The sequence below is a fragment of the Spodoptera frugiperda genome, chromosome 8 (genome assembly GCF_023101765.2).
Source record: "Spodoptera frugiperda isolate SF20-4 chromosome 8, AGI-APGP_CSIRO_Sfru_2.0, whole genome shotgun sequence".
Taxonomy (NCBI): Eukaryota; Metazoa; Arthropoda; class Insecta; order Lepidoptera; family Noctuidae; genus Spodoptera; species Spodoptera frugiperda.
The window spans coordinates 56,684-173,965 of record NC_064219.1 but is presented as its reverse complement, the minus strand read 5'-3'; the positions used below and the strand labels follow the sequence as shown (position 1 = coordinate 173,965).

The window sequence follows — 117,282 nt, the reverse complement described above, 5'->3', positions numbered from 1 at the left end:
CGCCAAGTCCTCAGGGATGTGGTCGGCGACGGCGACCTCTCGCGCCCGGCACTGGTTCAGGCCATGGTGCGGAGCGAGAGGGACTGGGATGCCGTCTCCTCCTTCTGCGAAGCAGTCATGCTAGCTAAGGAGGAGGCGGGGCGCGTGAGAGAACAAATCTCCTCACGCCCCAGCCGTCGCGAAAGACACTCCGGGCGTAGGGGATCCCGAGACGATCTCCGGCCACCGTAAGTGCGGGCCTGCGGACGGCGAGCAAGGGTAGCTCACCGCCCGAACAGAACCAGACCCGTGCGTGCGGCGCGTCGCGTTCCGCGCGCGCCTCAAAGAGCCATCAGACCACCACAGATGGGGCCCAACAGGGCTGATGCCTGATCCGGAGCTGCGGACTACCTAGCGGGTTTACCGGGGCTCCGGCTCGAAAAGCAGGAGAAGGAACGGGGTGGTTTTTAGACAGTAAGAGTCTGACACTCCCTCTCGCCTCGCCCAAGGCGAGAAAAGTCATTGGATGATTTTCCCCCTCAAAAAAAAAAAAAAAAAAGTAACTGCGAGGTAAGATTTTTGTCGCCATCTTTAAAAAAATATTGATTTACGTTCAAACTAGTTAAAAATCTAACTGGAAACGATTTCAGCCCTTAATTACTGTTTATATTTAGTCAACAACAATAAATGATACGACGATACGTAATGATAGTTATAATACATGATACAAATGAGTGACCGCGGCGAGAACGCGAACTGAAGTAATGTACGCGCGCGGTACAAAAGTGCTCAATGTACAACATTACAGAATTTGTAGTACGGTGTGCATTATTATTAAAAAAAATACTCACAATTCTAGAAATGTATTTTTTTTACTATAGACTTGATAGACTTTCATACTCGCTCTTTCAATGATTATCCAAAACAGAGGATGATATAAGTTTTAGCCTAAGTACATTAAAACAACAAGTAGGTAATACTGTGTACAGTTGTGAACAGAACACCAGTAAATTAGTACAGCCGTCCAATGTTCTTACAGCGGACCTTCACGACTAATTGGACACTTGGACATTAGTCGTTTTTGTCTGGACATCCGACCTCGGACCTTGACCCGACCAGTGTCAACAGTTCATTAACCTTAACTATAGTTTAGTCAATGCCGTGTGGTGTAGAATGTGTCGCCCGCAGCCTCATCTCAACGTGGCCCTTGTTCAGGGTACAAATGATAGATGTGTCCGTCTCATCACGTTTATATTGCTCATTAGACGAAATGAACAAAAACAACAAGTAGCCAGCCTCACCTTCGCCGATAGAATACTGATCACGGCCAGTACCTTCCCGTACGTTGTTGTGCGAAACTAGTTAGGACATTATACGGGCAGCAGTCACGTCGGCCGCGCCGCCCAACATGCGTAACTAACAGATTCTGATTGTACTGCTCACCCAGCGCCAGCAGTCCATTGTATAACGTGGGTATAGATTTTGGAGTCGTTAAGTTGTATGATGTCTGACTTTCTGCCAGCCTGCCTACTGCCTTACTGCCTCCATACCATTCTCCTATTATAATAACGAAGTTGTGTTAAAGCAAAAAAATATTTATAATATTAATATTAATTGTCTTCCCTTTAGTTATTTTCAAATCTATTAGATATGCTGGCGTCTCTGTTGAGGTTCGTCCCGCGCAGCAGCCAGCCCTGGCCGGGGCGCGCGGGCTGGCGGGCGAGCGGCGCGTCCCCCGCGGCGGCGGCCTGCAGCAGCAGCATGCGGCGCGGCCGCGGGCTCCTGTTGCTGGGGCTGCCGTGCACCAGCAGGTACGAGAACACCACCACGTCGCCGCGCTCGCACACCACCGGCGTCGCTCTTTCTAACGGGAACTTTGTCTGGAACGCAAGAAGCGATAGTGAGAACTACTTTTGCTCACCAAATGGCGCGGAATGCAGCGCGAGGTCCGCTAATCAATGGGATTAATAGACTTCACTCTATAAGAGAACCATCTGATAAGCAACAAATTGTAGTCCTTTCACATATTTATCCATTATTTTATCAAATTAACTTTACTGTGACTTATTACTTCGTAATACTGAGCGCATTACTTGATCTACATAGTGGAAGTTGGACTCGCTGGCGCCGACGTCTTCCTGAGGGCCCAGTCTGTGCGAGCCGGGGTACACGCACAGCCCCCCATTGTCGGGCCCCGCGGCGTCCAGGTGCAGGAAGGCAGCCACCATAGTCCTGATACATATATAGTACATATAGAGTATTAGAGGTTTGCATGTTCATTGTTTGCTCCACTTTGAAATTGAGTACGTAATAACACAGAGATTACATTACGACTATACAAAACAACTGTTGGGTAGTTTATGTATTAAGAAGCATTGGAAAGCAAGCAATAACTTCAAAAATTTGAAGAAGGAACTTACCTGATGCATAGGATACGCAGCGCCCTTTTCGGGAGGTTTGAAGTGGGCCTTGGTGTGATGCAGTACGATGTCGCTGGTCTCCATGATGTCCTCCAGCGCATCCAGCAGCTCCTTGTTGAACAGGAACGTGTTGAACACCGCGTGGTGGTACTGCAGGTTGTGGATGCCTTTCACCTGGCGTTAGCGACACATTAGCCAAATATTTTTGCCAGCAACGCATAATTTGCGAACGCGATGAAGTTGACTATGGCAGACAGATCCACGAATGAGATATATTCAGTTCAGATAATTGTGCTGTAACATGACAACAACAAATGTTTGGAGGATTTACTGACTGAATTGATGAGCATGTCCCAAGTTATATCAAAAACTGATTACACGAGGCTAAATACTAATACTAGTCATACAAACACCTAATATTTCATTTGTGTCTATTGAGGCCAAATCTACTATGAAATGCTTTGAGATAGAGACAAAGCATTGAGTACTACTTACCGTTTGCGTTGCATTGCTCCTCCTGTCGTCCGCGTCGCTGCCCACCCAGGAGCTCTCCATCTTGTCCTGATTCTTCCTCGCGAACAACTTGTCATACTCCTCGCTGATGGCATTCAGTTCGTCCTCAGGAAGCACTGCTTTCAGAACTATGTATCCATTATCTTTGTAAAATTGCTTTTGTTCCGATGTGAGCCGACCCATGTTGTGACACAACATCAACGTCTCCGATGTACTGGTTGAACATTTGTTCGTAAACATTTACATGATAACCGTACGCATGTTCACTCGGGTTATCATTACAATAATATTTTTACGTAATACCGCAGTGGGCCTTGAACTTAGAATTAAAGTTATTATTAGATACGTAATTATCATGTACGTCGGGTTTTTGCCGACATTTTGATGTATTCATGTGACTGTCTCCCACAAATTGTGTAGAATCACCTGGATCACCCCCCACAGTTTACATTGTAACAAATGTTATTGTTATAGGTGGTACCTATATTTACCCACAATATAACGAAGACGGTATACGCGTTTGGGGTAAGAGAATGTTTTTGTAAACTAATGGTACCATTTAACTCCAAATATTAGTTGTTAATAAATAAATAAACAAGAAATTGATACATGATGCAACATCATAATGTTGCAGATATGGTGTTGTCAAGTTTCAGTGCATAATCAAGCAGACACGTTCCAACCCCCACTTTGGTCAAAAATGAATTATGAATGTTGATCATACTGACATAGATTGTGAACAGGCTGAAGTGTGGGAGAGCCATACTTCGGCACTGCAGAGCCAGCTCGACCGGAGTGATTATCCATCTTCCCAATTTTCCTTCGATTCACCAACAACCTTTAAATTTTTAACAGGCAACGCACCTGTAACGCCCATTGTGTTTCGGGTGTCCATGGGCGGCGGCGATTGCTTACCATCAGGTATCAGATCCGTGTGCTCCTTTACCGGTTTATGTTTATACCAAAAAAATGATCAAAATGGTCAATATGGTCATGGAATGGCATGAGGATGGGGAATACCAGGCCATCTTCACACTACCAGAACCATTTATGGGTTAGTACGTACGTATGACGTTACTTCAGTAATATGCAATTTCCGAAGGCTGCTCAGTAATTCAGCTCGCCGTGAAAAGGACATGGGTACCTGTAGCGCTACCTGTCCTCCATACGGTATATAGCTCGCTAGTTAAATATCCGGTTATTGATGTCGACCAACAAGAGGCACGCGGCTGTATGAAAGGCTGGGAACTGTTTCTGTCGTTAGATTACATTAGCTAGGTACTCGTTAAGTACAACAACAATCAACAACGGAACAACAATCTTGTCTTGTTCCGAGCGGGAATCGAACCCTTGACTCCTCGGTTAGTACGGTGGCTGAGTAATCGGCTGCCTCGCAACTCGAAGCGGGTTCGACTACCGCACGGAGTAACTCTTTGTGTGATCCACAAGTTATTGTTGCGGGTCTGGGTGTCATATGCATGTGACCTTGTATATTTGTAAACGCACGACATAATAGAAAATCCTAGTGTAGGGCAACGATTTAAAAAAAACACCCTCTCGACACATAGTGCGACAGCCGACTGCCCAGCTACCGCGCCAACCGTGCAGTCATTTTCATAAATGTATAGGTTTCTGTGTTAGTAATTTGCTGTCAGACCGTAATAACTTAGTCATATTTCAAATTCCACGTTATAATATATGGAAGGCAAACCTAATGAATTTTAGAAAATTTAAAATTTCTTACTTCTACAAAATCACTCTTACACATAATATGTAGTATAAAACATAATCGGTTTTTTTATGCCGCCACAATCGCCGCCGCCCATGTACAAATGCACCACCAGAGGCATTACAAGTGCGTTATCGGTCATTTGGGGGTTAGGAAATTAAGGGTTGTTGCGGAATCGGGTATTGGAAAGATTGGGAAGGGGGTTAATTGGGTCTCTGGTAACCTCACTCGCACAACGAAACACAACGCAAGCATTGATTCACGTCGGTTTTGCATGAGCCGTGGTAGCACTCCGGTCGAGCCGGCTCTGCAGTGCTGAAGCATGGCTCTCCCACACTTAAACACTTTCCGTACGAAGGGGTTAAAATGTTTTTTTTTAAATAAAATAAAGTGATTGTAGATGAATGTTTATAATTATGAAGATAAGGTTAATGTGTTCAGAGCCATAGGCAAAAGCTATTCAAAAATGTAAAGTACAAAAGTGTAAAAACAATATCAGTTCATCACAGATGCGATAAAGACATTGTGAGGCTGCCGGTGTAGCTCATTATTTTACGAACAAATCTCAGTGTCTCTATAATCCGGGCTTACCATGGTTTCCAAATGAGGCGCCTGTCGAAAACGATCCGCGCTCTCCTGTCATCTCACTTACACACATTTTTGTAAATTCACTTGAGATTTGGCTGCTTTATTTTTTGTTATGTGACATCGTGTATTAACCTCACCTACACTGTTTGAGATTTCATTCATACAAGTTCTGTAAACACTGGATGCGTTTTTACAGGGCTTATATTATGTATGTACGTATTTTTGTGGCAAGCCATCGCCAGACACACGAAACACCAGAATCGTTGCAAGTGCATTGCCGATCTTTTGGGGGTTGTTGAGGAATCGGGGATTGGGAAGGGAGGTGATTAGGGCCTGCGGTAACCTCGCTCACACAACGAAACGCAATGCAAGCGTTGTTTCACGTCGGTTTTCTATGAAACAATATCCACTAACATATTAAATTTGTTTTTCCGTCTCTCACAGCAAAACGGATTGACGATTTTTAAGTGGAGTTAGTTGAAGGAATGAGAATGACATAGGCTATATAACCTCACGCTACAAACTATAGGAGCCAAGTAGCGGGTGAATCCGTGCGGGAGTAGCTAATGTGCTATATTTCTATGTTTGTTACTTTCGTAAATATTGTAATAATAATAATTATAGGTCCGCAAGGCAGCTTGTGGCGAATGTTGGGCAGTGGCGACCCCACGGAAAAGATTTACTTTTTAACTCCGGTTAACTCGTGACTATCCGGATGGCCTCTCCTAACCTCACTCTTGCCTTAATCGACTGGTTTGAGTGGAATTCGCAAGAGTGGATTGCCTTCAGCTCCACTTGGGGGAAGGACGTATTCCATAAGATGCTGGTAGGGGTCTTGACCGTACTTCCGGGATTGTCTGATAGCCGTGGGATGCCCCCTTCCTCAAGCAGCTCAACGGATGTTGCACCCTTGTCGCTACATGCTAGCCCACCGCGGTTTGAGTTTGCGAGTCACCCCCTGCCTGTTTATCCGTATACAATATTGGTCAGGGGCAGGGGCCAAGTCCCCAATTAACCGGTTAACTTTAAGCCACCCACACCCATATCCCTATCATTTCCTTTTACCATATCTCACAATAGTCCTGCATCAACCGTCGGATTGTCCTTTGGTGTACTTCCATAGTGCATTAATCGTGATGTTTACATTAGATTAAAATTGTTCAACGCGTCTGCGAGTTGGCTTCGGCTCCTCGTACGCCTTCCAAAGCCCGGGACCCTGTGGTCCCGTGCAAGGAAAGTAACAAACATAATAATTATAGACTGTCGGTAAATAACAGTTTAACGAAAAATTTACGTAACATAAACACGATGCACTTTAACCCCAATATGTCATGAAGTGACGTTTGTGAAAATTAGCAATCCCTTATTCTATTTATAATAAATCTGTATCAAATCTGTACATGAAATATATTTCTATAACTATCAGCGGGTGATTAGTGATCGATTCGCAAAAATGCAATCAGAAAAATTTTTGTCTGTCTGTCTGTCTGTCTGTCTGTCTGTCGGTCTGTCTGTCTGTATGTTCTTTATAGAAATAAAAACCACTCGACAGATTTCAACGAAACTTGGTACAATGGTTCTTCATTCCTTTATAGTATACTTTTCATTCGATCAATAGGAGCAGAGCAGTGAAGATGTTGGGAAAACTATTTTTTCATTTTTTAAGCTTCCGTGTGTGCATCCTGAATGGTAAAGCTACACAGAAATAATGTATGACAGAAATGTTCTGTTTGACAGCATTTCATCTCTTATACTTACAACAACACGTTAACTCCCGATAGCCTAACAGTTCGGATGATCGAGTATATTTACTCTTACCTTTATATTCATCTATCTATACTTATAATAAATCTGTAGAGAGGTCAATTCGTACATCCAGCCTAAATAACTATCAGCGGGTGATTAGTGATCGATACTGACGCCAAAAATGCAATCAGAAACAATTTTTGTCTGTCTGTCTGTCTGTCTGTCTGTCTGTCGGTCTGTCTGTCTGTATGTTCTTTATAGAAATAAAAACCACTCGACAGATTTCAACGAAACTTGGTACAATGGTTCTTCATACTCCTGACAGGTTATAATACTTGTTCATCACGCTACAATCAATAGGAGCGCAGTGAAGGGACAATGTTGGGAAAACAGGAGAACTTACAAATTTTTTAAGCATTCCGTCGCGTTGCATCCTAATGATTAAATCCACAGACTAATGTATGACAGAAATGTTCTCCTTAAAATGGTTTAAAAAATATTCCACGACAGCAAATGTCTATCTCTTATGGTTGACTTACAACAACACGTATAACTCCCGATAGCCTAACAGTTCGTTGAGCTTTCTGAGTATATTTGTCTACTCTTACCTTTATAACATTCATATTATAATAAATCTGTAGAAGGGTCAATTCTGTTCATTGAAAATATAGAGCAAAATAAATAGCAGGGGTTGTTACTGGATCGATACCAAGCCCAAATATGTGATTAACTTTTTTTGTATGTCTGTCTATTTGTTCAGGCATCACGTGAATAGTAACGATTCGATTTCGACGAAACTTGGTATAATTATATCTTATTTTCCTGGGCATAAAATAGGTTACCTTTTATCCTGTTTACGTAGAAAAAAAAATCTTTATTTTTCAGTTTTATTCTGCTCAACAGCAGTAGCTCAATAGAGGGATCTCCTTAATTATTATGGGCCTCGCCGTATTTGGGTCCAATCAATAGATATTTATAAGATGTCATTGTCAGAGTTACTCAAAATGGAGAAATAAAACTTCCACGCGAAGACCGACATCCGCGCGGACGGAGTCGCGGGCGGAAGCTAGTCATGAATATTATTCCATAATAAAATACATAACTGATGGTACAGAATCAAAGCAGAAATTGGGGATGAGGTCCCTCTCACTTCGTACCCCCACCGCGTGTTCTCAGTAATACGGCGCATTATCATACGGAGTATACTAGGAGGCAATAATTGCCGCTATCTTTAACACCAAAAGGAAATACACAATCTTACAACAGTCGTATATCATATTTATCGTAAATTCGGCATCCTACGAGATGTATGCACGCGTCGATATACGGCCGCCCGCCGCCGCCCGCCGCCGCCCGCTCGTAACCATGAATATCGCCGGCACTGCATTATCCATTGACAAATGTCTCACCATAACTGAAATTTATGCAAAGAACCCGTCGATGGTTAGCAAAATATTTATTTGCATCGCTTTTATCAAATACTTGGACATAACAAATAGCTTTCTGATGTACGGGATGTTTGTTTTTGTTCGCAGCGTTTGTCTTTAAAAGTGTTGTGTTTTGACGAGGTGCCGCACAGCCGCGAGTCGCGCGAATAATATATTGTTAAGAAAGCGTTTTCCCTTATTTATGTTGAGTTTCCTTGTTTTTCTTAGTAAAAGCTAAGAGTGAATTGATATCCCTATTTTTTCATTTTTTATTTTTGTTGGTGGCTGAGGGTAAGTGAAGAGTGTTTGTCTATTTCAGCAGTTAATAGCGTATAACAGCCACATTTAGCTATAGCAACGGAAGATGATCGCAAATGTACGCGCGAGTATTTTATTTTTCTGAAGCGGTAGAAGCCAGCGAGCCGGCACCTCCAGCCACTACTGAGGTCCCATCTTGTATCACCTCTGGTGTACATGACTCCATGTAACATACAACGTAACATATTACATTCTTGTCACCTGTCTTATTTTTGTAAAACTCCCTGAAAGTTATAGCCACCCAGCCTTCTTAATGACGGAAACGTGTTTACTGGATAAAATGGCGCAATATTTACAATTATATAATACAACATTACAAATATATTTACATTAAATACGTTGAACATAGATGATATATCCAAGACTAGCAGTAAACAGTGTCAGCGAGAATGATTTCCATGCGGCTGAGTGTAACAGATCTCGGTAACAAATTCGTTAAAGATAAATTGTTGTTGATTCAAACTGGCTCCGAGTGGAACCTGCATTTTAAACAGTTGTGGTCGGTCTGTTGATCGTAAACGTCGAGCAGAATTAAGATTCTCCGCTCAGTCAATATTTGATAGCTGGTTGTGTAACAGATCGGGCTTGTCTCTTCTTAATCGGGCAAGCGCCTTATTATTCGTTTGCTTAGAAACATTTGACGCTGACATTTCATTTAAAGAGATGGGTCATAATTACCACGTCCTATAACAACGGGACATATCTCAAAAAAAACATAAATGTGTATAAACAATATGGCATACTTCCTAACTTCATTTTACACCTTCCTATAAATGTGTGGGAGAGCCATGCTTCGGCACGAATGGGCCGGCTCGACCGCAGTGATACTACAGCCTCACCAAAAACCGACTTGGAACAACGCTTCCGTTGTGTATCGTTGTGTGATTGAGGTTACCGGAGGCCCAATTACCCCCCTTCTTAATCTTCCCAATCCCCGATTTCCTAACAACCCTTAAATTCCTAACCCCAAAAGGCCGGCAACGCCATTATAAAGCCTTTGGTGTTTCAGGTGTCCACGGGCGGCGGCGATTGCTTACCACCAGGTGACCCGTCTCGTTGACCGACTTCTTCCATAAAAAAAACACAATTAAGACCGGACGTTATAATTAACATTGTGTTTCCTGATAGGTAAATAAAATGTGCAAATGGTGTAAAAAGGCAGAATAACTATGTATTAAAACTTTTTTTTATAAACGATATCTTTATATATATAATTCTTCTGTAAGTGTGTATGTCACTGAACTTCTTTTAAACGACTGGACTGATTATAATGAAATTTTTTGGCACGTGTGTTCAAGTATATCTGAGAATGGTTTAGATTCACTAATTTTGTCCGCTGGACAATGTTTTTTTTAAATAATTTTTAATTTATTGCGCTCCAGTAGTTGTTGATTTTGGAATGTAGGTTACATTGGATCGCGACAGGGTCTACCATAGCTGTGTCAAATATTAATGACGTTAGAGTATTGTGCATAACATTTGAATACATAATTTTCATAAAATGGTCCAGAATGTTTTAGCATCGAGTATTAAAAAAAGTTTAAAATTTTCAAATTAAAGACGTGTAGACAGGACAACGTCTGTCGGGTCCGCTAGTATTTTATAATACTAAATCTATACAATTTTAGGATTTTTTGTCTGATGACTTCTGTTTCTTCCTCTTCGGCGTCGTCATCGCCTTCGTTATGAGTGGATCTTCTTGTTTGTCAAAGCTATTCAGGTACCACTGCATTCTGCTGACTACTTGCGAAGGCTCCCACAGTGGCTTGTTTATTTCCTTATCAGTTTTACACGCGCCGAAATGAACATACATAATTCCTGTAAAGATTTGCAAACTTCATGAAATGTAATATGTCATAAAATGGTCTCATTTTTAGGGTTCCGCAGCCAAATGGCAAAAAACAGAACCCTTATAGATTCGTCATGTCTGTTTGTCCGTCCGTATGTCACAGCCATTTATTTCCGATACTGTTGAGCCTGCATAGTTCAAAACTTTGTAGGTTGATATATTCTGGTAACCGCTATTCGAATTTTGTATAAAATTTAATAAATTCAGAAATTAAAGGGGGACAACATGGAACTGATACAAAAAAAAATTTTTTCGGGGAACCCATCCGTGATGGGTGTCTTTAGATAGGGCTTTAAAAAAGACATTGAGTTTTCTATAACCATTTTTCGTCAAAATCAATTGTTTGAAATATAGACGCTTCCAAAGTGGAAAAATGAGTGTCCCCCCATCCCCCTCTAACTTTTCAAATAAGAGAGTGAGACAACTAAAAAAAAATATATGTTGTAGATTGCAATAGAAATTTTCAACGAAAATTGATTTGAACGAGATATCACTACTTGTTAGTTTTTAAGAAATAATTCATTTTCAAAAACCGCAAATATAACTTTGTCGTTCATAGTTCATACAAACGCTATGTAAAACCAAGTTAATTTATAACTTTTATATTATGTCATCTACTTGCTGCTACGGAGCCCTTCATGGGCGAGTCCGACTCGCACTTGGCCGGTTTATTAAAAATGTGTACAACAATTACAAAAACTGCACAACCGTAGTAAAGTAAAAACTAACGGTTGGAGCACACAGGTTACAAATATTATTGGTGACGACTGACGAGGGGATCCCGTAACTTGGTAGTTACAAACAAGAAATATAATACTCGTAAGTTTTATGTTAAACGTGACTTTAATGGCCTCTATTCCACCAATAAAGCCCTTTTGTTTGATATCGACTGTGAAGGTACTTGTGAAACAAATTGATTTATTTTAGATGGTCATCAAGATTGAACCAAATATGACACATCTGTCGTCAGAAAGGGGGTAAAACTGCAATTACTAAAGTTGTCCGAAAAAAACAAACAGTACAAGCTAATAAAACCGCTGAATAATAATAAACTTACGTGCTTTACCAAGAATATCTTGCTTACACTGTACAGCAAGGAAATCACAATATTTCATAGTGTAATAAGCTTTCGTTATGTCATATTCTAAATTACCCCCAGGTTTCCCAGTGCACGCGCCACACACAACCTTGGGCAGAGCGTCGATGTAGACCGCACAGACGGCAGTTATCCTGCAACAGATACATGTGTCAATACATCCCCACATTAACATCAACCTGTGTCAGTCACGTTGCTGGCTGCTTTTACACAGTACATGAATTTCTACGTACATTGTCTTACTTGTCTTTGTGAGCTTTTGTGTTCGTTTGTTACTCAATCACGTCAAAGTGGTTGAAGGGATCAGAATGAAATTTGAAACAGGAGTAGATTATGGCCTGGAATAACACAATTATTTTGTTTTTTACCCGACTGCGCCAGAAGGAGGGTTATGTTTTTCGGGAGTTTGTATGTATGTTTGTATGTACGTATGTATGTAATTATGTATGTATAATTGTTTGGCACGCTCTGCAACCTAAACGGCTTGATGGATTTTGGCTTGAGAGGTGTCGTATTTACTGTAAGAGGCGCCAAATTCGCATATTGCTCACTCTCTAGCCTGAACGACTCCATGGATTCCAGCTTGATAGGGGTAGTTTGATTCGTATTTACTGTTAGAGTGACACTAGATACCTATAATTACCAAAATATAAAAATAATAAAACTAAAACCAAATTAAATAAATTAAGGTAATTTAAAAAATAAAAAAACCCGACTGCGTTTCTTTGATGTTGCGAGGGGAAAGTTGTAGAAAATTGGGAACACATTACATTGGTTTGGTTAAAAACATTAATATAATAATTATATTTGTTAATTACTTATCGGTAGATAAGTGAACTGTTTACTAATAAACAAAACAATTTTATGGAGCATTGTACCATTTTTACAATATAGGTACATAATATTTCTGTATGTACCATATTGCTAGAATCTGATACACTATAATGTGCAATAGCCAAGTGTACAACAGCAGACAGGTGTAGAGAGTGGCTGTGAGTGACATACTTCTGGTAGATGTAGTTGCAGTCGTAGTTGCAGATGGGGGGCGGTGTCGTGGTGGTGGTGCCGCGGCCCGGCGTGGTGCTGGTCAGTATGTGCTCGCCGCCCACCCAGTACGGCTCGTAGCCTTTATTAGGGTTGTATTTAAATTGGAAACGTTTCTTTTTCTCCTTCAACACCAGACTCATCGTGGTCTCGTCCTTGGATTGCGACCTAAACACATAAACTGTATCAATCTCCACCGCGAATGCCATCACGATAATGTTAGCAGTCTGGTAAACTTCCCTGATCGCTGTGCAGAGTTGCTGTCTATTTTTCTAAACACTTTTCTCACTACTTTGTGTAGATTTTTAGTTTTCTACAAAACGAATTCATTTAAGCTAATAATGTATTGCCATTGTCACGCCATTTATCCCCGAAGGGGTAGGCAGAGGTACACATTGTGACTCGTAATGCCACTGTGCAATGTACACCCACGTTTCACAATTTGTGTTATAAGTCCCACAGATAGATAAACAATCGCCTTCTATGTAGATACATTTTTGTATCTAAATAAAAGTTTAAAATTGCCAAAGCGTCTTGATTTATTCCTTGCCATGTATCAGAAGAGGGCTTTGTCCCTCGCCTAGCAAGGGGGACAGTTTACAAGTTATTACATAGTTACATATACCAACTACCTGACACCCAGCTTTGTTTTGTTTACCTTAGGCACTAAAATAAGTATCAATGACTAGCTTACCTTCCATATTCAGATAATATGGCGCTCCACAGCACTGCAACGACAAACATAATGTGTGTGAACAGTCTATCGGAATTATTTAGGTAGTGGAAATATTGCTCTTTAAGTGTAACGTACGTGCTGCTAATGCTCTAAACTATTACAGCATAATGGAGTAGATACATACTCGCTACTGATATGACATATGAATAGGTATACGTTTATGCAAACTGCCCCATCAATCTCTGAAAGATCTGTTTAAAACAATAAATATCGTAACGGTGCCCTGTCAATTCCTATATGACAAATTACGTACGTAAGAAAAACTTTATAATGAATAATTATGTTATCGGTTTACTCACACAATCGCCGCGTCATGTGTCGCGCAGTGAAAAGTACGTGGCATAATGCACATTACGCCACGTACTTTTCACCATTTGTATTATAAGTGTCCATGGGCGGCGGCGATTGCTTACCATCAGATAATACGTCTGCTCGATTACCGGCGTGCTTCATAAAAAAAAACCATGTAATAGAAGGTGAGCCCATTGTCATATACTGGGCATAATTCCGGACTCTGTGCTACTACTGATAAATTTTCGTATAACCGAAAAAGGCCCAGCAATACTTTGCCCGACACGAGAATCGAACCCGAGACCCCTTGCGTCAGTCGCACTTACGACCACTCGACTAACAAGGCAGCCGCATTATCACTAATAAATACAGATATATAATCTATATGTACATAGGTACACTTGTAACTTTAAAATTAGTTACCAAGTGGAAACGATCCATTGTATTATTTGAACAAAATTCACTCACTTATTAACTCCAACAGCAGTACAGACGCACGCGAGTCCATCGCGACCGCGCCTTCTAACCTTTCATTACCATCAAAGTTAACAATGCACGACAAATGCACCGCTCTCTCGCCACCAAGCAAGCAATAACAAAAGTGTAAGTGAGATAGGGTAGCTGTATATTTGGCCAATAAATCCTTCCGAAATATGACTTCGAAGAGTTTTATTCAAAAAGAAACCTGCCCTTTCCCTCAAAAGGTCCAATGATTTATAGCCATCATTTCTGTGGCGTTTCTGTCCGGTGCTGAACAAACCCCTCTACAACCCCAACAGATAGAACCACCGTTGGGCTTGATATTCGTCTACTCGTACCCCAGGTGGATACGGCAGAACTTCCCCGAGAAGAGATCTATTGAAAATGAACGTTTTCAGAAATCGTGTATACTCAATTAGTGGGTCCCTAATTGGCAACATACTTTGAGGTGGTTCAACACAATTCTGAAACCCCTGTAACAAATATTGGCAACACTATGGAACGAGCGCCATCTGTGTGTAGTAACAATAAAACGAGCCATCACTAACGGCGATGGAGCGCAGCAGGCACAGGGAGGTGCGCCGGCGCACGTCGGATGTGGCCATCGCTCTAGCAACTACTCGACATTAGGAATTCAATTAATTCTATATTGTTATATTTATTACATTGCTCTCAGTTTCCTAACTGATCACTTGAGTTTATTCTGGTATTTTGTTAAGATTGAATTGATTATTAATGTGTAAAATAAATTAGTATCCTAATTCGTAGTTAATTTATTGTAATGCTAAATATTTTAATAAATGTATATTTGAATAATTACCTACTAATATTATTTTTGTTTTCAAATACAAATCTCCATAAAAGCCAAGCAACGATGAGGGAGGTGGCATTGGGTACAAGGAGTAGCCGGAGATGAGAAGACTTCCCCTGGGTTACTTCAGGTGATTCAGGTCCACGAGCCTGCGTCTGCAACATTATCTGGGGGCACGGTAGTGCCCCCGCCAAGACGAGCCAAGCGAAGCGCAAGCGCAAGGGCACTACCTACCTTTTCTCGAAGCGCTTCGTCGTATTTTTGAACCTTCATAACTTGAGTTTGGGTTATACCAGATAAACAAAATTTTCAGGATATAATGTCAGTGGTAGACTTAATAAACCTCTAAAGTTTCAATTGCATAGCTCTTATACTTTAGATTTTATTGATATCTAAAATACCCCGATTTCGTCACTCACTCACTCACTCACTCACTGATGATCAACAAAATTCTTAAGGTACTTTCTGAAGTCCTAGAAAACTGAAATTTGGTATGCAAGCTAGTATTAGTACCCAAACAACAAAAAAATCCTAAAACTTGGAACTTTTACCCCCCAACCCCTTAAACTAGGGGGTGAAAGTTTGTTCGAGACTTCCGCAACTTTTGACGCTAGAGGTCTGAATGCGGCCGCGGAGGGGTAAAAATCTGAAATAGGGAAACTTAATTCCCTATTTCCTGCTTGAGATCTGAAAATTATACACAAGTACATAGAACACAAACTTTTCATAAAAATCAAAACATTATCCTACCCATAAGTACTTAGATATGAATAATATTACTACACTTCACTTCGGTAAGTGTTTATTAATCAACCTATACTTTTGAACATAAGCATCGTAAGTATAGTATGCGCCAACGCCCGCCGCCTGCCCCCTCGTCCCCGCGCAGTAGCTAAAAATAATCGGCCCGTCAGCGAGCGCGGCACCCGAACGCGGGCAGACGCGCGAGGGCAGACGTCGTTGACGGTTGTCTCGTTGAATGAAAAATTTTCGGAATATTTCGGTGATTTAAAAGTTTGCTATCGCGGAGAAAAAAACCATTTGCCTAATATTTAATTGTTAGTAGTTTAGTAGGTAAAGGTTTAGATACTATACCTAATGCGCTCTAAGAAGGTGCGGCTGACAGATGCCAGTATGACGTTGACGTCTCTCTTTAGGGATGGACATTAGAAAAATCTTTTTTTATCGCTATCGATACTCGCAGCATACATTTAATTCTCTTGAATTTTTTTATTAAATGTGTGTGTTATTTAGTTGTGCAGTCTAACAACGTGTATATACTTGTCAAAATAAATATTTTATGACCGAGCCCTGAGGTGTTTCAGAGTTACAGTTTTACAGAACCGTGAAGAAAACAAGGATATATTAGTTTGTATATGTTAGATTAAGTACCACCACGCATTATCAATGGCGCCGGAAATGTCTAGAAAAATGCCTACTACATATTTCTGCTTAGATAATGTCACTGTGGTTTGGGCAGAGAGAGCCGCGTCTACAGTGGATTTACCCACATAATTAAAGGTTTTTTAAGAATGATAATTGAACGACGCACGATTTTCGTTTTTTATTCTAAAAAAACATCGACTACCTATCCATCGTAGCCGTACATCCCATCACTAAACACGACTATGGCTTTACGTTATACGCATAACACTTTACTTTATTTTTCATTTCATTAGATTTTAATTGAATACTAGAACATTCCGGTTGGTTTTAATTTAATTAACTACGCATCCGAATGATTTAACATAATACGAATGTGATACAGCTAAAATATTAAGGCATAATTTTTAAATCGCAGCAACTTTCAAGAGTGATACGAAACGTTACTGAATCTGTCAGCCGCACCTTCTTAGAGCGCATTAGGTATAGTGTTTTAATTTTCATTGATAAAAAGTATTAGGATTACGTTTGCAATTTTCTTATAAATTTAGTAGTTTAGTAGGTGAAGGTTTAGTTAGGTACTAGTGTTTTAATTTTCATTGATAAAAAGTATTAGCATTACGTTTGCAATTTTCTCACAAATTTAATTAAGAAATTCAAAGATTGAATAAGTAGGTATTTGCAATTAAGTAGTATAGGTTAGTAGGTATAATATGTTTATAGTTGTTTAGTAGGTACGACTTAGTGAGAATAATTTGATACGTAGGTCATTGTTAATAGGTTTAACTTAAGTAGTTTAGGATTACGTACGGTTTGAATATTGTATAGTAGGTAGAAAATTACGATATTGATAGTTGTTAATCTAGTGTTAAAAATAATTTTGTGTAGGTATTTTAGAACTAGGTTTAATAGGCTTATCTACAAGTACCTATACCGCTCATTTCATTGACACTTGTCCAGTAGGTGGGTAAACCTACAAAAAGAAATGAAATCCCACAAAAACATTTCATGTTAAATGTTGCCAAGACGAGACCATATAGCTCGCACTGTCAAAAAGTAATCAGATCCCGTGTAGAGCCAAGTTTCTAACCCTACATGCCCAGACCTAAATCGATAAGCCCTAATTTCACACTCAAGTTACGGGGAAATTCTACAGCCATAGCTCGTACTGCGTAGTTCGTAGCGCGTAGCAGAGTTTTTACGCTATAATCTCGTAGGCGTGCAAACCTTGGACGTAACTGGCGAGTTGGCCGCACGGAAAGAGTTTAGAAGATTGAATAGATTTTTAAGCTCAAGCCCATATGACGAATAGCAAAAAGTCCGTTATCGATTTAGGTCTGGGCATGTAGGGTTAGAAACTTGGCTCTACACGGGATCTGATTACTTTTTGACAGTGCGAGCTATATGGTCTCGTCTTGGCAACATTTAACATGAAATGTTTTTGTGGGATCATAATAAACACGAGACGGTAGAGTGAATGACCTGCGCCCTAGTACATCGAATTACTTGTTGCCAATTCCATTCAATAATTTCTTATTCAGAATGATGTCGCCACTCGCTCGTGTATTTGTGTGATTTAATTATGAGAAGGCCATTGTCGTTGGGATTGCGAGTTCTTTCAAAATGTTTCGTTGCCTTTTTCAAAGAACGAACTATATCTATGTATATGTATACAAGTATCGTTTATAGGAAACATAGAATCTGGCAAATAATTCCAGTTGTAATTCAAACACTTGAGGTTTTGTGCTAAACGCTTCGTGTGTGTATAAATAAGGGACATCCACCATAAACCATACATACGGGTTGCCGTCTGATTGGTGGGGTGTCGGTGGAAAGGACTTGGATAGATACGTTATCCGGCACATCACAACATCAAATACATCAATATAATTAATTTAAACAAATAAACTAACTAACTAACTAACTGACTGGCGGACTAAGAATATGTTGAATGTTCTGACCCTGTCAACTACCCCGTAGTCACATTTAAGCAAAAGTATAGAAGTGCAAGTGTGTCTTTTGATTTTGTTCTTTACTTAAAATCCATATAAAAGAGGATTAGAACATGCGCACCCGTGAAATTATATTGTACGTGGACGTTATCGTATCGTGCGCTCGCGCCGCGCCGCCGCCGGCGCACATAAACTGTACCCAGTCCATCTTAACTACATTGTGCAATAAGTGCACTGACATTACCTAAATACGTTCAATTTATTATAATGCTCCTTAAAATATACATCGGCGCTATTATGTTATTGATACTTTGTAAGTTTTAAACGTTTTCATTATTTAATTATGCAAAATATTTGAATGATGTAAATCTAGTAATTCCCTGAAACATTACATTTCTGTGAGTATGTACCTAAAGGGACAAAAAAACTGCTCAAGAAGAACTAAACTTTGTAATTATGTACCCATTTTATGAAAGGAGCTGGTTTATAGCAAATTCAAGCGACTGTTGAGGCTCTGTTCAAGTTCTTTTAGAACTTCCTCATATTAACCATGTTATAAATATGTTGCCTTCAATTCTTAGTGCAAGTCATACATTTGAGCGCAAGAATCGGCAGACACAGAACAAAAAGCATGCATAAACCGAAAGCGGAGAAACGCAGCATATGTGTGGGAAGCAAGTGGAAGACCGTGGGCTCGTACAGGTTCTGGCAGCGAGTGGCGTGTGCGCAGCGCAGGTCAGTTCTACGCTCTCCTGCATCATATTACTTGCCTGTTAGGTTTGGTTAGCTGCGGTTCTTTCCTTTTCTCCTGTGGGTCGAAACAGTTCCATTTATTTTGTCCGCGACTTCGTCCGCATAGAATAATGACTTCTGGCCCAGGCAAACCTGTAGGTACCCTGGAATATCATTCATCGCCTTGTTTCAAAATTCAACTGTTCAAGCAATTACCCTAACCCGTTCCTTAAACATTTCACATCATTTAAATTGTCGTGCAAACTGGGTTCCAATCAAGTCAATATTATTGTCATTGTGATAGTTTCTTATATCATCCTATATAGTCGCATTTGTTCACAACCGTCTACAATAATTTGTCTAAGAGAGGTTGGATTTTATTCTACAAAAAACTTCATTGTCTTATATTAGCTATCCGAATAAGTTAAATCCAATAAAGTTTTCGTAGAAACTATTCTATTATGAGTGAGTGAAATTACCAAATTTTACTTTCGCTTAATTTCGAAACCAAATGACTAGACAAACTTGAAATTTTTAGTATGATTTTTAATTTTAAGTATATGATGATTTAACTTGATTTTAAGTATGTAATTATAGCTTATTATTAGATGACAAAATGTCAGCGATCTAATATATCCAAAAGTTATCAAATAGGGGCCTGAAAATGTGGCGAAATGGTTTCAGTAAAGGACGGTATAGCACACACGTGCTTCGTGCTCGACTTGATGCTAACATTATGGGATATAAAAAATGCTTTGTAATAAAAATTCATCGTATAATATGCGGATATCAATGTGCGGGCATTGCCCAGAATATAGCAAACATTGAACCATTGGTAGAGGCGCGGGTGACTAGACTTCCACACTATCTCTTTTGTCCAGGAGTAACGACACGGGCCCAACTACGGACGTCATGGACTTGCTGCCGAGCGAGGAGGCGGGCCCGGCGCGGGACATGGTCTACGACCCCAACTACGGGCACGAGCCGTACTGGGCCGACGGCGGCTGGGTGTTCGACAAGTTCGTCCCCAATAAAACAGGATCCAAGTATATTTGCGGGGTGCGGTGTGCCCTGATGTTCCTCGAGTTAGTATAAGTCTATTCTAGTTTCTTTTTATTAAGTTATTATCAGTCAGATCAATCACTCCGGGACTATATCATCTACAAAAGACTCATATAATTTTATTTAAACTAGATAAAATATTTGTTATCATATTGGTATGATTTTTTTTTATTCATGGTTTTCATAGAAATATTTAGTTGCATTATGCTTCCGTGGACGACTACTTGTAGTTTCATTTAAGTCACATGAGTGATCTCCACACCGTATATTTATGTAAGTGTAGGAGAGCCACACATGCCTTGTGTTTTGGTTATACACGGCCCGCGTCGATTGCTTACCATCAGGTGATCTGTATCCTCGTTTGAAGTTTACATTAAAAAGCGTTTGCCATAGAGATCGCAGTTTTAAAGGCTCGGTTAAGTTTATCGGAGAAGTTGCAGGTCTCTGTTAAATGTCTCTCTTACTGAACTCCAAGAAATGATAAACGTATTAATTCTACTCTGCCGTCTCCAAGCCACGGACATGAAACCCCTCGTGTCAACTGCTGGTGTTGTCTTGGGTTAATTTCACGGACATGGTTGATCTAATCTAATTCGTCTCTTATTTTAATTACGACTTATAAGTGTTTTAGCCTACGTAGTGTTTACTGTTTAACCTTTAAACTATAATTATAACAATTATTTTGTTGTAGATACGGCAAAATTTGTGCACAGAACAAAAATAATGACAGGAAAACATTTGAAAGTTTTTGCGCTATGAAGAGTTTCGACTGCCATGATAGAGACAGTAAATATTACAATTTAATATTTATTTTCCCTCGCAATAAAAAGATCATTAGATCTTTATTCCACTAGTAAACTATATTTCGGTATTATATCAAAATCTAGCTAATATTATGATGCGAAAGTTTGTGTGTATGATTGTAACTCGATCATGTCAAACAGCTGAAGGGATTGGGATCAAATTTAGAACAGGGGTAGACTATGGTCTGGAATAACTCATAAGCTACTTATTATCTCATTCGAATACGGATAAAGCCGCTTGCAGAAACTACTGTATTATAATTTATAATATTTTATAACATATGGAAATGTACCAAGTTACCAGATTTTTACGACAGCTCGCTTCTTCATTGCCGATTAGACTGGAGCGTATATTTAGGAATGACGCGTGCAGAGTCATAAAGAAATAATAAGAAGTATTCACGGTCACTATTGTAAAGTTGTGGGATCGTGTTCAAGAACCTTCAGTTTTATGTATTGTGGTCTAAAAACAAAGAAAATAGAGTACAATCTAGTAAAGTGTTCATCTTGTATAAAATATTTATTTAAAAGATAGGTAGGTCCAAAACTTTATTTTGATTTTCTTAAATCCTACATCTAGGTAATCATTTCATAGTGCGCCTGCGTATATATAAATTTGATGTCAACATAAAAAAAATATCCAATTTTACATATTTATTGCAAATATTTTGTTTCCTTTAGTTAACGTATTACATCCATGCCAATTGTGTGAATTCCAAGACTCGTGTAGAGTTTCACAGTTGCAATCTCGGTTAGTAAAAAATTTGTAACTATTTAAATAAAATATTGAAGGCGCACAACACGATCGTTCGCAATGACACATCGGGGGCTGGGGGCGATTACCTAAATATAATTTACTGTAAATAACATCGCACGTTGCAGGATGGACACCGCTGTACAGAGGAGAATGCTACAGAAATTTACTACCTTTCTTCACCAAAGGTGGGAAAGCACTAGGCGTCCCAGCGCTAAGGGAGCAAGCCACATAACAATCTTGATCCCTGCGTCATTGATTACCTGTACTGTTAAATGTTCTCTTTAAATGTAAAAAAACCTCTTTCGATTTTGATTTTTATTTCTATCAAAATATTTTTATTATTCGTAGCTATCGGCGATTCATAGTTTTGCCTTTGGCTTGAGGTTATATAATATGTATGAGCTTATAATATGTGTAAAAATACTAACTATGATAAGTTATTGTAGTTTTTCCATAATATTTTTTATTTATGAATGTATATTTCTTTTATTAGCTATATTTTTGTTGGATTAGAAAAACCATTTCGATTTTAAAGTTTATTTACCTTTATTTGCTTCATACAAAATAATACGTCTTACAAACACACACCAAATGACAGTTGACGTGTTACTGAAGCACTATTCAGGATAACGTCAGCATAAATATAAAGGAAAAAATAAAGATTTATAGCAATTGTACTTTTTCGTGGATAACATAAGTTGCTGCAGGTCGTAGCTGGTAATTTAAAAAGTTCATGACTGAGATTTTGTACATTAGCTTTTGCCAGCGGCTTCGTTCGCGTTCCCGGGGGATAAAAACTATCCTATCACCCAAGTCAGCTCATACCTTGTCTGTATACCAACATCAAATTCCGGGAACGGGAGCTATGCGCATAAGTAATACAATGAAGATATTATATTTTTAACAGAGCGTAGGGCATATAGGCCAGTGCAGATACCTCTAATAAAGGTAAAAAGTAAAAGAAATTTATAGTAGAATGAAACCTATTGGAAATGGAAGAGAATATGCTAAAAATGGAAAAAAATAAAAATTCCACTCCATCCGAGTTCGGGAAGTGGGGGAGGGAGGTTTTAAGAGGAAAAATCGGTTTATCGCAATTTTCGGCGAAACTACAAGTCCTATAAAAAAAAGTTCAACGGCAAAGTTGTAGGTAATAAAAAGATCTACAACTTTTGTATTTACTTTTTTTTGTATTACCTCAAAATTTTGTGAAAAATTCAAAAAACTACGATTTCGGTTTTTTATTGTTATCTTCGACAAAAATATTTATTTTTTAACGAAATTTTGTGAAAACGTGCCTTTATATGTACCGAATATATTGTATTTTTTTGGAATTGAAAAATTATTTTTTTTACCAATTATTGATTAAATACCGAAAAATTATCCTAATTTTCAATCGAAAATTCACGCGTCAAAATATCAGATTTTTTATAAAGTTCTGTGGGCTTTTTGTTCGTTGAAATCTCTACTTTTCCATAGTGTAAAAAAATAAACGTTACTATGGAAAATGTTCTGAAAAAACAGGTCACTTCCCGAACTCGGATGGAGTGGAATTTTTATTTTTTTCCATTTTTAGCATATTCTCTTCCATTTCCAATAGGTTTCATTCTACTATAAATTTCTTTTGTTTCAAAACCTATCTGCACTGGCCTAATAAGCACGTTGGAGTTGACATCGAGCAGTTTTGTGTTTTGAAGTAACAGAAGAAAATTCCTAATATTTCACATAAACAAAAAACCAAAAACGAAAACAAAAAGCAAAAAATAACTATTATAAGTACCAACTGCTAGGTTAGAAGTCGGTGGTTAGTTTTCCTAGGATTCCATCGTCAGACCCTGACCTAGTGGAAATGGGACCCTCTCGGGAGTATAACCTTTGAAACTAAAGAAATATTTTGAAAATCGGTTCACATTTGGTGGAGTCATCGGTGAACAAATAAAAAACAAACAGCCGAATAGAATACCTCCTCTTTTTTTAAAGTCGGTAAAAATGCAGCAACATCTCCCGTTTTCCCAACATTTCTCTTCACTGCTCTGCTCCTATTGACCGCAGCGTGATGAAAAGTATACAATAACCTGCCCAGGAGTATGTCGAGTAGTATTACCTGTACTGTTAAATGTTCTCTTTAAATGTAAAAACCTCTTTCGATTTTGATTTTTATTTCTATCAAAATATTTTTATTATTCGTAGCTATCGGCGATTCATAGTTTTGCCTTTGGCTTGAGGTTATATAATATGTATGAGCTTATAATATGTGTAAAAATACTAACTATGATAAATTTTTGTACTTTTCCGTAATATTTTTTATTTATGAATGTATATTTTTTTTATTAGCTATATTTTTGTCGAGTAGTTTTTGTTTCTATAAAGAACATACAGACAGACAAACAGACAGATAAAAATTTTACTGATTGCATTTTTGGCATCAGTATCGATCACTAATCACCCGCTGATAGTTATTTTTTAAATATATTTCGAGGACAGAATTGACCACTTTACACATTTATTACAAGTATATATATTTCGTTTCCTTTAGGTTACTTATTGATTCCATACCATTTGTGTGAATTCCAAGACAAAAAAATCGTAACTGTTTAAATAACAACATCGTTCGCAATGACACATCGTGGGCTAGGGGCGATTACCTAAATATAATGTACTGTAAATGACATCGCTCTTTGCAGAATGGACACCGCTGTACAGAGGAGATTGCTACAGAGATTTAAGGCCTTTCTACACCTGGAATGCTGTGGGTAGAGCAAAAAGCGCTATTAACGAAGTCAGCAAGCGACACAAACATCTTGATCCCTACGTTGGCCCTGCCACAGAATAATAGCGTAGTTGATTCCATGTACTGTTAGAGGAAATATAAAAACATATTTAATCATTTTTCAATTTTGATTTTTATTTCTATTAAGAAGATTTTCATTATTTGTAGGAATTGGGGATTCATAGTGTTGCCTACCCCACATTCAGAATCAGAATGATCCCATTATCATACGCCCATTTAATAATGTTAATAAAATCCTCCAATGTTAAACAATGTGTTAAAAGTTAACAGCAATAGTTAGGTACAGGGAATTCTTGCATTTCATTAGGCACATTTCATGAGTTTAACAGTGTGATTCCTATTCAAAAGCAATTTATGAAACCGCTCGCAGCGCGGTCGGCGCAGTGGCACTGGGGCGGCATGCGGCATCCACAACAAATAATTTATTTCTATTCCACACAATGAGTTACACTCCCCGGCCGATTGTAAATTTTCTTGAGCTTACTCGAAATCCGGGCTTAGTTTGTACCGGTAAATACGTAACTAAAACACACAAGTATTCCATAAGTAGGTATTTGATCGGCATTACAACACGAACGCAACGGGATCGCCCACATAACAGAATAATTATTTATTGTTTGCCTCGGAAACAGAGCTATATGTACTTGTCTGAGCTTATCTTATGTATATTTACTACTCATACCGTACTTATAATGCCTTCACGCTCTACACATATAACTTGCATACTACAATCATACACAGGTGCCTTTTAATCATCCAATGATTTCTTTCGCCTTGGGCGAGACGAGATGAAGTATCAAACTGTTAATGACTAAAAACTACCCGTCAGTCCGCACCATGGCCTGAACCAATGCCGGACGGGAGAGGTCGCCGTCGTAATGCATTTTGCATATTTTTTAGGAATTTTATATTTTTGTAGCATAGGTTAATTCTACGAAATTGGGTCCCAAATATTTGACATAAAAAATAGCTGTCTGTCTAGCATCAATTAATTACGAGCTGGCCTCGAACCTATAAAGTTGTGCCTCACGACCGGACTCCGTATCATTAGTCATTGTAGCCACCGCGTCTTAACACAAAGTCCATCTCAATTTAAAATATATTAATCATAAGGTAGGTAGGAGCGAAGTCTGTGCCGCGCACCGCCGACACCCTCCTTGCTTCAGTTCGCAATTATTATTACTTAGGTACCTACTCGTGTTTAGATACTCATGTGTCATTGAAAAACCAAAAGAAGCTTTCCATCTGAAACTTATGAAAAACAAAAGACAAAAGTAAATTCGCATGACTGAATTTCACCATGTTTCAGAAAATAAAGTTAACATAAAACCTTTACTTATGTATTTAAAAATACGTTGTCAATATTCCCTGTGTCTTAAAACAATTAAAGAAAATAATTAAAATATACGCAAGAATAATTATTCAATTCAAACCAGTAGTTTTGAAGCTTAGCGCGAACAAACAAATGAACGGACCAAGGGTTCGAATTGAATAGTAAATACAAAGATTTGTTGGATAGTAGTCCATTTATCGACGAAGACTATTTTATGAAACATTTGATTCTCGCTACGACCAATAGACAGGGGTTAAACCAGGGCGGGTGCGGGAGTAGCTAGGGTTCTATTACCTTGACTATTGTTGTACCTGTACAAGCACATTACATTATTTACTTTTATTCACTCTTTCACTGAATGCAAGTAATAGGTCACAATGTCCACAGGCGCTGTCCAAGCCTGAACGTGGGGAGTAAGTGAGAAGGGGAGTAAGTGACAAGATATATCCATTAGTGGTCATTGAAATGTTGCTTTGTCTTGTCAACAACGGCGCCGGCGTCCTGAATGTAGCGCTCTCTCTTATTGGTTTAGAGAAGAGTTAATTTGGAGCTGTTTAAGAGTATAGAACCCAAACCATTGCCGGTCGACCCCATAAAAGTGTGTAGACGGTTGTACAATACGACTAGATAGTACAGAATCCCTAACAGAAATCCCTATTCTGAGGCGGCACTAGAAAGTTACGCGCAAATGTTCATAGATGCCGCTTATTTAAGGCAAAACGGCGTGAATAACCTACTACAATATGCAAGAATTTTGGAAGATAAATCGGACAAAAACCTTAAAAATCAGCAAAGTAAACACTTCAGTTTCAGCGCCTCATTTAATTACCGACGGGCGCGGGCGGGTGCAGACAATCGAGATGGACGCTCCAATAAATCAGGCTCCATAATACTCCAGCCCAATTATACTAACTAACGTAAATCATAAAAAAATGTCTGGAGCGGTCATCACGCGTAGATAGTGGGGACAAGTCCGCATCAATCAAACTTAGTGTCGAAAGAAGGCGCGACCGACACCGGAGGTGGGGACTGGGGGCTTTACAGGATCGCCACTTTTGGACATACCAAGCTTTTGTGGCATTTTGTAGCAGTTCCAACTGCAGGTACACGTACCTGCATTTACACAAACAAAAGTCTGATTGCCCATTCATTATCTCCAGTGACGGCGCAGTCAATGATCTTCTTAATAGGTACCTGCCTAACCTCGTAAGCTGATAGTACCGTGCAGACCTAATCCTTCCCAATGAACGACGACCCTAAGAAAGCCCTGTCATAAATTTCATGACTTCGCACAATAATCGACGATTTTTATAGCTTCAAGACTCGGACAGGCCGACATACTGCTAGCTCGGCTATTACACTTCCACCCCACTCACTCCGGATCACTTCACTTCAAAAGAAGAGAATTGAATACTAAGCAACACGTCTCGAAACTACCCTTGACGAGTCAAACATATTGCTGACTTTGTATTGAATGTATTTGTTCGACACGTGACCAATCTTATACGTATCGCAATTTAGTTACACTCGCATTACCTACCTATCTTCATGCGCTTATCTCTAAAACAATGTGTACCTATTCTAATTAAAATTAAAAATAACAAAATTTTATTCACTAGCTGTTGCCGGCGACTTCGTCCCCGTAGAATAATTAATAATTATTATTTTTCATAATAAAAGTAGTCTAAGTTACTCCTTAGTACATCAGCTATCTACCAATAAAAGTCCCGTCAAAATCGGCCCAGTCATTTCAGAGTTTAGCCGGAACAAACAGACACAAATAAGGAAAAAAAATAGATTTGATTATAGTATGATATGTATATTCATATACATGTAGTTAAAAGCGGTTATTTCAATATTATAAACAGACACTACAATTTTATTTAGTAGTAGTAGTAGAATGCATATAATTATATACCTACGATACTGAATCTCTGTGGATTGCAAACAAAATTCTGCTCGTGTTCTGCCCCGAATGAATTTCATTTCATCGGTAACAGTAAATTGTAAACTCCAGAAATAGCTACTTTGTTTATAGCACTAAGTAATCACAAGTTTTTGATATTCAACGCGAGCACCGAGCGCCGCCGACAGCGCTGTGGCAAGCTTAATAAGTATTCATCTGCGGAGTTGTGAACCGTTGTGCGGCGCGAACCCACGGGGACATAAAAGTATCTCTTGAATAAACGTTTAACTTGCAGATTGGAGCTGTTATTCCGCTAGAAGAAGCCGCGCTCTCCGCCGTCGCCGCTATGAATTCTTACTACGCTAATGTTCAGCGGAAGAGTTTTATTACGGTCCCTGTAAAATTTGTAGCATAGGTATGACATCGTAGCGTCGCGTCCGGCACGGCGGCACCGCACCATGCGACATCTACTCCAGATATTAAAACCGCTTCAAATAGCAAAAGTTTTATTTCCCGTGAGGTGCGAGCCGACCTGTGAGCATTGTTTATAGTGCACACGTAATAGAATTCTTCCCACGACAAATGCTAGTTGAGTTGTTCGCGAGATGATATTCTCGCGGCCCTTCTCTATAATGTCGGTCTACGAATGTTCGCGATGTTCTCCATGGTATGATGTAAAAGTATTTAGGTACCGCAGAACGTAACTTCGCAAAATATAATTTGTGTACTTGTCACTTCATATTCATGTTGAACTCACTTCACTTGTACCCTTATTCAACTATCTGCTTATATAAAACATCATATCATTATTGTACTTTTTTTGCCTGGCTCAAAATTATGCAGGTTTTCTACTAAATAAATAAATCACGCTACGATTAGGAGCCGAGCAGCGGGCGAAACCACGCGGGACTACCTAGTCTTACAAAACCTGACCAATCCAAGGATCCGCTGCTTTCTGAATTTAGAGAACATCAAACCCTTACTTTAATTTTCTAACATTTTCACAAATGCGATAACAATGAGATGTTCACAAGTGCGCAATCAAATAATATTTAGAAGAGCAACAAGCACTTTAGGTCAAAGCTATAATATAATAAAGCACACGACACGGCGCGGCCGCGGCCATGGCAGTGTGTGCAGGGCTCGCAGATGGCGCTCCATCAAGTGATCATTAACACCGACGGAGTACCGGCGTCGTATGCTAACTGCATTCTAATATTTTGTGTAATCTGTTACTATTGCACCAACGTGCCGGCTTAACCGAAATGATTGTTATATGTATGTACTTGATATTGGTAGGCCATTATACACTGTGCGATGATGTGACCGGCGGTGGAGCGCGCCTACAAATACAATACCACAATCCTGTGACACCACGGCCGCACAGAAAACCGGCGTGAAATAACGTCTGCGTTAAGTGAAGTTAGCGTAGAACCAATCTTCCCCCCCTTCTCCCATGCATAATCTCTAAATGTAAAAGTAACTTCACCAGATATACAAGTGCCCACAGGCGGCACCGACCAGATCACCAATTTGGTGAACCGTCTGCAGACCATATTCGTAAAATAATAAGTGTGATGTTTTTGCTTTAAACGAGGAACCCAATACAAAATGAAATGAAAATGAATATCAATTATTAATATCATTTATTTTTATTAAAGAGCAAATAAAGACCATTTATACATCGTAATCTGTGCAGGTCTTCATAACCACCTACAGTACGCGCCGAGTTACTCATATCTTGGGCGTCGAACGAGTAATGTACCTTACTAATGTGTACTACGACGGTAAACTTACGTACCTATGTAAAACTATGTAATTCTTACAACTTACTTTATTTAATAATTTACAAATTTTCAAGGCACTGTAATCAGGTGATTTATCTAATCCGCAGAAATTATAGGTGAACATGCAATTAATGAACATCGGCAATAGTAATATGCAGAATAATGCAGAATAGTATAAATCACCCGTTTCTTTTTTTCAAAAGATTACATAAACAGTGCCGATTTCCGCAACTTACGTTTACGCTATACATACATTTTTTACGTTCAAGGAAACTAATGAACCGATTTTAATGAAACTAACACGCAATATAAGAAAACAATGACTTGAAATATAGTTTAAAACATTTTACTTTATTTTATTTGAAAATACTACCAGTTTATTACTAGTAAAGTAAGGTTACATTTATTAACATTGAGGATATTTCAAAATATACTTTAGGCCTCCAGGGCCATCCCCGGCGGCCGGGGACTTCTGTCTCGTCCGGGGTGCGGACTGCCTCGCCGATTGCCAAGAGTCCGACATAGTCTCTTCTGTTAACTTATTGGACGGTTTCCCCCTCCAAAAAGCCGACGAGCACTCAAACATGCATATCCCAATTTGTCTCTCGCTGTTTTTTTTTACTTTTTACGAGTATCGAAAGTGTGAGTATCAAGTTTCTTTTATATCGGTTTAGTAGTTTCCTTAAATTTGGATTGTAACATTTGTACCAAACTACGAACCGCGAAAACGGTTTTAATACAGTATGCTTAGTACGAGTTTCCTTTACGTTGAGCCGGCCAATCAGATCGCTAAACGTGCTCTCATTTCGATTGCTTTAAACGTAAAGCTAACTCGTACTAAGGATACAGATACATGTGTATCTTGTAGGACTAATAATAAATGTAATCCAAGATTGTTAGGAATAAATCATTAAATGCATGAGTCGGAACACAGCCGGGTGTAGTGCACCCAGCCTACCGCGGCGCGTTGGTGGTGCGCTGCACGGAGGACATGCCGTCCACGAAGCGCGTGCGGAACAACACGTTGGCGTTGTTGAACATGCCGTCCTTCAGCGACACTATGATGAACTGCAACAACAGGACGGGGTAGTACCGACAGTATGCAGTGTATTGCGTGCAGTAGTATAGTATAGTAGGTACCTGCGAGTTGCGGAAGTGCGTCCGCAGCATGAGTCCGATGTTCTGCGTGTGCGAGAGGTCGAGCGCGGCGTCCACCTCGTCCAGCACGTAGAGCGGCGCGGGCTGCCAGCGCAGTAGTATAGTATAGTAGGTACCTGCGAGTTGCGGAAGTGCGTCCGCAGCATGAGTCCGATGTTCTGCGTGTGCGAGAGGTCGAGCGCGGCGTCCACCTCGTCCAGCACGTAGAGCGGCGCGGGCTGCCAGCGCAGTAGTATAGTATAGTAGGTACCTGCGAGTTGCGGAAGTGCGTCCGCAGCATGAGTCCGATGTTCTGCGTGTGCGAGAGGTCGAGCGCGGCGTCCACCTCGTCCAGCACGTAGAGCGGCGCGGGCTGCCAGCGCAGTAGTATAGTATAGTAGGTACCTGCGAGTTGCGGAAGTGCGTCCGCAGCATGAGTCCGATGTTCTGCGTGTGCGAGAGGTCGAGCGCGGCGTCCACCTCGTCCAGCACGTAGAGCGGCGCGGGCTGCCAGCGCAGTAGTATAGTATAGTAGGTACCTGCGAGTTGCGGAAGTGCGTCCGCAGCATGAGTCCGATGTTCTGCGTGTGCGAGAGGTCGAGCGCGGCGTCCACCTCGTCCAGCACGTAGAGCGGCGCGGGCTGCCAGCGCAGTAGTATAGTATAGTAGGTACCTGCGAGTTGCGGAAGTGCGTCCGCAGCATGAGTCCGATGTTCTGCGTGTGCGAGAGGTCGAGCGCGGCGTCCACCTCGTCCAGCACGTAGAGCGGCGCGGGCTGCCAGCGCAGTAGTATAGTATAGTAGGTACCTGCGAGTTGCGGAAGTGCGTCCGCAGCATGAGTCCGATGTTCTGCGTGTGCGAGAGGTCGAGCGCGGCGTCCACCTCGTCCAGCACGTAGAGCGGCGCGGGCTGCCAGCGCAGTAGTATAGTATAGTAGGTACCTGCGAGTTGCGGAAGTGCGTCCGCAGCATGAGTCCGATGTTCTGCGTGTGCGAGAGGTCGAGCGCGGCGTCCACCTCGTCCAGCACGTAGAGCGGCGCGGGCTGCCAGCGCAGTAGTATAGTATAGTAGGTACCTGCGAGTTGCGGAAGTGCGTCCGCAGCATGAGTCCGATGTTCTGCGTGTGCGAGAGGTCGAGCGCGGCGTCCACCTCGTCCAGCACGTAGAGCGGCGCGGGCTGCCAGCGCAGTAGTATAGTATAGTAGGTACCTGCGAGTTGCGGAAGTGCGTCCGCAGCATGAGTCCGATGTTCTGCGTGTGCGAGAGGTCGAGCGCGGCGTCCACCTCGTCCAGCACGTAGAGCGGCGCGGGCTGCCAGCGCAGTAGTATAGTATAGTAGGTACCTGCGAGTTGCGGAAGTGCGTCCGCAGCATGAGTCCGATGTTCTGCGTGTGCGAGAGGTCGAGCGCGGCGTCCACCTCGTCCAGCACGTAGAGCGGCGCGGGCTGCCAGCGCAGTAGTATAGTATAGTAGGTACCTGCGAGTTGCGGAAGTGCGTCCGCAGCATGAGTCCGATGTTCTGCGTGTGCGAGAGGTCGAGCGCGGCGTCCACCTCGTCCAGCACGTAGAGCGGCGCGGGCTGCCAGCGCAGTAGTATAGTATAGTAGGTACCTGCGAGTTGCGGAAGTGCGTCCGCAGCATGAGTCCGATGTTCTGCGTGTGCGAGAGGTCGAGCGCGGCGTCCACCTCGTCCAGCACGTAGAGCGGCGCGGGCTGCCAGCGCAGTAGTATAGTATAGTAGGTACCTGCGAGTTGCGGAAGTGCGTCCGCAGCATGAGTCCGATGTTCTGCGTGTGCGAGAGGTCGAGCGCGGCGTCCACCTCGTCCAGCACGTAGAGCGGCGCGGGCTGCCAGCGCAGTAGTATAGTATAGTAGGTACCTGCGAGTTGCGGAAGTGCGTCCGCAGCATGAGTCCGATGTTCTGCGTGTGCGAGAGGTCGAGCGCGGCGTCCACCTCGTCCAGCACGTAGAGCGGCGCGGGCTGCCAGCGCAGTAGTATAGTATAGTAGGTACCTGCGAGTTGCGGAAGTGCGTCCGCAGCATGAGTCCGATGTTCTGCGTGTGCGAGAGGTCGAGCGCGGCGTCCACCTCGTCCAGCACGTAGAGCGGCGCGGGCTGCCAGCGCAGTAGTATAGTATAGTAGGTACCTGCGAGTTGCGGAAGTGCGTCCGCAGCATGAGTCCGATGTTCTGCGTGTGCGAGAGGTCGAGCGCGGCGTCCACCTCGTCCAGCACGTAGAGCGGCGCGGGCTGCCAGCGCAGTAGTATAGTATAGTAGGTACCTGCGAGTTGCGGAAGTGCGTCCGCAGCATGAGTCCGATGTTCTGCGTGTGCGAGAGGTCGAGCGCGGCGTCCACCTCGTCCAGCACGTAGAGCGGCGCGGGCTGCCAGCGCAGTAGTATAGTATAGTAGGTACCTGCGAGTTGCGGAAGTGCGTCCGCAGCATGAGTCCGATGTTCTGCGTGTGCGAGAGGTCGAGCGCGGCGTCCACCTCGTCCAGCACGTAGAGCGGCGCGGGCTGCCAGCGCAGTAGTATAGTATAGTAGGTACCTGCGAGTTGCGGAAGTGCGTCCGCAGCATGAGTCCGATGTTCTGCGTGTGCGAGAGGTCGAGCGCGGCGTCCACCTCGTCCAGCACGTAGAGCGGCGCGGGCTGCCAGCGCAGTAGTATAGTATAGTAGGTACCTGCGAGTTGCGGAAGTGCGTCCGCAGCATGAGTCCGATGTTCTGCGTGTGCGAGAGGTCGAGCGCGGCGTCCACCTCGTCCAGCACGTAGAGCGGCGCGGGCTGCCAGCGCAGTAGTATAGTATAGTAGGTACCTGCGAGTTGCGGAAGTGCGTCCGCAGCATGAGTCCGATGTTCTGCGTGTGCGAGAGGTCGAGCGCGGCGTCCACCTCGTCCAGCACGTAGAGCGGCGCGGGCTGCCAGCGCAGTAGTATAGTATAGTAGGTACCTGCGAGTTGCGGAAGTGCGTCCGCAGCATGAGTCCGATGTTCTGCGTGTGCGAGAGGTCGAGCGCGGCGTCCACCTCGTCCAGCACGTAGAGCGGCGCGGGCTGCCAGCGCAGTAGTATAGTATAGTAGGTACCTGCGAGTTGCGGAAGTGCGTCCGCAGCATGAGTCCGATGTTCTGCGTGTGCGAGAGGTCGAGCGCGGCGTCCACCTCGTCCAGCACGTAGAGCGGCGCGGGCTGCCAGCGCAGTAGTATAGTATAGTAGGTACCTGCGAGTTGCGGAAGTGCGTCCGCAGCATGAGTCCGATGTTCTGCGTGTGCGAGAGGTCGAGCGCGGCGTCCACCTCGTCCAGCACGTAGAGCGGCGCGGGCTGCCAGCGCAGTAGTATAGTATAGTAGGTACCTGCGAGTTGCGGAAGTGCGTCCGCAGCATGAGTCCGATGTTCTGCGTGTGCGAGAGGTCGAGCGCGGCGTCCACCTCGTCCAGCACGTAGAGCGGCGCGGGCTGCCAGCGCAGTAGTATAGTATAGTAGGTACCTGCGAGTTGCGGAAGTGCGTCCGCAGCATGAGTCCGATGTTCTGCGTGTGCGAGAGGTCGAGCGCGGCGTCCACCTCGTCCAGCACGTAGAGCGGCGCGGGCTGCCAGCGCAGTAGTATAGTATAGTAGGTACCTGCGAGTTGCGGAAGTGCGTCCGCAGCATGAGTCCGATGTTCTGCGTGTGCGAGAGGTCGAGCGCGGCGTCCACCTCGTCCAGCACGTAGAGCGGCGCGGGCTGCCAGCGCAGTAGTATAGTATAGTAGGTACCTGCGAGTTGCGGAAGTGCGTCCGCAGCATGAGTCCGATGTTCTGCGTGTGCGAGAGGTCGAGCGCGGCGTCCACCTCGTCCAGCACGTAGAGCGGCGCGGGCTGCCAGCGCAGTAGTATAGTATAGTAGGTACCTGCGAGTTGCGGAAGTGCGTCCGCAGCATGAGTCCGATGTTCTGCGTGTGCGAGAGGTCGAGCGCGGCGTCCACCTCGTCCAGCACGTAGAGCGGCGCGGGCTGCCAGCGCAGTAGTATAGTATAGTAGGTACCTGCGAGTTGCGGAAGTGCGTCCGCAGCATGAGTCCGATGTTCTGCGTGTGCGAGAGGTCGAGCGCGGCGTCCACCTCGTCCAGCACGTAGAGCGGCGCGGGCTGCCAGCGCAGTAGTATAGTATAGTAGGTACCTGCGAGTTGCGGAAGTGCGTCCGCAGCATGAGTCCGATGTTCTGCGTGTGCGAGAGGTCGAGCGCGGCGTCCACCTCGTCCAGCACGTAGAGCGGCGCGGGCTGCCAGCGCAGTAGTATAGTATAGTAGGTACCTGCGAGTTGCGGAAGTGCGTCCGCAGCATGAGTCCGATGTTCTGCGTGTGCGAGAGGTCGAGCGCGGCGTCCACCTCGTCCAGCACGTAGAGCGGCGCGGGCTGCCAGCGCAGTAGTATAGTATAGTAGGTACCTGCGAGTTGCGGAAGTGCGTCCGCAGCATGAGTCCGATGTTCTGCGTGTGCGAGAGGTCGAGCGCGGCGTCCACCTCGTCCAGCACGTAGAGCGGCGCGGGCTGCCAGCGCAGTAGTATAGTATAGTAGGTACCTGCGAGTTGCGGAAGTGCGTCCGCAGCATGAGTCCGATGTTCTGCGTGTGCGAGAGGTCGAGCGCGGCGTCCACCTCGTCCAGCACGTAGAGCGGCGCGGGCTGCCAGCGCAGTAGTATAGTATAGTAGGTACCTGCGAGTTGCGGAAGTGCGTCCGCAGCATGAGTCCGATGTTCTGCGTGTGCGAGAGGTCGAGCGCGGCGTCCACCTCGTCCAGCACGTAGAGCGGCGCGGGCTGCCAGCGCAGTAGTATAGTATAGTAGGTACCTGCGAGTTGCGGAAGTGCGTCCGCAGCATGAGTCCGATGTTCTGCGTGTGCGAGAGGTCGAGCGCGGCGTCCACCTCGTCCAGCACGTAGAGCGGCGCGGGCTGCCAGCGCAGTAGTATAGTATAGTAGGTACCTGCGAGTTGCGGAAGTGCGTCCGCAGCATGAGTCCGATGTTCTGCGTGTGCGAGAGGTCGAGCGCGGCGTCCACCTCGTCCAGCACGTAGAGCGGCGCGGGCTGCCAGCGCAGTAGTATAGTATAGTAGGTACCTGCGAGTTGCGGAAGTGCGTCCGCAGCATGAGTCCGATGTTCTGCGTGTGCGAGAGGTCGAGCGCGGCGTCCACCTCGTCCAGCACGTAGAGCGGCGCGGGCTGCCAGCGCAGTAGTATAGTATAGTAGGTACCTGCGAGTTGCGGAAGTGCGTCCGCAGCATGAGTCCGATGTTCTGCGTGTGCGAGAGGTCGAGCGCGGCGTCCACCTCGTCCAGCACGTAGAGCGGCGCGGGCTGCCAGCGCAGTAGTATAGTATAGTAGGTACCTGCGAGTTGCGGAAGTGCGTCCGCAGCATGAGTCCGATGTTCTGCGTGTGCGAGAGGTCGAGCGCGGCGTCCACCTCGTCCAGCACGTAGAGCGGCGCGGGCTGCCAGCGCAGTAGTATAGTATAGTAGGTACCTGCGAGTTGCGGAAGTGCGTCCGCAGCATGAGTCCGATGTTCTGCGTGTGCGAGAGGTCGAGCGCGGCGTCCACCTCGTCCAGCACGTAGAGCGGCGCGGGCTGCCAGCGCAGTAGTATAGTATAGTAGGTACCTGCGAGTTGCGGAAGTGCGTCCGCAGCATGAGTCCGATGTTCTGCGTGTGCGAGAGGTCGAGCGCGGCGTCCACCTCGTCCAGCACGTAGAGCGGCGCGGGCTGCCAGCGCAGTAGTATAGTATAGTAGGTACCTGCGAGTTGCGGAAGTGCGTCCGCAGCATGAGTCCGATGTTCTGCGTGTGCGAGAGGTCGAGCGCGGCGTCCACCTCGTCCAGCACGTAGAGCGGCGCGGGCTGCCAGCGCAGCATGCCCAGCACCAGCGACAGCGCCACCAGCGAGCGCTGCCCGCCCGACAGCTCGCCCAGCGACTCCTTCCACGACCCGTTGAACCCCACCTTCACCTGCCGGACCGACACCCGTTACTCTTGTCTGTCTCCCTACTCCGCGGTCGCACTCGCTGCTGTACCGACCTCGAGTCCGTCGAGCACGGTCTGGCCCTCGGGCGGCATGAGCTTGGCCTCGGCGCCGGGCAGCAGCGTGGAGAAGATGGAGCCGAAGTCCTTGTTGACCTGCTCGCACGCCGCCACCAGCGTCTTCCTCTTCTTCTCGTCCAGCTCCGCCATCACCTCCACTAACTTCGCGCGGTCTGCCTCCACTATCTGCTTCTTGTGCAGCAGTTCTTGGTACTGTCAAAAGTGCACGGTATCAGTATATTACCAAGGGAACTACACAAATAAAATAAACGTGATACCAAGCTGTCACGGCGCGCCTGCAGTAGGTGTGTGGCAGTATGTGCAGTATGTGCAGTACCTGCTCCTCCTCCTTGCCCAGCAGGGTATGGGCGCGCGCGTTGAGTCCCCTGGCCAGTCCGTCGCGGCGCGCCTGCAGCTGCTGCAGCCGCGCGGCGGCGGCGCCGGCCTGCCGCGCCTGGAAGTCGAAGATACCGCCCGGCGCACCGAAGTACGACCGCTCCGAACTGATCCACGGGTTCGCTTTTTCCAAGTTTGTAATCTGCAACACCATCGATCATCCATCATCAATCGGTACCTGAGTACATTAGTTATGTAATACTTAAATATAAAGCCATTTGTACCAGTATTTGCTCGCGTGACCCCGTGCTACCCCAAACGCCTGTACCAGTAGTTGCTCGCATGACCCCGTGTTACCCCAAACGCCTGTACCAGTAGTTACTCGCGTGACCCCGTGTTACCCCAAACGCCTGTACCAGTAGTTACTCGCGTGACCCCGTGTTACCCCAAACGCCTGTACCAGTAGTTACTCGCGTGACCCCGTGTTACCCCAAGCGCCTGTACCAGTAATTACTCGCGTGACCCCGTGTTACCCCAAGCGCCTGTACCAGTAATTACTCGCGTGACCCCGTGTTACCCCTAGCGCCTGTACCAGTAATTACTCGCGTGACCCCGTGTTACCCCAAGCGCCTGTACCAGTAGTTACTCGCGTGACCCCGTATTACAAGCGCCTGTACCAGTATTTGTTCGCGTGACCCCGTGCTATCCCAAGCGCCTGTACCAGTAGTTGCTCGCATGACCCCGTGTTACTCCAGGTGCTTGTACCAGTAGTTGCTCGCATGACCCCGTGTTACTCCAGGTGCTTGTACCAGTAGTTACTCGCGTAACCCCGTATTACCCCAAGCGCCTGTACCAGTAATTACTCGCGTGACCCCGTGTTACCCCAAACGCCTGTACCAGTAGTTGCTCGCATGACCCCGTATTACCCCAAGCGCCTGTACCAGTAGTTGCTCGTATGACCCCGTATTACCCCAAGCGCCTGTACCAGTAGTTGCTCGTATGACCCCGTAAAGCGCCTGTACCAGTAATTACTCGCGTGACCCCGTGTTACCCCTAGCGCCTGTACCAGTAGTTGCTCACATGACCCCGTGATACCCCAAACGACTGTACGAGTAATCGCTCGTGTGACCCGTGTTAAATAATAGCAGACATTACTAAATAAATGTCACCGAAACACAAAAGAAATCTAACATTAAAACTAACAGATTAGTCCTCACCTTAGCACGCAGTTCAGCAGCCTCAGTCTGCAGCTCATTCAGTCTGTATTCCAACTCTTGAATCTTCAGCTCGTGCTCGCCGTTACTTTTGTGCAATTTTTCCTTTTTCTGCAATAATCGCGAGATCTCCGTGTTGCGACTCGCTATCTCCGCCTTCTGGCTCTTTATGCGCGACTGTATGTCTTTGACTGCACTCTATCAGGGAACATAGAATTACAACAAGTGAGTAAACACAAAGCACGCGGTGGACAGTATGTACTATGTAGTAGGCGGTATGTACGTACGGCGGCGGCGCTATGTTCCGCGGCGGCCCGCTCGGCGTCCTGCTTGAGGCGCTCGGCGGCCGCGCTGTTCTCGGCCAGTTGTTGCTTACTGCTCGCCACGGCTTTCTCCAGCTCTGACACTTCGAGTTTCAACGTCTCGAGCTCCTGTTCGTGCTGTTTCCAAGAGTTGCTGTGGAATTCTGCATCCTTTTTAGCTTTCTTCAATGCTTCTTCAGCTTTTTTGAACTCCCTGTGAACAAGCAGACGGCGTGAGTAGGTGCGCGGGCCGCGCTACGGGGCGGCGAGTGCGGCGAGTGCGGCGGTACCTGTCGCGGTGTCCCTTGAGGTCGGCCAGCTTGAGCTGCAGCATGGCGGCGCGCGCGTCGGCGCGAGTGCGCGCGTCGTGGTCCCGCGCCGCGGCCGCGCCCAGCTCGTCCACGCGCGCGCGCAGGCTCTGGATCTCCTCGTGCGTCTGCGCGTGGGACGTGGTGGCCAGTCGAGCCTTGATCACGTCCAACTCGTGAGACATCACGTCGAACCTGTGGGACACGATCGTCAGTCGCTCTGTTGCTACGCTATATTATTATGTCGCCGTGGGTTTCACCGTGGTGACAGTGAACGCACTTCTGTTGGGCGCTGGTATGTCTTTCGCCGGCCTGCTGCAAAGACTTCAATTCGTCGTTACACCTCGACAGCTGCTGCCTTATCGCCTTGTGTTCCTCTTCGAACTTCTTGAGTTCTTGCAGCTGCATGAGCACGGAGCCCCCCTGCAAGCAGAGCCGCGGTCAGATCCTGCTGCAGTCCGGGGTCGCAGCGGGCGCGCTCGACTCACCTTGAGGCGCGCTCCGCCGGAGAGCGTGCCGGACGGGTCGAAGACGTCGCCGTCCAGCGTGACGGTGCGGCGGCGCACGGAGGGGTGGAACGTGACGCGCTTGGCCGTGTCCAGGTCGCGGCACACCAGCGTGGAGCCCCACACCCACGCCATGGCGGGCCGCAGCGCCGCGTCGAACTGCAGCAGGTCCAGCGCCAGCTGCACGTTGCCGGGCCCGCCGCCCTGCAAGCACAGCGCTGTACTCTGCCGCCCAGTGGCCACTGCTGGACACTAGGGCGCGCCACGTACGATCTGCTGCGCCAGCTCGACGGTGGCGCGGTCGATGACGTGTCCGTTGATCTTGTTGAGCGGCACGATGGTGGTCCTGTGCTCGAGCTGCCCGCGCTGCAGCAGGAGCTTGCTGGTCACCTCCGTGTCCACCACCACGTTGAACAGCTGCACACAGAGGCTACGTTAACTACCGTTCTACAATCGTAGTGTCTCTACTGCTCCATTTATTTATTTGTTACTTACGCGTCCTCCCGCTGCAGTTTCCAGAGCAGTACAATATATGGGGTCACGCACGTCTATTAATCTACAAATAGTGCCTGAAACCATAAACAGAATCAATCAATAACGATAATCGGTACCCTGTGCTCTCATTTCGTTCACGGTAAACCTCTGTACTCGGCAGTATTGAAACGAAATGTTTAGTAAATCCACATACCGTACACCCTCTTGTCATCGAATCCCGGTTCGGGCTTGGAGTAACGCAGCTTGCAACGCGCCAGGCGCGGCGCAAGCGCATCCACCTGGTCCCGCGCAGCTCGCTCGCGCCGCGCCAGGCCCCGCACTGTCTCAGCCAGCTCGGCCTCGCGCCGCGCCGCGCCCGCCAGCCGCGCCAACTCCGCCTGCCACACACATACTACAGCCTCGCACACACACACAGCGCCCCGCGCCCCCGCCCCCGCCCCCGCCCCCGCGCCAGGCCCCGCACTGTCTCAGCCAGCTCGGCCTCGCGCCGCGCCGCGCCCGCCAGCCGCGCCAACTCCGCCTGCCACACACATACTACAGCCTCGCACACACACACAGCGCCCCGCGCCCCCGCCCCCGCCCCCGCCCCCGCGCCAGGCCCCGCACTGTCTCAGCCAGCTCGGCCTCGCGCCGCGCCGCGCCCGCCAGCCGCGCCAACTCCGCCTGCCACACACATACTACAGCCTCGCACACACACACAGCGCCCCGCGCCCCCGCCCCCGCCCCCGCCCCCGCGCCAGGCCCCGCACTGTCTCAGCCAGCTCGGCCTCGCGCCGCGCCGCGCCCGCCAGCCGCGCCAACTCCGCCTGCCACACACATACTACAGCCTCGCACACACACACAGCGCCCCGCGCCCCCGCCCCCGCCCCCGCCCCCGCGCCAGGCCCCGCACTGTCTCAGCCAGCTCGGCCTCGCGCCGCGCCGCGCCCGCCAGCCGCGCCAACTCCGCCTGCCACACACATACTACAGCCTCGCACACACACACAGCGCCCCGCGCCCCCGCCCCCGCCCCCGCCCCCGCGCCAGGCCCCGCACTGTCTCAGCCAGCTCGGCCTCGCGCCGCGCCGCGCCCGCCAGCCGCGCCAACTCCGCCTGCCACACACATACTACAGCCTCGCACACACACACAGCGCCCCGCGCCCCCGCCCCCGCCCCCGCCCCCGCGCCAGGCCCCGCACTGTCTCAGCCAGCTCGGCCTCGCGCCGCGCCGCGCCCGCCAGCCGCGCCAACTCCGCCTGCCACACACATACTACAGCCTCGCACACACACACAGCGCCCCGCGCCCCCGCCCCCGCCCCCGCCCCCGCGCCAGGCCCCGCACTGTCTCAGCCAGCTCGGCCTCGACGTGGTCGCGCCGCGCCGCGCCCGCCAGCCGCGCCAACTCCGCCTGCCACACACATACTACAGCCTCGCACACACACACAGCGCCCCGCGCCCCCGCCCCCGCCCCCGCCCCCGCGCCAGGCCCCGCACTGTCTCAGCCAGCTCGGCCTCGCGCCGCGCCGCGCCCGCCAGCCGCGCCAACTCCGCCTGCCACACACATACTACAGCCTCGCACACACACACAGCGCCCCGCGCCCCCGCCCCCGCCCCCGCCCCCGCGCCAGGCCCCGCACTGTCTCAGCCAGCTCGGCCTCGCGCCGCGCCGCGCCCGCCAGCCGCGCCAACTCCGCCTGCCACACACATACTACAGCCTCGCACACACACACAGCGCCCCGCGCCCCCGCCCCCGCCCCCGCCCCCGCGCCAGGCCCCGCACTGTCTCAGCCAGCTCGGCCTCGCGCCGCGCCGCGCCCGCCAGCCGCGCCAACTCCGCCTGCCACACACATACTACAGCCTCGCACACACACACAGCGCCCCGCGCCCCCGCCCCCGCCCCCGCCCCCGCGCCAGGCCCCGCACTGTCTCAGCCAGCTCGGCCTCGCGCCGCGCCGCGCCCGCCAGCCGCGCCAACTCCGCCTGCCACACACATACTACAGCCTCGCACACACACACACACATACTACAGCCTCTCACACACACACACACATACTACAGCCTCGCACACACACACATACTACAGCCTCGCACACACATACAACAGCCTCGCACACACACACTGCGCCCCGCGCCTATTATAGTAGTAGGTAGCAACGCATCGGCGAGCTGACAACCCTAGCGATATAGGTATCGCGTTACTCAGCGCCAGACAGCGACAGAGCTATGCGTTAGAAGAGAGCGGCAATACTTAGGTGAATATCTCGGTAGGTACTGAGCGCTTATGCGAGCTGAATTGAACTTTGTTGCTTAGTAGCAAGAGTCTCTATTTCTATGAATTGTTACGGGAAGTGGTGCTTTTGTACTTGTACATATTATTCTGTGCTACTACTCCTACCTGTAGCTCGGCGAGCTGTGCCTCGTGGCGTCCGATGTTCTCCATGTCGCGCTGGTACTGGGCGCTGCTACTGGCGAACTCCCTCTCCAGTGCCTTCAGTCGATTCTCTGCATGTTTCTTCTCCATCGCACTCTGCGATATGCGAGTCGCCGCTTCTGACGCTTCTTGTTTAGCGGCTGAGGCGCAAAACAAAATGATTTATTTATTAAACATTTATGAAGGACAGGACTTACAGCTAAAAAAATCTGATAAAAATAACGTATGTACTCACCCATCAGCTGATCTTGCAGAGATTCCGAGGCACCTTCGAGTCCACTACTGACTTCCAAAAATTTCTGCTGGGCGTCCGCGAGCACGGCAGTGGACTGCTGGTGTTTCTCCCGCAAGGAGTCGAAGGTGGCCTCGACGTGGTCGAGTGCGCGGCGCTTGGCCAGCGCGGCCGCCTCGTCGTCGGCCAGCGCGCGGGCCAGCAGGCGCGCGCGCGCCTCGTGCGAGCCCAGCGCGTCGCGCGCCCCCGCGCCCCCGCCGCCGCGCGCCCCTCGGCCGCGCCCGCCGCGCCCAGCTCCGCCTCCAGCTGGCGCAGCGGGGCGCCGCTCTCCTGCACGCGATAGTTTACTTTGTGAGAATACATTGCCAATCATATCATTGTTACCCAAATACATAGCTGTATTCGACTTGTACATATGTACGACAATACGCGACACAAACTATAACCTGCCTGCAGTTGGGTACAAACAAACAAGAACATACCTCATCCACCTTCTTATTAAGTTCAGATATCTGTTTTTCAAAATCCTTGATATCTAGTTCATTTTGTTTTATCTGTTCTTTTTTACTCTTTACTTCATCTTCCACTTGTGTGAGTTTAGTTTCCGCCTCCTTAGTTTTCTCTTCTGCAGTTACATAACTGCAAACATAAAAATTTACATTAGGTATCTGAATTATACCTACTCCCACAATTTCCAAAATTACAAATACAGAAGATATTGATGATCTTACTTGTAAGCTATGTGCAGTCTAGTGAGATTTTCGAGTTCCCGTACAACTTTCTGATATTCTTGAAACTGAGCTCTTTCATCTTGTAGCTTTTGTAGTTTCGGTGCTATTGACTCTCTTATGATCTGAAACATCAATGTGTCAGTTTTAGTGTGAAACAAATGCCTAGCCATCTCTGAAGAACAGTACATACCTCATTAAGTTCCCTGAGTTTGGCATCTTTCCTCTCAATGGTCTTCTCTGCAGCTTGTTTCTTAGTCTCATACATTCGTGTACCAGCTGCCTCCTCTACCATAGCCAGGATCTGCAAACATCAACAATAAAATTGGGTATTATTTTTAAAACAAATTGAACGATTTGAGTATGAGATGAGTAATTGATTTCAAGAGGATGAGTGAGTACTCTTATTCATGAGCAGCATGCACAGTTGTAGTTGTTTTTATTAGTTGTAAGTCTTCCATGTACTAGAAATAAATAAACAAGAAAGTATATGTATTTGAAAAGATCTAAACTTAAAATTAGAGTACTGACCTCAGGAGGTTTCATGTTCAGCACTTTCGTGATCCTGCCCTGCATGATGAGGAAGTGAGGGTTGTTCACATTGAGCTGCACTGAGCAGAACATATCTGTCACTCGCTTGTTCTGAACATTCAGGCCATTCACTAAGTATTTGTTCTTGCCTCCCATTACAATCTGATTACAGAAAACACAACAACTTTCTATTATTATTATATATTTCAAAGAACAAAAGCATATCATATTATTGTACATATATCATACATCACTCCCAGTAAATATTTATTGTGATGACTCAGTACCTGTCTAGTAACGGTGAACTCTTCATGGGCTTCCAAGCCAATGGGGCACTGGTCCCTGTTTGTATTGTCAAATTTGATGCTCACAGTAGCCTTAGTAATGCCTGCTTGGCCATGTTTGTATATCAAATCTTGCAAACTGCCGGCACGCACCTTAAACAGTAACAATTACCATTGTTGTTATTATAATTTACTTTTACCCAAGCACCATAGACAAAACATGCCAGTGCTATCACTGCAAACATAAAAAAAACAGTACTGGGAGGACAATGAAGTCAGTGAGTATTCTGAGGAAGACGAAAGGTTTGAGATCAGCTCAGTAATACATTAGATAGCTCATCTCAACTCAACAAGGGTGAAATTGATTTTGAACAATTTCAATAATAGGTACTTTTAAAGTCTCGAGATTGAACTGAAGGCACCTTCTTCGCCAGTTACATATGGAACCACATGACAAACAAAGCAATTTATTATGGTACAAGCTCGCTCGCAATCTCCCAAAACCACTGCAAATCCTATAGTAGATACAACAGTAAAAACCGGAACACTGAAGTCTGACACATCCCAGACATGAATTGTATCTTGGATCCCACAATGAAATAAATCAGAAGAAATAATTAGAGAAGAAAAAAGATAGTTTCCGTCTCCACTTCCTTAGGTCACCTCCACATTCCTCTCACTTCCACTTCCTTCCAAATTTAATGCAAGAGGCAGAATGGCTCAAGTCTAGAGGCATAAAGATTGCACAACTGAGAGAAGCCCAGTCGTCAAGAACCACAGTAATGTGAATTATAACTAAATGAGTCCTATGTGTGAGCCATAAAAGGTATGGGAGAAACACCTAAATGCATGGAAATTAGTTCTAAATTCCACAAGGTCCATATAATAAAATACACCTGATGAGACAATTAAATTATCTAGCATAGTGCTACATTCACATTGCCAGAGACCACACTCCCAAAGTATGTGATGGGCGGATTAGCAAAGCTATTATCTAAATTGTTATAAGTATGAAAATCTATATCTACTATACTAATATACCTATATAAAGCTGAAGAGTTCGTTGGGTATTCCATTTATCAAGGAATTCTATAAAACACGCTACGATCGATATGAGCCGAGCAGCCGGGGAAACCGCGCGGGAATAGTTAGTACACAATAAACATTAGTATTGGAGGGAAAATCATAACTAACCTATTACAATAGAAAATATAAAAAAATTAACACTTACGTTCGTCAAATTTGAGATTCCTAGGACAAAACATATTGCATCCAGTATATTTGACTTTCCAGTGCCGTTCAACCCAGTGATAGCGTTGAATTCAGGATCAAAACCACTAATTTCCACACGATTTCCGTATGACTTAAAACCGTCTAACGTTATAGACTTGATATACATCTTGATATCGATCAATTCGGCGAAGGATTTATGGATTATCGCACTTTATGATCAATCAGTTCCATAAAAACCAACTCCTGAACCCGGGACAGGGAATCGGTAACCGTTGAAAAATACAATTTTGTTGACATTCGTTGAATTTGTATACTTCACTTCTACTATAATGTCATTTGACTTGACTTTGACTTTAGCTTGCGTCTTTGTAATGAAACGGAATAATGGAGCGACGTCCATTTCATTATTCTCTGAGTCTCTCTGTGTAGAATATTATTCTTTAAATCGCTATCGCTACTCTCAACCATTCGCGGCTAATTATTTTTCAACTGTGATAATTATTAAAAATAATTAAAAACGAAATTCTCGCCTCTAAAGAATTTAATCTGAAAAATTTTCATTTGGTGTTTACGTTTATCGAAACGTTTTATTGATCGATCTTTCAGTTTGACACTTTGAATTGAAATCATCTTTGCTGTTCGTTTCGGTTATTTTGCGTTTCTATTATTTCGAATTTTAATTAAAGTTATAATAATGGATTATAGTACTACAGGTGCAATGAGGAGTCCGTTTTCACCTCGAGTGAGGCAGTCTATCACGGGACGAAGGCCTATTTCGCTTTCGTCAGCAAAAAAGAGCCAAAGGTTTATACATAACCTATTATTTTTAAACATTATAAAAAAATATGTATTAAATGCGAAATGTTTCTCACAGTAAATTAATGCAGTCTACGGGTGAGCCAACTGGTGATGTAGTGTATAAGACTCCAGTTACCACTATAGAAACATACGGAATGCCCCTCCCTGTGATGGTCACAGAAGCCTTAACGTTTGGTAAGTACCTACCTGTTTACAGTAAGATTCTCTATTAATTATTATCAGAAGATGTAATTCAGTAGGTGTAGTGATAATCTTTACATACATGATTGTTTAATGGGAAGTAGTTAGGTAATAATGAAATGATTTATGTGCATTTTGCAGCGAGTGGTGAAGTGAGTGTCCGCCTGTCTGCGTGTGGGTGGTGCTGGGCGGTGTCGGGGCGGCGCGTCATCGCGTGGCCGCGCACGGCCGCCGCGCCCGGCGCCGCCACCAGCACCGTCGCTCGGGAACTGTCACTGCCACAAACTGATCTCGCACACAAAGCAGATTTGGTTGTACTCTTTTATACTGCCGGAGCTCAGGTTAGATTATTGTGGTACACAGGTAACTTGCCCACGAGCAAGTAATTCACTATAATACTTCACTATAAAAAATTGATACTTAAAACTCAGAGAGTCGGCTTCAAAGGAATCTGAAAAATCACAAACACCACTAGATACTTTTTACTCACTGTATATTATTTAATCTTTTTTGGACCAGATTGACGCTAAGGGTCATTGCTTGAATTTTGTACAGAAGTCAGATTGACACTAAACCTAACTAAAGAATTAATTAAAAAAACATTTTGACTTATTTTGAATTTGACAAGCTATACTGATAGCTTGTCCAACAAACACCACAATAATTATTCTATCAATTGTGCCTTCACAGATGCCATCTTGCATTGGAGTTTCTCCTGAGGGTACAGTTCGTTACTGGCCTTCAGTGGGCCAAGAGGGAGTGTACGTAGATGTATCATGTGAACTGGCTGGCCAGGAGTGTGAGAAGCTGGGAGACTACACACCCGAGGGCATAGTGCTGGCCACTACCACGTGTACTGTAGTATTGCTCAATCCAACTGAAGTCGGTATGTAAACAATCCTGTTTATTTGGATTTTTTTAAGAATGACCCCAGAAGAACTGTCTGCAAACAAAATGTTGAAACATTTTGAATTTGAGATATGAAAATAATTTAAGTACTATGTTATACACAGATGGACGCGCAACAGTGACGTGTCGTACTCTGCGGCCGCCCAGTGGCTGGCTCGGCGGCATCGGGCGCCGCGTGTCGCTGCTGTTCTTCGGGTCCATGCCTGCACATGCAGATACGGTGAGATATTTACCTCAGCATCCTTTGTGGTGGATGCTGTCATGCGCGTCGCTAGGATGTGATACAACGCGCGGCTATTACAGAAGCTGGTGGGCGTGGTGGTGCTGCCGGGCGAGGCGGGCGGCGAGCCCAGCATCGCGCTGGTGTCGCGGGGGCCCGCGCTGCAGCTGTGGCGGGGGCCCGACCTGCACGAGCACTCGCTGCGCCGGGCCCTGGGGGACGCACACGCACGCACACACCTCCCGCCGCACGGTACACACACACACACACACACACACACATCACTTACGATCTCTCTTATTGAAATATAACAATGTTACAGGTGACCCGAACAGCCTCGAGATCATGGCCCTGGATGTTAGAGCGAGTGGGAACAACGGTCTGCTTCTACTCATCGCTATTGTCAATGTCGCTCGCTCACCAGAAATGAGATACGGCATCGGTACTGTCCTTAATAAGTTAATAATATTGATTAATGAGATATTTAGCTGCGCAGTGGTATAAGTGTGTAACATTACAGCGCACGTGTGCGTGGAGGACGCGAGTGCCCCGCGCGTGTCGTGGTTGGTGCTGGCGCGGGGCGTGGCGGCCGCGCCCCCGCTGGGCCCGGCGGGGGCGGCGGGGGCGCCAGAGGAGGCGCGCGCCCCCGACGAGGCGCCCCGCTTCCTGCCGCTGCCGCAGCGCGCCCTGCTCTACACGTCCAAGTACATCGCGCTCGTCTCCAGTCAGTACCCACTCCTATATTTATCCTCATATTGTTCATGCTATTGATACTTACAAGTAAACATTAATAATCTCTAGTAACTTCCAACACTGATAATGATTTTTTGAAGCGAAATATTACTAGTAATGTTTTAATCTAAATCCGAAGAGTTGCCAAGCACATTGCGATATATGAAATATTTACAATTAAGCATAATAAATTCGTTTATTATAATTAACGTTTTCTTAAAATATATTTTCTATTTTTTAAATAGGTTTGACATTTTTTTTTTCCTTTGCGTAATATTAGAACATGGTTTTTCCAGCAACAATGTCGAACGACAAAGTGGATTATATAGACGTATCATCAGAAGGTGACAAGTTGTTAGGAGCCGAGCTGTGCGACGGAGTACCGCTCCTGTTCAGTCTGAAACACGGCGTGCTGGCCCTCAGCCAGCCCGACGCCATGCACAACACTCCGTGAGTACAGCTGACGCGACCCTTCACTACTGCCCTCTACCCATTTGCCATAGTACTGACACGAATACATCGGTCCCGTCGCCAGGTCGATGTGCGAGAGTCCGATGGGGTCGCCGTGTCCGTCCGACATGTACGACGGCAACCTGTCGCTGTACGAGATAGACCCGCACGAGGTGGCCGCGGTGGCGCGCGACGCGGTGGGGCGCCTGAAGACTGCCTTCCTGTTCCACGTGCGCCGCGACGCCGCCGCCAGCGCCGCGCTGCTGGCCGGCCTGCTGGCCGCGCCCGCGCCGTCCGCGCCGTCCGCGCCGCGCGACGTGGACGCCGACCTCGACCGCGCCGTGCTGCGCATCGCCTGCGACATGCTGGACGACGTGCCCGCCGGGGACCCCAGGTCAGTACCCGCCGGGGCCGGGCGGGGCCAGTGGCGGGCCGTAGTACATGGTCCCGTGCCGCAGGTGGAAGCAGCGCGGCGGGGCCACCACCGACATCTGCCTGGGCAGCTCGGCGGCGCTGCAGCTCGAGGCCCAGCTGCGGGACAAGCAGCGCGCCTTCGCACTGTTCTGCGACTTCCTGCGCAGCGTGGGCCTGTGGCAGCGACTGGGGCTCGTCACCACTGGTACACACACTACACACTACACGTACTTACTGCGTGTCGCGGACTCCGCTTGTACATCGTATCGTCGTTTGTTCCATTCAGAGTCGGGAAGTGTCGTCAGTACAGAGAATGCACTGGGCGAGCTGGCCGACCTGCTGAGTATGGCTATCGCGTTGAGGAAGCTGCAGCAGGGACCGGACGCGCAGCTCATCGACGCGGCCATCAACCAGGTGAGCAGGCCGCCGGTGGCACGTGACCGGGGGCCTTATACAATCTACATAGCTCCGTCCCTCTTGCACTGCTCAATGATCGACCATTCTGACACAATAGGCTACTTTCCTACTAGTCAAATTCAATACTTTTTTCGAAACGTCAAAAACGATATTTTCTATGAACTTTGTATGAAATAGTGCGTTATGACGTCATAAGTTTTTGACGTCAAATAGCAGACTTATTTCTAGAAATTTAGCTAGAAAAAATCGAAAATTAAATAGTTCATCAAATTTATGAATGAGAGTGTGATTATTTTTTAATATTTTATTGTATTGAAAAGTTGAATTAATTTATTTTTGACCGAGGATAGTACCCAATTGTAATAGCAGACTAAAGCCCCAGATTATGTGGAGCAGAAATTAAGCTGTGACGTAGTCCATCTCGTGGTGCAACCCAAAAACCAATCGAAGCCAAATCTAGGAACGAGTACAGTAACACACGTGCGGCAGGTGGTGTGCGGGGACGGCGCGCTGCAGGACGAGCCCGAGCTGGAGGCCGCGCTGGCCGGGGGCGCGCTGGCGCCCAGCGACGTCTGCTACCGCCGCGTCACGCGCATCGCACGCGTGCTGCGCGCCCTCGCGCGCGCCCCCGCCCCGCCGCGCCCCGCGCCGCCGCGCTGCATGCCGCCGCCACGCTGCGCGCCTTGCTGGCGGCATTGGGGCGCGAGCCCCGCGCCAGCGCCCGGCGCCGGCGTTGGGCCCGGGCGCGCTGCTGCCGGCGCTGGCGGCGCTGCCGCGGCGGGCGCTGGCGGCGGCGCGCGAGGCGGAGGAGGCGGCGCTGCGGGCGCCCGTGGCGGAGGCGGCGGCGGCGCTGGCCGACTGCGTGCTGTGGGACGCGGAGGCGCTGGCCGCGGACCCGGCCGCGCGCAGCGTGTACGAGCGCCTGCGACGGGACACCATACAGCCCTTCGGTACGTGCCGCCCTGGCGGCTCATAGTGGCTCCGACTTAGGAAATGTTGACAAAGGGACCACTAATGTAATTGTTGTGATAATATTATATTACAGTCGACGAAGGACAGACGGAGCGCGCCGCGGCCCTCGCTGAAAAGTTTAAGGACTTCGAGCTCTTGATAGAAATGTGCATCAACAACAATGATTTGGAAAGACTGTACTCGTACATCGAGAAATATTCAAATGAGGTGATTTCTTTATATGGTGCCTTCCACTATCGTACTGCTCATAAACATATTTACTAATGTTTTTTAAATGTTAAGTGTATATTTTTTTAAGTAAACATTTAGTTTTGGGTTCAATTGAACAAATTATATAATTTTGTATATCAATATAATGAAAGTAAAGTATATACATGCATATTGAATGAAAGAAAATAAGCATGCAATTGTTATGTTGATAATGAAAATAGCATGGAGTCAATATTTGATTCGATTCAAACGACTACAACCGCAGGGGTTCGCGGAGCGAGTGTTCGCGCGGCTGTGCGAGCGCGGGGGCGCGGGGCGCGCGCTGCTGCTGCGCGGGCTGGGGGCGCGCTGCGGGGGCGCGCTGGGCGCGTGGCTGGGCGCCGCCCCCGGGCGCGCCCCGCTGCGCGCGCTGGCGGCGCTGGGCGCGCGCCGGCCGGGCGCCGCGGCCGCCGCGCTGCTGGCCGCCGCCGACAACGAGCGGGACTCCGTGGCGCGCCTCACGGTACGGGGACACCGCTGTATACTGCAGCTCACGGGTTTCTTACACAAACACTCCAACTACATTAATAATGCTGAAAAGAGTATTTTGTTTTAATTCCACGGAGGTAGTGAATTTGGAGCATGTTCATACGTCAACGAACCGCAAGTAAACACACGTTTCGATTGAAACGAACCGCCTTATAAAGCCCAGCGTGCAGTGTATACAACCTGTCCCCTGTGTCATACAGACGACGGCGTCCCTGGGCAAGCTGTGCGCGGTGGCGGCGGACGACGAGGAGTCCCCCCTGGCGCGGGCACTGGACGCGCGCCTGGCACTGGCCGAGCAGCACCACGCCCTGCCGCGGGCACTGCGCAACCACCACGGCCTGCCGCACGGGGACTGTCCCGTGCTGCCGGCCGAGGATCTCATACAGGTACACTGCGCAACCACCACGGCCTGCCGCACGGGGACTGTCCCGTGCTGCCGGCCGAGGATCTCATACAGGTACACTGCGCAACCACCACGGCCTGCCGCACGGGGACTGTCCCGTGCTGCCGGCCGAGGATCTCATACAGGTACACTGCGCAACCACCACGGTCTGCCGCACGGGGACTGTCCCGTGCTGCCGGCCGAGGATCTCATACAGGTACACTGCGCACCACCACGGCCTGCCGCACGGGGACTGTCCCGTGCTGCCGGCCGAGGATCTCATACAGGTACACTGCGCAACCACCACGGCCTGCCGCACGGGGACTGTCCCGTGCTGCCGGCCGAGGATCTCATACAGGTACACTGCGCACCACCACGGCCTGCCGCACGGGGACTGTCCCGTGCTGCCGGCCGAGGATCTCATACAGGTACACTGCGCAACCACCACGGTCTGCCGCACGGGGACTGTCCCGTGCTGCCGGCCGAGGATCTCATACAGGTACACTGCGCAACCACCACGGTCTGCCGCACGGGGACTGTCCCGTGCTGCCGGCCGAGGATCTCATACAGGTACACTGCGCAACCACCACGGTCTGCCGCACGGGGACTGTCCCGTGCTGCCGGCCGAGGATCTCATACAGGTACACTGCGCAACCACCACGGCCTGCCGCACGGGGACTGTCCCGTACTGCCGGCCGAGGATCTCATACAGGTACACTGCGCAACCACCACGGTCTGCCGCACGGGGACTGTCCCGTGCTGCCGGCCGAGGATCTCATACAGGTACACTGCGCCACCACCACGGCCTGCCGCACGGGGACTGTCCCGTGCTGCCGGCCGAGGATCTCATACAGGTACACTGCGCCACCACTACGTCTGGTGACAATTACACATTTACAGACAACAAAATGTAATACATAGGGTTGCACACAATATAACTCAATCATTGTTATAACAGTGTGCATACAATTTGTCACAGCTACACCATAATGTACTGATGACGCGTTGTCTCCCAACAGATGTACATCGACTCGGACAGCAAGGAGCTCACGGAGTACGACTACAAGAAGGCGCTGGACCTCACAGACTTCGTGCAGGACATGGAGAGGCGGGACGACCTGCGGCTCAGGGTGTGTATGTGTGTGTGAGTGCTGGCCGACGATTGGTCGGCGTGGCGCGGTATGTGTATGTGCAATATATGTGTGTGCGTAGGTGTGGTGTGCGTGTATCCTGGCCGACGATTGGTCGTCGTGTCGCGTGGATGCGCCGGCGCAGGAGCTGTCCGACAAGATGTTCTTCCGGCTCATTGACCTCGTGCATCTCATGGGTGAGCCTACACTTTGTTCACTTTATTTTCTTTCCTATATTGTTTAGGTAAAATGTAATTATTTGACTGCCTCGTTGGCCGAGTGGTTGCAAGTGCGACTGCCGGGCAAGGGGTCTTGGGTTCGATTCCCGGGTCGGGCGAAGTATTACTGGGCTTTTTTCGGTTTTTCGAAAATTTCTCAGTGGTAGCACGGAGTCTGGAAATGTGCCCGGTATATGGCAATAGGCTCACCACCTATTACATGGGACTTATAACATTAATTGTGAAAAGTGGGTGTACACAGTGGCATTACGTGCCATAACGTGCACCTCTGCCTACCCCTTCGGGGATTAAAGGCGTGACGATATGTATGTATGTATGTATGTAATTATTTGATGGTGGTGCTCACACAAACGTAATTAAATAACCATCAATACATATAGTATACTAGTGTGTGTCGGCGCCGACCTGTACGTATAGTGGCATGTACTGATTGACGGGAAAGTTCATAGCAGTGAAGAGTAGACAGCAATGTACCGTGTCCATGTTGCCGGCAGGCGCGGACCTGCAGCTGCTGCTGCCGGCGGCGGAGGACGTGCTGACGGCGCCGGAGCTGGCCGAGCTGGCCGGGGACCCGCGCGTGCACTACCTGCTCAAGTACGGGTACCAGTGTCTCGGACACGACCACGCCTGACCGCGCGATATTTTGTTAAGTAAATACATTTGTAATGAAACAACAACAGACATTGTATTGTTGTTATCGTCTTCAACATCGTAATGTCTAATAATTTAGATGTATGGTAATAGCTGAGCGTAGCAGCGGTAGCTATGTCATAAGTATAATAATATTGTAGCGGAACATACACATACACACTGAGCTCGTGCTGCATCCTAAGTGTACAGAGCTATGCAGCGCATCTTGAGTTTGATTTCATTTTGTTTTTAGAATGTTAGAAAATATTTTTTTATAACATGCATTCAATACACCTAATTACGTAGTTGACAAGGGCCAAACTACCAACAGTGGAAATGGTATAGATGAAATAAATAATAGATAAGTTAGTATAGTGCATAAGTAAGCTAAGGGTTCCCACTACGGCTGGGTTATCGAACCGCGTCCGACTGACATCCCTGACTCGACCTACACATGGAGCCGAGAGTGTCAGTCGCATTGCAACTACTATAACTCACCATTCGATGATGTACGTGCAGACTGATCTAGATTGTAACTAGTGTTAGGGCGGAGCTTGTCTACAGGAGTCCGGGGGCCTCTACTCCGCCGGCCATACTCGCGCCGGTACTGTCCGCTCGGCCTCGGCCCGTAGTGCGCAGAGAGAACTGACATAACGAAAGAAGGTGAAACTCACATCACATCACCATTAGCCATTGTTCATACATTTGATTGGAGTGCCCTCGCATTATTTGTAGATAAACTCCGAAACAAAAATATCTAATGTATGCTTATTATTTAATAATGTAAGTATACTAATATACGTAGTTACGACTTGCTGCGATAGTTCGTGGCGACTACAGTACGGTGCAACTAACTTACTACTCCGTACACCACTCGAGACTTGATGGTAAACTTGTTAGATAAATGTGGGCAAATTCTAATTATATACATATTTTATATTGGAATATTGTGTATCTCCCGTCCGACACGGACGTTGTACTGATTAAACAACAGTCTGAAGCCGCAAATCACGGAGAGCAATAAAATGTAAAACTTGAAGACTGTTTCCTTTACAAGTTAAAGTTTCAGCAATAGTAAGTATATTTTTTTAATGAATGGAGTTATGAAGTGTGAATGAGTATTGATGAAAGTAGTAGTGAGTGCAAGCGGTCGGGGCTCGCGTCGGCCCACACTTTATGTAGTCGGTAGTTTCTTAGTTCTCGGTAATAATCTGCAAGGTATAACAAAAAATATTTAAACTTCAAAAACTAGTGCTTAGCCCTGTGTAATTGTACTTACGTCTTAAAAAGCTTCCACGCTGCTCCAACATAATGAAATAATTAAAGATTTTTGTGTATGTGTAATGAATATGTTGTTGTTTACTTATTTGACATGTCTAAACCTTAACAACAGCTTATGTGTATTATCATTTCTGCAAAACAGAATTATGTAAATATAGTGTATTGTTTAATTGTGATTAATCCTTGTTATGTTAAAAGTTATCTTTAAATAATATTGTTGGTGTGATTTTGATTTCAATAAAATTTGTAAAGAAAATGTGTTGCGTATTATTTTCCCGCCTCGCGGCGAGTCTGCCAGTACTAGTGTAGTGGTAGTTCGCGCCGAGTGGTCCAGTATGGCGGCGGGCGCGAGGCGCGGCGCATGCGTGGTGCGGCCGCTTGTTTACTCCGACACGCGACACTCGGCGACAGGACGCGGGCCGCGCGCGACACTCCGCTACACGTTGGAATATTCAATCCCTGTTTGTACGTAACAGTGCGTGTGTCAGTGCCTGCAGGAAACTAAGTTGCCTGTGCTGTGACACGGTAGAAGGCGACTCATTTATGGTGCTGTCTCCTGTACCGGCTGAAACTTGTAAGTATTTACCGTACAGTAATTATATTTCCGCGGAAAATAATACAACTTGAAAAGTATCTGATTTAGACTTTGGCAAACTAGCTAGGTAATATGGGAATACATAGTTATTATTTACTTTAATTAATTGTTTGTCTAGAATAATTGCTTAGCAGTTAAGTAACTTGACTAAATTAACTTTGTTGACCAATGTTCATCCACGCCGAAATTGGTTTACTTGACGAAATGCACTCTTACAATATTAATATTCAGTAGTAAAACTAACATTCAGTGTAATCACATTGAAAGTAACACCTACTTAGTTGTGATACTATTTACTTGGATCAGCTGACTTGCGGACTTTCGGTTATTATCGTTAGGCACCCAGTAGCACCCATAACTTGTGACACTGACAGCCAAACCACAGGCTAAACATTTCAGAGCTTTAACCACTCAAATTAAATCAATAGAACTTAGACCCGCGCCAATGTAATGTATAGGTTAAATATGTTAAGGCCTCAGACTGCGGCAGCTCCTGGAATAGACACTCCATTTCCGGCCTTAGTTAGGACACTGCATAATTCTTATTCCTTTCGGTTAAGTAATATGTGGCGCACTTGCAGCGTGTGAGGGTGAGCAGTGATCGCATGTCGTTGGTAATTTACCAGTAACTAAAGTTCCCAGTTAATTGAGGCGACAGTCGTGCAGTCCTAGTTGGCGTGCACCGAGGTATCTTTGCACGACCAGCTGCTGTTTGCTACTGGCACAAGTACACTGTACGACTCCCGACAGTCCTTTTATTTTATATCCTAAATAGTTATTGAACTTAAATCTATGAGTTAATTAAACATTTCTAAGAATATAGCATTTTTAATTGATAGAGCAATAAGCGTCATTCGCAGAGTGACTCCGATGACATTACTAGTATTCTGTGACATTACTTACTCAATGGGAGTTGAATTCAATGTGAAAGTCCTAATTACTTACATACCTATATTTCTAGAACTTAATTCTACTAATTATTTCCTATTAAATCATTTGACATTTGACGGCGCGCCGCGCTCGTCATCCGCCCGATCAACGATGACCGCTCAGATTATCGACACGCTAGCACAGCAGCCGCTAGTCGCCATTACAGGTTGCTGCCTTGAAGTGACCTCACTACTTCATATCTGATTCCAGCACGACACCGAATTGACTAGGCTTTCCACGAAATTCTTATTAAGTAAGTAAAATATGAAATATATTTCTCAAGGGCAGAGAGCCAGAGGGTAGGTCTACTTCTACACTATTTATGTTGATTAGAAAAGTTATTGCCAAGGTCACAGTAGATTACTTCAAAAATCAAATGAAAAATAAACACGAATACGGCAGTCATTAATTCACGCAATAGTTTTGCATTATCAAAACCTCAGGGCACCTAGTAGTTGTAATAGTCATGGGATGATTGTCCCCCCTCAAAAAAAGTATACCTAATAGTTATCTACATCTTGTTAGTAGGGGTTAAGTTTTTAACCTTCACCGCACGCTAAACAACAGACTGTTGAACAAAAATAAAGTACCCAACGAATTAATTTACATTTTGCTTCCATTAATTAAAGGTGACCAAATAAATTGTCTTTTTACAATCGTTATTCTTATCGATAGGTAATGAATTAAGAATTTCACGAACTGGCAGTAGTTACCTTGTTACAGCACCTATTTAGCTAGTAAATTGATATTCACTTAGATAGACTACGTAGTTACCACGGTGTAGTTTGTACTGTGTAGTTACTGTTGCGAACACTGTTAAGGCGGCAGGCGCCAGTTGTCTGCGTGTGACGTCACTGGACACGCTGCACACGTCAGAACGCTCGCAGGGCGGGGTGGTACGTGGTTGGCAACCCTCGAGCTGCACGGTGACGTCAAATCCAAAATGATACAACCAATAGTGCCTACCTGTTAGTGTTCACACTTACATGCAATCTTATTCATTTTCTGAAAAAATCGCACGAATTAATTTCACGAAGTTTGGAATTCGATCTGGCGCAGATGTTATAAACAAACTATTGTAATAATTGGTGAAATTTGTGTATTATTATATCTATAGTAACCACTATTATACTTGTAATAAGTAGGTGCGGATGTGATTGTAATACAATAGAATAAAAATTCTATACATCTTTCTAACTCTCCATCTCCATGTTTATATTAATTGTCTACCTGCTTAGGCTTGGAAAACAATGATTAATTCAATTTTAACAATTCAATATCAACTTAGGTAAGTACTTATAACAATGATTTCAAAACCTAGCTACCTACAGCTGTATTGAATGGGCTGGTGCGGCAGACCTAGATACCAATTAAGTAGTAACAATAGCGCAGTGTGTCATTCCGTGCTCGTGAGAAAGTTGTCCGCTCGTCTACTAGGCGAGTGAGTGAGTGAGTGACTCGGCTATCAGTAGGCAGGGCTCTGTGGTTACTGTGTTACGCCAGTTACTTGATAACGCAAAGGTTGGTTTTTTTTGCCTGTTGTGTGTTAACTATGTAGCACCTCGAGTCTGTCATAATTGTCAGTTACTGTAAGAACACTATCACACCTCTCATTCCCTACAGGAGTAGTCAAAGGGTAAAAAATAAAGTTGTAGCTTGTATTAGGCGGTAAGTGAGTGATCTATGGCATCTACCATCTACCAGTACCATCTAGTAACTCTCTAAAACGTGCTAACTCACTCACATGATACTGTAATTTAAAAAAAAATCGTTAATAGCAATGTCTTATAGTCACGTATTTTCGAATTTGGCAGTCAGACAGCGAGCTTAGGCACTGTCGCCACATAAATTATTTACAATTCCTATAATAAACATTATTACACATTGACACACCTCACAACACGTAGATACCTTCCTCTCGCAGGTATTTAATTTAACTAGTGGTCGCCTAGTGGTTGAAATTCAACCATATATACGATTTAATTTACAATACCACTTAACATACGTTCAAGGATAATTTTTATTTAACTCAAACTCAAACAAACTCTTTTATAAAACTCTATTCATATGAGACGTCAATATCATCGCATTGTCTATCGATTTTGACGTTTTGTCAAATACGATCAGATACTATGCATGTGTGTGTAATGTTTTATTTATTAATTTAATGTACTTTATAAGCATTATTTTTGAAAAATATTAGCGCCCTGCACTTCTCCTACACATAAACTATAAGTGTACCAAATTTTATGCTCCTACGTCCGCGCAATTTTCGTAAAAAGCGGTCCAAAGTTTTTGCATCACGTATTAATATATAGATTCTCTCCACGTCAACGTCACCAAGTGTTTAGGTACCTACTACCGGACTGGAAGTCTGGAACAATAAAAACTTTTTTCAGAATATAAAAAAAAAACATTGTGTGATCAGCAGCGGATGATGACTTGATCCAAGTAAATGTTAAAGTATGCGTATATACCTCCACAGAAAAGATAAAAGAACTTATTTTATTTGTTTTCTCTGTACAGTCAGCAAAGCTGACAGACGATTTATATAAAATGTTGTATTTTTATTAGGTACCTATGAAATATATTTAGTACGGACCTACAGTGTATAGTTATTTTATTTCAGAGTCAAAAACCTCTTTTTGGCACTTTAATACTACAAATCATGTAGGTTCTTATACAGCTTAGGTAAGGTATACTGGTATTCACAATTAATTATAGCAAGTATATCTACCGATGAGCATGCATAAAAAGACTGATGACTGTAGATGACGAAAGCGAAAGGGGTACCTATGTAAAATTCGTAGCAATCGGAGGTCCATTAACTATCTGTGCCTAGTGCCTATCGCCTCCCATGGGGGAGACAGGCGTGAAGTTATGTATGTATGTCCACAGTTTGTGTATTTAATAGTCTCATACAAGGATTGCGGTCATAATATATGTCGCGTATGGACATTTATGTATGTCGAGTTGTAGATATGTGTGTTTGTACCGCAGTTGGAAGATTCCACGTTTGATCAAGGAAACGCATTAAATCCCACTTTACGTATTACCTACTAACTCCAGTAAGCAGTCTAATTCCAGTAACGAGGATTTCCTTCATTGTTCAAATCATCAGCTAATGCAATGACGTCGCCACTCGCCACTACTGATAGCTGTGACCTCCGTGCCAATGATTAACTAATCTTCAAGTCATTTTATGCAACATCATCCGCCCACTGGAGCATGTGAGTGTGCAGGACCTGCCCCGGCCCGGTGTAAACTGGACCTGCCACTAGTTCTTACAACTTGTATGATAACACACAACGCACCAGCAACGCCACATCTGTCGAGTAAATAGAATTAGGGACTGGTGACTGGTTGGCACAAAGTATAACTAACAGTGCTTGGAGTACTGCACCTAAACAGTCACAATGCATGCAACTAGGAACTACTAAATGGTTATGGATCATGCATGATCATGAGACGGTGTTGTGTTACGTTTAAAGTAGGTCGGTCAGTGAAGTAAGCACACATTAGTAATGAGTACAGTCCCTGTAACCTGGTATTAGGTGATTCACAACCATTTTCTTATCAGTCACGGAACTTGCATGGTGCATCTCTTTGCCGAAATCAAATGCTTGAACTGTCGGCGTGTATCGACGCGTGGTGGGCGAGCGGCGAGCGGCGAGCGCATCCTACTGCATAATTCATCGGCTTTGTTCCGAGCCGCGCCTGGTTCCGCGTGCGTGCTCCACTTACACGCACCTACTTACTGCACCATTTATTAGTCCATTCATATCGATCACAGGTCTATAATCAAGTTTACTTCTCAATCACAAAACATAATAATTTGAAGATCAGTAACGACCTCCAGTTTAGTTACCACATCGATGTAACTTGGAAACTTCACACGAAACATTTGCATGCCATTCAATATTCAGTGAGTAGTGTGAAGTCGTGTTTTATTAATAAGCGGAGTGTCGCCAAATGCTGAGGACGTGAACGATACAACGTATTTACATAACTGCTTATTTAAATATTCAATTTGTTGGATTGATAAAGTCAGGACTGTCGGTTTAAGTGATAATTTGGAACCGAACTTGAGCATGGCGTCATTTTCATTGAAAGTAATTTTATAAATTGTTCAATAGGTACCTATAGCTCAGGTAAATAACATATAAATACATCATGTAATATTTAGAGAAAACTTGTGAATTCTTTATTCATTTTTGCATCACACTACATGTACATAGGTACGAGTACTAACTTGACTGCACGGTTGGCGCGGTGGCTGGCCAACCGGCTGCCGCGCAACGTGTAGCGGGTTCGATTCCTGCACGAAGCAACTCTTTGTGTGATTCACAAATTGTTGTTTCGGGTTTGGGTGTGATATGAATGTGAACTTGTATGTTTTATTTATAAATGGAGGGGTAAACTCTAGTTACCATAGATAGCAGTTCAAGCACTAAACCACAGAATAATAAGTACAAAACAGGCTATAAGTAGTAGGTACCACGAGTACATGGGTTGCTAATATTCAATTTTCCTTCCTCACATAACTATTGACTCCGTCCTCCCCACGCTCGTACATGGAGTTGTGTAGTCTGACTTATCAAACAGTTCGCCGTATCATTAAGTACATACAGTTGGCGCGCCTAGCTGTTTGCCGTGGCTTTGTCCACACAGTACCTGGCTCGGTACTCCAGTACTGTAGCCACTGTGTATACTCTGCGCTGGCATTGTGTCCGCTGGAGTAGTGGTGTCTGTTGAATGAGGCATTATGTCGTCCCTGTGAGCAGCTGTGGTGCCGGACGTGCCATTGAGCGGGGAGCGAGACGAGGCGATGAAGGGTTCATACAATGTACAGCTATAGAGATGTCGGTTGTGACGGACTCGCCTACAATACAGATAAGTTTGTGCCCTACTGTGCGGACTGTCTATTCATGTGCTGCTTTGCACATTGTATAGTGTGCAGGTACCTATAACTATAGGCATTCAGAATATGCTCTACATGATTTTTTAAATAAACACAAACATAATAGTACATACAAATGTTCCCTCTTTATTATTGAGTCCTACATTAGTATTGAGAGGTAATTCAGGTAGCTATTCTTAATAACCAAATTAATTTAGAAGATGAAAATATTTGTATGATACCTATTAGGTATTATAAAGTACCTGCTTTCAGTGTGTATAAATCGACCGCCTGCCTTCTGTGGCCTAGCGCCTGCTTGAATCATGTGAATGTCTGGCTCCTACAGTATGCATGTGGTCTGGCCGCGCGGCGCCCGCTGACCTAGTTTCGCACTGCTTGGGGTCCCACCTGCCCCTACCGCGACCCTCCGGAAAGGGTGGCCCGGTTCAATGACACCGTGTTTGAAGGCCAGTGCACCCGACTACTTATACAAATCTCTTCTTTTGCAAGTTCAGACAGAAGATACTGTACAAAATCAAAGTTAATACTGGTTTATACCGTTTGTCACTAGTGATGTGGTGAGCATTGTTACTGGAACAACCAGTGATGGATTAATGGATTATACAAATATGTATTGCACCCACGTAATACACATAGATGGCGGTTGATCTGTAAATAACTTACACCTATCTATACGTACTTGTTATACCTATAATGGTCTTTAATTTTCAGTAGTTAACTAGAACTTTGGGTAGGTACCTACTTTACTGGTTACGCATGATATACCTCCCTAGGTACCTACAATTATTATGTTATTACATCAATATGGTACTGTATTGATTGGCTTCTGGTCACGGTTCGCAGGAAGCGGCACTCAGGCCTCTGCATCATTTATTGTCACACTTCTGTCGACAGACGGAGTGATCTCAACGACGCGAGAAACTATAGTCACAGTGAATATTAGTCACATACATAAACTTATTTACTACCATACACATTAACATGATTAGTTCAGTATCTATGTAGGCTTTTACACGGAAAATGTAATACGTAGGTACCTGATTGCCTATGTAGGTATATTATAATAAAATAGTAACTGCACTACCAAAATGTATTGGTAAATATCAATTGGTTTCTGATATCGGACCCGTCTTTGCAAGAGCTAAGAACAAATTAGGTAAGTTTTTGCAATAACTTTAGTTACGCACACCGTGTCAAAGTACTTCGGTCACGGTCCATGAGGCAACTGCGCCGAGTCTCTGTGCCCAGTGGAGCACGAGTACTGCTGGTGACAGTCAGAGAGCTCCACTCCGTCGTAATACCAACAGCTTGGATCTAACCATCGGAGCTATCTGACTTTGGTCTACCTTAATAGCATAATTTTTCTCAGCCTTTAAATTAGGCTACGAATTCCTTAACAAGCATGCGAACTACTGAGAAACCTTTCATGGTTTAAACATTCGGCCAGTAGGTTTAGAGCTTATACATAGAGACCGTCAACGGTTTTCACGAATAATGTGGTGAACATTGTTAGTGATGAGCCATCACTGAAAAAGCACCTACAACGGACTGAGGCGCTGTAGATTCAACAGAAACCTGAACCTTTACACTGCGATCATCAAACGTTTAACATGTAAGTAAGTAAAACCATTTCCAGCCGCAACCGCACCTTCACCCAACCAGTACCTACCATCAGAAACATAATTATGTTTCAACATTTTAGTCAGCTCGTCACTTTACTTGTTGCACGATATTAGACATGGGATCTCTTCTTCTACTTACCTGATGCTGAGGGATAACGTGGGACGGCGTTTATTGCCAATACATCCACAAGCTGGTGTACCTAGAAGTGAGCTACTATTTGTGAGTAGCAAGTTGATTGATACATTTGATGCGCCGTCGCGCGCACACGACGTGATTCATATCAACCGTCATTGTCCTACAAGTGCTGCACCTGCGCGGAAGGGCGGCGAGCATGCGCTGCTGTACTAGTGTAGTCTTATATTATGATATTATATGATATTTCACGAGTAACTGTTCAAGCAACAAGAAAACAGTTGGGTATAAGCAAGCGACAGTAAAATATTCGCGATGTAACTACATGTACCTACTGAAAACATTGGAGTGTCCTCCACAGAGTCACGTAGCTGACGCCAGTGGCGGCTGTCTACCGGCCGCTGTTACTGTTATGTGCTGTGAATAAGACCGCGCCGCGCACTGCCGCAGCCCGCTATGTCCATTATTGCAATTTAGTTTTTTATATCAGTCGACTGAGTCGACACTCGATAGTCAGTCGATATTGTTGTTTTATTTCTTTGCGATGTAACGGTCATAAACCAGTGACTGGCAGACGCTGTCAGACAGCATATTCATTCTTTGTGTAAATTATAATTATGAATATAATTTTAAATTATATTTTAAATAAATAAAAACGAAAGTGTTTCGATTTTTTTGATGAGAAGTGTATGTAGGTGCAGCACCTATAAGGAAAATTAATGACTAACTGAAACCTTTGCCTACGCGTGTCACCCGCCACCGTCGTCAAGACCTTACATTTGCAGTCAATGTGGAATTGTAGAATGTCCGTACATTGTTACCTAAGTGTACTTTTTATTCTATATCCTACTTACACTGTGAGCCCCAAACTGCTGCACCTTCGTGTTACGTCACACCTACATACTCCAATGACGTCAACTCCCACAAGTGCTCACATATTGCAACATTGTAAACCCGAGCTTATCGTTATCAGTGTGGACGTGAGAGCTTCATTCACACGCACTACAGGTACTGTGCGAGCGGTGGGTGCGCTCGGTACGAAAGCCCGCGCCGCACGGACTCGTGCTGATAAGACGCATGTCAACACCAGCACAGTCAGCACTGCACCGCCAGCCACTGCACCCAGTATATCGCTGTATCTTATTGTCAGGAGACAGTTTCACTCCGGTCTAACCTATGAGTGCTGTGCATACACTTTGGTGCAAGTTTACCTCAACACTGCTGAACATATTATCTTCTCCAACGATCGAGTAGTACCTACTTACTATTCCACTGCCCATTCAGCTCGAGCTAGTGGCAAGAACCAACTGAACGTGTGGTTTAGCTACTATCATATAAAAATAATTCAGGAACATATTTCATACAATAATTGCCTGAAATATAAGAAACGTATCAACCTAAAAGTGGTGTCCAGTAGCGACACTACACAGGAACGGCGCCATCACCGCGTGTCGTCTTACAAAGCTGCGGACGTACACACACACACACACTATGTACACACATCATTCGGATGGTGTGCACAGTGCAGTGTACACATAGGTAACTCCTGCAAGGAATTTGACCCAGCATGCAGCAGTCAGCGCCGGAGCCCAAACCAGCAGCCTCCCCTAAAATCCTAATAAAAATAAATAAATAATTAATTATGTTAATTTATTTCTAATTAGTCGAACCTTAGTTCTGGTTAGCTATTCAAAGATCCTTTAGAACAAAGACTGAAGGTTTTGGTGAAACTATTTGGTTTAGTTCCGTAATTCTGTGTTACTTGTGTTATTTCAAAGCAATGGATTAGCTATAATAAAGCTCAGCTAAACAGACATCATTTCTCCGAAAGTAAAGCAGAATGTTGTACAATCTGTTTGACTGCCCGCTGGCCGCTCCCTGGCGGACGCGCCCGACACCCAGTCAGCTGCCAGTAGACACGAATCATTGTCAGTCACTCATTATTTGTATGTTACTCTTTTTTATTTATTTATTTGACAAACAGCGGTCTTTGTCTAGTTTTGAATTAATTAAAATTGTGAAATTATTCTATTATTATGTGTGGCAGCGTTACCGGCTACGAGACGCGTTGAGGTGGTGGAAACTTATTTATTGAGATACGAGCGAAATATATTTGCTATAGAAATAATTTTCAAATCGTTTTCTGAAACATTTCAAGGTGAATAATATTTTTGGTTTACGACATTGTAACGGGAACAGTTTATTGATCTTTTTATAGGACGATGAGTGGCGAGTGGTTTATAGTGCGGTCCTTGAGGCAGCACTATCTGAAATCGTCGAAACACTTCGTCTATCCACTTTACATTGTCATAAATCGTAAGCACATAAAAAGTTTGAAGGTGTTAGCTATACCTACCCACATCTATACGAGTACATATACGTACATGTATGTATTTATATTGAAAGTATTGAAACATTACCAACTCATGTTATCTACACAATACGAGCTGCGTATTATATTTTTGTCAATAGTTACCAATATCACGGATTTTCAAGAAAAAATATGAAATATTTCAAGAATGATTTTAGAGTTGGCAGTACTCGGATCTTACAACATTTCCTCCATCAGGTTTCGCAATGTTCAAAGGAAATAATTGTAAACTCTTAAAACGTCAGCCGAGCATCTGAAATAATAACCGCGCGAGCAGCGGCCGCGGCGCCATCTACAATACTATTGATTTATTGAACCATATCTCGGAGCATGTTTATGCGCTCGTTAGAACACTGTTTACTATAACATTAGCAAACGTTCGTGTAATATTTAGCTCTGACGATTTCACAAAGATCTTTGTAGAGGTAAACATTCGGTTGTAGCAAATCATTTCTACGATTAGTCGGTAACTGTGTATAATAACAATCTCGCGCCGTTTTTCTCGGCCGCTTTACGTGATCAGTTACAATTTGTGCGGCAGCTCATTGAAGGCCGAGTTTTTGTCGTCGCTTGCTCAACACTGGCTCATTGGTCTCGCATCGATTCTCACAACGGCGACATTTATTACCTATTTATTTATTTTCCTGTTTACTTTTGTTACATCTATTCATTTCTCTGTGGAATAGCAGTTAAAACTAGATTGCTTGATTCCAAGTAACTCATGGCTTCGTGTCGCTGTGTTTATGTGTTAACTTGCATTGATTTCTGATGATGTGACAAACAAGTGGCGATGTGACTATGAGCACTCAAATATGTCAGTAAGTTAGTGGCCGCTGTACGTGCCTGGGCACACGTGGGCGCGTCGGGCCCTTACACCACTTTCCTGCGACCTGATTAGCCACCTGGTTTGACATGACATCAATATTAAAAGACTATACATGCTCATATAATAACCTATATATTAAAATGTTACTTGACAACCGTGAAAAACAACCGTTAAGAAGAAATACGCAATGAAGGTTGAACATAAACTATATTTTTTGTCTACAAAGCGCGGTTTGTTATTTACTGATATTCATTCAATGCAAATTGAGAACCTCCTTATTTGTTGTTCAAGTCGGTTTCAAAATTACTGCTTAACCACACTCGTCTAATGTGACATGTGCCTTTGATAATATATTGTTGTGCCAGTAGTAGATCCGAGCAGTAGAGAGCGCTCCCAGGTCGCAGGTACAGGTGCCACCGGCGCGGCGCCGGCGTACTAATCGCGCAGCGAGTGGTTGCCAATGTTCGCGCGCGTTCTCTACGGCTAGCTGGGCGCGCACGTGCAGCGCATCCCAATCACTGCTCACTGCACGCCGCACTGCACACTGCTGGGTACAGAAGGCCCACTGCTCATACAAGTGGTTCGTTTGTTCCCAAGATCTATTCACTGAAACTGGGAATTGACAGTAACACTTACTTTGAAATACCGATTCTTCAAATAAATTGGTATTTATCGAAGGTCCAAATTACATCGTGACAGCCAGGAGGTAATCCACTGTGTTCAAGTGTCCAGTGTGCTTTGTTGGAACTTCTCACGTTGTGCTTGTTGCCGGCCCGCGTTGCCGTAGGACATGACAGCATGCCGAGAGTACCGAGTAATGCAGCCATTTGTACAACACACAGCCTGTATTTGCCACATTTATTCGCTATACTAAATGATACTTAGATATAGGTACTGTGGCAATCACCACTTGTTTGTACGTGCAGAATAATTCAATTCTGAACTTGGATATAGAATGACATCATTATGAAAGTTTTTTTTGGAATTAGGGCGATTTCAGATTGGCGTACTTTTCTAAGCGTAGTAAGTGTACATAGTTTCAGCACACGTGCCTACACATGTGCAACCTTACGCACTACGAATAATCACACATATTTCGGTGTGTCTATCGAACCGGCGGCGCTGCGCACTCGCAATAGACTTATACGCGCTTATAAACGCGCCAAAGTTCGTCCAAGTTGCGCGTGCGCCAAAAGGTGCGCCTAGACACGTCTGTATCTGCTTCGAAAGTTTTCATCACTGAAGAATTGTGTGTTGTTGCAGTGTGTGCAGGGTGCTGCGCGAGCGATGGTATGGTGTCGCACCGGCGCGCGCGACGCCCGTGGCTGTGGCTGGCCGTCGCCGCGGTAGCGCTGGTGCCGCTGCTGGCCACCGCCATCGCCGCCGACGTCATCTTCAGGGTGCCTGAAGTACTGGTGAACCAACTATTACATTCTATTATACGATACGAAAGAAAATTAGGGGGAGGTCTTTGTTCAGCAGTAGACAGTAGACTTCCGGCTGATGATGATGATGATACGATAGGAAACAAAATGCAGAATGTAATACTATACATACATATGTGCAAAAGAAGGTTGATTACATGGTGTCCGTGGCGGTGCAGGTGCGGCACGCGGCGGCGTCGAAGCCGGTGGGCACGGGGCGCGGCAACGGGTCCCGCGGGAACGAGTCGGAGCGCTGGGCGGGCGGCGACACGCTGCTGGAGGTGCGCTACGAGGAGTACTTCGTGGAGCACGACGTGTCCACGGCCGCCGCGCGCCACGCCGCCGCCGCCCTCAACGTGGAAGACAGTAAGCAACACTAGTGCCCGGCTACCGGCGGGACTATTGTCATTATGTTACACGAATGTTCGAATATTGAAAATCTCAACAATTCTTTTCTCACCTAGAAAACGATCTGATCCGATCTACGACACCTGAATTTCATGAATTTCAAGAAAACGTTTTATTATTCATCTAATATCACAATAATCCGGGATCTAAATCGTAAATGAATCGTCGCCATTCCGGCACAAACCGAGCGAAGTAAGTGACGCAACCAACAATTGCTTGAGTTACTCCAATTAGTCGGTACAAATTAGAACAATAGTCAAGGACGCGGGATTAACAACATGAGCCGTGAGCCGAGGGCCACGGGTCACTACTGCCACAATTTTTCTAAATATTTATTTATCAAAATCATAATACACTTATAAGGTGGGCTTAATGCTTTCTCTACTAGTTAATATTTGCGTGATAAAGAGATGACGTAACATGATCCAGGATTACTATGTATAGGACTAGTATTAGTACAGATGCAGTTGATGGAAGAGATCACGCACGCATCAGGTTAACACCAGATACAATCACCTACGACTGTAGACGACTCGTGACTAATGCGCGGCAATAAGCAAGCATTATGTACTTCACACTGAAGTAGGTACAACTATTTATAGTCGTGTGGTTGGGACTTCTTTTAATTGATCTGTTTCATTCTTTTTATTTAACTGTAGTGTTTATCAGCTACATACATGTTGCAGTGTGAGCATATTTTCACGTATTCTTTTACCTCCTACGAAGTTGCGACAATCCTCTTAATACACTTATGTTCATATTACCTTCGGTTTCGGAGTGTTCTCTTAATGCGGCGGACATGACTGTAAGCTTGTTTCCGATATATACGGATAAGAACACTATGTGTTTGTATGTGGGGTTGGGTAGAGGCGCCAACAATGTGCGGTAGTATTACAGCGGCGATGGTGCGGTCGTTGGAAGAGGATCCCTCATTATCGCGACATGTGACACGCGCGGCGCGGCCACGCTGCCAGTACCCATATAATGTGTTATGTTGATAAGTCTCAATGGTTTCTACTTGAGTTCTTAAAGTGTTTTACTGAAAGTGTACATTTTAAAAGCCTTCGCTAAGTTTAAAGATGTTCATTTGATTCTACCATCAAGTATACGTTGTCGCAAGCACATGCTACAACACACGAGGGAACATTTTATTTTTCCTTTAGTGTGCACACGGCGCGGTGTCCAGTCGCCAGTAATGTGCGGTGTCTGTGTCCACTGCCCGCGTAATTGCACTGCAGTTACATGACAATTACTTGGCAATTACAGGCTGATCTTGTGCTGCAGATGTTATCACAATACAGGCACTGATACTGAGACATTGCTGAGCTGTAATCATTTTAAACTCATTTGCCAATTAAGGCTTAGAGCCAACAGAAAATTGGTAAAGTAACGGCAAATTCTTTACAAAGACTATGTTGATTACTCGGTTGACTTTAACCACGTTAGGTTCGTTTTATGTTCAGCGCAGGTTCAATTCCACTCAGAAGATTGTATTATCTAGTCGAAGGTAGAGGTTTGGAAATCTGAAATGATTCATTTCTGTCAATGAGCTTCATAATTAAACTAGATGAGTAAATCACAGAAATAACTCAGAATCGACAGATACAGGTAAAGTTTTAAAGTGATCATGGTCGTGTGTACAAAGTAGAACCTCAGCAAATGTCAAACTATCTGCTATATACTCACACCGGAATGTAATGTACAAGTTAATTCATGTAATTACAAGTTAGTCCCCCGTCCCCATACATTACGTGCTGCAAGTGCACATCACGGTAGGATGGAAGGTCGGTGGGCGTGTAGTGAGGAGCCGGCGAGGCCCGGGGGCGGCCGCCCGATCTGTCACAGCATTGTCCGCCGGTGTCAATGTCAGCGGCGTGTTACAGTACTGCGTGACGTATCTACTACATAACATTACAATATGGGAGTCTTCGTGTAAACACACACGTCCGCACCACACCGCCCAAACTACCTACTGACCATACTGCGGTCTCATGTCTCATAGAGTAACCTAATTAAATATTAGAATTTCCAACCGAAGGATTCGAGAAGGAAGGTAGTGTCGCTGCTGGTCGCATCACGTAAGCCAAGCTCCTGGTGTAACCTTCAGTCCAGGGCCGTGACTATTGAGCCGTTGCACTTCTGTGTTCTTTCAATAAACTGGACAATTGACCGCTCCGAATGCTTTGTTAAAAAACTTAATTTGCTTAAGGATATACATTAAGAAAAATAATTTGAGTAGCGTAGTTATTGGGTATGAATACCGAACTGTAAGCTCCTTCATCTTTGATAGATATTATAATTAGCGCGTTTGATGTAATTGGTTGTCGGTAGCGATGCATCAGTCTCTGTATGGCGCGGCGCGGCGCGGGCGTGGCTCGGCAATCGATACCGGCCGCGCGGCCTGCACATGCGCCACCAACATCTCGCAATACACCGCGGTGTTGCAGACGTCAATTATTGCAATACTTTCAATTTGTTTATCACAATAACAACAACTACCGCACGGTGAGGCTGATGGCAGGTTCTCAATCGTTCGGCGTCGCCCCAGCTGCTTGCTACTAAGATCGCGAACCATTCTCGTTACATACACTTCGATGTTGGATACATCGGTGTGTGTCATACATAACTCGGGAACTATCCACAACTGTATTGTAACACAAACATAGACATAATAGTATATACGTGTGCCTAGATGTATCCTGCAGGCTTGCAAGTGTGACACCTCTCCTAGTTAGCTGGGAGTACAGCATTATTATATTGGCGCATTTAAGTTGGGTGGCACGTGCGCGGGTAATGTCAGTGATACACACAGCTCGGTGCCAGTGTCCGGTGTCCCTTAGTTCGGTGTATGTTGGTACTGCTTCGTTTGGTTGGTGTATTTGTAAAATGGTGATTGCTTAGAAAGAGGGTTACGTCGTTAAACGACTAGCGTTACATACATTTTTGAAGAGCTGTTTTAAACTGATTCGTGAGATGTGATATTTTCAACTGATACAAAAGCGCAGAATTTTGTTGTATTTTGTTAAATTATGTGCTGACTTCAAGTCTAACACCAGTTCGTACCGACCCCAAGTGTACAATGTGCTTAGACCCACAGCTCCCTGTGTGTCTCCGACCTTAACTGGCTGCTATTGTTCTGTGACGTAAGGTTTGCATTGATCGTGTGTCATCCTCGAATAATAACTAGTCTCGCAATGACGCGTACTGCCGTACTGCTCGTATAGCCGCACTCAATGACATCGGACACTGCCGCTGTAATCTATAGCCAGCGACCTTCACACTGAGCTACTGAGCTATCGAATGTTACTCCACAACTGGAGTTACTACAGACAACTTACGTGAAACAACTCTTGCGTTGTGTTTCGTTGTGTGATTGAGGTTACCGGAGGCCTAATTATCTCCTTCCCAATCTTCCCAATCCCCGATTCCCCAATAACCCTTAAATTCCTAACCCTCAAAAGGCCGGCAACGTACTTGGAACGCCTCTGGTGTTTCGGGTGTCCATGGGCGATTGCTTAATTACCATCAGGTGATCCGTCTGCTCGTTTACCGGCCTATATCATAAAAAAGTTAGGTAACATTGCGTATAGAAATTAGTTTTCCCATGCAATTTCCATTAAAAGGAATGTGTGTTGTGTGGCAGTCCCCCCGACGCGGCCGGGCTGCGGCACGTGCAGCGAGCGCGAGTACGCGTACTGCGAGACGCGCGTGCTGGCCGACCACTGCTGCTGCGAGCGCCGCTTCGTGCGCGAGCCCTTCCCCTGGCTGCCGCACACGTGCTACGTGGGCGCGCGCCGCTGCCGCCCGCTGGCGCACGACTGCGCGCAGTACGCGCGTCTGCGGGACTGCTGCTGCCATCGCAAGCTGGCCGAGCGATGTAAGCCACCGCCGCCAGCGCGACATTATACTAGTCTCGTTCGTTTGCAGTCGTAAGGATGCTGTCCACTAACAATCGCCCACCACTTGCAGGGAAGAGCATCCTGTCGGAGTCGAGCCGCGCGGGCGTGAGCGGGCTGTGCCTGCTGGCGGTGTCGGCGCTGGTGGTGGCGGCGCGGCTGTGACGCCCGCTGGCGCCGCGCCCCGACCCCGCCGCGCCCGCCCTGGTCTGACCGCTGGGGACACGGACCCGCCTATAAATGTGTAAATGCATTAACATTTCGTTAGGCCCTATCTTTAATGTAGTGTCTACCTATATGTAAGTACTAAATGTAAAATACAAAGTATTTATTTAATGTGGAAAGTCTAAATAGTGCTGTACCTGTTTCAATATGCTGCATTCTTACACAGCAGTTATACATCGAGACCTAACATTGACTTACTTACTACATAATGTAATATTGTTATGAAACCACCCATTAACTAAAAGTGCCGAAACCAACCCCTTACTTATACTGTTGGCTGGTGGAAACCAAATGAAAATGTCACATAGCTTAGGGGTTCCCTAAATGTAAAGGTTGATTAACACGTACATTAGGGTGCCTAGTAGTGTTAATGTTATTGCCCCGACTGTGTAAGCATTATGTATGTAGCACATAACTAGACAAGTACAAGCAGTATTGGTCAGCGCCGCAAGTACCACATGTAGGAACATGTACATGGGCCACGCACACCACGTGGGCGCTACCACTGTGGAGCTGACTGCGTTAGTCCATAGCAGTGAGAATGTGGATCCATCGCACTTCTTGCGCCCCCTCGATACTTGCAAGTTACAATGTAGATCGACGTTATTTATACTATGTATAAAGAGAATGTACGACACACTCACACACAACACAGGTACATAGTGTGTGTCAGTGTGTGAACGAACAGAGCTTCTTATGTTTGGTTAGATCAAATGTTGTACAGTTCAGTATATTACTTAGTTACTCGTAGGTGTAATGTTACAAAAATATTAAATATTTTTCACGTAACAGAAATCTCACATGTAAATAGTTGGATTACGTGTTATGTAGTATCTCAGTGTATTTATGTATACAGTAGAATATGTACCGCCTGCGTAGCAGTCAGCCTCGCTAGACGGATGGCTCGATATATACTAGCAATAGATCAACTTGTGTCCGTCAGTCCATCACATCCATTGGACGTTTCTATTCCATTCGACCGGTGTTTGGGTCTACTCGTCCATTCGTCTAGCGACAATGAATGCATCTGCAATATCACAGTGTGATGCTGTTGCGACTAGTTAAGTAAATTAATTGTAATGATTCAATGTATGTCCTGTGTTTATAAAGTTTTGAGAAAACAACGTTAGCTGTAACCATGGCCTATCGATTCAAAATCGTGCTGTGGTCGGTGACGCGTGCTTGTCGGATGTTACATTAAATGTAAGTAGTACGACTACAGCAGGCAGGCAGCACACACGGCAACACGAGTGACTACTTGTGTCTGTGCAATGTGGTACAGCTATGGAAACGATAGTGGTGGCAATACATGTATGTCCCCGTTAATGATTGTCATAAACCGTCAACTTGGTTCAGTAAGGGTGCTACCTATAGTCAGCTCTACTGACGTGAAGCCTCGTGTGACACGCGGAGTGCGCATGCGCAGGCTGTAGGCTAGTTGTTGTTGTATTCAATGTTTATTATTTATTTTCGCATTAATTTTGTTAATGGAAGCCTACATTTTATGTGAGCTAGTGAGCGATTGACGATATCTAATATAATTATTGTTTTAATTTCTGTGTTACACAGTATCAGTGCGTGGTGTGTCACTCGTTACACTGTCAGGTGACGCGTGTGATGACATTCGCGTCAGAGTAGTGTGATATACCCACATATATGTATAGTTAGCGTACAGTTGTATGTATACGGACAAATATACAATGGCAACATGTAGATGTACATAATTTACTGATTCTTTCGCAATGTATTATATTTATTGGCAATGAGTGACTACATGTGACATGTAGGTACCTACATTGTATAGATCATGTAAAATAAATGATTATAACTGATGCGAATGAAATAAAAGTTACCAAAGTATATGTTTTTTTTATTTCCGATCCGAGTGTGGCTAGTACATACCTACCTATTACATAAGCTGTAGCAGCGCCTGCCTACACGACTCTCGTAGCACCGAGCGTAGCGGCGTAGCAGCGGGGTACTACGTAGCATACTGTGCTACAAAGCTATTAATATCATAAAAAAAATAAACATATCTTTTTAATGTGTAAAATGTCCGGAACATTTCTATGTTACATGTCTAAAACTATAAACTCATATTAATGTGATAATGATATTTCTATATGGCAGTGTAATTACCAAGTTAATTATACGTTTAATTATACATTTAATAATTCAATTGCACCCGGTCACAAACAGTCCCAATGAGAAGTAGTCACGAAGGTACTCCACGTTCTGTGCACAGTGCACACAAGTTACACGAATTATACAGGGTTAAAGGGTAAGTCGACCTAAATCCTTTAAGACGTGATAGTTTACATCATTCCTGACTGATTTGACCATGGGACCCCATATCCCAAACTTAACCGTGTTCAAATTATCGGCATTTTAACTTTTTTGATAAAATTTCCCATTTTTTTGGCTATTTCTCCCAGTTTTGTCTTTGGTGGCTAAATTTTGTTTTGTTTTTGCTTTTTTGTGTAGTAGATTAGTTGCTTTATTATTTAGAAAACTAAAACTGTAAATAACTGTACCAACTGAGTCGTAGCAGACGATCGAATGTAAAAAAGTAAATAAATTTGTGATAAGTTGTTTTTCTTTGTAAGATATTTAAAAAAAAGTCTATGACAACTGTTCTGCAAATGTGCGTTAAAATATCTACAATTCTTCAGCTTTCTGATAAGGTATAACATGATAGGGAATAATTTGAATTCTTTGCCAAAACATCGATGAAGTACTACAAGGTAGTAATAAGAATATCGATATTTAAGCTTCAAATTTAACTTGAGTCAGATAACAAAATAAAACAAACTGGTTCACTTCACTTCAGAAGGAGTGTATCTTTGAAGTGCATTTTTAGAGTGGAGAAAATCATCCAATGACTTCTCCCATCTTGGGCGAGGCGAGAGGGAGTGTCAGACTCTTACTGACTAAAACCACCCTGTTCCTTCTCCTGCTTTTCGGAACTAGTCCGCAGCTCCGGATCAGGCATCAGCCCTACTGGACCCCATCTGTGGTGGTCTGATGGCTCTTTGAGGCGTACACATAAAAATCCATAGGGGTCAGGTCTGAACTTCTAGCTGGCCACGGTACAGGTCCGCCTCTCCCGATCCACTTATTGGGATAATTAGTGTCCAGTGCTTTTGCCTGCGGACGGCGAGCAAGGGTAGCTCACCGCCCGAACAGAACCAGACCCGTGCGTGCGGCGCGTAGCGTTCCGCGCGCGCCTCAAAGAGCCATCAGACCACCACAGATGAAGCCCAGTAGGGCTGATGCCTGATCCGGAGCTGCGGACTACCTAGCGGGTTTACCGGGGCTCCGGCTCGAAAAGCAGGAGAAGGAACAGGGTGGTTTTTAGTCAGTAAGAGTCTGACACTCCCTCTCGCCTCGCCCAAGGTGGGAGAAGTCATTGGATGATTTTCTCCACTCAAAAAAAAAGCCACTCCCTGACACTCCTTCTGAAGGAAGTGAAGTGAACCAGTTTGTTTTATTTTGTTATCTGACTCAAGTTAAATTTGAAGCTTAAATATCGATATTCTTATTACTACCTTGTAGTACTTCATCGATGTTTTGGCAAAGAATTCAAATTATTCCCTATCATATTATACCTTATCAGAAAGCTGAAAAATTGTAGATATTTTAACGCACATTTGCAGAACAGTTGTCATAGACTTTTTTTTGTATCTTACAAAGAAAAACAACTTATCACAAATTTATTTACTTTTTTTAACATTCGATCGTCTGCTACGACTCAGTTGGTACAGTTATTTACAGTTTTAGTTTTCTAAATAATAAAGCAACTAATCTACTACACAACAAAAGCAAAAACAAAACAAAATTTAGCCACCAAAGACAAAACAAGGGAGAAATAGCCAAAAAAATGGGAAATTTTATCATAAAAGTTAAAATGCCGATAATTTGAACACGGTTAAGTTTGGGATATGGGGTCCCATGGTCAAATCAGTCAGGAATGATGTAAACTATCACGTCTTGAAAGGATTTAGGTCGACTTACCCTTTAACCCTGTGTACTGTATACTGCCGCCACCGGGCGACGCCATTGCATAGCGCGCGATGCGTACCGTGGACCCGGAGCTATGGGCCCGGCGCCACAAGCCGGGGCTGGTGACGTCACGGCTGCGGCCGGGGCTGGTGACGTCACGGCTGCGGCCGGGGCTGGTGACGTCACGGCTGCGGCCGGGGCTGGAGCGCACGCTGCGCGACAGCCTGCGGGCCGCCGCCGCCGAGTACTGGCACCACTGCTCCGTAGGGTTCGTCAAGTACATGAAACACGACGATGTCAATACACATAAGAAGTAAGTTGTCCTACTCACTGCTAGCCCCACGTTGCAATAATTATTGTAAAACTTTGTGTAAATGGTAAGTAATTGTTAACATCTAGCTTCCGACCGCAGCGCCATCCTCTTATGTAGCGCATGTAGGTAGTAACTAGTGTACCGCGGCGCGGCAGGTGGCGCAACGTGGCGCTGGTGGCGGCGACGTTCGCGCTGGGCTGCGCGGCGCTGGCGGACGGCGCGCTGCAGTACCGCGCGCGGCCGCCGCTGTTCGTGCAGAAGTACGTGGCGTCGATGGCGCACGCGCCGTTCCCGGCCGTCGCCATCTGCAGCAACAAGGTCATCAGCCGGGCGGCCCTGCGGAACCTCACGCGACACCTGCACACGTACGCAGCCCCCTCTGTCCTGACACATCACTCCCAGTCTCCACCGCACTCCTCACCCCACCACTCCCCATCTACTCGTAGTGGGTGGGAACGGACGGATGATAATGTGATCATAACGGCTAAGTATAAACTCTACGTCCCATGGCCAGAGAGAGAACAGTGTCAGTGTGTCGGCGCAATTATACCACGCTTGGTTATCATTTAACTTAAAATTTTCTTTTTGGTTTTCATTCGGTACTTTTTTGAGAAGGGAAAATCTTCTAATAGTACCATCGAATATTGTTCACTAGCGCATCCAAAAGTATTTGTTATAAATACCTAGTGTTAAATTTTGTTAATACATATATAATCTGTCTGCAGCTCAGCTACCAACCAGCGGTACCAATACTCCGAGGCTCAGATAGAAGACAACCTCCTGAAAATGGGCGCCCTGCTGACGTACGCGTACACCGACGTCGACTTCGTGTTCACCAAGTTCATCCGGCAGAGCATGCCGCGGTTCAACATCACCGACATCATGTACCGAGTATGGACCTTGGACCGCGCGCCATGTCGTGGACTGGTTCCTCAACATTCTTGTTTAAGTTTCTATAAACCGGTGCTTCTGGAGAAGTCACGTCCAAAGAAACGCTTCAGCTTTATTGTGAAAAAAATTCTTAGGTTTCCCAAGCGGTTTCCCCTGCTGCTCGAGTCCTATAGGACCCAATAGGAAGCCTTACTTGAGAAACGGACTATATACATTGAACGCCGTGATGGTCACCGGTGACCGATGTTAGCGGAGGATTTGCTTTCACCAGTTTTCTATTGGCAATCAAAGACTTAAATGAAATATTTTGTTAGTAGTATGCTTGTAAATGTAAATGATTTAAATTCTGATATAATAAGGTATTGTATTTCCTTTGGAATTCTGTTATAACATTTAAGAAAGAATCCTATATAGGATTTACGTCTACCTAAAAAATGGCTGACCCAATCCATCCTTATGTTTGGTTTGACAATTGTGTCTCAGTGTGTGTCAAACACTTTACGTTCCATTACATATTGTAGTAAGACAGCACCCACCGACTGTACTCGTGTGGTCTAGTTCTCGGCCAACTGCTCGACGATCCTGGTGCGGTGCTCGTGGCGCGGCCAGGTGCGCGACTGCGGGGACCTGTTCGCGACCAGACTGACGGCGCTCGGCTTCTGCTGCGTCTTCAACTCGAGATACCAGTGAGCACAGAACATAGTGACACGTAAACATAATGCTAACAATGCTGTGTAGGCACAAATAAGAAGTTTGTCCGGCATCCAGGTCCGCAGACTTCGGCCGGCAGCCGCAGGTGCTGAACCAGACTGGGAAGGACTTCGGGCTCGGCGTGGTGCTGCACGAGCTGCAGGACGACTTCGCGTACATGCGGCGCCCAGCGTACGGGATGGAGGTGCACCTGATACATCATTTATTTGGTATCACGTGGGTCGCACGCTTGCCTTCGCCCTAAAATGTGAACGAGTAAGGACTTCAGGAGGACGGACTAAGGAGAACATAAATGTTGACAGGTGCTACTGTTCGAGGGCAGCGAGTTCCCGATCGTGGAGGGCGGCGACGTGCGCGTGTACCCGCTGCCGATCAATGCCTCCGTCTACTTCAACATCCAGGCGATGACGCAGCAGCCCGCCGACGAGATCAGCTCCTACTCCGAGAAGAGGGTGAGACACGCACCGACAGCCCCGCGGCACTACCCCCGCCCGAGGGTACATGGGGACGGTCCTGTTGCAGCGCGGGTGTCGGCTGGGCCGCGCCGGCATGTCGCAGTGCTTGGCGGACTGCCGCCGCGACACCGCCGAGGCGCTGTGCAAGTGCGTGCCGTACACGCTGCAGCCGCAGTTCGTGCCGCGCACGTCCGCCACCTGCACGCTCAACGAACTCGCGTGTCTCACCAAACATAGAGGTAAGTGCGGCACTCCCTCACTCCGTGAACACTATCTCAGTGGCAGTGACCTGCGGCGTGGTGTCCCCAGAGAAGTTCATGTACGTGTACCCCGGGGAAGAGGCCGACGTGTCGCTGGAGCAGGAGCAGCAGGACTCGCTGCTGTGTGAGTGCGTGGTGCACTGCCGCCGCCGGCTCTACAAGGCCAAGATCTCCTACTCCTTCTACGGCACGAAGCAGAGGGTCTTTCAAAACTTTCTCACGTAAGTTATGTTGTTCGACAGAATCTATACTTCATTTTTTTAATACATATATAAAGCTGAAGAGTTTGTTTGTTTGTATCTTTGAACGGGTCCAATTTAAATAATTCCATTTGTGTTGGATAGTCCATTAACTGAAGAAGGCAAAATGCCACCACGCTAAAATCAGATATGGACAATATGAATCAATAAGATCGGCACCGACTTAGATGACATTAGGTACAGATATAGTTTGAGAACTTTGAGACCCGAGGAAGGAAGTGGAGGGTTTATCCCGGAAATCCCCCAGGAACGGGAACCACTGATAAGACATCCCAGAACCCCTCGACGGGGTGGAGATAGAGAACATTGTATTCTTTATACTAGCTTCCGCCCGCGACTCCGTCCGCGCGGATGTCGGTCTTCGCGTGGAAGTTTTATTTCTCCATTTTGAGTAACTCTGACATTGACATCTTATAAATATCTAATTGACCCAAATACGGCGAGGCCCATAATAATTAGGGAGATTCCTCTATTGAGCTACTGCTGTTGAGCTCGCGTTCTGTAGAATAAAACTGAAAAATAAAGATTTTTTCTACGTATTTTTCCAGGATAAAAAGGATCCTACCCAGGATAATAAGGTATAATTATACTAAGTTTCATCGGAATCGAACCGTTAGTTTTCACGTGATGCCTTAACATACAGACAGAAAGACAAAAAAAATCACATATTTGGGTTTTGTATCGATCCAGTAACACTGCTATTTATTTTTTCGATATTTTTAATGTACTGAATTGTCCCTTCTACAGATTTATTATAATACTAGCTTCCGCCTGCGACTCCGTCCGCGCGGATGTCGGTCTTCGTGTGGAAGTTTTATTTCTCAATTTTGAGTAACTCTTATAAATATCTATTGGACCCAAATACGGCAAGGCCCATAATAATTAAGGAGATCCCTCTATTGAGCTACTGCTGTTGAGCTCGCGTTCTGTAGAATAAAACTGAAAAATAAAGTTTTTTTTTTGAATGACTGAATAAAAAGTATCCAATTTTATGCCCAGGATAATAAGGTATAATTATACCAAATTTCACAGACAGACAAAAAAAATTTAATCACATATTTGGGTTTGGTATCGATCCAGTAACACCCCCTGCTATTTTATTCTTTCAATATTTTCAATGCACAGAACCTTCTACAGACTTATTATAATAATATGAATGAATGAATGAATGAGAGTGTTATAAACGTAAGAGTAGACAAATATAGTCAGAAATCTCCGAACTGCTAAGCTATCGGGAGTTATACGTGTTATTGTGAGTCAACCATAAAAGATAGACATTTGCTGTCGTAGAATATTTTTTAAACAATTTTAAGGAGAACATTTCCGTCATACATGATTTCTGTGTAGCTTTAACCATTAAGGCTGCACACGCGATGGAAGCTTAAAAAATGGAGCAAGTTCTCCTGTTTTCCCAACATTTCCCTTCACTGCTCCGCTCCTATTGATCGCAACGTGATGAAAAGTATACTATAACCTGCCCAGGAGTATGAAGAACAATTGTACCAAGTTTCGTTGAAATCGGTTGAGTAGTTTTTGTTTCTATAAAGAACATACAGACAGACAGACAGACAGACAGACAGACAGACAGACAGACAGACAGACAGACAGACAGACAGACAGACAGACAGACAGACAGACAGACAGACAGACAGACAGACAGACAAAAATTTTTCCGATTGCATTTTTGGCGTCAGTATCGATCACTAATCACCCGCTGATAGTTATTTTGGAAATATATTTCATGTACAGAATTGACCTCTCTACAGATTTATTATAAGTATAGATAGAAGAAGATGAATGAATGAATGAATTAATGAATGAATGAAAACGTAAGAGTAGACAAATATATAATCAGAAAGCTCCGAACTGCTTAGCTATCGGGAGTTATACGTGTTATTGTGAGTCAACCATAAGACATAGACATTTGCTGTCGTGGAATATTTTTTAGCCAATTTTAAGGAGAACATTTCCGTCGTACATTATTTCTGTGTAGCTTTAACCATTAAGGCTGCACACGCGACGGAAGCTTAAAAATGGAGTAAGTTCTCCTGTTTTCCTAACATTTCCCTTCACTGCTCTGCTCCTATTGATCGTAGCGTGATGAAAAGTATACTATAACCTGCCCAGGAGTATGAAGAACAATTGTTATATGACTGCACGGTTGGTGCGGTGGCTGGGCAACTGGCTGCCGCGCAACGGGTAGCGGGTTCGATTCCCGCACGGAGCAACTCTTTGTGTGATCCACAAATTGTTATTTCGGGTCTGGGTGTCATGTGTATGTGAACTTGTATGTTTGTAAACGCACCCACGACACAGGAGAAAATCCTAGTGTGGGGCAACGTTTAAAAAAAAAAAAAAAAAAATTGTACTAAGTTTCGTTGAAATCTGTCGAGTGGTTTTTATTTCTATAAAGATCATACAGACAGACAGACAGACAGACAGACAGACAGACAGACAGACAGACAGACAGACAGACAAAAATTTTTCCGATTGCATTTTTGGCGTCAGTATCGATTACTAATCACCCGCTGATAGTTATTTTGGAAATATATTTCATGTACAGAATCGACCTCTCTACAGATTTATTATAAGTACATATAGATAAAATGTATTTTCGTAAAATTACGGTAGATACTCTATCTTTTAAACTACTTATACGATTTGGGTGTGATGAGGCCCTAAAAAGGAAATTAGTCCCGGAAAAAGATGTAGGTATTAGCTATGTCAGTCTTATTCGATCTCACAAGTACTGAACCGATTTTGATGAAATTTGATACAGCCGTAAAATAGATCTTGGAGAGGCAAGAAGTCAAAAGTCCCAAATTCTGTCAGAAGTCGAGGGCAAAAGCTAGTATATAAAAGTTGTTTCAATCCACAGAAGGAACATGTCGCTGAAGAGTACGACGTCGCTCCGGCTGTTCTACGGCGTCGACCGGCAGCAGTGGTACCGGGTCGAGGTGTTCTCGCGGCTGTCTGATGTTTGCGGTAGGAGCACACGTGTTTTCATATTACTTTTTCTTAAAAATAAACGTTGTTCCGTGTCATGGGTGCATTTACAAACATACAATTTCACATACACATGATACCCAGACCCGGAACAACAAATTGTAGATCACACAAAGAGTTGCTCGGTGTGGAAATCGAACCCGCTACACGTTGCACGAAAGCCGGGTGCCCAGCCATCGCGTTAACCGTGCAACCAAATAGTTGTACTGTACAAGATGAATAAAAATGTCGTCACGTGTCGTCGTGTTGTCGCAGTGAAGCTGAGCTGCCAGTGGATGGCCATCACGGGCATCACGCTGCTGGGCTGCTGGGAGCTGGTGTACCACGCCACGTGCCGGTGGGCGCGCCACGCGGCGACATCTGTGCCGCGCGCCGCGCACTGCGCGCTGCCTCAACGGCGCACGGAGCCAACCGCGCCTACATTGTAACTCATTGTAATGTTGACGGTGTACTGTAGATGGCGCCGCGGGTCACGCCTTCATAGTGTTTCACAGCAATGACCGACATACTGCGAGACATAATATGTAACTTCACAGATACCATCATTATTATACTTTATTTTACTTTTAACTGTTTGGCTTATGGTTTCTAAATAAAATATTTATTTAAGTGTAACTTGTATCTATATTTTTGGTTCGTTTTAAAAATAAATATCCTTTTGTTCCAGACTACTAATCTTTATATATATAATTCTTCTGTAAGTGTGTATGTCACTGAACTTCTCTTAAACGAGTGGACCGATTTTGATGAACTTTTTTGTGTGTGTTCAAGGGGATCTGAGAATGGTTTAGATTCACAATTTTGTCCGCTGGACAATGTTTTTTTAATTAGTTTTTAATTTTTTAGTAGTTGTTAATTTTGGAATGTTTTACATTGGATCCGACAGACGGCGCTACCTTCGCAGTGTAAAATATTAATGACGTTAGATATTGTCATAACATTTGAATAACAATTTTCATCAAAAAGGTCCATAATGTTTTAGCTTATTAAAAAAAGTTTAAAATTTTCAAATTAAAGACGTGTAGACAGGACAACGTCTGTCGGGTCCGCTAGTAGGCTTATAAGTTTTGATACTTTGGGCAATGTATTTCATAAAAAATAAAAAGTTCCATAAAAAAATGCATGGAAGTGTACGTCATTGATGACGTCACATACGTTCACTTTACTTGACGTCACGTTGAGTGTTTCGTCTCTCGTCAGCTGATACCACGGCGGTGCTCGTGCGCTCTACTGAGTCATGTCTGTTTCACTGGATCTTGAGTTCGATTTGCGTTGTAAGTGACTTTAGAAGCTGTTTATTAGTAACACGAAGTTTGTATACTAACCGATGTATCACAAAAGGCTTCACCACTACTACATAGGACCCATTAGACACCAGCTGAGCAGTGAGTGCTACACTGTACTGAGTATAATATGTCACAGAACTGATCATGAATCATCCCTGGTAAGGAAAGACTCGGCACTCGGTGGTATTTGTGTATGTTGCGAGTTGCAACGTTCGGTGAGTGTACTTGAAGCCCGTGTCGCATGTCCCGGCTGCAATAATGACAACTAGGTGTGTGCATGGCGTGTGTCAGCGCGGTATCAGCGGCCGTACATCAGCCGCCATGACTAGTGCCGACTGGTCACACAGTACACGCACAGAATGCTAGTACACGACGCATGCGTGGGCGGCACGATAACGTCACATTGTGCCGATACTGGGATACTAATGTATCCATGGAGCCAAGTGGCCGACACTACTGACACATCGTTAATAATTGAGCTTAGAACTCCTGATCACAAACTTCTTTTACTTTTTTGTCTTACCTAAACAAAACATATGAAATATCGATAATTTCATGGCACAAAACTGTACCCATCTTTTTTTACACTTAAGTTATGCTGAAATATTAGAACCGTACGTAGCTCGTAGCACATATCGCGTAGCTCGTAGTACGTAGCACATGGCGTATAACGCGTAGCTCGTAGTACGTAGCACGTAGTAGGTAGCTCGTAGTACGTAGCACATGGAACATAACGCGTAGCTCGTAGTGCGTAGCTCGTAGTAGGTAGCTCGTAGTACGTAGCACATGGAACATAACGCGTAGCTCGTAGTGCGTAGCTCGTAGTAGGTAGCTCGTAGTACGTAGCACATGGAACATAACGCGTAGCTCGTAGTGCGTAGCTCGTAGTACGTAGCTCGTAGTACGTAGCTCGTAGTACGTAGCTCGTAGTACGTAGCACATGGAACATAACGCGTAGCTCGTAGTGCGTAGCTCGTAGTAGGTAGCTCGTAGTACGTAGCACATGGAACATAACGCGTAGCTCGTAGTGCGTAGCTCGTAGTAGGTAGCTCGTAGTACGTAGCACATGGAACATAACGCGTAGCTCGTAGTGCGTAGCTCGTAGTAGGTAGCTCGTAGTACGTAGCACATGGAACATAACGCGTAGCTCGTAGTAAGTAGCTCGTAGTACGTAGCTCGTAGTGCGTAGCTCGTAGTACGTAGCACATGGAACATAACGCGTAGCTCGTAGTGCGTAGCTCGTAGTAGGTAGCTCGTAGTACGTAGCACATGGAACATAACGCGTAGCTCGTAGTGCGTAGCTCGTAGTACGTAGCTCGTAGTGCGTAGCTCGTAGTACGTAGCACATGGAACAACGCATGGCGCGTAGTGCGTAGCTCGTAGTGCGTAGCACATGGTGTATAACGCGTAGCTCGTAGTTCGTAGCTCGTAGTACGTAGCTCGTAGTACGTAGCACATGGAACATAACGCGTAGCTCGTAGTACGTAGCTCGTAGTGCGTAGCTCGTAGTACGTAGCACATGGAACAACGCATGGCGCGTAGTGCGTAGCTCGTAGTGCGTAGCACATGGCGTATAACGCGTAGCTCGTAGTGCGTAGCTCGTAGTGCGTAGCTCGTAGTACGTAGCACATGGAACATAACGCGTAGCTCGTAGTGCGTAGCTCGTAGTAGGTAGCTCGTAGTACGTAGCACATGGAACATAACGCGTAGCTCGTAGTAAGTAGCTCGTAGTACGTAGCTCGTAGTGCGTAGCTCGTAGTACGTAGCACATGGAACAACGCATGGCGCGTAGTGCGTAGCTCGTAGTACGTAGCACATGGCGTATAACGCGTAGCTCGTAGTTCGTAGCTCGTAGTACGTAGCTCGTAATACGTAGCACATGGCGTATAACGCGTAGCTCGTAGTACGTAGCTCGTAGTGCGTAGCTCGTAGTACGTAGCACATGGAACAACGCATGGCGCGTAGTGCGTAGCTCGTAGTACGTAGCACATGGCGTATAACGCGTAGCTCGTAGTACGTAGCACATGGCGTATAACGCGTAGCTCGTAGTACGTAGCACGTAGTGCGTAGCTCGTAGTACGTAGCACATGGAACAACGCATGGCGCGTAGTGCGTAGCTCGTAGTACGTAGCACATGGCGTATAACGCGTAGCTCGTAGTGCGTAGCTCGTAGTACGTAGCTCGTAGTACGTAGCACATGGCGTATAACGCGTAGCTCGTAGTACGTAGCTCGTAGTGCGTAGCTCGTAGTACGTAGCACATGGAACAACGCATGGCGCGTAGTGCGTAGCTCGTAGTACGTAGCACATGGCGTATAACGCGTAGCTCGTAGTGCGTAGCTCGTAGTACGTAGCTCGTAGTACGTAGCACATGGCGTATAACGCGTAGCTCGTAGTACGTAGCACATGGCGTATAACGCGTAGCTCGTAGTACGTAGCACATGGCGTATAACGCGTAGCTCGTAGTACGTAGCACATGGCGTATAACGCGTAGCTCGTAGTGCGTAGCACAAGGTACCGGAGGCGTAGCTCGTAGCGTGCAGCGCATGACCCATTACGCGTAGTTCGTAGCTGTTCGTAAATACAACGCTTGCTCAATGCGGGTTGACGATTTCAAACTTGTAATTAGATATTATAAGCCCATGTTTCCTCACTGTTTTCCTTTACCATTTGTCAGTGGTATCTAAATAATCTTCGAAAGTACCTATGTATAACACGGAAAAGTCACATTTATACCTGCTGTTGGTAGGTTTCGAATCCGCGACCTCGTACATGAGAAGCGGTTGTCTTAAACCTCTGAACCACCACGTCATCTTGACCACATTGTATATTAATTATTTATCAAAATGTAGCTAACTCGAACAAAGTTCAACTCTATTATGTATAATATTTACTTCGAGGTTAAGTACATAATAAATAGTGTGGAGACCTTTTAACAGCGAATGATTGAATTAAATCTCGCCACCTACAGATATTTCAATGACATCCAATATGACCGTGTTCCGCGTGCATCGCACATCCGAGCCAACAATCATTTACATATTACTGGAGACCTTGGAAGAGACGAGCTGACCTCCTCGCCTGCCACGGCCGCGGCCGAGCGCCGCCGAGCGGGCCCGAGCGGGCCCGAGCGGCGCCGACCGCTGCTGCAGCTGGCCACCACGTGGCACCACTCATCCAGGTCAAGCTCATCTCCGACATTCTGTTCAAGTATAATTTGTTAACAAACAATTAGTAAATCACTCGTGTATGCTAATATTTGCATCTGTACAATTACACACAACTGCGGGAGCTTCACGGTTGGAAAGATGTAATTAGTTCGTCGACTGTATTCATCGGCGGAATTACATGGAAGACACTGGCTGAGCGGGAACTGTCCGGCGCAGTGACTGGCAACTTTATGCTCAAAGACAAATTAATTAGTGGACCTGTTAGTGCATAGTACCGACGCATAGGTATACATACACTACACATAGGTATACACGCCGCCGTCGCTCGCGGTGCACATATCTCGCCACGTGTCGTGCAGTATCCTTCACAGTGGCTGCTGGTACCGAACACCAACTCGCGGTGACACGGCGTCTAGGGCCGGGAGTAATTGTAGAACTACGCCTGACGTAATGCACACAAAGCCAATAATGGCGCAGGCGTTAGCACTTGTTAGCAAACGCTAAAATAATGAGTCGACAAAATATTGGCATTGTCCGATCACATAACTCTGTCACCAATGTTAATGTTATTCCAAACATTGCGCGTATTCTACATTTAATAGGCAGCTGCTTTGCACGTTCGAATGACCACTGTGAGTACATACGCCTGACAGAAACTGCAACTAAATATATAATATGTGCTAAGGAATAGTTTAAGTAATCATGAAAATATAGAAGATAAAAATGCTTGGAGGCAAGCTGGTCCAGCTCCACAGGTTAACGAAAAAAAAACTAATTCCAATGATGTAATAATATAACCATGTTATTTCAATGTGTTCTTTATAACTTTACACAATTATTGTAAATGTGAGAGCCCTTTAACTAACTAAAACTTGATTAGACTAGTAGAATGCACTTGTGTCAGCTTGGAGTTGTCATGCTCACTCAAAGGTCTCATTGGCGGTGGCACGGGCATTGGATCGCTCGATTCCCTGCAACATGGTTGAGTTGGGCGGTGCTGGTGTACGTGTCATGTTCGTGAACGGGCGCTGTCAACTGGGACTGGTCAGCTCCAGACTGCATTGAGTTTGCTGTCCTCAAGGTTATTGTCTTTTTCTATCACTTTGACTAAACTTAGTTTTACGTTGTTCTCACATAGTTGAAGCAATCGAAACAATGTAAAAAGAGTTCTACCTATGGAGTTTGTAGCGTCGTTCTTCTCCATTGGAATCTACACTTTTAAACGAGCAAATAGCTTCACTAGAGGACTGACTGACAGGCAGACGTTATAAATATTATTATATTTGATTTGACGGTCAAAAGTGCCTTCCTGGTCTATTTGAAATAAATAATTTTCACTTTGACTTTGACTTAATAATATTATAGAGATTAATAATATATTATGTTACTGTGGATGCGTTTGGCATCCACATAGCTTAGCACTGGATGTTATATGGAAGGATGTGAGCTATGGATGCTTGCTATGGATGTGTGCTATAGATGGCAGTGAGTCACATACTTTCACAGCTTAGCTATTATATCCTCACATTATAGCTACACAACTCTGGTGGAAAAGCATCCTAAGTATGTTTGCGTCTGGATCTCTGCATTTGATGCGACTTGTGCAGACATTGCATGGGTCGGACCGTACCTCGCGAACCACACAGAAGACAAGAGATAGTTAAGGCCTTTAAATATATAAAGCAGGGTGTAAGCACGAGTAGTTTGTTTTTAATGAAATATGTCTGTTTATGGTGCTCAATTTACTTTCATACATTATAACTTTCCCTCCTGTGTCATAATGGATGCTGTTACAAACAAAAAACTGCACATTTCGGGACAATAATACGGATCTCTCAATTGGAATGGACTCACGACACGTTACACAGCAACTGGCTCCCGGCCACAAGGTAACGTTCGTCGTGCAGTCGAGGCTGAGGTTGTCTTGTCAACATTCGGGACTGCGCCGTGTCTACTACACGAGTACAACATGTAAGGTCCTGATAAATTGCCACAACTTAAGTACGTCGTGTCTGTCTGTGTGACCTATCAACGACGTACTGCAGCAACTACATACAAGTGTGTGCATCTCTCACCGCCGCTCCACGTCGCGAGCACGCACACATACACACTCGGCTGCATTAGCATAAATTAAAATAAATTCACTTGTTGCAAATATTTATTTACCTTGACTAAGACATTATCTCCGGATGCCGCTAGTATTTACGTGCTATGTACTTACATGCCTACATTATTATACAATCCCGAATCTTACATTATAAGTACAACTTACAACACTAAGTATTACATGCAAAATTCTAAGGTATTTCTACTTCCATGACACCTGAATAATGTTGGCTATAATTTTCTTTAAAAAAAAACCTGTAATAATCTTACTGAATCATACAGCCCCGAGCTAGCCGTAGTGTGGGGGGGGGGGTGATCATTGTGTACACTCTCGACTACAGACTAGTTCCTGTCTAGCACGAACCAATCTAATTATATGAATAGTGTGGTACCTTATAAAGAGGCTGTAAATCTCGTTTGAAATGATACAAAATAGAATAATGGTTTAGTTAGTAAGTAAGATGGATGGAAGACAATGGCAGCTAGGCCGGCTGTCTGTCGAGAGTGACGGGGTCGTTGGGCACGTCGTCCGCGCCGGCCGCCGGCTCGCAGCCGCCGGGCGCCGGCACCGGCTCGCCTATTATACCAGGAATTACCTATCAAACAAAACATCTATTAATCTATATACTATACACATGGTCGCAGGGAGCCGCTGGATGCCGGACGCTTCCAACCAACTTATCTGGAAACCACAGGAGGAGGCCATGTTCAGTGGCTAATATATTTTGATGATAATACAGAGGCACTTTTGAAACTTTTACACAAAATTTTTGTAAGACGTCTAGACGGCCAATGCTTAAAGTTAGCGGATATTTCCGAAGCATGTTCAGTCGTATGGACAATAACAACCTAGTATGTAGAATTAGCTGAACATCAGATGCACGGTACAATTTTAGAACATTCATTATTTTGCCGAACTGAAAGTATTTCCTGTTCCTAGTAGCAGCTCGGAAGCTCGCATCTTGCATCCTTGTACAACATTATACGAGAAGTAGTTCTTTGTCTACGTTACGTGTGATGTTATTATACATATGTAATTATACGTATACACATACGATACCTGAACACATTAAAACTTCCGCCGAAATTATTTTACCTTGTAATGTGACGATATCATTTACCTACCATACTGTATTTGTTCGGCTCATCGACGACTTACCCTATAAGATGTCGACGGTATGGCTATTGTAAGGAAACAGTCCGTCAAGTTGGAATCGACATAACAAATAATAAAAGAAATTAGAAAAAATATAATAATTGTCCTGGGTGCTAAATACGGATTCAGATAACAATCGCCGGTGAATAGAGAAAGGGTCGCTTTTAATTTGAACCCTTTTTTGTAACTCCGACATCGGGTACATAATGTAATATTGGCGGAACACACGCTATACATCTGTCCTGTCGATCACTTGAGGGATTTAACCCGCTGCGACGCGCTGTCGCCGGTAAACCTGTGCGTCACGTCTCTCGGCTCATACATTTACGATTTATTGTTGCTGAGCCACCGGCGCCCTACCCACGTGTCATGTTACAACGCTCAGTTCGTTAAGCCTATCCTCGTTACTTTCCAAAAGCCTGTCCATATATTATTTATATTATTTACTCAGTAAAGCTCCATGAGACAACATCATGGCTTTAATTACTGCAATGAGACACGGAGCCTGGTGGTCGCGAATGTAGCATTAACAGACCCTAGCCGAGTACCTGCTGTCCGAGCGTGACGAGTATCTGCGCGACCTTCTTGATGGCGTCCAGGTCCTGCGGGGAGGGCAGCGGCAGGCGCGCGTCCTGCAGCCGCGCCGGGTGCGCGCCCAGCCGCGACCCCAGCTCCGACACCAGCGACAGCGGCCGCTGCTCCGGCTGCAGGGGCTGCACACACACACATACATACGTGTGCATCACCTACCACCACCATGTGCTGCTCGACACTAAACAGGCTTACAATGACTATGTACCAAATTAAAACTCTAAGTAATTTAACCGTTATCAAGAGGTTCAACAAGTGCGTTATAATGGTTATGTGTACTCCACGTTGTTACACATAACATGCGCCTAGTACAGAGTGCAGCTGGTTTGTGTCTCACCGCGGGGTTGGCCCCGGCCTGCAGCAGCAGCGCGCTGACGACACAGCACAGCCACAGCATGGCGACACTCGGCCTGTACTCCACGCCACGCCGCCGACGCTGTCTTATATCTATCTACATAAGTGGACATATTACCCACAATTGTACTCACTCAGCAAATTGACACAAATTGGAAGTTTTCCCTCATTAGGTAATCATCATACCATTGATTTGATTGTACGCGATGGTCATATCTATGGTATATAATGTATGTACAATTGTACATACACACCGACGAGCTGCAGTAGTTGGGTCGACAGGCCGCCTGCAGCAGCCGCCGTCCACTGCAGTTACTGCATCAGGTGACCGTGTCTTACTACAGCGCTGTGCACTTACTCCGTGGCTCCACTCACCAAGACATACAATGTTCCCATATATTTATATGGAAATCAATGTTTTATCCATATGAAGTAGCGTGCATATATCTGTTTCCAACACTCCAATCTGCGATGAAAGACAATCGACCAGGTCTCCACGTATGCCGCACATGATTACGAGCCGCTAAAACGAATCTAGCACTCTCCTCGGATCGTAAAATATTGTTTGTACACAAATAAAACAACATTATGTCTTTGCAAAAGTTGATGTGCAATATTTATCGCCGGGCACTGTACTTACATAGGTACCTGCCTGTGTATGTACACTATTACATTAACCAATGGTTGCTGATGGTTGACGTAACTTTACTACAAGTATACTTTCGCTGTCATCTCGATCTTATTGTTATAATCCTTGTTTTAAACGTTTATTGTATTGGTTGACGCTGAGGCAACTTCACTCCCGATCCTTGAAGCAGATTACGGGAGCGGCGCGGCCTGCCTGTGATGTAATTGTGTATACCTATAAGAATTCCTTTAAAAAGATGTATAACATTTCAAAGGGAACATAATTTAAATGTTTAGCCGCTGCTTCGTGCAGTCGCGTAGCCAGCGGGAATGTGAAGCGGGCGGAGGGCGGGGGGGCGAGGGAGAGGCGGGTGCGTGCCGAGCGTGCCAGCCAGCGCCGCCGTCTGCGGGACCCGCGGCCGGGGCCCGCGCCCACGCCGCGTGACGCCGCGCCAGCCCGCCGCCGCACGCTCGCAACAACACTCCTTTGTGCCGCGGCCCGCGACCGCAGCGCGCCGAGTAACTAGTGCTCGGGAGAGGTCAAACGGTCTCACGAAACACGATTGTACTGACCCTACAATGCGCACTCCCGCACCGCACAGGATACACAGCACTCTCACTCGTGTCGCATAGCGCCTCAGCCAACATATACATGTGTAGACCATATAAGATTGGCCATATAAGATAACTTCACGCCTGCCATTGCCTGGGCGCATCATGATAGAGCGCATTGTGATTTGGCCATCATACACCCGTACCATATGGTACGTATGTTCAACTCTTCATTTTATATGATTTGTCATTAGAGTAAGGTGCCCATGTCCAATGCATTTTGGTTGTAACATCATCTCAAGTACACGACGGCACTCGTGTGTCTGTGTGTAGCGTTGCGTGAAGTACCGCCCGTACGTGATGGACGAGGCGGGAGTGTATCACATCGGAATCTCATATCGCACCGCGCGCCGCAGATATTGCTATGGAGGAGCGAGGACGTGGTGCCGCCTGCCTGCCTCCTCGCGTAATGTGCTCAACTATTGCATTCCGTTCGATAACTCTACACATTTGGAACTGGCAAAGGTTATTCTTCCATGATGTAATACATTTAGATTGAGTCATTGACCTTCTGCGAGATCTATGTCAGTTGGCTCAAACCAGTTCACCTTAAAGTGAATACCGACAATAGTAATAGTGAACAGATGCAGTGGATTGGTTCCGGACTCCGGTCACTAACGCTCTTCAAATACTGAGGTCGACTCTCCGTAGAATCGTGTCGATATTGTAGCTCGATATCTGATGTCCTTAAACATAATATTGTATGTTTACTGTCTCGCTACAGTTGCGCTACTGCGACAAACATTCATTCCATTAAAAATATGACTTTATAATTAGCATTGTAATTCGTATACGTAGTCAGTCCCGGAGCTACGGACTATCCACCTGACCTGCGAACTACCTAGCGGGTTTACCGTGGCTCCGGGTCGAAAAGCAGGAGTAGGAACGGGGTGGTTTTTAGTCAGTAAGAGTCTGACACTCAATCTCGCCTCACCCAAGGCAGGAGAAGGCATTGAATAGTTTACCTAAAAAAATACGTACCTATCCAGATAGTGCCGGCTTAACCAGCGAGTGAGTGATCCGGTCGCTACTGGTCTTGCATATCCTCATCTGTCTCGCCGCTTACATGGGTCTGCGGCTTCTGCCTTCTGCTTTATTTATGTTAACAAGTCAGCAGACGAAGGAAACCACTATGTAATTTGTTAGGAGCCCCACGTAGGCTTGTGAGAAAAGTGTTCTATCGTTACTACTCTTATTGTAACGGGGAAAGTCGGCGGCGGCCATAGCCTGTATGTTTAATGGCTAATCATCCCATACCCTGAGTGACGCACAACGTGACTGCCGTACTGATGGCTCATTACTCGAGAGCATCGACACCTGCGCGCCCACTGCCGGCTGCCGACTGCCGACTGTGTACTCTACAGCTCCTCAGTGTGTCTGGAGCTAAACGTGTGCTACCACTAAACACTAATTGATATACATTTTCACGGACAACTATAAAAGTGGGCATCGTTTTAGCAAAGCACACTGCCTTGTTTTGGACAAGTGCCGAATTAATTGGTGTCAGTGCAGTTCAGCTAACGGGCTACAATAGTTCCGGCCGCTATGTGCCCTGCAGTGCTATGTACTGTGCCTGGGCATGTATTGCCCACATAGGCTTAACCCGTCGCTTTGTATGCGGGGCCGCGGGCAACCGCCGCCCGCCGCGCGGGTATCGAGCGCTCGCGATTTTTGATATATCGAGCTCTCGACCGCAATTTCGATTTGGCGAGGTTTCAATACTTGATGGGATTTGAGTTTGTATGTATAATGTATGGGGAGTCGTTTGTAAAGAGTCGCGGGGAATGTGAACGTACGTGGAGAATGCAAGTGTCGCTCCGCGTACTGTCACGTAAATGTTGTAGCGTGGACAGTTGCTACTCGGGCATAACACACGAAGTTATGAGTCAGCATATATTTCCAGATGAACTTAGGCATAGAAAACGTGATGTCGACCGGGACGTGACCGCAACGATTAGATACAATGCAAGCAATACAATACATATTATTACATGTACAATCAAGGGTAATCTGATTTCTATATATGCAGAAACTAAACGTACCGGTTCCATGTTTGGGTAAAATATTCGAAGATCAGGATTGATTCAGGTTTTACGCATTTAGTAACGGTAGTTTTAGTAGTAAAATAAGGAATTCTTTTTTTACGGTTAGTCGGTACCTAACAGATGAATGTTTGAGTTGGCTTGAAAGTACGGCAGGAACCAACCACAGGTAACATTTGTACCCGTCCAGCGCGTAATGAATCACAAACACCGACAACTTCATTACCATACATGTACTCATTAAATGTAAATAAAATAAAGTAGTTTTGCGGAGCACCCGGAGCCGAAACCTGCAGATTGTGCACATGGACGTGGAGCCCCGCTGCAAGCTAAATCATCATCAACAGCCCGTGGAGTCCACTGCAGGACTCAGGTTTAAAGATCACAGTATAAAAGTATCAGGTTTATCCGAGAGCGCAGCTCGCGAGCCCGGCCTCTGTTCAAGCGTAGTCCCATAATCGGTAATGTAATAGGGGTGGTTGAAAGTATATGTAATTGGCGAGCAAGTACAATGTGGCCAATAAAACCAAATATGTGGCTGTGTGCAGTGATTATACAGTTCAGCAAATAATTTACCAGAAATCCGTCGGAAGTGACAAACGACTGACAACTGCGCTATCTGAAGCCATTACAGTAGTGGCTTGTTATGTTAGTAGCGACGGAACAAGCCAACAACATTAACAAAAACCTTATGATTTATATAAATACACAATAGCCGTGCATAATAAATTGCTTGCTAAATTCACATCAGTCGCCCCGCGCCCGCGCACCACGCGCGGTACAACGCAGAAGGTTCAAACTGTCGAGATTTTTTTTTAATAATTACGAATTTTGTACGACAAGACAAATAATTAGTGCACTGAAATTGTGTAAGCTCAAAATATGTACACAGGTAACTATTACACAGGCAACACATTGGTTTTGTTTAAACATTCGCCAATGAGTGCGACTATTATTGTGAGCGGTAGTTATTGGATGTGATCAAGAGTGGATCTTCTCGCGCCGTGTAGGTGTGGGCGCGCGTCCGTGGTTCAGTATCAAGGGTATAGTTCGGGCGATGGTCGGTGTTGTTTATAACGAAGAGTTACGTAAGCGCGGGCGCAGTGGTGGGCATGCGACGCGCGCGGATGGCGGCGCTGGCGACCACGACGCTCGGGCTGGCGGCGCTGGCGCTGGCCGCGCCCCCGCCCCCGGACTCGCTCTCCGTGCTGGGCGCCATACTGCCGCCCTTCCTCAGCGCGCACTTCGACGACCTGGTGAAGGCCGCCGCAGCAAGCTGTACGTGTGTCTAGTGCTCCGCATGTGATGTGCTCTGTGCTCCCATCTCATTTCCTAGTCAAACAGTTATAATTTGTATTAGACCGATGCTTATGCTTTGTTGTTAGAGTAACTAAATTGGTTGTTAGAGAAAACGTGAGTGCTATCAAGTACAGTATAGTAATAATAAGTAATTGTTCAAAACATGCCAATTGTACAATTGTACAGAATCATAATCTTCCATTAAATCATGGAAGACAGTGAAAATTTATAAGTTTTGTGAAAAAATCCATTCAACAGAACTATAGAACTAAACCCTTGGAAATGGAAAAGTGTACAAACGATATTATCAGTCCACGTCCATTTACCCAAGTTCATTGAATATAATAATGATAATTATGCGCCCATCGAATGAGATACAAGTAACGACAGACTACACGAACACCTGATTGCAATAGTAGATGCGGCGTCCAGCTGGGATTTAAACAATAAAACTATTTAGTGGCAATAATACATCGTGTGGTTACTGCACGAGTCCTGTGCGGCTGTGAGTGGTGCAGTGGTCGCGACCCGCGAGTCGTCCACTAAGTAGCCTGCTGCTGTCGCGAGAAGTGAACGGCCTATAAGCTGCTTAACGCGTTCACTCACTCTAAGGAAGATGATTTCAAAAAGAATTATTTGCCATTAACATGACAGACATATTATATGCGAAAAAAATGAGTGTAGTGTGTCCATTTCCGGGAAGGTAGCGCATCCATATTTTTTTATATCAGCATCTTATCGCCGGCAGCGATTCAGGGCATGGCGCGCGGCGAGGGGAACTGTTTACTCGTCTCCCCTTTTGCTAAACAGTCATGCCATGCATAGCTAACGACAACGTGGACCCTTCTCCTTCTCACGCCCCAGCCGTCGCAGAAGACACTCCAGGTGTCGAGGATCGCGCGATGATCTCCGACCACCATTCGCGGGTCTGCGGATGTATTTGATTGACTCAACTGCATCGTATGGCAATTTTATGTCAATATCTGTACATGTAATAAAATTAAGTAAATAAGAGTACTTAATCATGCAGCAATTGAATAAAGTCCGCCTGCCGGTGACTATCCATCCCCTTCAAAAATGTAGGTAATGAAGCAAGTATATATGTATTATGTAGTCCGCAATGTACAGGATGGATTACAACTAGTATTTATATTTATTTGTATCTCTCCGTCCCGTTCCTACTCCTGCTTGTCGAGCTGGAGCCCCGGTTACCGCTAGGTAGTCCGCAGCTCCGGATTGGGCATCGACCCTACTGGGCCCCATCTGTGGTGGTCTAATGGCTCTATGCGTGCGGTCTGGTTCTGGTCGGGCGGCGAGCTACCCTTGCTCGCCGTCCGCAGACCCGAACTTAGTGGGGACGTAGATTGTTACGCGTCCGTCTCTGGACTAGCTTCCACCACATTGTGTTTACATTTTGTATGTTTTTATTATAAATAATTTGTAGTAATTAATCATAAAACTATAATCTACAGAAGTTTATTAATACCTCATGTAAATTAATTAATACATATTATATTAAGACGTAATAATCGGTCGGAATTTGTGATGTAATCTTAGAATGAGCCGGCAAAGGTCAGTGTCAGTGAGCTGAACAACAACAGAGTCCCCACCACGGCGCGGGCGGCGACTGTCGTGTCGCCGACATCGCTTGACCTGCGCGCCACTGCTGCACATTCACATGCGTCGACGTGACATTGTGTTCGTCGACAAATGTGATAAACATCAAATTCTAATTATTACATATCTTCAATATTAGGGACAACCTATACAGGGGTGGCGAACCATTGGCACGCGGGAATTGGAATTTGAGCACGTCATTGATCACAAAACCTGTCGCTATTTTCAGATATGAATAACATTAAAGATTCAGAGTTATGTACACAAAATCCAGTTCGGAAAATGCATGTGGCATTTTCCTTAACGAAGTACCAAAAATGTATATTTATTATTTGAATATCACTACATCCACCTGTAAATTTCTTGAAAAAAACGTGACAAAAAAATTTTCACCTTGTTACGTAGAGGTTCCATCTCTGACCTAATAAATGCTACGTATAATTATTGGACAATAGAATTTACTTAAAACATCGTTTGGTTTTTCTTTCGTTCGATGACAACTATAATATCGTGATGTTCAAACTTCATTCAACTGGCTTTTTATTTAATTACTAGCTACTTCCCCGCGGTTTCACCTGCTCTGCTTGGCTCCTATTGGTCATAGCGTGATGTTTTATAGCCTATAACCTTCCTCGATAAATGCACTATTCAACACAAAAAGAATTATTCAAATCGGACCAGTAGTTTCGGAGATTAGCGCGTTCAAACAAACAAACAAACAAACTCTTCAGCTTTATAATATTAATTTATTTATTTATTTATTTATTATTATAAGGCACGTCAACAGAATAAACACCAGCATTAAAGTAAGACAAGATGAAGACACAAGATCATGTGCTTATGCCAATTACAGACATGCACCACATTCATAAAATTAACACAGTTAGATGTCATAAAATTAAATAATAATATAAATACAATGCAATTAACAATATTTTGTACTTAAGTCTAATAGGAACTATAAAATTAAAAAATATTTTAAATTAACATAAAAACAGGAAAATTATAAAATTAATATAAAATTAAAGGCAAGTAACAAAACATAACATAATAATTAAATTGGAACATTATTCATATTTTTTTTTTATTATTTTGGATCGGAAAAGTGTGGGTCGGTCGTGATAAATGTCCAGATCGTATAATCGCCAAAACTGGTTGTATGTGGATGTTAATCTAACCACAGGGGCACGCGATCCCAAGTTTGTTCTAGATCTGGGGACACTAAAGAAGGACTGACATATTCTCCTGGCATTTGGTCTTGGAACAGATATCCCTATGCGATCCAAGAAACCATAGCATAGAGCAGAGTTCTTAACGACTTTTTGAAGGAAAACTAAATCCAACATTTGTCGCCTCCGCTGGAGGGTTTTCATCCTGAAGTGTGACAGTCTATCATTGTAGGGGCATCTGGCACTGATTCCAGGACTAATGTACGCTAGATGTCGGGTGAAAGACCGTTGGATTGACTCAATCCGTTGCGTGTGTACAGCATACTGAGGATTCCAAATAACGCTACCAAATTCAAGTATGCTACGAACTAATGAATTATAAAGTAATATTTTTGATGAAATACTGTTAAAATCCCTGGTATTCCGCAAGATGAAGCCCAACATTTTAGCAGATCTTTTGACTGTGCTATCGTAATGTGGTATGAAACTAAGTTCAGAGTCCAAGATTACCCCCAAGTCCCGTACTACTCGCGTGACATCTATTACAACATTATTAATATGGAATTGAGTTGGTGTGATTTTTTTCTTTCTAGTGAAGCGGATATGTTGGCATTTTCCCGCATTCAACTTCATATTATTTCTAATACACCACATATAAATGCGGTCGAGATCAGCTTGCATCAACTCCATATCAACTTTTGAGTTTATTTGTCGCGATATTTTCATATCATCGGCAAAAAGGGAACAATTACAGTTGTGTACTTCCTTAACAATGTCGTTGATAAACAATAGGAACAGTACCGGACCCAAATGGGAGCCTTGTGGAACACCGGAGCTGGCGAGATAACTCCTGGATTCGTGACCATTAACTACCACAGCATACTCACGATCAACAAGATAAGACTCGAACCAACCTAGCATAGTTCCACAGACCCCATACTGAGTCCGCAGCTTCCCAATGAGGATCTGGTGATCAACTCGGTCAAATGCACTGGCAAAATCGGTATAGACAGAGTCAGTTTGCTGGCCGCTATCGACACTTTCAAATATTGGCGTAATGTAAGAGATTAAGTTTGTGTCCACCGATTTACCCACTTGAAAACCATGTTGTGCTATATTAATATGTGACTTAGTAATCTTAGTCAATATTGGACAGATTAAGGACTCAAAGACTTTAGAAAAGCACGACAGTATTGATATGGGTCTGTAATTTTTTACGTCACCGTTATCCCCCTTCTTAAAGACCGGAACTATGCGTGCCAACTTCCATTGTCGGGGAAAATATCCGCTGGAAAGCGATTTATTATAGATTTCCGTGAGAGGATAAGACAAAGCAGCAGCGCATCGTTTGATGAAGATCGGTGGTATTCCATCGGGCCCCGCACCTTTGTTAGGATCCAAGTGCTTCAAGACCAGTACAACCTCTGCCTGAGACAATAGTACTGAAGAAAAATTATTGGGTTCGCAAACAGACAACTCATTAGAAGGAACACCTGAAGGGGAGATTGTTTTTGATGAATTGGTATAGATAGAGCTAAAGTGAGTTGCAAATAAGTTGGCGATATCAGAGCTATTTGAGGATGCAAACTGTTGGCCAATATGCATGGTTGTAGGGATACCTGTACCCGACCTTTTATGTTTGATGTAGCTCCAGAATAATTTTGGGTTTTTCTTTAAGTTACGTTCAATGGACCCAATATACCTAGTGTAACAGCTTCGCATCAGCCTTTCACATCTGTTCCTGAGAATATCGAACTCAATCTTGTCACGAGGATTATTGAATTTACGAGACTTCTGCCTAATTTTTTCTTTTTCTTTTAGAAGACAGATCAAATCTCTTGTGAACCATACTGGATGGGAATTTAGGCGGGTCTTACGTTTAGGAACACATTCCCCGATGATTACACCTATTTTATCGTAAAAAAAAGCAACCATTTCGTCAACATTCTTACACGGACCAAAATATCTCGACCAATCCACGCAATTCAAGTTAGACAATATTTTATCGTAGTCAGCCTTATAAAAATTTAAATCATTTCGGGGTTTAGGTAACTGCGGGGGGTGGGCTGATAAATTTAAGACAATTTGCAAAGTGGGGTGATATAAATCAACCTTACTTAGAGCATCAGCTTTTGAGACTGTACAGCTTATGTTAGTCAATACAAGGTCTAATATTTTGTTATCATTATTGATTATATAATTTCTCTGTTGCAAATCATTCAATGCTATAAAATCTAACACTTCTGACATCAGTCTTTGCTGGTGATTATCGCCAGTGTTATGTATGGCTGAAAACAAGTTACTATCTCCCCAATCGATAAAACCTAAATTTAAGTCACCAATTATAATAATGTCATCAACATTTAAAGATACAATGTTCACATTGTCGAGGAACTTATTGAGATGTTCGTATTTTACAGGGGGTGGTAAATAGACTAAACATATTGCAATTTTACTAACTTTGTTATTCTTGATACTCTCCATGACGACCCAAATATCCTCGCAGTCGCTTTCCCACTTTGTAAGTCGGTATGATAGTATTTTTCTGGATACAGCTACCAATACTCCTCCACCATCCAATTTGCCGCCTTCAGTCAATTTACGGTCCCTTCGGTAGACCACATATCGCTGGTCAACGATCTCCCGGTCCAATATATTTGAGTTCAGCCATGTTTCACTAAACGTTAATATATCGTAGTTGTTTTCAAGGATTTTATTGTGCACTTCGTTTGTCTTAGTCCGCAAACCACGAACATTCTGGTAGTAAATACTGATCGGAGTGAATGTATCAGATATTGCAGTAATCACTACCTATTGGGTGATCGCAAGCCTTATTTGAGCAATGCCATACAATGCAGACTACGTATATGTATGGCTTGGGATGCTTCATTCTTCCTGACGTATATGCGACCGTCTCGAACCCAGACAAATTTGTAGTCCAACTCTTTAACTTTCAGTCTCGTTGCTGCATGCAGGTGTTTATTGGTAGGACTAAGGTGCTCAGAGACATACACAGGCCCAGGTTTCCCTCCAATTCCCAGATGTTGTGTTGACAATTTGTCGTCGCGGTGTTCCTTATTGTATTTGAATGTGGCAGCCAAAAGACTGTCACGCACTGTTCGGGTTCGGAGTTTAACAACCACTGATCTAGGGCGATCTGTATTTTTATTTAACTTCGCTACTCTGGTGGCATTTAACACATCTTCGATTTGGAGAGGGCAATTTACTGTTTTTGCTAACTGCAGCGTAAGATTGGCAAGGTTTTCCGTTTGATGTTCAGGTATTCCATTCAATTCCACATTGCATTCGCGCATATTCTGCTCTATTGAGTTGACACGGACACTCAAGTCCTTCAGAGAGGTAATCAGTTGCACATTGTCTTTTTCCAATTTCTCAATTATTGCATCCTTTTCCTGAACTTTACTTTTAATTTCCTCGTACTGCTTGTTATAAAAGTCAAGGGATTTTTCAAAACCGTCTAACTTTTCATTAATGTTCCTAAGGTGATCGGTGACTAACTCAGCAATCGTAGATTTTATGGAGGATCGGATCTCATCACGAATAATCTCACGCAATACTTTTTGTGGTATGGAATCCATTGTGATAGTATTTGCACTGGAATCCATTTTTTCTATTTTGTTTTTACTGGTCCGAAGAGTAACATTTAATGAATCCGATTGGTGTTGGGAGAGTGCCCCCGAAGACTTCTTGGTATTGGACATTTTTTTTTTTTTTGCTGTCCAAAAGACTAGTATCCAGTTGTCATACAACAAGCTTCGTAAACGCACCACTAGGATGCAACAGATGTCAACATAGTTTGATACTGGAACGCGCCCTTGTCAAACGTTCGCGGGCAATCCTATTGACAGCTCAAGCTATTATCGTTCTTAATGCACGCACTTAACCGCGAAATTCAAGCGCACTTGTAAAGTTGACACTATGATATTGCACTTTTGTTGATATAGAAATTATTTACTGTTTTATTATTTAGGATCGTTTTTTGAACAACACAATACGTAATTCCAATGTCACAAACTATTGAAAAAAGAGTTTCACCAAGTTCACTGTTATTGATAACTGAATTACAATAAAAACTAATTTTAAAGTAGGGAGTTGGAAACACGGTGCTAACTGTGTCACGTTCCAGTTGACCATTAATATAGTATAGATTCGTTATTATGTTATGTTGTACAAGTGGTGCATGAATGTTGCAGGCGAGGCGGTGCCCCAGCAGTTGCTGTTCTCCCGCACGCGGACCCTGGAGCTGCCGGCGACGCAGGTGGTGAAGTTCTGGCGCGGCGGGCGGCGCGCGCTCAGCGTGGCGGCGGCGCGCGCGCGGCTGCGGCCCTCCGACGCGCTGGTGCTGTACGTGCCGGGCTGGTGGAACACGCCGGACGATCCCTCCTCGCAGGCCATCGTCAACGCACTCATGACCAAGCACTCCTCCGTGCACCTCCTCGACACTCGACTGTCTTTCTGTAGAGGTTACGTCACCGCCGTATCTAACGTACCTCCCCTCTCGCATTTACTTTTCGGTTTCATAAAGAAGTTACATAAATCAGGATACCCGGTGTCATCGATCCACCTGATAGGCTTCAGTTTGGGAGCACATGTCGCCGGGTTCACTGGAAAGTTGGTGAGAAATAAACTAAACACGACACTGGGCCGGATCACAGCGCTGGACCCTGCGCGGCCGTGCTTCGCGCGGCCCGAGTACCGGCTGGCGCGGGACGACGCGCAGTTCGTGCACGTGATACACTCCAGCACCGGCGTGCTCGGCATAGAGGAGCCGCTGGGGCACGCCGACGTGTATGTGAACGGCGTGCGCGGCCGCCAGCCCGAGTGCCAGGACAGGAGCATCAGCCTCGAGTGCGACCACGCCCAGGCCTGGAAGCTTTACTCCGCTTCAGCGGTCAACGAAAAGTCGCTAATGGGCCGGCGATGTTCCAGTTGGGAGGAGCTGCTGCGGGACGAATGCAGCGGCAACGAGACGGCGGTGGGGTACTCGTGCAGCAGCGACGAGCACGGCATGTTCCTCTACAAGTCTAAGTACAAGCCCGCCGCGCCGGAACCACAGCTGCAAGTGTTCAACCCGTTCAACTTACTGCGGTGGCCATTCCGAGGCGCAGAGACGTGACGATGTAATAAACCAATAAACCACTGGCTACAAGGTGCTCCGCGAGGGTCCAACATAAAGAAGACGAGATCTGCTCGATCGTGTGGGCACCGGCTGCCTCGCTGCTGTGTAATATATAATATTGTGATTCTGTCTGTGATATTAGATGCCTAACCTAAGTGATTGTTTGTAAAATATTGATGTTTTATTTGTTTTAAACCATATCAAATAGCAGCTTTCGTTTTTCTCTGTATACAACGCCATCTAGTTACACTTTTCCGAGGTTTATCAGTCTATTACTTCACATTTTGAGTAGTGTTTCTGTTACTGGCCGCTTGAGGCCGCCACTCATCTATGCTTAGTCAGGCTGGAAGGAGTGATGCCGAGGTTTGCTAAGCATCAAGTTAGACAGCCATTTGTACAGTGGGTATATACCTAAATTACTTGCATAACCAGACGCATAAATTGCGGCGACCGTCCCGCGCCGGGCAGAGTGTGCCTATACTTACCTAGCTGCAGATTTAAACAAAGCAGTTAAAATTCTTGATTACTTTATTAAACAAACGACCACTAAAGTATTACCACAGTCCAGATCGAGAGATTAACAATATTCCAATTAACAATAGATTTAACAATATTCCACCGACTAGTTCACGCAGCACGTTTAGTGTTGCTGGCAAAGTATCGCGGGTTCGAATTCCGCACGCAACTATTATTTATGTAATTTTTTGTGGTCCACAAAATGTTAGTACTTTCGGGTGTGATGCGCATGTGGAATTATGTTTGGACACGCACCCACGACACAGGAGAAAATAAACAATCGGGACAGCGTTTCTTTTTTATTAGCGAAGCGAAGTGTAGTGCTCAGCCACGTCGCTGTCGCCAGGTCGACGATTACAACAACAGTTAGAGCGGTTCGTTCCGCGGCCACGTCGGAGCGGCCCTACACTAGCTACACTAGCTATACTCGCTCTGCATAAACTATTCAGATTGATAGTTTTCCTTTTGGGGGCGTACAATTTCATTAACCTCGCTTTAGTTGGAGCAGCAATTTGGTAAAATATCACGTTTCTCAAGCCATTTATATTCCATCAGAGCTCATCAATATATCCGGGGCAGCACATCGTGTCCATGACGGCTGATTAATGGTACTCAGCGGACGGGGCGGGCGCGGGGCGCGGGGGCGCGGGCGGGGGCGCGCTGAGGCCGGGGGTGACTGTCCTCTCCGCCCCGTGTTCGCTAGCTCATAGTCCCGTCGCCGTCGGCTCCAGATTGTATAATAACTACTCTGTCTATCTATTTTTTATTGATTTGCTTTCGGATTCTGAGACAGTTGAATGTACGCCTGCACGACATTGCTCAGCCCTCTGTGTCAGGGGCCGGACACAACACTCCAGCCACGTCGCGTGCTGACGTGCGGGCCGAACGATTAGGTACATCAATACAAAATGAGGCAAATCTCTTTTTATCCAAACATGCTTTATTCTCTAATATCAACTAGGTAAGACGCTATCTTTACGCCTGTTTATTATGGCTCTCATTACGATCACAACTCTATTGGCAGTTGGGTAAACATATCGCTGGTCGTACCGTACACACCTATAAGTACACTGCGTGCTACTCCCCGGACCTAATTCATTAGTTCCCGTTACAACAAAGTATCACTCAGTAAGAAGTCAGTCAGTCCTGCCACGTCTTGTATTTACAGTGTTTTTCAGAGGCAATCCGATTGCAGATGAACATATTTGCCGACAGATGGCGGTACGTGTTGCGAGAGAGTAAGTAAGGCGAGACGTAGCGGCGCGGGGCACTGTGGCCCGCGCGACTCACACACGTGAACAAGTAGCGTACAGTGACGTCACACACACACTCGCACACCGCACAGTGCGTGTGCACGCAGCACTCGCACGCAGTGTGTGTGTGTGTGTGTGTGTGTGTGTGTGCGTGCGGCCGCCGGATGCCGGAGCCAGCTGGCTATTGTTTTGAACGTTGCAATTGGGAAGTGCCACTGAAGTGACTGTAGAGAGGGATATTACAGTGGGTTGCCAAATTAATAGGGACAGTCGCAAAATATCGGTTTATTACATTTTATTGGTCCATAAATAATTAAAAACGTTGTTTTGAATTATAATTACATTTAATAATCCTAGACACATATCTTACAAGTAGTTTAAACAAAAAAAATATAATGTTTAGGTAATAAAAAAAATTTAACAGGTATTATAAGAATGGCATACAGATATTGCTAATATTTTGTGACATTTCCTTTAGCCTGAATTAGTGCTTCGATCCGCCTTGGCATGCTTTCTATGCACTGTTTGGCACTTTCTTTTATTTTAGGGTTATGGTGCCACACATTTATTAATTTTTCAATCAGTTTTACCTTGGTGGTTATCATTTCCTTGGCAATTTCCGCCTTAGTAATTTCCCATAGGTTTTCAATTGGGTTCATATCTGGAGAATTGCCAGGCCAAGGTAAAACTGGTATATTGTGGTCTGCTAAAAATTTTGTCACACTCCTTGCTTTATGGCATGGTGCTGAGTCATGCATAAACATGAATTCCTCCCCCTCTGGGAACCATTCCCGGAGTTGCGGCAACAAGCGAGTTTCTAGGACCTGCCTATATTGGTCCTGTCTCATGGTTCCCTGGACAATGTAGAGACGCCCAACCCCTTTAGAACTTATGACGGACCATACCATAATTTTAACAGGGTGTTTAACGCGTTCCACAATGCAGTCAGGGTGAAATTTCTCGCCTGGGCGCCGCCTGACAAAGTTGCTTTTGTCGGCTAGAATCTCAAATGTCTGAGAAACACACCTGAAAAACAAATATTTATAACTTTTATGAAAATGTTTTTGAATAATATAACATTACATTAATAAATAATATAAATTGACATTAAAACTGACCTTGCTCCAGTCTTCAACACTCATCAGACGGTGTTCACGAGCCCAAGCAAGTCTTTTCTTCTTCATCGCCTCTGTCAGTCGCGGTTTTTTAGCTGGACGATGACCGGTCAGGCCTTCCTCTGCCAACCTCCGCTGTACAGTTCTCTTAGAAACCTGTATTCCAGACTCCTGTACCATCTGGGTTAACAATCCAGCACTTTTCTTTCTGTTTTGTAAACATATATCCCGGATTTTTCTATCGGACCGCGGTGTTGTAATCCGTTTCCTTCCACAATTGCCTTTTCTTTTTGGCGAAAGTGGCTGATCTTGATCTAGATTTATTTTTATTTTATTTACTGCAGACTTAGAAACACCAGCCAGTTCTGCTATCTTCCTCTGGGAATGATTTGTGTGCATGAGAAGGGTTTTAACCTCAGACTTTTTCCTTGGAGTCAAATCTACCCCTCGACCCATAGTTAATGCTGTAAAAATTAAAAATTATATTATTTTCGTCCTAAATTCAGCCCCAAAATAGTTAAGGTTTAATAATAATAAAGTAATACTTACTTGCAGTCAATAATTATTTCACAAAAACACAAAATAACTTTTTAAAGTAATTTGTTACGTATTTCACTTTTACACGTGTGAAGGACTGTGTGTCTCTCCCGATAATAAAATATTTTTACAAAATAAACAAATCTCATAACACTTGAAATTTACTTTCAAGTTGATTTATAGAAGTGCTGTGAACATAAAAAATCATTCCTGGACCACTTACACCACTTAAAATAGCAGTCAAACGCGCCTGAAGAAAAAATATGATAAAAAATGCGACTGTCCCTATTAATTTGGCAACCCACTGTACTTAGTAAGTACGTATTGGCTGGGTCCCGGCAGGAGCGATGTGAGGACCTTTCCTAAATATTTGAAAAGCATTAGGTATTATTTACTCTGAAAAACAACACAATCGTTTCCATATAAAAATTATAAATTTAAAACTGAAGGTTGGTACTTATATCTAAGAAGTGCAGTCCAGCTGTGCTCCACTTGCATGTAGTAGTGTAGCAGTAGCCGGCGGCGGCTTTACACAGTGGAGCTCGGACACAGGCGGCCAGACCATGCAACCACCGACATAGCACGTACAGCGGGCTGGCCAGCAACTGAGTCACACACACACACATCACTCGAGCTGGACCACGCTAATAGTGCTGATTCTTACAATGTACAATACATATCTTTTTAACCTGTATACCTATATATCTACTATATGCATTATTGCAACAGGTATCACAATTAACGTATGCTCTGGGTACTTGCAACTGGTCTGCAGCGTGTCACAGGTTCAATTCCCGCACCAAACTGCTATATGTTGTGTGGGCCACGAATCGTTGTTCCTAGTCTGGGAGTGTTTGTGTTTATAAACGTAGATAAAACAACGCGAGGGTCCCAGCGGCGCGCTGAGCGCAGGCGCATCATCGATGCGTTCATGTTATTTATTTGTGTTTACTGGCGTATTTGTGAAACGCATTTAATGGTTTATTTAGCGTCATTGTGTGTGTATGAAGTGAATTCTATAAGAACATAACATAACATCAGGTCTTTTATTCTCCCGACGAGCGGGTCCCTATCGACGCACGACTGGGTCTATCCATTTACCGCCAGTAGTGAGTCACTAGGTAGCTTATTGCCATACACCGAGCTCTATTCGGAAGATGATTCAAGATTACGAAGTTCTATGACTGGCTTGATGTGTTGAGGCGGCCACTGTGTACAGGCAAATAAGACAATGAAGCCCGATGAGTCACAGCGGACACACATGTAAAAATTAACAAGGTTACGTTAATGTATCATACATTAACGTAACGTATTAGATTATTATATTCCTTCCCCTTCCGCGCCGAGGTCCCGGGGCCGCCGAGCGCGGGGCCCGAGCGCGGGGCCCGGCGCCGTGTGGTCGTTCTGAATGCGGGCCTGCAGCTCTGTAGAGCCGACTTCACAAACAAAGTTGTAGAGCCAAGATCCCGACCATTCATTACTGTCCATTGTACTTATATGAATAAAAATCTTTAGAATTTCACAATATTCTTTGTAATGAATGGCTAAAGAAAGATAAACATTCGTCACACGGTGTATTTAATTCACAGATGATTGAATTGAAATATATTCATATTGTACTTATGTATCGAGCGTAACGATTGTTGATTCCGTAAGTATGGCTCACTCCGGCGCGGAATGTGCTCGGCCGCCGCCTGCCTGGTGCCCACAGACCCACACGCCGCCCCGCGGCTGCCGAGCTCGCAGCCCCGGCCCGCCGCCCGCTGGAACTGGTTCTCTGGAGATCTGATCGCTGATGTGGCTCGAGTGCTCGACCCCCGCTATCGGGTTCCTTTATACACAGATCAGCGCACCGCGACCATCTTGTGTATCTCACGACTGCCATATTCCATGCTTTCATTTTATTGTTACTTCAGTTACACACAGCAACTGTACGCCAAGATGTCTACTCCCATATAGACTGCCCGAGGGTGCCGAGGGACTGCATTCGTTATATTATTGGTTGCTTTCTTTGGGCCGTTGGGCGCCATAATCTGACGCGAAATAATTATTGAACTCTCTGTTCTTTCCTGTTTTTGTTTTATCAGACAAAGATTTCCGTAATATACTCAAATGTTTCTCTTTGCCTGAGTTCGTAGCTAACATTACACGCAGGTTAGGTGTAATTACAGGCACTAACCAGCCGAGGGGGGGGGGGGGGGGAGAACGTACGCATCGACACAATATCCAGAACCCACTCATCCTGCCGCTACTTACACTGTCGCTGTCCTCGTCACATTTCTCTTGGATTGTTAGAGTACACATCATTATTATAGATTTGATGTTTGCTTATGGCCTATGGATGACCAAGCGACAACATTCTGAATACATTATTTAAAACTACTTTTCATCGATTTTTTTCTCCAAATCGTATTCGTGTAATCATTGAACATAAATGAAGTCGGTTAATAAATATATTCCGAGTTGGAATTGAGAACCTTTCCTTTGAAAACACGGTTAATGACAAGGTTATGGGTACGCAGAACTACGGAATGATTGATGGGGTAACTATAATGGGAACACTACTCGTATGGCCGCTACCTGGCCAATGGCGGCACTCACCGATAGATGCGGCGGGTTACTGACTAACTCAATTAGTGGCACACGGGGCCACCGAGGCGCTCCACAAACTACGGAACCGTACACTAGCTACACTCTACCAGCGTCAGATTGACACCCACTGCACCACTAGCAGCGACAGACACCCTGCCTCCGAGTGTCCTCTATTCTTGCGAATCTCGGAGTGTTCACTCCGACTGTCACATGACTTACAAGGACAGCAGACATTTTTATTATAATTTCCACGTAGGTACTTGAGTACATAGGTATATACAGGTTAGTAACCCATACGTTTTGATTTCCTTCCCGTAAACAGTTTAATTAGAGAACCTCGCACACAAGTGTCAAGTGTGTAAGGATACATTTAAGTTAAACGTTACGTGAAAATATTTCAATACTTTATGTAATTGATGCGATTCATCAAGGGTTGAGGATTATAGGTTTCTGTGGAACGTGGGAATGAGTAAGTACGGTGACGATATAGTTACGCGAACTGTGCTCTCCACTCATTACACATGTGTATGTAAATACACAGTAACGTTATCGTGTCAAGTCGCTGAAATATTCCGGCGAGCGTGCGGGCCGCGGCCGCGCTGCGGGCGACTCTACCTACACTAATTACACATGTGTTACTGCGACCAAACGTTCTCATTTTACAGGATAACAAACTGTTTTTGTAGGTTGTACCAGTGAAGTACATGTGTCCAAGCACACTGCGTAACATTGCACACATTCAGTGAGTAGATGTTGGATGTTGTAGCTAGCAACGTGTAATGGTTATAACTGAATTCTGACAGCGTTCAAAGTAACGAGGTATCTGATGTACACCCGTACATAATGTACATACATGAAATGTTTCACTCAGCACTCGGCACTACATTTACAATCAAGCATAATGTTTCTTTGGTCATTCACACACTCACACACACTATACAGATACTTTCGGTATTAACAATGACAGTGTTGTAATATGTTCCCCGAATTTGTATATAATTACAGATTTTCACATGTTATTTTAACCGACTTCAAAAAAAGGAGGAGGTTCTTAATTCGACCGTTTTTTTTTTTACGAAGTATATAATTCATACAACAATATGGGCGTACAACACCAAATCGTCTACATATTTTTGAAAATTAGATTGCTATAAATCAAAATAAAATAAATAAATAATTATAGTAGAGTATGCGTTTTCCTAATACTACGTCGTAGTAGGTGCCTAGTACTGTACAATGGTGTTGTCCTTACTGCCTCTAGTTACGGACGGCGGACGAACCATATCAAATGCAGGGCTGACGACTTGTATCGGTATAAGCGTAATGCTGAGGCAACAAAAGATTTTTTACATTAAAAACCGTACAGAGAAGTGTCGTAACAAGATACGATCAGAATGACAATGGCACGGAATTATTATTACTAGTGGTGGCACATTGTGGCTCGTCCCGATGTGTGTGCACGGCCGGGGCCGGCAGCGCCGTGCCGCGCCGTGCCCGGGTCGGGGCGGCCGCAACACAATGCGCTTTAATTAAATTCACTTTGTAAATGAATCACTGCGCGCCGCGAGCCGCGAGTATAATGACCGGCGGCGCTAACGTCATGCTCTTGCTCGGCTTCTACCAATTAAGGCGAGCCCCAGCCCATAACTAACTACGTCATTTACTAAGCTAAACCGTAACAGTGATGCTTCTTACGTTAGCTGACATATTTATATTTCAATGACGAGCGGACCAGAGTTGTTAGTAAATATCTGTTACGTTGTACTATAGGTACATTATGTGGTCCGACGCTGCAACCGTTTCTATCAGTTCACTTGAAATCTTAGAGCCGCGCTGCTGCCAGGTTGCGTTGCACAGGCTGCACTGTGCAGCAGTATGTATGATGTACATATAAACCATTTCTTAGAGGGAGCACCTAAACATATCCCAGTACGTTTTGGTGTACTTCACCTATTTTAGCTTAGGTACCGTAACAAAGAGAGGTTAATGAAAATGAGCATAATTCTAACGTTGACAAAATGAACGTAAGTGTCGTAGCAATGTACTATGTATCTACTCACAGAGACACATCATACATATACCTATGTAGCTGGTTAAGAAACTCCCAACGGTTGTAACACAAGAGCTGGTTCGAGTCCGGACGTGACATGCATGCTAACGTCAGTGACCTGCCGGCGGCGGGCGCGGCGACTGCTGGCTTAAGATGATCGATATTCGAGAAATGGCACTTAGTACGAGGAGCAGCGCGCGGCCTGCTGGGTACCGGCACCGGCCGTGCGCCGTGCGTTCGTCGTCTAATGGAGTTTTGATACGCGCGCCCGAGCACCGGACGCGGCCGACATTAGCCACAACTCAAATTGGACGCGCCCAACTAGGAAATTATCGTTTCAGCCGCGTACAGGCGCGCCGCCACCGACGCTAATGCTCCTGCGATTACTCTCAAAGTTACCAGGAAATAGATAATCATAGTTTTGTTAAATCATTTAACAGTAATAGTGCATGGAATCTATCCGTCTGATAATACTCGCCAGCATCAACGTGCCTGTGCAGAGTGTACAGTGTGCACCTCGCCTACACGCTGGCGGTCGGCCCGCGGCGCCGCGCCGAGCCGGTTCTACACTCCACTGTACAGAGTACCTGATGTATAACATCGTTCTAGTTAATCTAACTGAACCTCGGAGACGACGGCTAGTGTAAAAAGTGTCATGTGTGCGATTACTGAGATAAGAGCCATTATGAGATAGTGGCGCCCCCTACATTGGGCCACGTACATGATGTGTATGTGTGTTACGTAACGGAAGTGCGCGATTTAATTACCGCCAGACCGCCACGACATATTGCTAGGCTGAGGGCACCATGCAGTCAACACAATGTTTTGTCGCACACATAAACCGAACTGTTCTAGTCGATAACACATCGGCGGCGGCGTCAATTCTTTACTGTAGAGTACAGTGTACAGTTCTAGGAGGTCTCCGTCTGTAATTTGTACGAACGATGGCACGCGATGCGACGAGTTACTCTCGGGGACAAACGCAAACAAAGAGAGGGGGTGCGTTGCCCAAGTCGTTCTGCTGTGCTTGTAGCCTTGTACAAATTAGGCGACTTGGTCGGTCAGTTGTTTGGTTCGAACTTCTCGTCATATTGTTTGTTAGGCTGTTTTAAAACTTTCATGACTCTAGTATCCAAGGCTCTAAAGGCTACCACAGCGGCTACATAGAAATGAAAAATATAATGTCGTACCTAACTGAAAACAAATACATATCTAACATATCCATAAACGTACCGTATCAATGTGTATCGCTATAGAGACCTGGTCAGTGCTCGTACTTCACACGGTACTTTGTAGTATCTTGGAGTACGTCACGTGACACGTGTAGCGCAAGCCTTGGAACACGACACCTCCGTGTACTTCTATAAGTTACCACAATATTGTCCGTAGCAGCTCAGTCCGTGCATTACCAGAATATTGAGACTTCGCCGGGATCGCTAATTGCTTGCGTAGCGTTACAATATCGCGTGTACCTGTGCACGGTCGGCCATGCTAGTAGTCGTGCCCTGTCATTTGCGTGTCCTCGTAATTGGTCCAAAATGATTGGTTGCTCACCGTTCCCTTTCATGTCGTGCGGACTTGCGGACTTTTTTGGACTAGCTAATGAACTGTCTATGTCCAGCTCGATTTGTTGAATAGCAGTCCACCTATATTTAGGGTTGCGATGTGTACGCGGCCTGCATGCGAGCGCGGCCTGCCGGGCGTCGCTAGCGCTTTCAGCATTCTGGGAGGTTGAGTGCGGCTGTGTGCGCCACTCCGTATACAGTGCGGCCGTGTTCAAGCTACGACGCAGGAGTTGTATCGACGGCTCACTTCTCAGAACTAGCGAGTGTTACCTTTTAGCGCGCCGGCCGCGAGCGACGGCGGCGTGTCGCCGGCATGTGCGTGCCTAATGGAGTCGCGCCGTGTGAGAGGTTCCCGCATTCATGCGCCGAGTGCAGGGCGCGGCGACATCGGCGCGGGAACCACATTAAACATTATTATTTCAAGTAGATCTTTATTGTGAACAGATGGCGAGACACGCACAGTTCGCAGGGCGGACTTACAAATACGTTTTTATAATTAATGGTCTGTTTCGTCGTTGGGTTCCGTACCCAGAAACCAGTATTTTATAAAATGCACCGCGCCGCTCGGTAATTGCCACAGGCGAGTCCGATACCGATACCCTTAACCGCAGGGTTATCACGAAACTGAATATCGAAGAGCAGGCAGGATGTGGCCGTGTGGGGCGCTGTTCAACCATAACGTGGTGTAAATAATTTATTACGTGAACTTGGCTGACTGTTCCTAATTATAAACATAAAAATTCACGCTTCAATCCAGTTTAACGATGGTCTTGAACACGTTTGAGCGCTAATGCAATTAGAAGCAGATATGAGAGCTGCTCGATAAATTAATTAGAGAAGCACGGAGCGAGCGACCTCGGGGGGCATTCTGAAATACGCCGCCATCCGCCATGTTTAATATTGATGCGAATATTATACTTCACTTTCCAACTAGTTTTATGCATTTCACGTTGTTAATACCCCAAGGGCCGAACAACCCGGGCCCGTTCGTTTCCGATGACGTGATGCTGTCGTGCCGGCGTGTGTGTGTGTGTGTGTGTCACACTCGACTCGCCTGCAAGTGTGTGTACTGTCGCAGTAATAACAGGTTGCTTTGATTGACGGATTGGAATTATAACGTACGTTGCACTCGGGCCCGACAGATGGCGATGTGTTTTAACTAACGCGATATTTTCGAAAGCGAACTACTTTTCACACATTTGTATGTGTATGTATGCATACACATCTGTATGTAATGCATGTTCTAACTTTTGGTTGTCCTATTCTGTATTTGATCTGAATATAAGTTCTTCTTAGTCACATTGACGGCTACTTTGAAATGTTATATTTCTTACAAAATGTGTCAGTTAAGCTAACAACAATAAAAACAAATATTTAATCAGACGTCATGGAATGGGAGCCTACCCAACACGCTAAGTACAGAACACGAACCTAATGCGTTTTAAGATTTTGTGTGAGACAAAAATAATGATAAAAATCTCGGAACGTAGTGTGAACATGTGATCCCCATCGGTTCAGTGAGCGTGCACCACTACAATGGATCGCTAGCTCATTGTGTGGCAGCCCTGGCACGCTGGCGCGACAGGGGCACCCCTGCCCTCTTGTCCCACACACTCGAATTGTCACCGTTTTGCAGTAACGAGCATTGTGATCGTCGGCCCGGCGTCCCGCGCCCCGGTAATCCCAACTTACGTTATCTAACAAAGCAGGGATTGTACGTACGTAGGTAGGTAGGGAAGGGAAGGGCTGCCTGCTCTCTGTGCACGAGCAAGTGCTCGGCTTGTGTGAGCCCAAATGCAGTCCACACTACGTATGTAAGTGTCGCTAAAAAACAATGTAAATGAGGAAAGCAAAGTTCAATACAAAACGGTTGTCAGCTTCGCCGCAAAAAGGATAGACATCGAAATGAGTGCCAAGTTCTGTACAAAATCCAAATAAGTATTTACAGGAACAAAATAACATTATGAACATGTATACAACTGTATTTCTATGTTGTATTGGATACCTTAAAGTAGGTACGTAAGATTTGACTTCTCCAGTTTTTATTACCTCAGTCATTGTATAAACTTATTCAACATTTTTTAATCCTGATATTAACAGGCCAAGTCAAATCTTACCTACTTGAGGAGATCAATTTTAAATAACAGCAATTGTTATAGGTATAGTTCTGGCTGTGGGTTGTCTGTCAGTCAGTCAATCAGTCAGCAACGGAAGAGTTTAGATGCCGCGACGTGTAAGACGTGTGTTCGGATAACTTTATATTTTCCTGAACAATAACTTTCGTTTGTACAAACCTAAGCAGGAAAAATACTTGGAAAACAAACACAAGTTTTACGAGTCGCGCCATTCGCGTTTGGCACATAAAACAATATTACTGCAGTTGCCAGTTGCGACCATTTTAATTACTTTCCATTTGTAAACAAAGTCATTCCTACACGTCGCGCGACGACTGCCGCAGTAGCGGCGGTGGGTAGTTGCGGGTACCTGCGGGTAGCTGCGGGTACCTGCGGCCGGCGCCGGCCTACCTGCCTGCTGCGCCTCTACTTGACACACTCCACACCCATGTTGATCTAACGCAAACGTTAATGCAGCCCTGGATAGGCTCGGCGGAACAATCCACTCTGAACGACTTCATATAAAACGGCTCAGCCGTAACTAGAGCCTGCGACGAACAATACTGTAGCTTTTAACGGTCATAATAAAAGGAGAAAGCCCATAAAGTGCGAAATATAAAACGCTCGCAGTAAAAAGGTAAGTTAAATAAGTTTATTGCGCGCCGTTACTTTAATTTGGACCTCCCGCGGCGGGGTGCGGCGGGGTGCGGCGCCCCCGCACCTAGCCGTAGCTGACAATAGCAGGGCTGCTGTAGGCTGCTGTAGGCTGCTGCAGGCTGCTGCCTGGCAGTGCTGCAGTAGTGTCGCCATGTCGCCAATCGGCGCGTCACATTACGTACTGCGACAACATCACTCATTACATAATTTGTCGCAATACTTTCCTGCAGCTTTCCTGTACTACGATGAGGCGGGCATGGTAACGACCTAATAGAAAGAATCCTACAAACCGTCACAACCGCAAGTGGCGTGCAGCGAGCAGCGCCCGCATGCGACACACAGTACATACATACATACATACATGTGACATGTGGCACATCACGCGCGGGTGGCTGCTGGCTCCGGTAGCTACCAGCCACTATTCATTCTTCCTTCCAAAGATGTCGACTGCTCTCTAGTTGCCGTACAAAGTTTCACTATTCTAAGTATTCCTTTATTTTGGATCTGCGTCCGAAAGTTCCAACTCACGATTCTACTTAATGGTCGTCGGCGGTATTTCCGAACCGATACGACCATCAAGAAAAGAGCATACTCCTTTTTAAAAGGCTGGCCGGGAGTCACAGGTGCATCCCGTGACTCCTCTGGTGTTGCGGGTGTTCATGGACGGCGCTGATCGCTTACCATCAGGTGACTCGTCTTCTCGGTTGCCACCTAATCCGTAAAAATAAAATGAAAACTATTGCAAACATTATACCTCTAATACCAGCACCAGCCATATTTAAGCAAAAATAACAATTTAATTAATATTAATACCGATGAGGATAATACAGAATAATTAAAGAGTCGTAGACAAAACATGCTTCAGACTTGTCTATGTTTGCCACAGACTGTGAGGAACTCCCGCCGCGACTTGATGTGCCAAGCCAGTGCCACCACGGTGCGAGCGAGGAGAACTTCACCACGATGATGAATATGAAGTTTTTATTGTTACTTTGGGCCGAGAATTGTTGACAGGATTAGATTACAAGTCAACCGACCAGATAGTAAATATTATGATTATGTTCCTCTGTCTACAGGACTACGTATAATAATATGTTTACATATGTAGATAAACAGCACAAAAGCTGGTTCACAAAAGTCGAATCGAATGAATTGAAAAGTGAAAAGCTGTAGCCCGTGACACCTACACACTATACGGACTTGTTATAATTGATCTAATGTCGACCCAGCATCCCGACGCTGAGTGTACTAGTGTAGCACGGGAGTCACTCCTGCGCCCGGGTACCGGGTGCCCGACATTCGCGCAGCTGCATTGATTCGGTTGGTTAGTGTTTGTCGGCACACAGGCACTCTGCCGGATGTATTCAATATTCATAAAGCGAGCTCTCTTCCACTGTATATTGAAGCGCGACATTCCGACACAGGCACGCTGTTGATATATGGCGGGTCCTTACTGCGCCATATACCGGCCGAGTGCGGAGTAGCCGCGGGCCGCAATATTCTGGGAAGGGAGAGGTCCGCGCTGTGTGCCATGTTCCCGAGCGAGCTGCGGCCTGCGAGCGACACCCAGCGGTCCGGTTACACACACTCCTACCTCTCCTTGGATTTTTTTTTTTTATTTTCAATGCAGAATCCGATTATAATAGGATTTGTTTGG

General features: G+C 45.2%; 9 protein-coding genes across 11 annotated transcripts; 5 read left to right on the top strand and 4 right to left on the bottom strand.

Annotated features, from left to right (window-relative positions):
* Positions 1–1,213: 1,213 nt before the first annotated feature.
* On the bottom strand, positions 1,214–3,159 carry LOC118275868 (phytanoyl-CoA dioxygenase, peroxisomal-like). Its single transcript, XM_050695292.1, has 4 exons — positions 2,895–3,159; positions 2,374–2,573; positions 2,073–2,211; positions 1,214–1,859 (listed from the first exon to the last, which is right to left on the bottom strand). Exons 1-4 carry the CDS (start codon positions 3,150–3,152, stop codon positions 1,605–1,607), a joined length of 852 nt encoding a protein of 283 aa, XP_050551249.1. The 5' UTR covers positions 3,153–3,159; the 3' UTR covers positions 1,214–1,604.
* Positions 3,160–10,228: 7,069 nt separating this feature from the next.
* LOC118275577 (uncharacterized) lies at positions 10,229–14,334 on the bottom strand. Its single transcript, XM_035593586.2, has 5 exons — positions 14,205–14,334; positions 13,404–13,437; positions 12,671–12,877; positions 11,627–11,799; positions 10,229–10,538 (listed from the first exon to the last, which is right to left on the bottom strand). Exons 1-5 carry the CDS (start codon positions 14,242–14,244, stop codon positions 10,345–10,347), a joined length of 648 nt encoding a protein of 215 aa, XP_035449479.2. The 5' UTR covers positions 14,245–14,334; the 3' UTR covers positions 10,229–10,344.
* A 4,158-nt stretch (positions 14,335–18,492) lies between these two features.
* LOC118275613 (uncharacterized) lies at positions 18,493–24,611 on the top strand. Of its 2 annotated transcripts, none has more exons than XM_035593636.2 (5): positions 18,493–18,675; positions 18,944–19,097; positions 19,976–20,179; positions 20,848–20,942; positions 21,842–22,022. In XM_035593636.2, exons 1-5 carry the CDS (start codon positions 18,630–18,632, stop codon positions 21,946–21,948), a joined length of 606 nt encoding a protein of 201 aa, XP_035449529.2. In that variant the 5' UTR covers positions 18,493–18,629; the 3' UTR covers positions 21,949–22,022. The 2 variants fall into 2 exon arrangements, with proteins under 2 accessions (XP_035449529.2, XP_035449527.2); XM_035593634.2 differs by lacking the exon at positions 21,842–22,022 and adding an exon at positions 24,401–24,611 and having other exon boundaries at positions 18,494–18,675.
* Positions 24,612–29,375: 4,764 nt separating this feature from the next.
* On the bottom strand, positions 29,376–45,619 carry LOC118275639 (structural maintenance of chromosomes protein 2). The gene is given in 21 exon segments (XM_035593672.2): positions 29,376–30,601; positions 36,436–36,645; positions 36,715–36,930; positions 37,055–37,255; positions 38,271–38,465; positions 38,555–38,783; positions 38,860–39,072; positions 39,158–39,300; positions 39,366–39,587; positions 39,654–39,800; positions 39,879–39,952; positions 40,072–40,255; positions 42,253–42,428; positions 42,524–42,772; positions 42,775–42,850; positions 43,003–43,159; positions 43,252–43,373; positions 43,442–43,552; positions 43,780–43,941; positions 44,067–44,216; positions 45,295–45,619. Coding segments are annotated over 21 exon segments (3,519 nt in total). The 5' UTR covers positions 45,463–45,619; the 3' UTR covers positions 29,376–30,487.
* Positions 45,620–45,884: 265 nt separating this feature from the next.
* On the top strand, positions 45,885–55,065 carry LOC118275776 (nuclear pore complex protein Nup133). Its single transcript, XM_050695641.1, is given in 21 exon segments — positions 45,885–46,100; positions 46,171–46,289; positions 46,437–46,636; positions 46,986–47,181; positions 47,309–47,424; positions 47,508–47,676; positions 47,747–47,866; positions 47,945–48,148; positions 48,453–48,606; positions 48,692–49,000; positions 49,065–49,225; positions 49,307–49,434; positions 49,927–50,074; positions 50,077–50,133; positions 50,136–50,387; positions 50,483–50,616; positions 50,885–51,121; positions 51,348–51,533; positions 52,549–52,659; positions 52,742–52,856; positions 53,393–55,065. Coding segments are annotated over 21 exon segments (3,363 nt in total). The 5' UTR covers positions 45,885–45,990; the 3' UTR covers positions 53,530–55,065.
* Positions 55,066–55,143: 78 nt separating this feature from the next.
* Positions 55,144–74,020, top strand: LOC118275443 (uncharacterized). Of its 2 annotated transcripts, none has more exons than XM_035593396.2 (5): positions 55,144–55,383; positions 67,471–67,616; positions 67,811–67,997; positions 71,683–71,916; positions 72,009–74,020. In XM_035593396.2, the coding sequence occupies exons 1-5, from the start codon at positions 55,353–55,355 to the stop codon at positions 72,098–72,100; spliced, it is 690 nt and encodes a 229-aa protein (XP_035449289.2). In that variant the 5' UTR covers positions 55,144–55,352; the 3' UTR covers positions 72,101–74,020. The 2 variants fall into 2 exon arrangements, with proteins under 2 accessions (XP_035449289.2, XP_035449288.2); XM_035593395.2 differs by having other exon boundaries at positions 55,146–55,383; positions 67,471–67,622.
* A 2,195-nt stretch (positions 74,021–76,215) lies between these two features.
* On the top strand, positions 76,216–82,728 carry LOC118275774 (sodium channel protein Nach-like). Its single transcript, XM_035593848.2, has 10 exons — positions 76,216–76,475; positions 76,631–76,840; positions 77,201–77,366; positions 77,925–78,052; positions 78,135–78,261; positions 78,380–78,529; positions 78,600–78,771; positions 78,842–79,013; positions 81,931–82,037; positions 82,314–82,728. The coding sequence occupies exons 1-10, from the start codon at positions 76,234–76,236 to the stop codon at positions 82,484–82,486; spliced, it is 1,647 nt and encodes a 548-aa protein (XP_035449741.2). The 5' UTR covers positions 76,216–76,233; the 3' UTR covers positions 82,487–82,728.
* A 5,929-nt stretch (positions 82,729–88,657) lies between these two features.
* Positions 88,658–90,817, bottom strand: LOC118275812 (uncharacterized). The gene is made up of 3 exons (XM_035593896.2): positions 90,704–90,817; positions 90,324–90,488; positions 88,658–89,215 (listed from the first exon to the last, which is right to left on the bottom strand). Exons 1-3 carry the CDS (start codon positions 90,761–90,763, stop codon positions 89,102–89,104), a joined length of 339 nt encoding a protein of 112 aa, XP_035449789.2. The 5' UTR covers positions 90,764–90,817; the 3' UTR covers positions 88,658–89,101.
* A 3,251-nt stretch (positions 90,818–94,068) lies between these two features.
* On the top strand, positions 94,069–103,436 carry LOC118275811 (lipase member I). Its single transcript, XM_035593895.2, has 2 exons — positions 94,069–95,279; positions 102,301–103,436. Exons 1-2 carry the CDS (start codon positions 95,114–95,116, stop codon positions 103,221–103,223), a joined length of 1,089 nt encoding a protein of 362 aa, XP_035449788.2. The 5' UTR covers positions 94,069–95,113; the 3' UTR covers positions 103,224–103,436.
* Positions 103,437–117,282: the final 13,846 nt, after the last annotated feature.

Coding starts and splice junctions, on each gene's coding strand:
- LOC118275868 (XM_050695292.1), bottom strand. CDS start 3,152: ATGTTTACGAACAAATGTTCAACCAGTACATCGGAGACGTTGATGTTG. Junction 2,212..2,373: donor TCCTTCTTCAAATTTTTGAA/GTTATTGCTTGC, acceptor TATATGTATCAG/GACTATGGTGGCTGCCTTCC. Junction 1,860..2,072: donor ACTTCCACTATGTAGATCAA/GTAATGCGCTCA, acceptor CTTGCGTTCCAG/ACAAAGTTCCCGTTAGAAAG.
- LOC118275577 (XM_035593586.2), bottom strand. CDS start 14,244: ATGGACTCGCGTGCGTCTGTACTGCTGTTGGAGTTAATAA. Junction 13,438..14,204: donor ACTGCTGTTGGAGTTAATAA/GTGAGTGAATTT, acceptor TTGTCGTTGCAG/TGCTGTGGAGCGCCATATTA. Junction 12,878..13,403: donor ATATTATCTGAATATGGAAG/GTAAGCTAGTCA, acceptor TTATGTGTTTAG/GTCGCAATCCAAGGACGAGA.
- LOC118275613 (XM_035593634.2), top strand. CDS start 18,630: ATGCTCCTTAAAATATACATCGGCGCTATTATGTTATTGATACTTT. Junction 19,098..19,975: donor GTGGCGTGTGCGCAGCGCAG/GTCAGTTCTACG, acceptor TCTTTTGTCCAG/GAGTAACGACACGGGCCCAA. Junction 20,180..20,847: donor TGTGCCCTGATGTTCCTCGA/GTTAGTATAAGT, acceptor ATTTTGTTGTAG/ATACGGCAAAATTTGTGCAC.
- LOC118275443 (XM_035593395.2), top strand. CDS start 55,353: ATGGTGCTGTCTCCTGTACCGGCTGAAACTT. Junction 67,623..67,810: donor TCAGGGTGCCTGAAGTACTG/GTGAACCAACTA, acceptor GTGGCGGTGCAG/GTGCGGCACGCGGCGGCGTC. Junction 67,998..71,682: donor CGCCCTCAACGTGGAAGACA/GTAAGCAACACT, acceptor GTTGTGTGGCAG/TCCCCCCGACGCGGCCGGGC.
- LOC118275774 (XM_035593848.2), top strand. CDS start 76,234: ATGCGTACCGTGGACCCGGAGCTATGGGCCCGGCGCCACAAGCCGGGG. Junction 78,530..78,599: donor GCTCCTACTCCGAGAAGAGG/GTGAGACACGCA, acceptor GTCCTGTTGCAG/CGCGGGTGTCGGCTGGGCCG. Junction 79,014..81,930: donor GTCTTTCAAAACTTTCTCAC/GTAAGTTATGTT, acceptor TTCAATCCACAG/AAGGAACATGTCGCTGAAGA.
- LOC118275812 (XM_035593896.2), bottom strand. CDS start 90,763: ATGCTGTGGCTGTGCTGTGTCGTCAGCGCGCTGCTGCTGCAGGCCGGG. Junction 90,489..90,703: donor AGGCCGGGGCCAACCCCGCG/GTGAGACACAAA, acceptor GTGTGTGTGCAG/CCCCTGCAGCCGGAGCAGCG. Junction 89,216..90,323: donor TCGTCACGCTCGGACAGCAG/GTACTCGGCTAG, acceptor TTTGTTTGATAG/GTAATTCCTGGTATAATAGG.
- LOC118275811 (XM_035593895.2), top strand. CDS start 95,114: ATGCGACGCGCGCGGATGGCGGCGCTGGCGACCACGACGCTCGGGCTG. Junction 95,280..102,300: donor GAAGGCCGCCGCAGCAAGCT/GTACGTGTGTCT, acceptor TGAATGTTGCAG/GCGAGGCGGTGCCCCAGCAG.